A 144,179-nucleotide genomic window follows, 5' to 3' on the forward strand; every position below is an offset into this window, starting at 1 on the left:
ACCGGGCCCCCCCCGAAATGAAATCCTGTGTACGTTGCTGCCTCAATCACTGTGGTCTCCAATTTTTTTTCTATAGAAAAAAATTATCTCAATAACTGATTACACCGATTTTTTTTCTATAGAAGAAATGACCTCTGAAGTCTCCGATTTTATTCTATAGAAATATTACCTCTTTAACTGAGGTTTCCTATATTTGTTCTATAGAAAAAAACCTTTGTTTTCATCCATTTTCGTTTACAATTTTAATTTTTTATGTATTGCTTCTAAACACCCATACATACACCATGGATGCTATTTTATTTTGTTTATACAATTTATTGACAGCTCAATGACCTAAAATAGCAAATGTTGAAAATAAAAAAAATTGTTTTGTGATGAGTTCCGAGCTCTCATCACAATTTTATATTCGTTTTTTTTTCTTCCTCCGAATAAATTAAACAGGCATAACACTTCTACACACAAACACATTCAGACACGAAATCTGTACAAAGAAAATGCGAATTGTTTATTAATTATCTGATAACTGCTAAATTGTTCCTCAGCTCGATCATCAACATTTCAAAAAATACAAAAAAAAAATTAAATTAAATGCAAATAATACCAAACTAATCCGCCTAACATTGAAATGTGAAAAACAAACGACTAAACGACTAATCGTGATACAGATTGACATTCTAAATAATATTAAATGGCAATTTGTTTTTGTTTTTTTTTTTACTTTTGTATACAAAAGTTTTTTGATAGTCAAATTCACAGAAAACATATTTTTCTATAGAAAAAAAATTGACTTCAGTTAAATGACATTTTTTCTATAAAAAACGACCTCAGGTTTTATATAAAAAAAATCCGAGACCTAAATTTCGGACCTAAGTAACTTATTAGTATTTTTTTCTATAGAAATGAAATTGAGACATCAGTTTTTGTGGAAGTTTTTTTCTATAGAAAATAAATCGTGAACCCATTTTCGGATGCGATTTTTTTCTAGAAAAAATTGCGTCCTTAGTTTCAGAGGAAAAATAATCCTCAGGTACTGTGGCTTTTTTCTCTTTTTTTTCTCTATAAAAACCCTAAATCCGGTGCCACTTTTTCTCTGAAAAATTATAGGACTTCAGTAAATATGAAGTATTTTTTATTATAGAAAAATCACTAACTAAGATTTTAAGGCAATTCTTTTATAGAAAAAATAGCGTCTTTAGTTATTGAGGCAATTTTTACTAAAAAATCTATCTCATTTAATGAGGTATATTTTTCTATAAAAAAAATGATCTCATTTCTCTGGGGGTTTAAAGGTATATGCAGTTTTTCCATAGCTACAATTGTCCCACGGTTGCTGTAAAATTTTGTCCAAAGAAAAAATCTGAAAACGAGCTAAAATCTAATTCTAACCTTGCCCTCCAATGTACACCTTACACGTATTGTAAAAAATGCACTTGAGCATTTATTACACTGTTCGCCATTACCTTATCTCGGTGTGCATTTGTAGTTAAATATTTATTTTATTTATTACTAGAGTACCTAGCTATCTACCAAAGCTCTTATATTTGCTCAAATGTTTAACAGCAATTTTACATAATGTTCTTATATACACCATGTTACACCTCAAATATTAATTTTTTATTTTTCCTATTTTTTTGCAGCACTATTCTTGAAAATCTGGAACTTGGAACCTAGGCCAACCGCTGCTCATCTCCTATTGTGTGCTCTAGTTTGGGTAACTGGTTGGCTGGCTTTGACGCTTCTGACGCCGGTATCTTCGTGTACAAATCCTTTTTTTGCGTACCCAGCACAAACCTGCAACTATTAAACGATCCATACGCCAATATAATGGACGGCTTTGCCCATGAATGGACAACGCCACCACGCACCGATACCAGTGGTCTGCATATGGATTTGGTGGCGGAATTACATGAAAGTGGCTTTGAGCCACAGACCAGAGCCCGTTCGAATACCTGGCCCTGCCCAAGACCAGAAAATTTTGTAGAGCCACCCGATGAGCTGGAGAGTACAAAGGCCAGTAATCAGCAATTGGCTGGAGGAGGTGAGTGATCATAAATAATTGAAATAAGTAAATAAAAATCAAATTGGATTTTTTATAAAAAATATTAATATTAAAAAAAAAATAGTAAAGTCGGACTGGGCCGACTATATGATACCCTTCACCACTTTGGGTATATTCAACATATGTATCCTAACGGACGTCGGCTTTTTCGAAGGAATATTAATTTCTGTACGTTGTGTCAATCAATTTACATTAAATAGGACGAAAATATATACGGGAGCTATAACTAAATCTGATCTGAAACTTTGAACACAGCATCCTATGCCAAATTTCGTGCAAATCGAGAGATATATAGGGACTTTGGTGCATCATTTACATAAAATCAGACGAACCTATATAGGGAGCTATATCTGATCCTATGTTCATGAAACTTAGCACACTTCATTCTAGACACAATTCAATACCCTATGCCAAATTTCGAGCAAATCGAAAGATATATAGGGACTTTGGTGCATTATTTACATAAAATCGGCCAAAACTATATATGGGAGCTATATCTAAATCTGAATCAATTTTCTCGAAACTTAATACACGTCATTCAAGACTCAATTCCGTACACTATACAAAATTTCGTGCAAATCGAAAGTTATATAGGGACTTCGCGGCACGAAACTATATACGGGAGCTATATCTAAATCTGACCCGATTCTAGAATTTCAATTTGAGTCAAATATGTGACTTGTGCCAAATTTCATCCAAATCTAATCATACATGCGACCTGTACTTAGTTTACAATTTAACATCTACAGACGGACGGACATGTATAAATGGACTCAGAAAGTGATTCTATGCATATTCTCAAAAGCAACCATGGGTATATCTCGTTTCCTTTAGCATGTTACAAACATATGCACAAATACCCTGTGTCACAGTGTGGTGAAGGGTATAAAAATATGGAGACCTCAAATACTGAGGTCGCTTATTTTTTTCTATAGAAAAAATTCGGAGACCTCAGATACTGAGGTCGCTTATTTTTTTCTATAGAAAAAATTGGGAGACCTCAGTTACTGAGGTCGCTTATTTTTTTCTATAGAAAAAATTCGGAGACCTCAGTTACTGAGGTCGCTTATTTTTTTTTTAGAAAAAATTCGGAGACCTCAGTTACTGAGGTCGCTTATTTTTTTCTATAGAAAAAATTGGAGACCTCAGTTACTGAGGTCGCTAATTTTTTTTTATAGAAAAAATTCGGAGACCTCAGTTACTGAGGTCGCTTATGTTTTATATAGAAAAAAATTCAGAGACCTCAACTACTGAGGTCGCGTATTTTTTTTTCTATAGAAAAAGAGGTCTCCGAATTTTTTTCAATATAAAATAATAAGCGACCTCAGTAACTGTGGCCTCCGAATTTTCTTCTATAGACAAAAATAAGCGAACTCAGTTACTGAGAGGTCTCCGATTTTTTTCTATAAAAAAAAAATAAGCGACCTCAATAACTGAGAGGTCTCCGAATTTTTTTCTATAGAAAAAATAAGTAATTGAGGTCTCCGAAATTTTTTCTATAGAAAAAAATAAGCGACCTCAGTAACTGAGGTCTCCAAGTAACTGAGGTCTCAGTTACTGAGGTCGCTTATTTTTTTCTATAGAAAAAAATTCGGAGACCTCATAGTTACTGAGGTCGCTTTTTTTATTCTATAGGAAAAAATTCGGAGACCTCATAGTTACTGAGGTCGCTTATTTTTTCTATAGAAAAAAATTCGGAGACCTCAGTTACTGAGGTCTTTTTTTTCTACAGAAAAAAATCAGTTACTGAGGTCGCCTTTTTTCTATAGAAAAAAGGTTCGGAAACGACAGTTTCAAAGGTCGATTTTTTCTACAGAAAAAAAATCGGAGACCTCGGTTCCTAAGGTCGCTTTTTTCTATAGAAATAAATTCGGAGACCTCTGTTAATAAGTTCACGGTTTTTTCATAGAAAAAAATCGAAGACCTCAGTTAATGGGTCGTTTTTTTCCTAGAAAAAAAATCGGAGACCTCAGTTAATGAGGTCGCTTTTTTATAAAAAAAATGAATTGGAGACTGTAGTTGCTGAGGTAAAAAATCGGAAAACTAAAAACCACTGTTTTTCTATGAAAAAAATCCGACCTCAGTAGCTAAGTTTTTTCCATGTCATAGAACAAATTTCGAATTAGGTAGCTGAGGTTTTTTTTCTAGAAATTTTCTATTATATTTATTTTTTTTTGTTTCTTTTTTGTATTTCCAGACTCACAACAAACCAATGTTCCTAGTGTGAATGCCGCCAAAAAGAATTCATCACGCCGCAATGCCTGGGGCAATCTCTCATATGCTGATCTGATAACGCACGCCATTGGCTCGGCCAGTGAAAAACGTTTGACGCTAAGTCAAATCTATGAATGGATGGTGCACAATGTTCCATATTTTAAGGATAAAGGTGATTCGACAAGTAGTGCGGGCTGGAAGGTAAGTTCGATTAGATTTTTAATTTATTACAAATTATAAACAAAAAACAAACTCAATAAATTTCAAGATTATCGATGTGTAAGATTAATTTCCAAGAATAAACCCCTTAGGGGTAGCGGCAATAACCTCAACTACGATAATCTCCAAAAAAGCTTTCGTTGGTCTATAAAACCGGCATAATTCGAAAAAATAAACAAAAACCGCTTTTGTTTTACGAGAGACACACAAACATAACCCTGAACTTGAATTGTTTTTTTGTCTCAGATTCTTTGTAAATATATTTCAGTTTTGGTTTGTTTACTTCCTACAAAAACAACAACATCATCAACAACAGTAATGACAAATATTGTCAAACAAAAATACCCATCAACTTTGTAGTGCAAAGAAGAATAAGCAATGAAAAAGAGAGAAGACAAAATTACAAAAAAACCCGCACTTTGTGGGGAAAGAGGGTGTAACAAAATTAAGATTTGAAAACAAAAAACAAAAAATTAAAAAAAAAAACACGAAAAACAAACAAATAACAACAAACGAATAACGGCAATAAATAAAAAGTGTAAACAACGGACAGACACCTAAACCGAAAAAGAGAGAAATCCCCAAACATGACATCGTCAAGCAAACAAACAAATCCAAACATTCAAGTTCGGATCATCACACGATTATCATAGCGTGTTTGTCGGAATCAACGAATTATTAAGAAAAATGTTTGATCACACAACAACGTGAGGAAAGAAAGGCATATATAACAAAGGGTGTTTTAGTTGGGACAGGTCGGATTTTTTCTATAGAAACAAGTCATCTCATTACCTAAGTTCGATTTTTTTCACTGCGTTAACTGAGGTCGGACTTTTTGCTATAAAAAATCATCTAATTAAGTGAGTTTTTTTTTTTATAAAAAAAGGTCAGGGCCTCATTAACCGAGGTCGGTTTTTTTTTTCTATAGAAAAAAGAGGTCGATTTCTTTTATAGAAACCAGTAAGGAAAGTAGTAAAGTCGGACTGGGCCGACTATATAATACCCTTCACCACTTTGGGTATATTCTACATATGTCTCCTAATAGACTCCGCCTTTTCGAAAGAACATTGGCATCAAATTGAAAGAATATAAGATCTTTAAAGCCCTTCTTGGGACCTATGCTAAATTTAATTTCATTGAACCGATTTTCACGGACGAAATATATATGAGAGCTATATCTAAATCTGAAACGATTTTCACGAAGCTAATCGCACATCTTTCTACGCTATGCCAAATTTCGTGCAAATCGAAAGATATATATGGACTTCGGTGCACAATTTGCATAAAATCAAAATACATATGGGAGCTATATCTAAACCGGAATAGATTTTCACGAAACTTAGCACAGACTCAGACTAGACTCAATTCGGTACGCTGTGCCAAATTTCGTTCAAATCGAATAATATATAGGGATATTGGTGCACCATTTACATAAAATCGGACGAAAATATATATGGGAGTTATATATAAATCTGGACCGATTTTTACGAAACATAGCACACATCATTCTAGACTCAATTCAGTACGCTATGCCAAATTTCGTTCAAATCGAATGATATATAGGGACATTGGTCGAACATTTACTGAAAATAGGACGAAACTATACATGGGAGCTATATCTAAATCTGAACCGATTTTCAGGAAACTTAACTTACATCACTCTACCCTTAATTCATTACGCTGTGCCAAATTTCGTGCAAATCGGATGATATATAGGGACATTGGTGCACCATTTACATAATATCGGACGAAAATATATATGGGAGCTATATCTAAATCTGAACCAATTTTCTCGAAAATTGGCATACATTATTCTGGAACTAATTCAGTACGCTGTGCCAAATTTCGTGCAAATCGAAACATATATAGGGTCTTTGGTGCCCCATTTACCTTAAATCGGACGAATATATATGGGAGCTATATCTAAATCTGAACCGATTTTTTCCAATTTCAATAGGGTTCGTCCTTGGGCCAAATAAGTGAGCTGTGCCAAATTTCAGCCAAATCGGATAATAAATGCGACCTGTACTTTGTTTACAATTTAACATGGACAGACAGACGGAAGGACGACTTAAAAACTGATTCTATGCATATTCTCAAAAGGAACCATGTGTCTATCTCGTTTCCTTTTGCCTGTTACGAACATATGCACTAAGACTTAATACCCTGTACCACAGTGTGGAGATGGGTATAAAAAGTCACCTCACCACCTAAGTGAGCTTTATTTTTTCTAATAGAAAAAGTCAGCTCAGTAACTGAGATAGGATTTTCTACCTATAAAAAAGTGGCCTAATTACTACAGGTGGGACCTTTATCTATAGAAAAATGACACCTTAGGTATACCGAGATTTTTATCTTTGTGTTCGAATTGTCGTTCGAAAATATTTTTTAAGAAATTCACGCATAGTGTTCGAATTGTCCTTCGAAAAAATTATTTAAAAATCCATTCATAGTGGTCGTTTTGTTCTTCGAAAATATTTCTAAAAAAATCACGGTTGGTGTTCAAATAGTCCTTCGAAAAAAAATCTACGCTTGTCCTACAAATTTTTTTTTTAGAAAAAACCATCCTTAGTCTTCGTATTGTCCTTCGAAATCGGAAATATTTCGGTTAGAAAATATTTATAAAAATTTTTTAAAAATCCGAAGTTTTTATCAATATTATCTAAAAAATCCACGGTTAGTGTTCGGATAGTCCTTTGAAAATAGTCCTACGAAAATATTTTTTTTTTCAAAATCCACTCTTAGTGATCGTATTGTCCTTCATAGTCCTTTGTAAATATTTTGAAAAAAAAACCGCTTGTTTATCCGATATTCCTTCAAACAATTTTTTTTTTCAATAATTCACGAATGGTGATCGGATATTCCTTCGAAAATATTTTAAAAAATCCACCCTTAGTGGTCGTGTATAGTCCTTCGAAAATGTTCTTTAGAAAATCTGGCCTGAGTATTAGGAAAAATCTATTCTCAATTTTTGAGACGAAAATAATTCTTTCTACACAAAAATATCTGGCCTCAGTATCTGAGCTATTTTTATTAAAAAAAAATGTATTCGTGTTCTGAAGAATTATGTTAGGCACAATTCAGTGCATCTTTTTCCATAGAGGAATCTGTTTTCAGAAAATGGCAATGAACGAAGATTTTGTCTATAGAACAAATAGGGACTCAGTAGTACCAAAAAAATTTGACCTCGGATTCTGAATTATTATTTTGATATAAAAAATCTTGTCATTGAGTGTCATCGTATTTAGTATTATTTCATACCTGAAAAATCTGGACTCAACTGCAGAAAAAATTGACATAGTACCAAATTTTTTTTCTGTAGAAGTTGAAATGTACTATTCTATAAAATAATTGATTTCAGAGTCTGAAGTATTTTTTATATAACTAAAACGTTGCATTTGTCTCAAAACAGTTGCTTTTTGATCTATAGCTCCTAAAAGTATGCATTGCACATAATAAGATATTAGCGAATCATTCCGAATCATTCATCTTATTTGACAAATCACTTCTAAAAATCCATCTCTATTAGGTCGTATTATTTTCTATTAAAAACAGTCTGGCTTTGGTGTCTGAGATATTTTTTTAAAAAATTAAGAGATTTTTTTTTTAAATACCCAGAAACCAAAGCCAGTTTTTTTTCTAAAAAATCTTAGATCTGAGATTTATTTTTCTATAAAACATTATCCTCTGAGTCTGAAGGATTTTTCAACATAGTACCAGATTTTTTTTCTGTAGAAGTTGAAATGTACTATTCTATAAAATAATTGGCTTAAGAGTCTGAAGTATTTTGTATATAACTAAAACTTTGCGTTTGTCTCAAAACAGTTGTTTTTTGATCTAGAGCTCCGAAAAGTATGCAATGCACATAATAAGATATTAGCGAATCATTCCGAAAAATGCTTCATCTTATTTGACAAATCTCTTCTATGAATCTGTCTTCATCTGGACATATTATTTTCTATTAAAGCAGTCAGTATCTGAGATTTTTAAAAAAATGAAGAAATTTTTCAAAAAAAAAAAAAAAATCCCAGTAACCATGGCCAGATTTTTTTCTAAAAAAATCTTAGATCTGAGATTTATTTTTCTATAAAATATTATCCTCTGAGTCTGAAGGATTTTCAACAAAATTTAGTATAAATATCGAAGAGTTTTTTGTTGCTGTTGTTTAGCTCCTAAAAGTATGCACCACACACATACATCACATGTGCCAATAAATAAACTGTTGTGTGGACTTTCTTCACATTTCAAACACACCATTCATTCGCGCTCATCTCATTTGGCAAATCACATCTAAAAATAAAGTTGTACGTGAAAATACGTAATATAGCAAATATTTCAATATTGTCCGTCTATCTATGTGTGTGTGTGTGTGTTTGAGTAAGATTGGAATTTGTGCTTAATAGTTTCATTGTATCCATAACAAGCAAGCAGCCAGCTTGGTATGGCGAAATGTTTGTCCGCATATTTTTGCGTTTGTTTGTTTTTATATTTTCTTCCACATTTGGTCTTTGAACAACAAACATTTGTTTGTTTACAATTTGTTGTTGTTGTTTTGTGTTGGCATAAAACCCAAATTGACGTCTGGACTAGGTTAACTAGGTAAACGGGATTCCTGAAGCTATTTTTAACGCACGAATTGGTATGGAGAGTAAGCAATGGAAGGCATGATTTGAAAGATATCCCAATATATGGAATGGACTTTTTTGAAAGTTTTTTATATAAATTATCAAATATTTTTCTATATCAGCAAAAATAAACAGTAATGAAAATCAGAAGTTATACAAATTTGCAACAGATTCGGTCGAAGTTCCTATGCTCCCTCAATGTTAGACTTTCATTATCTAATTATAGCCAATAGCAAAATTCCACTTTTTCACTTATTGTAGCGTCACACATTTATTTTGCAAATAAAACAAAAATTCCGCACACTTTAGATAAGGTCGGCTGAATGCAGACAATTTTTTTTATTTAAATGCCGACATTTTCTCCAACTTGTTATCTTGCAAAAATTTTAAATACTTTTCAGAACATTTTATAGACTATGATATGTCGGTATATAATCATTTTGGCGTACCGCAAAAAAAAAAAAAAAAATGTGCAATAGATAAGTCAGAGGTGGCATTTTAAGGGGAAATTTTTTACAGATATAATGGTCACGTGTATATTATTTTATAAAAAATCACCATGACATAGCAAAGTTTTTGTGGCGGTTGGCAACAGCATAGTATTGTATCTTTAGAAAAAAAATTAACTCCCAAACTGAGATCTTCGATTTTGTAACTAAGGTCTCAGTCACCTCCGAAACTGAGCTCTCAGATTTTTTCTATAAAATAAACTACCGAAAGCCAGGTCTACTCAAAATACCAAAATTTGGATGCTAAGCAAAACGTGGACCAAAAGTTCGCTATAACCCAAATACCAAATTATAGCTATTTAGGTTAAAGAAACGTGACCAAAATCCCGAAAATTTTGAAATCACATTTTCAATAACAACCATCCCATAAATGTGTGTCTGAAAATTCAAAGCTCTATCTTAAAGGCACGACAAAAACATCGACATCGAATTTTATTCCGATTAAGTATATCTACTTTAAAATGGAATGGCAAACTGAATGGCAACCTACGTCAGAAGATGGTGGGTATTTTAAAATCCACCTTATGACGCAGGTGAAGGTCGTACAAAATGCTCCGGGCAATGAGGTAGTGATGTTGCCTTAGATACTGAAATCTGAATTTTTAGGATCAGAAAGTCCCACAAAGGAATTTAAAATTTGCATTTTGTTTGTTTAATAAATTCCTTTATTTTTTTCTTTGAAATCTCTAATTTTATAATTATACCCTACACAACTATGTTGTCAGGGTATTATAGCTTTGTGCAGCCCCAAGAGTTTGTAACGCCGCGAAATATTGGTCCTAGACCCACCTTTAATTATACCGATCATCATATCTCGACTAGGTGAGTCGATCTAGACATGTGTGTCCGTCTTCCATTATAATTTGTAAACACGATATAGGCCACCGTTATGGACCAATCTTCACGAAATTTTGCATGTAGGATGGGTTCTGGCCAATGAAGACCCCTATTGTTTTTGGTAAAGATCCGTTAATATTTAGGGGATGAAATGGACCAAAAACTTTATTTTTGTCTGATTTTCTGATCGCTCCAGAGGTCGCAATTGTGGACCAAACGTCGCGAAAGTTTACATGGAAGAGGAGATTGGGCCAAAGAATAAGCATGACTGTTTTGATAAAGATCTGCCAATATTTAGCGGGTCAAATAGACCCTGACTTTTGTGTGAAAAATTACAAAATTTGTATCCTATAGCGTATATATTTACCTCTGAAGAACATAGACCCGAGTAGTTGATAGTACATCTAAGAGGAGTGGTTGACCTTTAAACTGGTACCAATTATATTGTCGTAGGTACTCGGATGTGGGAGTTACAGTTAAATATTTACAGGTGATTTCGTATTCAGATATTATTTAGTAACCCGTTACCACACTAGAGGGCGGAAATTTAGCCCTGATCGGTTTGAAATTTTCCATGAGGTTCCACTTAAGGTCAGGAAGAACATCTATCATCAGATGGTAATTTTTAGATGAAGTGGACTAAAAACTTAAATTTTTGTGTTCTTTCGATTTATAGGCTACAATTATAAGCCGAACATCACAACCCACGGCGAAGGCAATCTGAAAAAGTAATTAGAGCGCTGTACTGAATATTAGTTATATTCGGAAAATATATCAGTCTATGGAAGAGGTGCTGTTGAACTCTAATAGGGCAAGAGGCTGCAAATATCACGAAATATTGCTCAGGCTCGGAAAAAAACATCCGCAGAAAGTTAGAGTTTCGTGGTAGTTGTGTAGGGTATCGTATGGTCGCCCGCGTCCGACTATACTGCTCCGCTCACTGTTTTTTTGAATAAATTCTCGCACATGACTAGAATAGTTAAAGAAAAATGTTTGTTTAAAAACAAACTTATTCGAAAAAATCATAAAAAACCTAGCTTTTGGGTTTGAAAGCCTTGGAAAAAATCCAGGATTTTGGCTTTGAAAACCCTTGAAAAAATCCCAATTTTTTTTTTTGGCCTTGAAGGCCCTTGCATATATCTAGGTTTTGGCTTTGGAGGTCCTTGAAAAAGCATAATAAAATCTACGTTTTGGGCTTGAAGGCCCTTGAAAAAATCTTTAAAAAATTTTACTTTTAGGCTTTATGATAATCTTTAAAAAAAGGTTTCTTGCACAGATAGTCCTTCAAAAGTAAACTTTAAAAAATCCCCACTTCTTAGGATGATAGTCTCGCAAAAATATCCACGATTGTGCCTCTACTAGTCCTTCAACAATATGAAATAAAAAATTCGCGCTGCTTAATTGGCAATGCTTCAAAAATAGTATTCAAAAAATTTATGCTTCTTGGACTGACAATCCTTAAAAAATATATCTTAAAAAATCCTTAAGGGCTGAAGTCCGTAAAAAATATATTTAGAAATACTCTTAAAAAATCCATGCATGTGCTGCCTCCACTAGTCCTTCCAAAATATTCTTTTAAAAAACCACTTCTTTCAAAAATCCAACCGTGTGCCTTAGCTAGTCCTTGAAAAGTATTATTTGAGAAATCCACGCTTCATGGACTGATAGTCCTTCAAAATATTCTATAAAAAATCCACGCTTCTTGGACTGATAGTCCTTCAAAAATATTCGTTGAAAAGTCCTTCAAAAATATTGTTTAAAAAATCCACGCTTCTTGGACTGATAGTCCTTCAAAAATATTCGTTAAAAGTCCTTCGAAAACATTGTTTAAAAAAATCCACGCTTCTTGGACTGATAGTCCTTCAAAAATATTCGTTAAAAAGTCCTTTGAAAATATTCTTTAAAAAATCCACGCTTGTGCCTCTACAAGTCCTTTGAAAATATTCTTTAAAAAATCCACGCTTGTGCCTCTACAAGTCCTTTGAAAATATTCTTTAAAAAATCCACGCTTGTGCCTCTACAAGTCCTTTGAAAATATTCTTTAAAAATCCACGTTTCTTGGACTGATAGTCCTTGGAAAATATTATTAAAAAAATCGGTGTTGATTTCTGGAAGAGTTTCAAACCTTTAAAAACTATTAAAAAAATTATTTTTTTTGGTTCAGAGTGGTATAACGATTTCAACCCATTCTAATATACATGATATACATTTAAAATATTCTATATCTTAAATTCGAATCTATAATTACACACTTGCGGCAAATTTTGTATGACCCTGATGGTGACTTACTTTATACTAAAAATAATGTTGTTATTAATCAACAAAATTAATCACATTAAATTAAAAAAAAATAATAATAATAAAAATATATGTACATAAATATGTATGTATGTCTAACATCATACGTTTATATGCATTTAATTAAACAATAACTTATGTAGAGATGTCTGACTGGTTGGTCGGTCGATTGGTCTGTTGGTGGCAGACACAAAAATATTTACGCTGCAGCATAAACAAATTCCCAATTGGACAATAGTTTAATTAAAAAAATATATGACATCCTTGTTGTTATTATTAATATTTTGAACAGAATCAAAATAACAACAGACAGCCTGGAAGAGACAAATTTGAAAATATTTATGTTTATTTGCCTTTGCCTCATGTTCAATATTTCAACTCCAAAATAATAATAACAACACAGACGAGCCGAAAGAGGCAGGCAAATATTGAAAACAAAAATTGATAATTTGATACTTTTATTAAAAAAGACAGACAGACCGACCGATCGACGATTGAGTTTGCCTCAGAAAAAATATTATTATGATTTTCAAAAAAGCCCAAAACCGGCCTTTGCCGTTAATTTTAATTTTGTGGATTTTCGGGGGACAATATCAAATTTGTTGTTTTTTCTCTTTCAGCCTAAAAATAATTATCAACATCATTATCACCAAAATCATTATTATTTTACAACGTCATTATGTTCGGGATTTTGTTGAACTTAATTATGTTGTTGCTGTCAGCTAATGATAATCACCAACGAAAAACGTCATGATCATCGTCATTGTGTGTAGAGTAAACCTTGTGTGCGTGTGTGCCTGTGCCCCCCTTCTCTCTCTGGCCTCCATGATTTGTTGTTGTTGTGTTTGTCCGACGTGCCTACGCTACTCTGCTTGAATACTTGGTCAATGGAAAATTTTTATTTTTTTTCGTTCGCTTGCTATCTGTTTTCTTCTCTTTCTATATATATAATAATACCTGGTATTACATTAAAAGCGGCGGCAACAACAACAATAAAACCAGTAAAAAACATAAAAAACCGGTAGAATTCGGTTAGGTGCTTTATATGCCAGTCGAAAAAAAAACGTGAACTGAAATGAAATTTCAAAAAAGCTGAAAGATGAAAAAAATCATAACATACGAGGGTAGGTCGGAATACACAAATATTGGAATACCTATAATATATCAACATTTTGGAATATTGCCAGGAACTATCGGGATTTTTTTTTACATGGAGCTTTTGTATATAGAAAAGGCAGAACATTGTAGACTTTTTAAATATCCACGTGTGTGGCTCTACCAATTCCTCAAAAATATTCTTTAAAAAGTCCATGCCCGAGGCTATATAAACTCCTTAAAATATTGTTTAAAAAATCGATGCCTAAAACTCTACAAGCCTATTAAAAATCCACTCTTCTAGACTGATAGTCCTTCCACGGTTAGTGGTCGGATAGTCCTTCAAAAATTTATTTGAAAAATCCACGTTAAAACAATCCGAGTTTATTATTTAAAAAATCCACGCCTGAGCCTCTACAATTTATTGAATAATATTCTTTAAAAAATCCACGCCTGAGCCTCTACAATTTATTGAATAACATTGTTTAAAAAATCCATGCCTGAGTCTTTACAGGTCCTTGAAAAATATTCGTTAAAAAATCCACGCCTAAGGCTCTGGTAGTTCTTGAAAAATATTATATAAAAAATCCAAGACTGAGCATCTACAAGACCATTAAAAAATTCACGCTTCTTGGACTTATAGTCCTTAAAAATTATTCGCTTAGGACCGATCGTCCTTAAAAGTTGTTATTTAAAAAATTCACGCTTCTTGGACTTTTTTAATCTACGCTTAGCGGTCGGAGATTCTTTGCATTTTTTTTAATCTACGCTTAGCGGTCGAACAGTCCTTCAAAATTTTTATTTAAAAAATCCACGCTTATCAGTCTTTCTTTAAAAAAACCCTGCCTCTTGGACAGCTAACCCTTATAAAGTAATCATTTAAAAATTGGTCGAATATTACTTAAAAAAATTATTTAAAAAATCCAAGCTTATTGGTCGGATAATCCTTAAAAAAATATTCAAAAAATCCAAGCTTATTGGTCGGACAAACCTTAAAAAAATAATTAAAAAAAATCCACGCTTATTGGTCGGATAATCCTTAAAAAAATTATTAAAAAATCCACGCTTATTGGTCGGATAATCCTAAAAAAAAGAATTTTAAAAACCCAAGCTTATTGGTAGGATAATCCTAGAAAAATATTCTTTTAAAATACTCGCTTCTTGGAATCTTCAGAATTATTCTTTAAAAATCCACGCTTCTAAAACTGACAATCCTTCAAAAATATTTTTTAAACAATCCACGCTTCTTGAATTGATAGTCCTTTAAAATATTCTTTAAAAAATCCACGCTTATTGGTCAAATAGTCTTTCAAAAATATTATTTAAAATATCCACACTTATAGGTCGTATAGTGCTTAAAAATATTCTTTAAAAATCTAATTTTTCCTTAGAAAATTGGAGACCTGAGCTTATTGGTCGAATAGTCTTTCAAAAATATTATTTAAAATATCCACACTTATTGGTCGTATAGTGCTTAAAAATATTCTTTAAAAATCTAATTTTTCCTTAGAAAATTGGAGACCTGAGCTTTCCAAGTGATTTATTTCTATAGACCGCTGTTTTTTAGATACTTTTTTCTAGAGAAAAAAAATTCGGAGACCTCAAATGTTGAGGCTTTTGTTATAGGAAAAAATAAAGATCTCATTTCTTGCGGTGATTTTTTGTAAAAAAATCGAAGACCTCCAGTCCTCCTTGACGTAAAAAAATCCATGCCCTCAGTACTTGAGGTAGTTTTCCTAAACACCTCAGTTTCAGAGGAAATGTTTCTAGGAAAAATTGGAAACCTCAGTTTCTGCAGTGTCTTTTCACATGAAAAACTAAGGTCTACTATTTTTTACTAAGGTCTAAGATTTCATACCTAATGTCTCAGATCTGAGACCTAAAGTCTCAGATCTAAGACTTTAGTGCTGGTGGTTTCCTCTGATTTCACAAGCGTTTCAGAAGGCCATCCGGTTGCAGAAAATATGTGAAAAATATTCCCCAGCTGCAGCTAATTTACATCAATGACAGGTTCCATTATTTACAACTATTACCCCGACATATAGACCACATTACAAACACACACTCACCCACCCTTGCATATTCATGAAGTCTAGATTGGAAAATCACGTTCTAATTAAATATTCAATGACTTTAGAAAATGCAATAAATATTTCTGTATTTCGTTCAAATTGACATGTTTCAGTTATCGTCGATGTTTCAGTTATCGTCGTGCGCATTCTTCTTTGGATCATTTGGATCGAATTGCAGTGAAATTAACCGAACCCCTAAGTTGCGTGTCAAATTGTCAATTAATGAATGAATGGACGGTGCGAGGGAACGGAAACTACACCTAAATAGTTTGTGGAGTGGAGTGTGAAGAGAAAAAAAATGTAAATTTCATTGTAAGCATTTCGAATGCAATTTGATTTGGTCAGTTGATTTAGTTGTTGTTGGTGTTGCTGTCTATTAATTCTCGAACGATTATCGCTTAATTTTTCAAATTGCCCGATCTGGGCTGGCCGTAGATAGTTTAGTAGCAATCTTTGTTGTCGAACAGCAACAACAACACGAAGTAAACTATAGTTTATAAATATTCATATTTATAGATTATAAAAATAGGTACAGAAAAATAATCGATTTGCATTTTAAAATAAATATTTAATGTTCACACATGTGTGTGTGTGTTTGAGTGTGTGTCGGTATTTACTTATAAATTATTTCTCAGCTTAATGGGTCATGTGATGTGTTGCAGTGCCCTATAAAAATCTAGACGAGTATTGAGGCCATATGGCGAATATGATAAGGAACTAAACTTATATGTATGGAAATATTAATTTTTTAGTGGACCAGGCTTTATAAGATAAAAAACTGATAGTCCTTCAAAAATATTCTTAGAAAATCCACGCTGATAGTCCTTCAAAAATCCACTCTTATTGGTCGGATAGTCCTTGAAATTTTTTATTTAAAAAATCCATGCTTATTGGTCGGATAGTCCTTGAAATTTTTTATTTAAAAAATCCATGCTTATTGGTCGGATAGTCCCTCCAAAATATTTGTTTGAAAATCCACGCTTATTGGTCGGATAGTTCTTTGAAAATATTCTTTAAAAATTCCACGCTTATTGGTCGAATAGTCCTTCCAAAATATTCTTTAAAAAAATCCACGCTTATTGTTCGGATAGTTCTTCAAAAATATTCTTTAAAAAAATCCACGGGTAGTCCTTCAAAAATATTCTTTTAAAAATCTACGGGTAGTCCTTCAAAAATATTATTTTAAAAATCCACGGGTTGTCCTTCAAAAATATTTTTTAAAAAATCCACGTTTATTGGTCGGATAGTCCTTCAAAAATATTTTTTTTAAAAATCCACGTTTATTGATCGGAAAGTCCTTCAAAATTAAAAAATCCACACTTCGTGGACTGATAGTCCTTCAAAAATATTTTTTAAAAAATTCACGCTTATTGGTCGGATAGTCCCTGAGTTTTCGAAGTGACTTTTTCTACAGATAAAAATTCGGAGAACTCATTTTCTGAACAAAAAATGCAGAGACCTTAAATCACGTTTCAAAGTTGACTTTTTCTAGAGCAAAAATTGGAAGACCTAAATTTTTGGAGTCTTTTTTTAGTGAACAAAAAATCGGAGAACTCGATACTTGAGGTGTTTTTTTTAGAAAAGAATCGTGACTTCAGCTCAATTTCGGTCACCTAGGGACATTTAAAAGCTTGCCCTATTTGAAATATTTCTCGTGGAGATCTTCAGTTCCATTTCGTATCCAAATTCATTTCCCTATCCTAAGAAATTCCCCAACATACCACCTATCGAAGTCGTATATAGGGTAATGCAACAAGTTTTCTTTTTTACACATACGGCCAACCATAAAGAATATTTAATTGATTGTTGTCTTCTGCATCCCGATACAATTCCATTGATTACTATATGATGCTCATAGCTACGACAAATACCCTGACTTCGACTACTACTACGAAGAAAGCTACGTCGGCTATCATTCTCTTTGTCGTCAGGCCTGTAATTACAAACAAGTGCAAGTATTTCCAGTTGTTGTTGTCTTTCGTTCTTTCTCTGGCATCACTGGTGTTCGTTTTTTTTTTGTGTTACGAAATACCGGGAACTTCTGGAACAACATTTTGTGACAATGACTAGCTGACTGACTGGTCGACTAGAATGCCTCTCCTATCACTCGAACTCTAGTTGGTGTGTTCATGCATTTGCGTTGTGATTAATGGTAATCAGTAACCAGACTTGAAAGTATCTAGCGTTGGCAAACGACAGATTTGCATAGTTGTATATGCGGACAGACATACGTGTATGTGTGTTTGTGTGTTGCTTCTGAGTCCACATGCTGTGCGAGTATTGTAATTGAGATGTAAGTTGCTCATTGTTGTTTAACTGACATGGCAACAAAGATGTAATGATGAAATATTGGAAGTGAACTAGATTGAATGTGTGGCAAACTTATAAAAGGTATTCGGGCTATTGAAGGCCCTTGGAAGTTATTTTGATTAAAGAATTCGACTATATTACATTTTCTATTTAAGAAAATTGTACGAAGATCTATAGAATATCACTCATAAAGAGAAGATCTATGACTTCCGTATATTAAAGGACATCTTTGATATCCAGAACAATTATACAATTTTTTTTATTTATAAAGTCTTCCTCCTATAATATTTTCCATAGAAAACTGGGATTTTTTTATGGGAAACTCCTTCTATCAATGCTGGGGAACCTCTTCGATCAATAAAAGTCTGGGTACCAAGATATACTTATGTTTGGAGTGGCAGAATCTTTTATTAATGTTTATATTTTACAGCTAAAAACCAGTGTTATTATTATTTTTCAACGAATATTTTTTTTATGGGAATCTCCTTCTATCAGTGCTGGGAACCTGTTCGATCAATAAAAGTCTGTGTACCAAGATTACAGCTGAAAACCAGTGTTCTAAAAATTATTTTTCTCCGAATTTTTTTAAAGAACTAGGATCGACTTTAAAACTTATAGTTTAAAAATACTCCAGTAGAAGGTCATCTACTACAAAGGCCTGCAGAAAACCTTTCCTAATTCCAAATGACCCACATATGACCTTCTATCTATCTTTAGCCACAGAGAATCTGTAAGAGAGTGCCTATTCATAGGCGACCTGTAGAATACATTTAATCCCTGGAATACTTGGAGAAGTTTTGTTATCCATAGAAGATCTGTAAAAGGCTTACTATCCATCGAATATTTTGCTGTACATACAGAGAAGTTCTACAAAAAAATATTTAAACGGCCGAATGCTTATATAAATTTTTTTATACATATATCAATTCATATTTATAAACTCTGAAGAGGTCTATCGATAGGGGCATATAAAACACTAAGTTTTATACATTTGGAGGCCCTCTCGATCTTATAAAAATCTCTTAATCTTCTATCCCCAGAAGACATCTGTGACCTGCGGAACACCATTAATACTTTGACGACCTTGTACGCTTTTATGCATATTGGAGATCTGGTAAAGGCTATCCATATGAAAAAATGATCTAAAAAAGGGTCAATAGAAGGTCCTTTATTTTGAGAAGTCCTATAGTTTAGAAGGGTACTGACGTTAGTGAATCTCTAGAACTCTGGGATTTCTACGTATGTACTTTAGGTACACCGACAGAAAAAATGTGTCCTTTGTGCAGCTGCAGTATAAAATTGGATGAAAATTTTATCTACAAAAGCTGTATCCATATCTGAACCGATTCTTTTCAACTTTATCAGATGTGCTTTTATGGATGTTATAAACATTCGAACGAAATTTGAAAGGTGTAGCTGCTTCCAGTGATTTTTTGCCTCAAAAACCTGTCATCTACTTATAGATCTCTGGATCTCCTATTTCCATCTGGATATTCTATATAGGAAAGTCTTATTGATCTTCTGTACCACTGTTTTGGGTGACAGTTAAAATTGTATTTGCATTTTAATTTTTAAATATATTACAATTTCTCAGAATCGTATCAATCCCCACTTGGGCATGCATCAATATACATCGAATACATCGTCCCATAAATAAGCAATTTTTTTTCCTCTGATTACAATTATAATCGTCATACATTGTTGTTGCTATGATATTTACACAGGTTCATCCTCTCTACATGTGTGTGTCAGCAAATGTCATTGTCCTATTATCACAGACAAATTGTCGAGAGAGAGAGAGAAAATTCTTAACAGAAAGTCAATGCACCATTATCGAAGACTGATTGTCTAGGAGAGGCAACAAAAGAAAGCTCAACATTGTTACCAGGCGAATGAAGAGTTTTTTAAGCCTCATTATTTTAATAAAATACGGTAAGGAGTCAAAACGCGAATCTCAAATAAAACATGGACTCCATGAACCTGATTTGAAACATGGTCTCCGACGAAGTTGCTTACCAACCAAGAACTTGGAATTTCACATTACACCCACTTAGCTTAGAAAATAGCCATCGAAAGATCTAACCAGTGAACTTAGCGGCGTATTCGGGCGGGACCAACCATGTACACCATACACAACTACTACTGAGCGCTTAATTTCTTTTCACACAAAAGTCTGGGTCCAAGAGACCAGCTAAATATTGATCAACCTTCATTAAAACAGTCATGTTTATTCGAGAATCCTTTCTCTATGTCTAATGTCGTTATATACGGGTCATAGTTGTGGTCTTTTAGAGCGACCAGAAAAAAAGACAAAAATAAAGTTTTTAGACCATTTCATCCACTAAATACTAATCGACGATTATCAAAAACAATGAGGCTTTTCTTTGTCCGGAAGCTGTCCTACATGGAAAATTTAGTAAAGATTGGTCCATAACTGTGCCCTGTTTGTGTTTACCAATTCTGATGGACAGATGTAGGACGGATACATATGTCAAGATCGGCTCGGCTAATCGAGGCATACCAAAAAGTGGGTCTAGGACCAATATTTCGCGGAGTTACAAACTTTTGTGGCCACACAAGCCTATAATATCCTGCCAATATAGTTGTGTGGGGTATAAAAACTGAGCGGGTTCTTTAAGTCACGTAATTAAGGGAATTCGGCATTCGGGCTATCTAAATATAAAAAGCTGAATATTGTGGAATTAAAAGTCCTATCAGTCCCTATAAAGTATATATATTCTTGATCAGCGTAAAATTCTATGACGATATAGGCATGTCCGTCTGTCTGCCCGCCCGTCTGTCTGCTGTAATCACTCTTTTGTCTGCAGGCAGGTCAAGTTCGAAGATGGGCTTTATCGGACCACGTTTAGGCATAGCTACCATATAAGGGTACCCTCCAATTTTCGGTACTTTGAGGTTTTTGATCGCATTTTTCGACCGAATTCGCTGAAATTCGGTACTTTGAGTTCTTATTGGGTAGCAAATTTCTCCACTAACAATTATAAATGTGGGTCCATATTTTCGGATAGCCCCTATATAAGGGTACCCCGAATTTTGCGGAATTTTGGGGGTTTGATTGCATTTTTCGACCGAATTCGCTGAAATTCGGTACTTTGAGTTCTTATTGGGTAGCAAATCTCTATACTAAAAATTATAAATATAGGTCAATTTTTTCGGGTAGCCCCCATATAACGGTACCCCCCAATTTTCGGTATTTTAGGGTTCTTGAGCGCGGTTTTCAACCGAATTCGCTGAAATTTGGTATATTGTGTTCTTATTGGGTACCAAATTTTCCCACTAAAAATATAGGTCCACTTTTTCTGGTAGCCCCCACATAAGGGTACCTCCCAATTTCCAGTTTTTGGGAGGTTTTGATCGGATTTTTTCACCGAATTGGCTGTAATTTAGTAATTTGAGTTCTTATTGGATAGCAAAACCCTCCACAAAAAGTATAAATATAGGTAAATTTTTCGGGTAGCCCCCATATAAGGGTACCCCCAATTTTCGGTATTTTAAGGTTCTTGAGCGCGGTTTTCAACCGAATTCGCTGAAATTATATGGTAACAAATCTCCCCGCCAAAAATTATTAATATTCACCTCTTTTTAGGGGTAGTCCCCATATAACCCCCTTTTTATATTAAAATAGTTATCTGATTTGTTTCGTGTGTTGGGGTTGGGTAGTCGTTACGGGGAATAGTCAATTTTTACCCTACAAAGACTATTTAACCATCTGTTGTAAGGATTCCGCCTTCTAAAGATATTGTGATAAAAGAAAATTCAAACATGACGATAATGAAATATATCGGCAGACATTTAGGCATCTCCTCAATATAGTGATACCTCCTGAAGGAAAGAATTGAGATAAACAATTAAAATATTGGGTTCAATATTGGCATATACCGGTCATTAATTAGGCATAGCCTTCATATAATGATATCCCCAAATATTCACTCTTTCCAACACTATGTAATCAATATTGGCCCCCCTTTAACTTTGTAATCTAAATTACTGTAGTTTGAGGATTTCATACTCTACCATGTGTTAGCAGTACCAGTCCACTTTTTGGAGTTCTCATATATTTCCTACCCAGAAATTCTAATATCGATTCATTTTCAGACATAGCCCCCATAAAACCGTACTCCGAAATTTGCGGTATTTTGCCTAGGATAGGTTCCACATTTGTTACCATGCTTTGTTACCAAAATTATTGTTGTTGTGTTTTTTGCGTGAAATTCCTCCACAGTCAATAAATTCAAATGAAAATTTTATTAAATTTTGCCTTGAAGCCTCTTTTATGGTCTTTCTTGTGTTTACCCTCTGACCACATTAAAGGAATAAGGTCACTCGAGAAAGTGTTGCCTACTTTTAGGCAAGCTTTTAAACAAAATATTTCCATTCATATTGCTTTTAATTTGTTTCTATTTATTAGAATTTTTGTGGGTTATTACATTTTGTATTTATTTCTTTAAATAAGTACAATTAAATTTGTTGTTATTGTTTTTGTATTTTATAAAAATTATTCTCGTATTTTTAGAAACACCAAAAAAAACAAAACGACCTGAATTTTCAATCACGATTGCCATGGCACACAGATTTGATTTTGTGTTCCGTTGATTGGTGCCAAAAATTAGAACCAAAACAAATGTCAACACTAGATGTGTGGCGCTAATATATACACATATATATACTCGTTACAACTTACGTTGCTCTGTCAAATCTTAGCCATAAAACACTAAAATTACACACCAAAACAGAATCAAAATTGTGTAGAAAAAGAACAGACAAAAATGCAATGAATTTATTTATGTTTTTTTTTTTTTAATAAGACAGACTAGTGTGTGCCCAATACAGCTGGCTGGCTAACCTTGGGCACACACCCCCTTTTTTAGTTGAGCACCACATACATGTTTACACAAATAATTTACAAGCCATGCTGTAATGTGTTGTTGCTGTTGACACTCACACAACCATCATCATCGTCAACAACACACTGGCGGTTGCAGTCACATGATGATGGCCAACGATAGAATGCAGCACAACAAGTGGATTGTAAATGTAAATAATGGTGTATCTCAGTGTGTGTGTCTGTGTGTGTGCGTGTAGTTGTAAAAACACCTTCATTTTATTGTTTAATGATAATATTATAAAAATATATATCAAGGAGAGAGAGGGGAGTAATAACCTCATATGTATAGTTTCTTTGTATAAATCTGACTCTCTCTCGCTCTTCATATTACATTCCTGCTTCGTTTTCCTCTCTCTCCGAGCGGTTTTGGTGTATTACAATGCGGAAACTTAAACTGCACTGAATGAAATGTGTGTGTGTAAAAAAAATCGTTAACTTTTGTAATAGTATTTGTGTTGTATTGTGATTGTTGTTGTTTTTGTTTTCTTGTCTTTGTTGTGTCGAGTCGAGCCCCCTCTAATGAAAAACTTGGCCCCTGAGGACGTGCGTACTTTTTTGTTGTTGTCGTTTGATTGTTTGCATCAGTTTATTTTCTTTTGTACGTTTGACGTTCGCATTGTTTTGTTATTGTTGTTGATCGTACGATCACCATCATCGTCAACCAGAAAAGAATTCATTGGAAAAAACAGAATGCAATTTTATTTTTACGATTGGCGTCCGTATTTGTTTTGCAGTTGTTGTACGGTGTGCTATTCTGTTTTTATTTTTGTTTGTTTGTTCTTCTCTTATGTAGAAAACAAAAAATAACCATTGAACAATTGCGCAGCATTTGTTTATGTTTGTAAATATTTGTGTTATTGTTTTTTCTGATTAAAAATAAAAAAAATCGAGGAAAAAATAGTTAACATTGTAAGTGGTGAGATTATAATTGTAAAAATTAGTTTAACAGGCCTTGAAATTATATAGAACTTTTGTAATTATATGGAACTCTTAGTAAATGACCTGATATACTGATATTATATGGATTGATTGTCTTGAATGGGTCCTCTTCGAAAGTAAACTTCTACAGATATTTCGCACACACATTTCTTCTATGTAGGAGTATTTAAAAATATTTCTGTAAAACAACGCCTACGGAAGAAGAAATCATTGCCGTTTCTTTTCAAAATAATAGCAAAAAATCGAAATAGCATAAAAATCAATTACTTTGAGATTGATTTAAAAAAATCATTGAAAGTCGTTAAAAACTTTATTAAAACTAGTGAGCGAATACCCTATGATACCCAACACAACTTCAACGAAAATCTGACTTTCTGTGGTTCTATATAATAAACATGGGCATTATATTGCGATATTTGCACCCTTTTGACCGACTAGAGGTCAAAAAATATTATCAATATTCACTACAGCCCTTCTAATTACTTATCCAGATTTCCTTCACCGTGGATTGTGTTTCGATGTTCGGCTTTTAATTGTGGCCTATATATCGATTCGAAAAAAAAAACACAAAAAATAAAATTTTCGGTCCACTTCATCCCAATATTAGTATCTGATCATCACCGAACATTATAGGCGTTATCCTTGACCATACCGTGATCCTCATGGAAAATTTCAAAGCGATCAGTGCTATATTTCCGCCCTCTAGTATGTTAATGGGTTACTAAATAATATCTGAATACGTACATATGTACCGATTTTTATCAAAACAGGCATACTTATTCTTTGGACCGATTCCCTTCTCATGTAAATATTCGTCATGTTTGGGCCATAATTGAGGCCTCTGGAGCGACCAGAAAAACGGCCAAAAATTAAGTATTTGGTCCATTTCATCCCCTAAATATAACCCGATCTTTACCAAAAACAATAGGGATCTTCATTGGCCAGATCCCATCCTACATGCATGGTCAATAACTATGGCCTGCATCGTGTTTACAAATCATAATGGACAGACGGACAGGCGGACGGAGCGACACACATGTCTAGATCGACTCAGATAGTCGAGATATGACTTAAAGGTGGGTCTAGGACCAATATTTCGCGGCGATACAAATTTTTGGGGCTGCACAAAGCTATAATACCCTGACAACATAGTTGTGTAGGGTATAAAAATATTGCCTGTTGGCAAGATGTTTTTGCGATACGCCGTGTTTTAAATTATCATTCTTTATGACAAAAAATATCCACGCTTTAAGAAAAAATATTTTTTCTTTAACATCGCTTTAATAGGACAATTACATTGTCGTGCTGCGTATGACTATTGACAATACGTATACGTACCCAATAGTTGTCTCCTTTTCTACCAATAGATATGAATCTAATTGCTTTTGAGCATTTGTTGGTAGATTTTAGAGATATTCACAAATTGTGGTGCAGTAAAAATGCTCTATGTAACCCTAAAAGAAACGAACTTCTCATTGGGGTCGTATCGCTGGTAACGTAAGAACTTCGAATTGTCTCAAGAGACATTTGGGTTTGAAAGGTTTTTTGTAAAGAAGCTATTAATAGCTTCTGGGGAGAATATCCCAACAAAAAAACCAAGGGAACTGATGAGGATCAGTGGCGAGATCCCCCCACTAATAAATAGTTGTTTTTTTTATAAGAACAACAAACTGGGATTAAGCCTGACTATTTTGCAAAAACAAAATACAAATGGTATCCCAAATAACCCACCAACACTACTGAAAAAAAAAAAAAAATATTTTAAGTCCAATCTTGAAGAAAAATATATTTTTTATTATTTTGTGTAATCATCGTTTGAATAGGCCACATATTCATTTACCAGTACCAGGTTGCGTATGACTTTCGACAGTATGTATACGCTCCCCTTAGATAGTTTTTCTCTTTGACTTGTCTTTTTTTCTTCCAATAGAAAAAAATCTAATTGGTTTGAAGCAATTTTTAGGTGTAGTAAAAATGCTCTACTGGTTAGTCGTGAGAAATTTGATTTTAAAATTCGTTTTGATTAGTTACGCACAATGTTGCTATAGTCCTTCAAAAATTCGTTTAAAACTTTAATTCTTGTATAGTCCTTAAAACATACTTTACAAAATGCTTTTGATTATCCTTTGTATAGACCTCTTTAAAACCTAGTCTTCAGAATATTAAAAAAAATAGTTCTTGAAAAATCTACACTTTGGATATTTATTTGTATGAAAGGTTTATAGAAAAATGTGCTTTTTAAAAATCACGCCCAAATACATTAAAATCTGTAAAACTCTTAGAAAGAATATTCGTTATAAAATCAACGCTTAAATAAATCGAAGCCTAAAATCCTCGCCTAAAAAGACTGAAAAGTTCATGCAAGATTACTCTTAAAAAAATCCACTCCGAGAAAATAAAAAATAAACACATTTCATTAAAATCGAGCTTATATAGGCCTTAATAATATTTATTTGAAAATATAACCTTGAATAGACTTCAAAAGAAAAAAATCTATAAATAAATCCGCATATATTGGTCCAACATAACTTTTCTGGTGTTTATGTCGTATAAGTAATATGAATTTATAATTTAGAATGGGGTTTGGTGACGTATACTTTATATAAACATGTATACGACTTGGAGGGTAGTAAACTCAGGTTTCGTTCTAAAAGGTTTCAAACGAAAATTTATTTAGAATTTTACACGATTTTGAAATTTTGGAAGATTTTTAAGAATTCTGGCAGTTTTTTTAATAAATTTTTAATTTTGAAAACGATTCCTAGATTCAACGCTGCTGGGAAATTAATTTCAAAAAAATCCTTTGACACATATTTATTAAAAAAAATTGTCATAATGGTTTTCGGAACATGTTTATTAAAATATTCACCCCAATTGGTTGAAAATATTGTATAAACCCCCGACATTGAGTAGTTCTTGGAACAAATTACTTTCTTTTAAAATCCAAGCCAGACTATACCCTGAAAAAAATATATTTTCAAAATTCTACGACATTATAGTCTTTGCAAAGCGTTGCTTAAAAACTCCACGACTGAACAGGTATTTAGAAAATATTAAAAAAAATTATCTTTAGACAATCCACTCCTAAATAGCCCTTAAACATGCAATCATATTTAGTAGCTGAAAAATATTTATTTCTAAACCAGTGAGCGGAGCAGTATAGTCGGACGGGGCCGACCATGCGATACCCTACACAACTTCCATGAATATCTAACTTTCTGTGGTTCTATACTCTGAGATTGGGCAATATTTCGCGATATTTGCTCACTTTTACTGGCTAGAGGTCAGCAAATGTTACTAATAACACAGTGCGACACGAAAATTTTTCAGGGGTTATAATGTACCAATTCTGTTTAGTTGGAGTCCCTGGACCACGAAAATACCTTTGGTTTTTCTGGGTCACTTCGAAAATTAATTTTATAACGGTAAATATAGAGAAAAACGTGGTTTCATGGATTTTCCATTTGAAACTTGAATAACTTATTTACTTTATAACGGATTTATATTATTCTTTTTCTCTTTCGAAGAGTACAATTTTTCCTTTCAAACAAGATATATATTTGGTAAATCGGTTGAGTATTGGCTGAGTTACAGCGGTTGAAATGTGAAAAAATACGCATAAAATGACAAAATTTCTTTTTCTTCGGACTGTACGATGAAATTATGATATCAAGCCATATAAGTTTTATTATATTACGGGGAAGAAAATTAAATTAGCATTCGAAAATGATAAAAATCAAAAAAATCGGTTAAAAAATGGATGACTTATACACATTTTTGTATTGATTCTATGCATATTCTCTAAAGGAACTATGGGACTATCTCGTTTCCTTTTGCCTGTTGCAAACATAACGGTTTGTAACAGGAAACGATACAGACCAATATTTCCTTTAGAGAATATGCATAGAATCAATACACAAATGTGTGTAAGTCATCCATTTTTTAACCGATTTTTTTGATTTTTATCATTTTCGAAAGCTAATTTAATGGGTCGATTACGGATGACAACCATAGTTTAGTTGCGTTGCCAGTTGCCAAATTTGCATTATGGATGGCAACTGTTGTCAACTTCAGTTGCTTCAAATAGAATTTTTCGGCAACCATTTATTTCTGGTTGCTGTTTATAATAACTGAACTTTATAGGCTTCCCATAATGGTTAATATTACTACAAAAGAACAATTTGAGGTCCTTATTGCCCGGATGGAAGCTCACCCAAATGTAGCACGCCGCGTGCGGACTTTTGGTCAAACCAAAGCCACTATCGATGATGTGTGGAAGGCCATTTCAGAAAGTTGCGAACATCTTCTTTTGGGTCCATGATATGTACGTGTGTATCATCAATACATCCGACAACACCCTGGAACTTAGTTTTCGAATAAAAAAAATTGTTGAATGTTGAAGTTGATGGTTGAAGTTTGAAAACTTCCCTCCACAAAGAACATCAGAGTTGCACACATTTTTAAGAGAGGAGGAATTAATGTTGACCGCCAGGCTTTTCGGAAATTAGGGTTTAAGGCTTCATATATGTACACAACGGCATCTTTTGGTAGTCGAAAATGCGCCTTCAAGCTAATATGATCAGTTGATTGAACATTTCTCTAAACGTCTACTCACAGAACTGATGGTAGTTCTAATAGATTTATCTCTTAAATGCCTTCTAATAAATGACACACCTTGAACATAATTTTCATCATCAAAAAATAGTTCCACTGAGCTTATCATCACATATAATTAGTTTTTCTGAAATATTTTATTCATTTTTTTTTGTTTGTTTACAATATTTCTCGTTGTAGAAATGTCAAAACAGTATTATCGACAGCAACTGAGAAAAGTTGATATTCATAATGTTAAGTTTTATTTCAATTGCGTTGCCAGTTGAACTCGCAACTGGAGTTTGGTTGCTTTCCATAATCGACCCATAATTTTCTTCCCCGTAATATAATAAAACTTATATGGCTTAATATCATAATTTCATCGTACAGTCCGAAGAAAAATAAATTTTGTCATTTTATGCGTATTTTTTCACATTTCAACCGCTGTAACTCAGCCAATACTCAACCGATTTACCAAATATATATCTTGTTTGAAAGGAAAAATTCTACTCTTCGAAAGAAAAAAAGAATAATATATATCCGTTATAAAGTAAATAAGTTATTCAAGTTTCAAATGGAAAATCCATGAAACAACGTTTTTCTCTATATTTACCGTTATAAAATTAATTTTCGAAGTGACCCAGAAAAACCAAAGGTATTTTCGTGGTCCAGGGACTCCAACTAAACAGAATTGGTACAATAGAACCCCTGAAAAAAATTTTTTTTGTTATTTTGTAGCACAGTGTAATCAGTACAGCCTCTCTAATTACTTGTCCAGATTGTCTTCACCGTGGGTTGTGTTGTAATGTTCGGCTTTCGACTCGAAAAGTAAAAATAATTATGTTTTCGGTCCACTTCATCCGAAAAATTATTATGTGATCATCATCTAACATTTTAGGCGTTGTCCTTGACCATAACTGGAACCTCATGGAACATTTCAAAGCGATCAGCGCTATATTTCCGCCCTCCAGTGTGGTAATAGGTTAATAAATAATAAATGAATACGTACGCACCTGTAAATATTTAAGTCTAACTCCCGCATCCGAGTACCTACGACAATATAATTGGCATCAATTTAAAGGTCAATCACACCTCTACAGTATATTATCAACTTCTCGGATCTATGTCCTTCAGTGGTAAATACATACGATATAGTATACAAATTTTGTCATTTTTAACACAAAAGTTAGGGTCCATTTGACCCGCCAAATATTGAGCGATCTTTATTGAAACGGGCATGCTTGTTATTTGGTCCGATCCTCTTCTTCATGCAAAAATTCGCGATGTTTGGGCCATAATTGCGGCCTCTGGAGCGACCAGAAAAACCGACAAAAATAAAGTTATCCCCTAAATCGCCTAAATATTAACCGATAGTGGTCTTCAAAAACAATAGTGGTCTTCATTGGCCAGAATCCATCGTACATGCAAAATTTCGTGAAGATATGTCCATAGCTGTGGCCTGTATCGTGTTTACAAATTATAATGGGCAGACGGACGGACGGACACACACGTCTAGATCGACTCAGCTAGTCGAGATATGACGATCGGTATACTTAAAGGTGGGTCTAGGACCAATATTTGGCTACGTTACAAACTCTTGGGGCTGCACAAAGCTATAATACCCTGACAACATAGTTGTGTATGGTATAAAAATCGTTTGCCAAAAATAAATAAAAAAAAAACAGTCAAGAAGTGTTTCTTAATCTTTCTTTTTTAATTGTTGCTCCTTACAAATCTATTCTATTCTAGTCAAGTCGATAAAATAATCCCATGATGATAAATCCCTGATTTTTTATCATTGTTATTTTTTTAAAGCCCACATTTATTGCTCCTGATATACATTTTTGGCCCTTCTGGCGTATACGCAATTTTAGTTAATAATGTGGAAGGGAATTTGGAGCGTATGCTTTATATAAACAATAGTCTAGGACATAACGTATACGATATCAATTTTAATGGATTTTACAAATAGATGGGAAAATAAAATTCAGAAATTTACAAAAAAAAAAAAAATATTTTTTTAAACTGTGTTTCAGTATTATTTATTGTTTACCACACAATATGTTAATCTTAAAGATTTGAATTAATTAAAATACATTTTTTCTATACAACTTTCTGCGCCAACCCTCACATTTTAATGATTTATAATTTCCTTATTCAATAATATTGAACTTTTACATATGGTACATTAACTGGGTGCAGTTCCAGAACTCAAAGTTTTTTTTTATTTATTGTTTTTCATGTACAAACCAGTTTAACATTTCATTCAATATCTTATAGAACAATAATAACAATAATTAACGTAAAACGTCACTTTGGAACCGGGTAAAAAAAATTATAATTAAATGAAATCAACTATCGCATGGCATTTAAACCAAACCCATAGTTTAAAAAAATTACAATATACTTTTTTTTTTGTTTAATGCAAGTCGTAGTAAAACTTCGTTTCGAATGTAATGCGCAATATTGTGCAATAGCACCGTAATTAATAATCAATAAATATTAATGACGTCGAATTAATGAAGTTGAAAACAAATCAAACAACACAACTAGCAGTAAGGGGTAGTAGTTTAGGTATAAATAATACAATGTTTTTAAAGGTAAAATTATTCTATTAGATATTTGATTTATAATAAGAAATTTGCATTATAAAAAGTTGGAGTTTGAAATAAGTTATTATTTTCATTGAGATTTTTTTTAATAATGATGGAATTTATACCAGATGTGTTGATGATTGGAATTTGATATTCAGTAAAGAATTTGTTTGAATATTTTTCCAATTTCATTCAATTTTATTTAACTTGTGATTCAAAGCGTTCAGGTCCATTAAAGCATATGAAACGCTTAACCTAAAAAAGGATAGTCTACCCATATTTATTCCAATTTAAGTCCTTTTTATTTCTATAACTCTTCCATTCATTCCCACGAAAAATATTAATAATAATTTCCTTAAACTAATATTTATTACACATTTTTTTGCGCAACATTTCTATTTTAAACAAACAAAATTATGTACATTTCTATTTTTTTGTTCACTTCATTTCCCACTGTCAAATGTCTGTATTCTTCGCGTAAACCCACACACCAACAACAATGAATTCATGTCCACGACATATAAATAAAATAATTTAATGCACTGGTGGCAGAATCAGGGGGCGGTTAAACATTGCAGGGGATGAATTTGTAACTACACACTGACCTTCCTCAAAGAATTTATTATTGTTGTTGCTGTTGTAACAAATGCCAGAGTACTACTACGACGCGCCAACAACATGTGCAACGTGACCACGACGTAGCGCAATAAAAATTTACTACTACGTAGTTTCGAGTATTTAGTGTGGTTGGACACATATTCTGGATTGTTATTGAACCGTTTTTATGCGATGACGACTACTAGTTAACCAATAGAAATAATCGACAGAATAAAACCAGTGAGCGGAGCAGTATAGTCGGACGGGGCCGACCATGCGATACCCTACACAACTACCACGAACTCTAACTTTCTGAGGATGTTTATTCCGAGTCTGAGTAATATTTCGTGATATTTGCCCCCTTTTGTCCGACTAGATGTCAAAAACACCTCTTCCTTACTTTTTTCGAATATTCAGTACAGTCCTTCTAATTACTTGTCCAGATTACCTTCACGGTGGGTTGTGTTGTGATTTTCGGATTATACTCTACTCGAAAACACACAAAAAATTATGTTTTCGGCCCATTTCATCCCAAAATTTTAATCTGATCGTCACCGAAAATTGTAGGCGTTGTTCTTGACCATAACTGGAACTTCATGAAAAATTTCAAAGCCATCAGCGCGATATTTCTCCCTCTAATGTGGTAATGGGTTTCTAAATAATATCTGAATACGTAAGCACCTGTAAATATTTGACTGTAACTCCCACATCTGAGTAGATACATCACTATATTTGGTATCAATTTAAAGGCCAACCACTCCTCTTGGATATGCTATTAACTCCTGGGGTCTACATCCTCCAGGAGTAAATATATATGCCATAGAATACAAATTTTGTCATTTTTCACACAAAAGTCAGGGTCCATTTGACCCGCTAAATATTGACCGATCTTTATCAAAACATGCATGCTTATTCTCTGGCCCGATCCCCTTCTCCATGCAAAAATTCGCGGTGTTTGGGCCATAATTGCGGCCTCTGGAGCGACCAGAAAAACCGAAAAAAATTTAGTATTTGGTCCATTTCATCCCCTAAATATTAACCGATCTTTTCCAAAAACAATAGGGGTCTTCATTGGCCAGAACCCATCCTACATGCAAAATTTCGTGAAGATTGGTCCATAACTGTGGCCTGTATCGTGTTTACAAATTATAATGGACAGACGGACGGACGGACACACATGTCTAGATCGACTCAGCTAGTCGAGATATGACGATCGGTATACTTAAAGGTGGGTCTAGGACCAATATTTCGCGGCGTTACAAACATTTGGGGCTGCACAAAGCTATAATACCCTGACAACATAGTTGTGTAGGGTATTGTGTTGTGATGTTCGTCTCATAATTGTGGCCTATAGAAAACGACTCGAAAAAAACCAAAAAAGCTTTCAGCCCACTTCATCCCAAAATTATTATCTCATCATCACCGAAGAATGTAGGCGTTGTCCTTGACCACAATTGGAACGTCATGGAACATTTTAAAGCGATCAGAGCTATATTTCCGCCATCCAGTGTTGTGATGGTTTACTAAATAATATCTGAACACGTAAGCACCTGTAAATATTTAATAGAAACCCCCACATCCGAATACATACGACAACATCTATATTGGTATCAATTTAAAGGCCAACCTCTACTCTTGGATATACTATCAACTTCTCGGGTCTATGTCCTTCAGGAGTAAATAGAATACATTTTTGTTTTTTCATTTTCAGACAAAAGTCAGGTTCCATTTGACCCGCTAAATATTAACCGATCTTTATCAAAACAGGCATGCTTTTTCTTTGACCCGATCCCCTTTTCCATGTAAAAAGTCGTGATGTTTGGGCCATAATTGCGGCCTCTGGAGCGACCAGAAAAACCGTCAAAAATTAAATATTTGGTCTATTTCATCCCCTAAATATTAACCGATCTTTATCAAAAACAATAGGGGTCTTTATTGGGCAGAACCCATCCTATATGCAAAATTTCGCTAAAATTGCTCCATAACTGTGACCTGTATCGTGTTTACAAATTATAATGGACAGACGGACGGACACACATGTCTAGATCGACTCAGCTAGTCGAGATATGACGATCGGTATACTTAAAGGTGGGTCTAGGACCAACATTTAGAGGCGTTACAAACACTTGGGACTGCACAAAGCAATAATACCCTGACAACGTAGTTGTGTAGGGTATAAACATCATGGTCTAAATATAGCTACAACATTTATTTCTTAATAATTCCCAATTGAATATTCCTTAAAAAAATATTTTTTTTTTTATCCAAAAAGGGATATTTTTAAAAAAAGTGTACAAATAAAAAACCACATTTGGAGAGAACTTAAGGATATTATTATTTAAAAAAAAATCTATCATTAGAAAGTTCATAAAAATATTGTTGAAAAACGCGCTTTGATAATACCGGATATAAATTAAAAAATATATATATTTTTTAAATTACTCCTTCATTTTTTAAATCTCTAAATAATATCGCTCTAAAATATTCACTTTTATAGCACAAAGAAATTCGCACACAATTTTGACCCAAGTCGAAAATCGAATTTACGACTCAATATTTATTGTCATTACAATAGCTTAAAATTCAATTGAAAATCCATTCACACATTAAATATTTTCGAAAATCCCACCCTTTTGAACACTATCCCTCCAAAACCAAAAATCCCATAAATATCATAAACAAAAATATGAACATTTAATGTCCATATTTGAAATATTAAAATACAATTAACTTGGACCAACTAAACTGGTCAAGTGAATTGAAATTAAAAGATGTGAAGATGTGATGTGGTGTGTTGTATCCCAAAATTATGACAATAAAATTTTAATAACTTCATCATAAAAAATAACCAGAAACTCATACAAAGGCAATAATGCACGCACACACACACACCACATGATCATAAAATGATATAAAGTTGAAATATAAAATGAAAAAAACTTTTCCTATAACAACCAAACCGTTTAACAAAAAAAAAAAACATTTCATGTTGAACACCCCAAAGGATTAACACCACGGATAGCACGCGACCAACGAGGAGAGTTCATAAATTTTACAAAACGATATACAAGTCACAAACATACACACACACTGACACATATGTGAAAACACAAATGAAGTCTTTGGCTGGCATAGTGAAGACAACAAATGTACTGTACCCTTTAAACAATCATATTTATACTCCTATATGGTATGCCGGGATGGACTCTAAAGATCTACTCGTATGCGAAGTTATAAAGTGCCAAAGATAAATAGTTTCTTTTTTATGGACTCTTCAACAGTTTTAAAAGTACTTAAAAAATGTTATCGTTATGTTTTCTTGAACATCTTCTTCTTCCTTCGACAGTTGTGTCTTCGTCATATGTGTGTGTTTGTTTGGTCGTCGTTTTGTTGGAGGATTGCAAGTTGGTTGTTTATAAAGAAGAATGCCATAAAATATCTTGGTCATAATTATTGAGTTCTGCTTCAACACAACGTGGTCATTCGAAGTCATAAAATACAAATTATATTCAATGTATAGACTGGGGAGGGGGGAGCTATTGATTTTTTTTAAACAAAAAAATATTTGGATTTTTATAAGATTTTTTTAATCAAACAATTTTAGTGTTCATTTTTTCAAAGACTAAACAAGAAGTGTTGTTTTTTATAGATTTTTAAGAATAAGAGATTTATGATTTTTTATAATAATTTTAAGGACTCTTCATGCGTGGATTTTTTTTCTAAATTACTACACAACTTTGTTGTCAGGATATTATAGCTGTATGTGGCGCCAAGAGTTTGCAACACCGCGAAATATTGGTCCTAGACCCACATTTAAGTATACCTATCGCCATATCTCGACTAGTTGAGTCGGTCTGACATGTGTGTTCGTCCGTCTGACTGACCATTATAATTTGTAAACCCGATATAGACCACAGTTATGAACCGATCTTCATGAAATTTTGCATGTAGGACCGGTTCTGGCCAATGACGACCCCTTTTGTTTTTTTATAATAATTTTAAGGACTCTTCATGCGTGGATTTTTTTCTAAATTACTACACAACTTTGTTGTCAGGATATTATAGCTGTATGTGGCGCCAAGAGTTTGCAACACCGCGAAATATTGGTCCTAGACCCACATTTAAGTATACCTATCGCCATATCTCGACTAGTTGAGTCGGTCTGACATGTGTGTTCGTCCGTCTGACTGACCATTATAATTTGTAAACCCGATAAAGACCACAGTTATGAACCGATCTTCATGAAATTTTACATGTAGGACCGGTTCTGGCCAATGACGACCCCTTTTGTTTTTGGTAAAGATCGGTTAATATTTAGGGGATGAAATGGACTAAATATTTAATTTTTGTCGGGTTTTTTGGCCGCTACAGTCTAAGCGCCAATTTTTTGAGAAATTTATCTGCATATAAGGCTTTTGTAAAGGAGTAAACGTGATTTCTTAAGAATTCCGTGGCTTCTTCAAGCGTTTATTTTTTATAGATTTTTTCAATTACTCTCCAAGTTTGGGAATTTTTAGGGAATTCTTTCCAATAGACAAAACATTTTTCAATACCATCTAATCGTGTTTTTGAAATAAATGTTTTTGAAGCGTGGATTTTTTTTTTCAAAGATCATTGAAGTGTGGATTTTTAGCAGAAATTTTTGTTTCAAGGCCTTATCTATATTTAAAATTTGGTGGTTGAAATAAAAATAGGTAAATATTTTTGTAAAAATCCATGAATTGTACTTGGAAAAATATATTTTCTTTAAAAATATTCTTCATTAAACCCACACAGTAATAGCCAGAGTAGTCCAAAAAATATTCTTTATTAAGACCATGACTGAACAGACCTAAGAATATTATTTTTAATTAAAACGACGCCGAAGTAGCCCTGAGGAAAATTATTAAATTGAGTACCATTTACTACATAACGTACACATTTCCATTACTATATGCATCATGCAATACAATTGAAATCTTATTACCCAATTTCAGGATTCCAGCTCTACAGGTACACTCTATGCCATTTAGTACACATTAGTAGACATTTAAAAAACTTCCTACATACCCCAATCCAATACACATACAGTGATCCTAACTCCAAATGTCAATATTCTAGCTCTATCGGTTTACTTAAATCCAAATTTGGTACCATTTAGTACACATTAGTACGAATTTCCAAAACTTCCTACATACCCCAAACCTACACCTCAACAATGAACCCGACTCCAAATTTCAGAATTCCAGCTCTATCAGTTCACCAAAAATTCAAATTGTACCAAATTTAGTACAAATTTTACACTCCAACAGTAACCTTATTTCCAAATTTTAGTCTTCCAGATGTATCGGTTCACACAATTTAAAAAAAAAAAAAAAATGTCCAAAACTACGTGTGTATCCCAATGTTATACTACGAAGGTAATCTTAATTTCAAATTTCAGAATTCCTCCAAATTAAATTTGTACCAGTACTTTTCGTACACATGAGTACACGCTTTCAAACCCATCTCCTTATAGCTCTGTCCATTATGAAATTGTACAAATTTTGTACGTTTTAGTACTTTTTGCATATTCATAGTTCGAATGTCCAAAACCTTTTGATACATTTATTATATTCTACAATCAATCAGTGATCCTGAATACAAATTTAAGAGTTCTATCTCTACCGCTTCGCCAAATACAAATGATACCATATTTAGTACTGCTTAGTACTTTTCGTGTCGTTCCTGTACGAATTTCGAAAAACACAAGCTTATCTGACTCCTCACAAACAAGGGACTCTCACACAAACAGGGGTGGATTTTTTAATAATATGTTGCAACTAAAATAAATATGTATTTTTAAGGATTTAAATTTTTTAATTATAAAATATTTTATTTTATTTCTTTATTATTATTTTGTTTTTATTTTCATTACTTCACTGAGTAAAAGTTCATTGCCAATATTTTATTATTTTCAATACTAATTTAAGTAATTTTATTGTCCATTGTGACCCAATTATATATCTCTTGGCTATCCGATTGGTTTCGCCTATAAAATAGTAGAACATCCCCAACAACAAAATGCAAGTAAATGACCATTAATTTATTTCGCTGACCATTCAAAATTATTCCAAACATAGATTTATATTATCTAAATAACATCCGAGTACAATTTACACGTCATCCTGTTACTCCTTCCAATAAAATGCCAATGGAAAAAGACAAATGGAAATAAAAAGGACATGGAATTTATGACACTCCATTGAATGGCGAAACATTTGTCAATTGTTTATAACTTCCTGGTATTTGGTTAATGTGTTGGGAGAACTAGCATTGCACAAAAAATAAGGGACACTCATGCACACACAATGAATGCCAAGAACATGGTGGCATAGAAAAAATGCGGACTCAATGAATGCCCTCTGATGAACACAGAAGAGAATTCGAAATCTTTTGTTAAACATCAGCAAAGAAAAAAAACAACTACATTTGTAAGGCAATGAAGACGACAACTGAAAACGGATTTACAAATCATTACAACAATACAAAAACAGAATTGAAAACCATGTAAATGTAAAAGCCAGGAGCCAAGACAAGGCAAACAAACCAGCAAAACAACAACAACATTCCGAACTACCCGGAGAAGACGACACAGAAGAAGAGTAACTTTGGCCGAGGGTTTTTTTTTGTCTTGTTTTGCATTTGTTGGTTGTCTTGACCATTGTTGAGGGCATGTCATGCAATAAAATTACAGTGTTAAGAGGTCTTTAGCCGATACCAATAACAGGTGGCAGCAATGTTAACACATTGCAAGCTAGGTCATCTTTTATTTTCTGCCACTAACCACAAAATAAATAATAATGATTTCTTGGGAAGAGAAAAAAACTATTAAAATTTATTTATAATGACAGCAAGCTTTGGGTGGCTAGTACAAATCTATTAACAAATTCCAGATTTCACTTCCTTAGACAGCCAAACCTCAATACGCTCATTCATTGATGGCTGGTGTGTGTCTTTTTTCCAAATGTTACACTTTTATGACAACAAAGCTCTGCAATTTGTAGAACAAGCAAGACCACGATTTATGTTCTGTTGTATATGGACCTTCGAAATATTTTACATCTACATTTTGACGTTGTAGTTCTTCTTCTTGGTTTTTTCCAATGGCCAATTTTTTTTATTTAATAGCACGTTACGACGAGGAGTCGTTAATATTGACACTAATTGTAGGCAAAAAAGATTTAAAGGCCAAAACTCTTCTGCAGCACCGAGTGAGTGAACAACTAAATTATTTTCCAACATGCAGTCTCGGTAGTTACTGGTGGACACGCCTCCAGGGTGCGAGAATGCCATAAACTATCATCATTGTTAGCTGGTGTAGTAATAATAAAGTGCAGAATTTTTTTTCTGATTTACAAATTTTATGATTATTTTGTGCTACTTAGAGAGAAAACCTGAATGGTGCAAGCAAAAAATCTGCAGAACAAGATTTACAGTTGTATTGAAGGTATACACGCATCTAAATGGTGGAAATAAGTTATTACATTTCAAAGGAGAAATTTTAAGAGGCATGTGTAATAGGAGGACGATAGAGATAATTTTGGGAAGCTGTAACCAATAATACAGATTATCGGTCAAGACTCCGCCTTGGCGTAGAAATGCTGATAATTGACGTCTAATAATACAGAGGCACTGTTCTGAACAGATTATGGTTTCTAGATGGGTATTTATTTGGATGGCTTAAATACAGCAATATTCTATGTTATCATACAGATACCTAATGGCTTATACCAGTTACCTTATTAAATTTACCTACTGGTTTTCTTGTCAACTTCTCCATTACTTCCCTTCTGATTTTGAAAAAATAAGACATTGAATGTTTGGAATTTACACTCTTTTTGTATTCATTTTTGCACAGTATACTGAATTGAATTTAGAATGAAGTGTGTCAAGTTTCGAGAAAATCGGGTGAGATTTAGATATAGCTCCCATATATATTTTCGTCCGATTTAAGGTAAACGGGACACCAAAGTCCCTATATATCTTTCGATTTGCACGAAATTCGGCATAGGGTACTGAATTATGTCCATAATGATGTGTGCTATGTTACGTGAAAATCAGTTCAGATTTAGATATAGCTTCCATATATATTTTATGTAAATGGTGCACTAAAGTCCCTATATATGTTTAGATTTGCCCGTAATTTGGCATAAGGTACTGAATTGAGTCTAGAATTACGTATGTTTAGCTTCGTGAAAATCGGTTTTGATTTATAAGTAGCTCCTATATATTTAGATTTAGAACTTGGAATGAGGGTTAATGATAGAGTGCAGAATAATTTGGATTTGGGTAAATGGATAGAGCTGGAAGACTGCAATTTGGAAATTCCAAGCCTTATGATCGTCCTGAAAAAATTATTTTAAAAATCCACGCTTTATGATCGTCCTGAAAAAATTATTTTAAAAATCCACGCTTTATGATCGTCCTGAAAAAATTATTTTAAAAATCCACGCCTTATGATGGTCCTGAAAAAAAATTATTTTAAAAATCCACGCCTTATGGTGGTCCTGAAAAAAATTATTTAAAAAATCCACGCCTTATGGTGGTCCTGAAAAAAAAAATATTTTAAAAATCCACGCCTTATGGTGGTCCTGAAAAAAAATATTTTAAAAATCCACGCTTTATGATGGTCCTGAAAAAAATATTTTAAAAATCCACGCCTTATGATGGTCCTGAAAAAAATATTTTAAAAATCCACGCCTTATGGTGGTTCTGAAAAAAATTATTTTAAAAATCCACGCCTAATGGTTGTCCTGAAAAAATTATTTTAAAAATCCACGCCTTATGATGGTCCTGAGAAAAATTATTTTAAAAATCCACGCCTTATGATGGTCTTGAAAAAAAAATTATTTTTAAAATCCACGCCTTATGGTGGTCCTGAAAAAAAAAAATTATTTTAAAAATCCACGCCTTATGGTGGTCCTGAAAAAAAATTATTTTAAAAATCCACGCCTTATGGTGGTCCTGAAAAAAAATATTTTAAAAATCCACGCCTTATGGTGGTCCTGAAAAAAAAAAATTATTTTAAAAATCCACGCCTTATGGTGGTCCTGAAAAAAATTATTTTAAAAATCCACGCCTTATGGTGGTCCTGAAAAAAAAAATTATTTTAAAAATCCACGCCTTATGGTGGTCCTGAAAAAAATTATTTTAAAAATTCACGCCTTATGATGGTCCTGAAAAAAAATTATTTTTAAAATCCACGCCTTATGGTGGTCCTGAAAAAAAAAAATTATTTTTAAAATCCACGCCTTATGGTGGTCCTGAAAAAAAAAATTACTTTTAAAAATCCACGCCTTATGGTGGTCCTGAAAAAAAAAATTATTTTTAAAATCCACGCCTTATGGTGGTCCTGAAAAAAAAAATTATTTTAAAAATCCACGCCTTATGGTGGTCCTGAAAAAAATTATTTTAAAAATCCACTTATGGTGGTCCTGTAAAAAATTATTTTAAAAATCCACGCCTTATGTTGGTCCTGAAAAAAAATTATTTTAAAAATCCACGCCTTATGATCGTCCTGAAAAAAATTATTTTAAAAATCCACGCCCTATGGTGGTCCTGAAAAAATTATTTTAAAAATCCACGCCTAATGGTTGTCCTGAAAAAAATATTTTAAAAATTCACGCCTTAGATGGTCCTGAAAAAAATTATTATAAAAATCCACGCCTTATGATGGTCCCGAAAAAATTATTTTAAAAATTCACGCCTTATGATGGTCCTGAAAAAATCATTTTAAAAATCCACGCCTTATGATGGTCCTAAAAAAAATTAGTTTAAAAATCCATAACTGTGCCATGTATCGTGTTTACAAAATATAATAGACAGGCGAACGGACGGTCGGACGGATACACATGTCTAGATCGGCTCAGCTAGTCGAGATATGACGATCGGTATACTTAAAGGTGGGTCTTGGACCAATATTTCGCGGCGTTACAAACTCTTGACACCACACAAAGCTATAAAACCATAACAACAAAGTTGTGAATGTGGAATGCATTTTTTAAAAAATCGGAAAAATAATATCAAACTACGTCATTTATACGTCATTAAAAGTGGACACTTAAATACTCATTTAAATACTGAATATAAATAAAAAATATATATTAAAAATATCATGAATACATTGTTTCCATACAACAAATTAACATTGTAAATAATCAAAATGATACATATATAATAAAAATATATACTAATGAATATTATTTTATTGAAATATTGCCAATTATTTAATGAAAGCCCAACAGAGAATAGCGCAAAAAAATACTAAAAATATACCTAATTTTTGTTCATATGATTTGATAGCCTAAAAGTAGCAGCATAACACCACACGCTTTTCATTTGCCAAGTATGTTTTTTTTTCTGAATTTCTTCTGCACGTGTCCCATATGAGGAGAGATATTTCAGGAATATGAAATGTGTGTTCGGTGAGCGGTGGGCAAATGCGGCACTCATGGGTCGCTAACAGCTATGACAAGTCATCAACTCTGTTGGATGACTGACTGGACACATTAAAGACTCATTGACAACAAACAAGTGGCCTAATGGCGAAATGGTATCCTTGGTATTGTGGTATCCATGTGTGTGTTCGACAGGAAATACACAATGGTAGTAGAAGAAAAAAAACTGGATTCTATAATGATTTGGTTTCCATGTTTTTTTTCATTACTGCGGATAATGATATGTATGTTACTCTGCTAATTCATGAATTCTAAACATGTCTGCATGGAACCGGAATGTGAAGAGGGAACGCACACACATAATGCTTGCTTTCAATGAGTATTTTCTTCTGATTCCTACTCTTCTTCTGCTTTTTTTCAATTCTACAGAATTTACTATATCAATGAATGAATTTTTATAAAAAAATACAATAACAACAAAGCAACATAACCACCAGCCGAAAAAAAAAACTGAAAAAAGAAAATAAAAACCTGAAGTTATGCAATTCAATTCTGTTTTTTTTTTCTTTCATACGCCTGCATTTACGATTTGTCACCGTTTCTCGAGTGGCGTAGTTGTGGCCACATTTTTTTCTGTGTGTTTGAAAAGGAAACCAAGAATTTCTAAATTTAATTTGCTATGCATTCACCACCAATCCCCGCCGCCTCTTTTTTTCCCGGTTGGAATTTTTTATTCAATTTATTTATTTCAATTTTTTTGTTCGCTTGGTGTCATCGCATTTCGTTTTGGTTACGTATCATCGTCATCATCATCGCGAGCGGCAGCAATGTTCCAATGACAAACATCTTATTGGGCATTGAACTTCTGCCAAGAAAACTAGTCACCACCTCCCATAACGCCACCACCATCACCTCACCCACCACCCGTCCCACCATCCAACTACGAGTGAATTCATTAAATAATCGTCCATGTTTCTCATAAGTTATGGAATGTAGTCGTCGTAGTATCGGAATAGAATATCCAAGCTAATTTCATTGCTAGAAGAGGAAATGTTTGTTCAGGAACTGCATTGCACTGCAGAGAGATCTATTTCTGGTTTTGTTGCGATTGCATAAATTTTGAGTTATGGATTTGAAATGGAAATATTGGAAATAAAAAAAATATAATAAGGAATGTATGTTTATTCCATATCTACGAATATAGAGAATAACTTTGAAAATAAATATTCAGAAAATCCAGTTTTAGAGATAAATTTTGAAAACATATTTTTTAAAAATTTCTTAAAATATTAAAAACAAACCAAACTGTTTTTAGTAAATCAATGCTTGAATAACTGTTTTTAGAAAGTCTATGCCTAAAACTATGCTTTGAAACGTATTTTTAAAAAATCCACACCTAAAACTATGCTTGGAAAAATATTTTTAAAAATCCAATCCTAAAACTATGCTTGGAAAAATATTTTTTATTTGGGTACATACAAGAGATGTTAATGTGTATAATACAAATGTGATCTACATAGATATTTGACCCAATAAAAAACATACACATACATGTGAAGAAAACTTCACACCCATCAAACTGGACTTAATTCAGCATGATGTCAAACTGGACTTAATTCAATGTGTGCAAAATTTTATCCCAATCGGGTAAATATTTTCAGTTTGGTGCAAAATTTACCTAAAATCGGACGAAACTATATATGGGAGCTATATCTAAATCAGAGCCGATTTCAACAAATCCAACGCATACATAAATTAGGACCTATTTCGGTATGCTATGCAAAATTTTGTACCAATCAGCCTAAATTTAACTCCTTGTTGCTCCATTTACGTAAAATCGGACGAAACATATATATGGGAGCTATATCAAAATTTAAACCGATTCCAACAAAATTTCGCAGACATCAATCTGGACATAATTCAGTACACTCTGTAAATTTTTTTCTCAATTAGACCAATATTGGCAGTATGGTGCTCCATCTACCTAAAATCGGACGAAACTATATATGGGAGCTACTTTTAAATCTGAACCGATTTCAATAAAACTTGGCATATATCAATGTAGACCGAATTCAATACTCTGTGCTATATTTTGTCTTAATCGGATCAATATTGGGAGTTTGGTGCACCATTTACATAAAATCGGACGAAACTATATATGGGAGCTATATCTAAATCTGAACCGATTTTCACGAAACTTGGCACACATCATTCTACTCCTAATTCAGTTCTCTATACCAAATTTCAAGAAAATCGAATGATATATAGGGACTTTGGTGCACCATTTACCTTAAATCGGGCGAAACAATATATGGGAGCTATATCTAAATCTGAACTGATTTTCTCGAAATTTGGCACACATCATTCTGGACCTAATTCTGTACTCTGTGCCAAATTTCGTGCAAATCGAAAAATATAGAGGGACTTTGGTGCCCCATTTACCTTAAATCGGACGAAAATATATATGGGAGCTATATCTAAATCTGAACTGATTTTCTCGAAATTTGGCACACGTCATTCTGGACCTAATTCAGTACTCTGTGCCAAATTTTGTGCAAATCGAAAGATATGGAGGGACTTTTGTGTCCCATTTACATTAAATCGGACGAAAATATATATGAGAGCTATATCTAAATCTGAACCGATTTTTTCCAATTTCAATAGGGTTCGTCCTTGGGCCGAATAAGTGACTTGTGCCAAATTTCATCCAAATCGGATTATAAATGCGACATGTGCTTTGTACACAAAAATCCAGGGACCGACGGACGGACAGACGGACATGCATAAATCGACTCAGAAAGTCATTTTATGCATATTCTCAAAAGGAACCATGTGTCTATTTCGTTTTCTTTTGCCTGTTACAAACATATGCACAAAGACATAATACCCTGTACCACAGTGTGGTGAAGGGTATAAAAAATCACGCCTAAGAATAGACCCAAAAAAATATTTTTTTAAGTTTACCCCTAAGAATAGACCTTAAAAATTTAAAAATTTCACGCCTAAAGATACAACCTAAAAAATCGAAGCCTATGGATAGTCCTTACAAAATATGTTTAAAAAATCTACGCCTAAAGCTATATTTTTTTAAAACTCTCCCCATTGGTAGGCCTTACAAAATATTTTTAATAATCCACGCCTAAGGCTAGACCTTAAAGAATATTTTGAAGAGATCCACACCTAATGCTAGACCTTACAAAATATTTTTAAAAAATCCACGCCTAAGGGTAGGCCTTGGCGAATATTTTAAACAAATCTACGCTTTTGATTAGAGCTTGAAAAATATTTTTGCGGTTTTTGTTATTAATTAAAGAAATATGTTTCCTGTTATAATTCTTAAATTCCATTTGCCTTTATGTTTTTTTTACTTCAACTCTGCAACAGTTTCCCCCGTACACTGGCGGCTGTTCGCAAGAACCCAAAATCTCCACCTAATCCAAACAATCAAAATCTTTATGTTGTCTAATAACTGTCATATTTTGTCTACAGACAGTCTGAATGGTTGACACGGTAGAGTTGAACAACGAAAAAAAAAGCGGTCCATATCAAGATTGAAACGACCAAACTAAAGAATATGACAACCTCCAACCAACCAACCGGCCATCGACGACCACCACTACAATCTCATAAATATATGAAAGCAATTGCCGATAAATGTTTCCAATCAGAAAATTATGACAGCAAAAGTATGACTGTTGCCAGCTAACAAAATGGGGACATTGCCCCAGTTATGGGACAAGAGAAGAGGAAAAAAAAGGATAATTTTATACAGAACAAAATTTTGAAATGAGCAACATTTCGCAATGGAGATAATCATTTCATAAGAAGTTCTAAGCAAGAAAAGTATTCAATGACTAGACATGTGTGTAGTTTCTTCGAATTTAATTTTCGAGAAATGTAGAAATTTGTGTTACATAAAAATATTCATAACATCTTACAGAAAATTCTATAAAAAAAACTTTAAAGAAAAAATATTAAAGTAACGCAGAAGTCGGATTAGTATTACATTTCCCCTTTTCTCAATGACTTCTTATTCTTCTTCGTCGTCTTACAAGATATTACTTAACATCCGTTTCCGGGAGTAGTTTTGTCTTTTTTTCTTTGGGTTTTGTTTGCTATCGACAAAATTACACAACCTAACAGCAGAGTCACAAACTTAAATCATTAGTTTTGCCATCGTTGACAGCAAAGGATAACAGCAAGGCGGAAGGCAACAAAAAAGGAATGTTTTCGCCGATGAAGGCAATTATTTGGCGCCAACTAGTCTTTGAACTATTTAGCGGGCGATTAATCGCTTTCGCAAATTATTCCTTCTGTGCAAAAGTAGCAACAGTTTTCAATGATATTCACAATTGTCGAAGGAAGACAGACCCAAAATAGTCAAATAGTACGAAGCGAGTGGCAAAAAAAGTTTCTCTCTCCTTCTCCTTATAGGTTTATCCTAGGATAAGAATATTTCGCACGAGTTAGATTTTTCTTCTTGTCTTCTTTATTTTATTTTTAACAATGTGATAACGTCACTGCAATAGTTATTTTGAAGAATCGATTACACTGAACACAAATTACATGGAGAATAACTTGACCTAAAAACCATATATGTGAAGTCGCCTAAAAGTATCCACCACATAATAATCAGTGAGCGGAGCAGTATTGTCGAAAATCTAACTTTCTTTGGCTCTATATTTACACACTACTAGAGGTCAAGCAATATTACTAATATTCAATACAACCCTTCTAATTTCTTGGCCATATTACCTTCGCCGTGGGTTTTGTTGCGTTGTTCGCCTTTCAATTGTGCCCTATAGATCGACCCGAAATAATACAAAAAAATTAAGTTCTCGGTCTAGTTCATCCCAAAATTATTATGTGATCATACCGAAAATTATAGGCGTTGTCCTTGACCATACATGGATCCTCTTGGAAAATTTCAAAGCGATCAGAGCTATATTTCCACCAGTGTTGCCAATTTAGCACTTTTAGTGCTAGATTTAGCACTTTTCAAACTCGTTTAGCACCAAAAAAAGTGATCTAGCACCTAGCACCTTTTTTAGCACCTTTTTTTTCTGGAATTAGTTAACATTTTGGGTATTATATCGATTTCAAATTGACGCATTAAATTGTCCCTATGTTTCACGCAATGAGTTTGATTTTCTAATGTTAAAAAAGTGTCAGTACATCTGTAAACAATTAAAAATCTTCTTTTCTCAAAAAATTGTTGGGTACTTCATATGGTTACTATAGCATCGCTTGTTAGTAGATTGTTTATTTTGTAAAAACAGCTTTAGTGGGCCTTTGTATGGGAGAGATGTAGAAATCATCAACCTAACTCGGAATCTTTTTGGAAAGGAGTTTTTTATTCCGGAATGCCAAATTATAGCCACTTCAGAGTACCGAAAATCTTCCACTTTTATGTTCCACTTTATAATGCGGTTATGTCAAAAGAGGGACCTGGATGTAGGTCCAAAGTTCGGCAAACATATTTTTAAATTGCAGACAATTCGGCGGGAAAGGGTTCAAAACCTTAACCTTAGTGGGCAAGAGGGATGAAACCTTTATATGGGGGATATGTCCAAATATATGCCTAAAAGTTCATTCTCTAGGCCCTACCCCGAAACATAGACTCACATTTATATTTTTGGTGGGGAAATTTGTATTTAAAGAGAATCCAAAATATATAATTACAGTTAATTCTTCTAATTTATCATATAAAATTTTTAGCACCTTTATTTGACACTTTTTTATTTTTTTTAGCACTTTCTGGCACTTTTTTAAACAAAATGCTTATTATTTGGTACGATGCCATTCTCCATGTAAAATTTCATGATGTTCGGGCCATAATTGTGGCCTCTGGAACCGACAAAAATTTAGTATTTGGTCCATTTCATCCCCTAAATATTAACCGATCTTTACCAAAAACAATAGGGGTCTTCATTGACCAGAACCCATCCTACATGCAAAATTTCGTGAAGATTGGTCCATAACTGTGGCATGTATCGTGTTTACAAATTATAATGGACAGACGGACGGACGGACAGACACACATGTCTAGATCGACTCAGCTAGTCGAGATATGACGATCGGTATACTTGAAGGTGGGTGTAGGACAAATATTTCGTGGCGTTACAAACTCTTGGGGCTGCACAAAGCTATAATACCCTACAACATAGTTGTGTAGGGTATAAATAGTGTCTGGAAAATTTGTTTATAACATTTATATAAAATGGAAAAGTCGTTAAGAAAGTTTTAAAAAATCCAAAGGTATTTAGGAATAGGATATGAAAATATATTTAAAAATTCCGATCCTAAGGCTAGACTACGCCTTAGATTTTAAAAAATGTTTTAAGAAATCTACGCCTTAGTCTAGACTTTAAAAAATGTTTTAAGAAATCTACGCCTTAGTCTAGACTTTAAAAAATGTTTTAAGAAATCTACGCCTTAGTCTAGACTTTAAAAAATGTTTTAAGAAATCTACGCCTTAGTCTAGACTTTAAAAAATGTTTTAAGAAATCTACGCCTTAGTCTAGACCTTAAAAAAATGTTTTAAGAAATCTACGCCTTAGTCTAGACTTTAAAAAATGTTTTAAGAAATCTACGCTTTAGTCTAGACTTTAAAAAATGTTTTAAGAAATCTACGCCTTAGTCTAGACTTTAAAAAATGTTTTAAGAAATCTACGCCTTAGGCTAGACTTTAAAAAATGTTTTAAGAAATCTACGCCTTAGGCTAGACTTTAAAAAATGTTTAAGAAATCTACGCCTTAGGCTGGACTTTAAAAAATGTTTTAAGAAATCTACGCCTTAGGCTAGACTTTAAAAAATGTTTTAAGAAATCTACGCCTTAGGCTAGACTTTAAAAAATGTTTTAAGAAATCTACGCTAGACTTTAAAAAATGTTTTAAGAAATCTACGCCTTAGGCTATACTTTAAAAAATGTCTTAAGAAATCTTCGCCTTAGGCTAGACTTTAAAAAATGTTTTAAGAAATCTACGCCTTAGGCTAGACTTTAAAAAATGTTTTAAGAAATCTACGCCTTAGGCTAGACTTTAAAAAATGTTTTAAGAAATCTACTTAGGCTAGACTTTAAAAAATGTTTTAAGAAATCTACGTCTTAGGCTATACTTTAAAAAATGTCTTAAGAAATCTTCGCCTTAGGCTAGACTTTAAAAAATGTTTTAAGAAATCTACGCTAGACTTTAAAAAATGTTTTAAGAAATCTACGCCTTAGGCTATACTTTAAAAAATGTCTTAAGAAATATTCGCCTTAGGCTAGACTTTAAAAAATGTTTTAAGAAATCTACGCCTTAGGCTAGACTTTAAAAAATGTTTTAAGAAATCTACGCCTTAGGCTAGACTTTAAAAAATGTTTTAAGAAATCTACGCCTTAGGCTAGACTTTAAGAAATATTATTAAAAAATCTACGCCTTAGGCTAGACTTCAAAAAATATTATTAAAAAAATCTACGCCTTAGGCTAGACTTTAAAAAAATATTATTAAAAAAATCTAGGCTAGACTTTAAAAAATGTTATTAAAAAAATCTACGCCTTTGGCTAGACTTTAAAAAATATTATTAAAAAAATCTACGCCTTAGGCTAGACTTTAAAAATCCACGCCTTAGGCTAGATTTAAAAAAATCTAAGCCTCAGGCTAGACTTTAAAAAGTCCACGCCTTAGGCTAGACTTTAAAAAGTCCACGCCTTAGGCTAGACTTTAAAAAGTCCACGCCTTAGGCTAGACTTTAAAAAGTCCACGCCTTAGGCTAGACTTTAAAAAGTCCACGCCTTAGGCTAGACTTTAAAAAGTCCACGCCTTAGGCCAGACTTTAAAAAATTCACGCCTTAGGCTAGGCTTTAAAAAATCCACGCGTTAGGCTAGACTTTAAAAAATCCACGCCTTAGGCTAGACTTTAAAAAATCCACGCCTTAGGCTAGACTTTAAAAAAGACTTCAAAAAAAGCCAGGACATAAAAACTATTTAAAAAATTGGAAATTGGTTTAGAGGTTGATAAATATTCAAAAAATCCAAGAATCGGTTTAGAGGGTCAACAATTTGTTTTTAAAAATCGAATCCAATGCATTTAAACATAGTAGATATGCTTATGGATGAAAATACATTTTAATAAAATCCAGTTTATGGATAGTCTACGGAATACTATGTTTATTAATCCAAACACAATTTTAATAACGAAGCGCCTTAACTTATACACCACACAAGTATTATTGGGCATGACTCCTTAAAGTATGCACCACTCTTTGCCATTTCTTTAATTTACATATTTTCAGTGTATTTCAATTCTAAATACAAAAAATCTATAAGATAATCCTATCAATTGTTCAAATATATCACAGTAACTTTGAATAAAATGTAAATTATTTGAGATACTCTTGTGATGTGAAATGAACCCACATCCACCCCTAAATCAATTGCTGTGACAAGTTCTTGTATGGAAATTTCATGAAAAGTTTTTTTCTTCTTTCAAATGATGGATTTTTCTCAATTGTTATTACTTTCATCAAGTTTTTTTGCTCCCAGACCAGAAGAGGATAAATGTTTTTTGCGAACAAAACAAGTGATATTGAAACTTTTTCAATATCAAATTATTGACTCATCATTTCCGAAGAAGATAATGATTATGATATATATTTTATTTGGGGGCCATTGGGTACTAGCAATTTTGTTTTTTGTTCGTTGAAGTCATTACTCAAAAGGAGTGATGATGATTGTGTCATAACAAAAAACAGAACTTTGTTCTGAAGTTTGAAATCCGAATTCGCATTGGCGGATAACATCTATACAAAATTTTTCTAATTTCCATTTAATTGACGAAATATGTAACATTTCTGCTGTTTTTGGGTGGTGGTAGTGGCTGTGGCTTCATTTGCATTATTTCATCATCATTCAAAAATTCGTTTATTTATAACGTGTGACATTCGAGTTCAATGAAACAATTAAAAAACAATATTTTTCATTCTTGATTTAATGGTCGGTCAAATGAACGTGTGTACGTACACACGTACTTACGTCCGTATTGATGATTGTGGTTCATTCGTACGTTCCAATCATCATCAGAGGAAGACACAAAAAAAAAAAAACAAAATTTATGAAATAAATAATTCAATTGTTTACCTCCATTCGTCGAAGTTCTCACACATATTTGCAGTCGTCAAATGGGTTATAAATAATTTTGTTGGCTGTGTGGTCGGTCGGTCGACCGTCGTTGATTTGATTTAGAGTTATTTTTAAAATAATATTGAAAACAAAAATCTCACGCTTTGAAAAATCACTTTTCGTTTTGTTTTAAATACAAAATACACTTTCATTCAATATTACCCGGCAGGCAGATCGTACTACTACGATCTGCTGATTTAGTCATTATATGTGTAGGTATGTTTACATTACGAGATTTTTTATAATGGTTTTGTTTTGCCAGAAAATGCAAAATATCAACGAAGTTCGTTTTGTTTTTTCGGTTATTTATAAACACACAAATTATCGATGATCTCTTAATAATTATGATTCTCGAAACGTCATATTACTGTTTACAGTATGGAAAAATTTCAATATATATAATATGGAAATTTGATTAAAGCAAAGTCATGCATTGGGAGGAGGATAAGAATAAATATTTAAATGAGGTATCCCAATGGATCAGATGTCGGAATTGGTGTTCGTGGTTCCATTATCTACTTAGCCATGTGAAGATGCGATCAATTTGACACTGTGTTTAAAAAAAAAATTAATAAAGTGTATACACCACACATCATACATTTTATGAAGGAGAGAAAACACATCGTTCTAGACTTAATTCAGTACACTATGCCAAATTTCGTGCAAATCGAAGGATATATAGGGACTTTGGCGCTCCATTTACATAAAATCGGACAAAGTTATATATGGAAGCTATATCTAAATCTAAACCGATTTTCTCATCACTCATCATTCATGACCTAATTCAGTACGCTATGCCAAATTTTGTGGAAATCGAAATATATATAGGTACTTTGGTGCACCATTTACCTTAAATCGGACAAAAATATAAATCTGAACAGATTTTCATGAAGCTTAACATACATCGTCTTAGACTTAATTCTGTACGCTATGCCAAATTTTGTGGAAATCGAAATATATATAGGTACTTCGGTGCACCATTTACCTTAAATCGGACGAAAATATATATGAGAGCTATATCTAAATCTGAACCGATTTTCACAAAACTTAACATACATCACTCTAGACTTAATTCAGTACGTTATACCAAATATCGTGGAAATCGAAAAATATATAGGTACTTCGGTGCACCATTTATCTTAAATCGGACGAAAGTATATATTGGAGCTATATCTAAATCTGAACCGATTTTCACGAAACTTAACACACATCACCCTAGACTTAATTTAGCACGCTATTCCAAATTTCGTGCAAATCGAAGAATATATAGGGACTTTGGTGCACCATTTACATAAAATCGGACGAAAATATACATGAGAGCTATATCAAAATCTGAACCGATTTTCACGAAACTTAACACACATCACCCTATACTTAATTCAGTGCGCTATGCCAAATTTCTTGCAAACCGAATGATATATAGGTACTTTCGTGCACCATTTACCTTAAATCGGACGAAAATATATATGGGAGCTATATCTAAATCTAAACCGATTTTCATCAAACTTAGCACACATCATTCTAGGATTAATTCAGCACGCTATTTCAAATTTCGTGCAAATCGAGAAATATATAGGTACTTTGGTGCACCATTTACCTTAAATCGGACGAAAATATATATGGGAGCCATATCTATATCAGAACCGATTTTCACAAAAATAAACACACATCACCCTCGACTTAATTTAGTACGCTATGCCAAATTTCGTGCAAATCAAAAGATATATAGGTACTTTGGTGCACCATTTACCTTAAATCGGACGAAAATATATATGGGAGCTATATCTAAATCTTAACCGATTTTCCCAATTTCAATAGGGTTCGTCCTTGGGCCAAATAAATGAACTGTGCCCAATTTCATCCAATTCGGATAACAAATGCGACCTGAACTTTGTTTACAATTTAACATGGACAGACGGACGCATATGCATAAATCGGCTTGAAAAGTGATTTTATGCATATTCTCAAAAGGATTCATGGGTCTGTCTCGATTCCTTTCGCATGTTACAAACATATGCAAAAAGGCATAATACCCTGAACCACAGTGTGGTGAAGGGTATAAAAATCTGCCTATGCATAAAATTAAAAAACACATATTTTTTTAGACATACATCGTGTTTACTATTATGGAGCGCCTAAAACTATACACTATACTTCCCATATATATTTATTATGGACCATAGACCATAATCAAACATACTTAAAGAAATCCATGCGCTTAAAAAATATTGGCATCTGGGAAATATATTTTAAAATATACTCTTATATTTTAAAATTAAAAAAAAATTAAATATTTTTTTTAAATCTACGCCTAAAGAAAATATTTTTTTTAAATCTACGCCTAAAGAAAAAATTTTATTTTTTAAATCTACGCCTAAGAAAAATATTTTTTTAAAAAATCTCCGTCTAAGGAAAATATTTTTTTTTTTTAATCTTCTCCTAAGGAATATATTTTTTTTTTAATCTACGCCTAAGTAAAATATATTTTTTTTTAAAAATCTCCGCCTAAGGAAAATATTTTTTTAAAAATCTTCTCCTAAGGAATATATTTTTTTTTAATCTACGCCCAATTAAAATATTTTTTTACGCCTAAGGAAAAATATCTTTTTTTTAATCTACGCCTAAAGAAAATATTTTTTTTTTAAATTTACGCCTAAGGAAAATATTTTTTTAAAAAATCTGCGCCTAAGGAAAATATTTTTTTTTAAATCTTCTCCTAAGGAATATATATTTTTTGAATCTACGCCTAAGGAAAATATTTTTTTACGCCTAAGGAAAAATATTTTTTAAAAAATCTACGCCTAAGGAAAATACATTTTTAAAAAATCTACGCCTAAGGAAAATACCTTTTTAAAAAGTCCACGCCTAAAGAAAATATTTTTTTAAAAAATCTACGCCTAGGGAAAATATTTTTTTAAAAAATCTAAGCCTAAGGAAAATATTTTTTTAAAAAATCTACGTCTAAGAAAAATATTTTTTTTTAAAATCTACGCATGGGGAAAATATTTTTTTAAAAAATCTACGCCTAAGGAAAATATTTTTTTAAAAAATCTACGCCTATGGAAAATATTTTTTTAAAAAATCTACGCCTAAGGAAAATACCTTTTTTAAAAATCTACGCCTAAGAAAAATATTTCTTTTAAAAAATCTACGCCTAAGGAAAATATATTTTTTTTTAAATCTACGCCTAAGGAATATAGTTAGTTAAAAAAACTACGCCTAAGGAAAATATTTTTTTAAAAAATCTACTCCTAAGGAATATATTTTTTTTAAATCTACGCCTAAGGAAAATATTTTTTTAAAAAATCTACTTCTAAGGAAAATATTTTTTTAAAAAATCGACGCCTAAGGAAAATATTTTTTTTTTTTTAAATCGACGCCTAAGGAAAATATATATATTTTTTAAAAAATATACGTCTAAGGAAAATATTTTTTTAAAAAAAATCTACACCTAAGGATAGTCAATGGAAAATATTTTTTTATAAAATCTACGCCTAAGGAAAATATTTTTTTTAAAAAATCTACGACTAAAGGCAGTCTAAGGAAAATATTTTGTTTTTTTAATCTACGCCTAAAGATAATATAGGGAAAATATTTTTTTTAATCTACGCCCAAAGATAGTCTATTGAAAATATTTTTTTAAATCTACGCCTAAAGATAATATAGGGAAAGAATTTTTTTAAATCTACGCCAAAAGATAGTCTATGGAAAATATTTTTTTTTTCAAAATCTACGCCTAAGGACAGTCTATAGATTTTTTTTTAAATCTAACCCTAAGGACAAAGGTTTTTTTAATTTCGTGAGAATTCTGGTCGAAAGCTGTTATTTTTTATAGGAACAAATTCGTTAGGCCTCTCGTGGAAGGCTATTTTTTCTATAGAAAACATTAGTTATATCTCTGGTCAACATAATCTATAGAAAAATATCGTGTGAGTTTGTGTGCTACGCTAATATACTATATATAGACCACAAAACAAGTCTAATTTGATAACACATATATGTGTGTATATGTTTTGCTACACCTCCTATAAACCCACCCACCAACCAACCCAACGAACCCAGTGACAGTTCATTCAACAAATTACGGTTTGGTTGTCAACTCAACAATAATTTATAATCTCTACAAAGATAAAACAATTTTAGCAAAATAAAGCAAAAAAAGTATGTAGCCCAAACAAATTGAAAAAAAAAATACAAAAACGTTTTCCTATCAACCTGCCATCACGGTACAAAAGTCAGCTGTGAATATTCTCAACATAGTTTTGGTTTACAAAGGTCTGGAACGACTGACTGGACATTTATTTAGCAACAATGCCAATGGCAACACGAAGTGCGGCAACATTTAGTTAAACTCTTTGTAATTTACTGCTACACTCCTCCCTTCACCTAGTTCGCATGCACCTAGCATACGTACAAGCGAATCACATTTAGATAGAATTATATGATAAGAAAATGAATGGAAAAAATTCGCGCTTTTTAGACCAAAAAACCGGTTAAATAAAATAAAAAAGATAGAAAATTAAACATGAAATCTGACCATATGTTTGGTTTGTTGGCGGTTCGGCCATTGCAGACAGGCCTTTTTAAGTCAACACAAATGCGTTGTGCTGATAAAGGTTCCAGGGAATTTCTTGGAGAATATTTTGTTTCTACAGATTTTATCATTTTTTTTATTTTTGGTCAGGTTACGATTTTCATGCGTGGGTTTGTGTGACTCTTTACTCATTTTTGTTTCATATATTCCTGCTCATAAATTTTCTTAATAAATTTGCTGCCATTTATTCTAATTGAGGAGAACGGTGGAAGCATTCTCATCCTGAGGTTCCACTGTATCATTTAGTATACAAAATATCATATTTCAAATTCTCATATTATTATTATTTGTTTTTGGTGAACTTGTATTTCTTGTCAGCCAATTTGTTAATATGTCTCTGATAGCTATACGCCCAAAAATTTGTTTGTGTACTCCTTTTTTCCAATATCTATAAAAGATTTTTCATACATACATACGTAATTGACAATATGTGTTGATTTCTTGTTATTGTATATCTGTCATATTTTATCATCAGACAAATTTGTTTTGTTTTGTGATAATTATGAATATATTTTTGTTTGATGAAGATGGGTATATGACAAAATTTAGGTGGTCTCCATAAATACATTAGCTTGTGTGATATGGCACAGTGGGACGATGGGTAATTTTTTTTAATTAAAAAATTGAAGTTGAAATCTTTAAATTTTTGGAGAAATATTTAAACATACCATACCATTCATTTATGTATGGAGATTGGAAAAACGTTTTTTAAAGAGAAATTGGACATGAATCAAGACCTGGAGATATTCTTATCGAATATCTTGAAATGTTCTTATCAAATACCTAGAGGTCATCTTATCGAAGGCTGATTGACGGACTTAAATATTCATCAACGCCCAGACGATACGGCTGCATCTAAAATATTGAAATTTTTGGCTGGGGGTAACTCTTAGTCCAAAGGTTTCAGATAAGGTTTGATTTTTGGAAATGTGTACTAGAACTGTACGAAAAGTGTTAAAAAGTACCAAATATGGTACCAAATGTATTCGGCGAACCGGTGGAGACTCTTAACTTTAGAATAAGGATCATTTGAAAATTACAATTATAATCGTCCGAAAAGTACTAAATTCGGTACAATTTCGTAGCATAAGAACTGGTAGAGCTAAAAACATAAAATTTGAAATGTGAATTAAGGTTGAGAAGTAGGGTCGATATTAGGAGATGGTTTTGGAAGTGTGTAGTCATGTATACGAAAAGTACTATATGGTACTATACTTGGTGCAGTTTTAATTTGGAGGTACGGATGGAGCTAGAATCATGAAATTTGAAATTAACTTTACTGTCGAAGTGTAGCATTGGAAATGTTTGTAGTTTTGTAAAATTTTGTATGAAAAGTACTACAATTGGTACAATTTGGTTTGGTGTTGGAGTATAGGATTGGCGTATGGATGTAGTTTCGTAGAATTCATATTTTTGGGTACTAAATGGTACTAAATTTTGTACAATTAGAATTTTTGGGTAAATCTGAAATCTTGACATTTGGATTTAGAATCACAGTTGAAGTGTGAGATTTGGCTATGTAGGAATTTTTGGAAATTTCTTAGTAATGTGTACTAAATTTGGTACAAATTGGATTTGGTTGAACCTATGAATCTTGAACTTTGGATTTGGGATCATTGTTGGGGTATGTACGAAGTTTTGGAAATGTGTACAAAATGTTACCAAATTTGGTACAAATTGGATTTGGGTAAACCTATATAGTGATGAAATCCTGATATTTGGAGTTGGGATCACTGTTGAAAAGAAGAATTTTGGTATGCAGGAAGTTTTCAAATTCGTACTAATGTGTACTAAATGGTCCCACATTTGGATTTCGGTGAACCGATAGAGCTGGAATCTTGACATTTGAAGTTAGGATCACTTTTGGGGTGCAGAAATTGGGCTATGCAGGAATTTTTTGAATGTTGTACTAATGTGTACTAAATGGTACCAAATTTGGATTTGGTTGGGGTGTAGAAATTGAGCTATGCAGGGAAATTTGGAAATGTGTACTAAATGGTACCAAATTTGGATTTGGGTGAACCGATAGAGCTGGGGTCTTGACATTTGGAATTAGGATCACTGTTGGGAGTATAAATTGGGTTATGCAGGAAATTTGTACTAATGTGTACTAAATGGTAGCAACTTTGGATTTGGATTTGGGAACCGATAGCGATGGAATCTTAAAATATGGGATTAAGATTACTGTTGGCGTGTAATATTTGGGAATGTAGGAAGTTTTATAAATTCGTACTAATGTGTACTAAATGGTACTAAATTTGGTACAAATTGGTTTCGTTGAAGCGATTGGACTGGGATACTGAAATTGGGAAATATGATTTCTATTCGATTTATATTTATGTATACTAAATGGAACATAATTTGGTAAAATTAATATTTGGGTGGACCTAAGGAGCACGAATCTTGAAATTTGAAATTAGGTTTGGAACTTCTACAAGAGTAGAAAGGTAATAAATTATACTAAAATTAGTATAGATGTAGATATATGTTGCGGTCAGAATTGGTGTTCAGTATTGAGATATGCAGGTAGTTTGGGAAATACGTACTACGAGTATAAGAGAACAAAGGAACTAAATGATTCTAAAATTTAATTAACGTCAATATTGGTGTAGATTGTTTAGCTCTTCTGGCTGTTTTCTGTGAAAAGAAAATCAAATATTTACATATGTTTAAATAATTCTCACATGCTAGTATATATAGACAACATGGCCATCAGGACGATTCGTAGAAGTCAGCAACCACATTGATCTGGTAATTTTCCAAAAAGGTCCGCATTATAAAAACTAGGCCCTAGGCATTATAGACAAAGGATCTATTTTACATATCTTCGTACCAACAATAATTTAATATCGGTAAATATTTTCAGTGGCTAATCCTGCCAGAAGTGATAAATCTCCCTCGATCTTTGGATATACCCTCCATATAAAGATGAAGTCCCATTTTAAGTATTTTAATCTCCATGGGTGAATTTTCCAACCTATGTGACCTATTTTAGCATTACGTATTTGAACAAGTGGGACATTAAATGGAAATAAAATTTCTATCTTCTGGCCGAATGTCCTTAAAAAAACATTGTCTAAAAAATCTAAATATTCTTTAAAAAATCTACGCCATTTGCCTCGTATACAGATGTATCTCAGAAAATATACTCCATAATTGTTTATTGGAGGTACTTGAAAAATATTCTTAAAAAAAAATCTAGGTCTCTTGAAGGACCTTGAAAAAATATTATTAAAAAAATTTGTTATTTGAATGAACATGACGTCACATCCAATGAAAGTGACACCATAAATAAACTCCGAAGATAAATAAAAAACAACAGCATCAGAAGAATGTCCATTCATTACCGGAATTATGATCTTATTTCACTGTTATCCGGCGAGTGTGTGGGTGTTGCACATGTTAACCACATGTAATTACATATTTGATAAGCTGACCAATTATGAGCCTTTACAATTTAATAAGTTTTTTTCCCATTGAATTCTGAGAACTCATTATTACACATCCATTCACATATATGTGAGTCATTTCATGGGTTAAACTCCTCAGCGCACCACCCTCAACTACACATATCGCATATATGTATGTACATATATGCAATATAAAGGCAAAGTGCATGTTTCATGATAATGTAATTTGTCGTTTTCGAATTCCATTCATAAATGTTGAAAAAAAATATTGTAGCGTATATTATCACGCCTTCCCTCATTCATGGCACGCCAAACACAATTAAATTAAATTATTATTATTAATTTAAAAAGTGCAGAGTACACCATGCCCTCGGAATTGGGTTAAAAGTCAGTTTGTGAAAAAAAAACGAAATGTGTATATTAGAGTGGGTAAATATTAAATACTTTTTACCACACATTTAAATATGATCTCTCGAACAACTTATGTGGTGGACTATTGTTCGAAAGCATTTTTTAAACCATTTTTAGAGAATACAAAAATAGTTGCCAACCAATCTATTATTATTATATATATGTCTCTTGTAGAGAATATATGTGTCTGATATTAATATGAAGTCATTAACTTCATATTAATATCAGACATATATATTTTTGGCTTCAAAGTTTTTTTTTCTGTCGTTTGTATAATAAAGTACATGTGTATGTTGAAAAATTTTATCAGTTTGATTGACATGCCAGTCAGTGGCTTGCTGTGACACTTTGATTAAATGTTATGAACAAAAACTAATGTGTCACAACAAGTTTGGCTGTAATTTTGAGCCTGCTTGTTATAATTATGATATAATAAATTTCTTATGGACAAAACTAGGTTTAAGATCATAGAAAAATTAAATATATATATATATATATATATATTAAAATATCCGAATGAATATTATTCGAATTATATTATAGGAGTAAAAATGTGTAAGACTTATCAAAATAATTATTCGTATATAAAATAACATCAAACACGTGCCATGATAATTTGTTTTTGTCGTATTATCTATCGGAATTTCCCTACACAAAAAAGAGTGAGCCAGCCAACAAAAATTGCAATATGTGTGTGAACCTTCTGGCTGTATTTAGGTTATCAAATTTGAATGAAGAACCAGTGAAAATGCCAAGGTAACTGACCATTTGATTAGATCCACAAGGATGTATCAGTTTCAGGTTGTTAAATCCAGTTTGAATCCAAAATACTTTATTTAAAATCTATCTATGCGTTTATTTTACTCCCCTGATACAATATTCTGGCATAACATATTAAAGAATATGTTTTCGGGGATTCTTATAAAAAAAAACTTTTTTCCATGAAGCACAAAAGGCGTGAAATTTTAAACGAATCATATTTCGAGGCATTAAAGAAGTGTAAATTTTTAAGAATAATTTGTTGAGGCGTTGAATAAGTTCTGATTTTAAGAATATACCAGGCCTACAAGGTACAATTTTTCCAGGCCACAACATACTGTCATTTTTATACCCTTCACCACACTGTGGTACAGGGTATTATGTCTTTGTGTATATGTTTGTAACAGGCAAAAGGAAACGAGATAGACACATAGTTCCTTTTGAGAATGTGCATACAATCACTTTCTAAGTCGATTTATGGACAGCCCGTCTGTCCATGTTAAATTGTAAACAAAGTATAGGTCGCACTTTTGTTTGGCCCAAGGACGAACCCTATTGAAAAAATCGGTTCAGATTTAGATATTATATATGGGAACTATATAATTTCCGATTTATTGTAAATGGTGCACCAAAGTCCCTATATATTTTTCGATTTGTGCGAAATTTTGCATAGTGTATTGAATTAAGGGAACCCCCCTTAAAGAAAAGTCCTTATTTTTGATGGCGGGCATGATAACTCCTCACTGGAACATCGGAATCCGAAAATTCCAACGGTGTTAGAAAGAGTACATGTCTGGCTCTCATATGAACTAGGATTACTGATTTCGCTCTAAAATTAATAAAATGGCGGACCTTTGAAAAAATATTTTTGAAAAATCGCCGATTTTTTGACCAAAAACCATGTTAAAAAATAAGGAAGATCTTCACCGATTGACTTTATCCTAGTTCATACGATAGCTATACACTCACAGAGAAACGTGTAAAAATTTGGAATTTTTAGCCGTCATTTGATGCTGACACAATAAATCGGCTATATCTTCAAGAGTTGTTGAGATTTTCACATGGAATTTTGTAGGGAAATTCTTGAATTAGTGTAGATTCGAATTAAATCAAAACAATTTTTGACCCCGAGATATGGGGGGGGTCCCCTTAAGTCTAGAATGACGTGTGCTAAATTTCCAGAAAATCGGGTCAGATTTATATACATCTCCCATATATATATTCGGTAAATGGGGCACCAAAGTTCTATATATCTTTCGAAATTTTGCATTGTGCACTGAATTGAGTCCAGAATGATGTGTGTCATGTTTCGAGAAAATCGGGTCAGATTTTGATATAGCTCCCATATATATTTTTTCCTTATATATCTTTCGATTTGCACGAAATTTGGCATAGGGTACTGAATTATGTCCAGAATTATGTGTGTTAAGTTTCGAGAAAATCGGTTCAGATTTAGATATAGCTCCCATATATACTTTTTTCCATATATATTTTCGTCCGATTTAATGTAAATTGTGCACTAAAGACCCAAAGTTTGGCCGACCGGCACACAATTTTGTACAATGTACAGAAGTTACTATAATTGAATGTTTTTGTACGTTGAAGTTTTTCTGACAACCTCTTTTAATATTTGTTCGCTCAGGACAAATGTATTTACAGAAATTTTGTGGTTTTTCTGTATTTTTATTTACACTTGATGTTGTTCATGGGGACTTTCGTGCCTTTGAGATATGTGTCCTACCATAGCTTGTGTGTTTAGTTTCGAGGAAATCGGGTTAGATTTGGATTTAAGTACGCTCAATTTCATGTCAATGTTCCTTCGAAAAGACGACGTCTTTTGGGATACATATGTAGAATATACCCAACGTGGTGAAGGGTGTCATATTGTCGGCCCAGTCCGACTTTACTATTTTCCTTACTGTTTCTTTTTAATTTGTATTAAAATATTTTTTTTATCCTTAAATGAATAAAAAAGTAAATCCATACTTGTATTAAAAAATTCTTTAAAAATTTTAGCATTTATCTCTTAAAAATAACGTTTTAATATATTCGATGGTATTAAGGCCTTCAAAAATACGCCAGGCAAATATTTTTAAATAATACAATCTTTCATATTTTCCGTGGTCCTTAACAATTTTATTTCAGTATGTGTATAGCTCTTAAAAATATTCTTTAAAAAGTTCTACCCCCTTTAAAGATTATCATAACTATTTAATCAGTGTTTCTTATTCGCCCAACCTAATGGCTTTGAACTTTTTTCTTTTCTGAAAATCTTCTCAAAATTATGATAAATTATTTCCATTTGTAGAAAAACAATAATTTATGGAATACCAAATTATGTTAAGTCTGTATGTGTATGTGTGTGTCGCATAATTTTTATTACTACCAAACTAAACTGCCCTCCCTCTCTCTCTCTCCGGTAACCCTTTCGTTACTTATTACCATCTAGCCTCAGTTAAATTTAAATAAATATCTATCTTATGCTAACATCCTTTAATAACCTTAAAAAAGTAATGTAAAGGTTTTCGGTTTGTTTTTTTGTTGGAGCACAGGATAATGTTCGGAAAGTACTAAGTGATGTCTATGTCTCGCAAAAGTGACGCCAAAAGAAAAAGTTTTGCTAGTCGTTGTCGTTATTAGTTGTAGTGGTGGTGGTGGGAAGAGACATTTTCCTGTGTCCTCCTTACCTAACATATAACATGTGGGTGAGAGAGAGTGGTAGGGGGTAGTTTATACGCCCTCAATGAGGCTAAAGTTATGATTTTTTCTTTTTTCCTGAACTCAATGGGAATTTCTAGTTGTGTGTGTGCGTGTGTGTGTATGCTTGCCTGCGTTTTCCGGTTATCGACCATGAATCCTTTATCCTTTATGTGGGTGATCCTGTGTGTGTGCGTACGCCTCTGTGTATGTAGAGTAGGATGCCATCTAACACACGTTGATGTATGGCGCCAATCAGGCGTAATCGTGGTGAACGAAGAAAAAGATCTAAAAAAAACCTTCATCGTCCCAGTAAAGCGTCGTAGGAAAACTTTTTTCTCAGTTTGGAAAATTGACTGTTCAACGGGTTTTCCACACGTTTCAATGTGTCTATATGTCTGTCTGACTGCCTGCCATCCTGGAATTGTGGAATGTCTTCTTTTTGTCTCTGCCAAGGCAGAGAATATAATAAGAAGACGACGAAAAAATCGCTAATGTAAGGTGGTTTTCAGGCTATCAACACAAATTCCCGTTTAGTTTTATGACTGTTACAGTTTTCTGCCCCCCCAAAACCCCCATATTCCGAATCCTGCTTAGTTTTCCTGTCGTCATCATTGGTGCTGGATTTTTCTTCTTTTTTTCGCAGACACCATTTCGCCTGATGACAATCGTCGGTTCAATTGTCATTTGGACCTGGAATAGATTTTTGCAACATTTGTCGTATTTATGACTGCGTGTTATAAAATATGAATTGACAGTTTAAGTGATGATGGTTTGTGTCTGAGGAGGACGGCAGCAAAAAAAAAAAAAAAAAAAAAAATCCAAACGGTGGCAACAATTGTTTGTTGTTGTTGTAGCAGCCCTATTACTTTTACACAATGGGCTGAGGTGACAGACGTTGGCCGAGTAAGACTCAGGTCGTTTCGGATCGTAGACCCCTCTGTCATGGAAATTTTTGCAATTGTTTGTTGTTGCTGTTGCCTTGGCTGCTGATTTTGCGTCTTATACCACAAGCCAGAAAACATCCAATTAGTATGGCGTTCTTTTTTTCTTCTTGGATTTTTCTTCTTCTTATTTTCAACAAATGATATGATAAAGAAAGCATAAATTCATAGGAAATATAAAAAATACTATTACTAGCAGACAATGGAATGACATTTGATATCTCCTAATATGGGCGAACTTTTTATATTTCTTATTAGCCATATTTGAATTTGAAATATTTTTTAAGTCCTTAAATATTTGTTGTTTACAAATTTTTATTAATAATCTCTCTCCCTTTCTCCTTCTCTCTTTCCAGAACTCAATTAGACATAATCTCTCTTTACATAATCGTTTTATGCGCGTACAAAATGAAGGTACTGGCAAATCCTCTTGGTGGATGCTGAATCCCGATGCGAAGCCTGGCAAATCGGTGCGTCGACGTGCCGCCTCAATGGAAACGTCACGTTACGAAAAACGTCGGGGGCGTGCCAAGAAACGTGTTGAAGCTTTACGGCAGGCTGGTGTGACCGGTATCAATGATAATACTCCGTCGCCGAGCAGTAGTATAAGCGAAGGTTTAGATCATTTTCCCGAGAGTCCATTGCATAGGTAACTATTAAAAGCTATTTTGGAAAATATATAAAATTGAAATAGTAGTGAATTCTAGAATTTAGTTTTTTTTTTCTTATTTTGGAAATTTTAAAATTTAATTTACATATTAGCAAAGTAGATATAGATTTGCTTGAAGTTTTTTTTTCAATTTTTTTTAGAGAAATTAATAAAAATTATTTTTTTTAAGATTTGAATTTATTTCAAAAGCAAAACACTTTTTATAGAATTTAAAAAATCGTATATAAGAAATTATTATAACTCTTAAAATAGGTCTTGAAGCACTATTAGGTCTTAAATTTTAAAATTAGTAGGCATTAAAAAAATCATAAAATCTATTTTTAAAAGTCAAATTGCCCATAATACATGAACAATCATGAACAATTTGGTTTTAGAAATATTTTTTTAAGTGCCCGACATTTAAGTCTTTGAGAAAATATTTATTTAAAACCAGTGAGCGGAGCAGTATAGTCGGACGGGGCCGACCATATGATACCCTACACAACTACTACGAAAAGCCTGGGCAATACTTCGTGATATTTGCACCCTTTTTACCGATTATAGATCAACAACTCCTCTTTCTAAGTCTTGCATATTTTCAAAAATGTTTTTTCTTGAAGTGAATTTTTACGCCATACAATAAAAAATTGGTCACTTTAGGTTTTGGCTGATTTGACACTCGGAAAATTGACCGATCATCATCTAAACAACCGCTCTAAGTATTTGGTCAGATCCCCTTCACCTTGTAAAATTTGTGATGTTCTGTATATAATAATTGCTTCTAGAGCGACTAGAAAATCTGGCAAAACTAAAGTTTTCGGTTCATTGTACGCCCTGAATGAAATCTCAACTCCACCGAAATTTATAAGCTTCGTCCTTGACCATAAGCGGAACTTCATGGAGTAATAGTAATAATATGCACATAGTCACCTTTAATTAATTACGTATAACTCCCGCATCGGAGTACATACAGCCATATAATTGGTATCAATTTGAAGGTCAACGACTCATCTTGGACATACTATCAACATCTCGAGTATATATCCTTCAGGAGCAAGTATATACGCCCCAGAATAAAAAAAATTTTAATTTTTCACACAAAAGTCAGGGTTCATTTGACCCGTTAAATATTGACCGATTTTTATCAAAACAGGCATGCTTATTCTTAGGCCCGATCCCCTTCTCCATGTAAAATTTCACGGTGTTCGGACCATAACTGCAGCCTCTGGAGCGACCAGAAAAACCGACAAAAATTTAGTATTTGGTCCATTTCATCCCCTAAATATTAACCGATCTTTATCAAAAACAGTAGGGGTCTTCATTGGCCAGAACCCATCCTACATGCAAAATTTCGTGAAGATTGGTCCATAACTGTGGCCTGTATCGTGTTTACAAATTATAATGGACAGACGGACGGACACACATGTCTAGATCGACTCAGCTAGTCGAGATATGACGATCGGTATACTTAAAGGTGGGTCTAGGACGAATATTTTGCGGCGTTACAAACTTTTGGGGCTGCACAAAGCTATAATACCCTGACAACATAGTTGTGTATGGTAGAAAAATCCATGTCTTGGTTTGAACATAACATTTAATTTTTTTAAAAAATCAGTGTCCCTTAAAAATATATCTTTAATATATTTTTAAAAAAACACACCTAATATATAGAAATTTTTATGATAAAAAAATAAAGCGTGGATTTTTTAAAAAATATATTTCAAAGTCTCCATATACGGCTTGGATTAAAAAAAATTCAAGCTCTCCATAAGGCGTGGATTTTGAAAAAACTATTTTTCAAGCTCTCTATAAGGCATAGATTTTTTAAAAAAATATTTTTTATGCACTCTATATGGCCAGGATTTTGTAAAATATTTTTTTCAAGGACAATATAAGTCGTGGATTTCTTAAAAATATTTTTTCAAGGACTATATAGTTCTGGATTTTTAAAAAATATTGAGGATTATATTTTGGAGTTTCAAACAATACTTTTTCAGGCCATATAAGTAGCCTATATTAGGTCTATATTAGATGTGGATTTTTTAAATGTTCTTCCCAAGGTTTACATTAGTCCTTGAAAAAAATATATTTTTTTTAAAATCCAGGATTTCTATGGTCCTTGAATTTTTTTTAAATCCAGGCTTTCTATAGTCCTTTAAATCCACGCCTTAAGGAGACCTAAGAACAATTTTAAAATCCCGGCTTTCTATAGTCCTTTAAATCCACGCCTTATGGAGACTTAAAAAAATATTTTTTAAAAATCCAGGCTTTCTATAGTCCTTTAAATCCACGCCTTATTGAGACCTAAAAAAATATTTTTTAAAAACCCAGGCTTCTATAGTCCTTTAAATCCACGCCTTATGGAGACCTAAAGAAATATTCTTTTAAAAATCCAGGCTTTCTAAAGTCGTTTAAATCCACGCCATATGGAGACCTTGAAAAAATATTTTTTAAAAATTTAGGCTTTCTATACCCCTTTAAATCCACGCCTTTTGGAGACCTTGAAAATATTATTTTTAAAATCCACGCCTTATGGAGACCTTGAAAAAATTGTTTTTAAAAAATCCACGTCTTTTTAGACCCTGAAAATTTATTTTTAAAAAAATCCAAAGTCCTTGAAAAATATTTTTTTTAAATCCACTCTTTATAGAGACGTTAATTTTTTTATATCCACGCCTTATGTAGTCCTTGATTTTTTTAAGCCAAGTCTTATACAGTCCTTGAATAAATTTTTTTTTAAATCAACGGCATATATAGTCCTTGAAACAAATTTTTTAATATCCACGCCATATATAGTCCTTGATTTTTTAATTCACGCCCTATAAAGTTTAAAAAATACCACGAAACTTATAGTCCTTGAAAAAAATATTTAAAAAATTCCAAGCCCTATAAACTCCTCGAAAAAAATAGTTTTTAAAAAAACCACGACTTACGTATATAATCTATAGAAAAAATATTATTTAAAAAAAAAACACGAATTGGGAAAATTATTTTAAAAAATCCTTGAAAAAATATTATTTAAAAAATCCGTGCCTCATATAGTTTTTTGAAAATATAATATTGAAAAAAACTTCGGCTTATATGGCCCCTGAAAAAAATAATGTAAAAAATCCACGCCTTATATAGTTCTTAAAAAAATATTATTAAAAATTATCCACGCTTTATATAGTCCTTGAAAATATTATTTTAAATTTCAAGCCTTATATAGTCCTTGAAAAAATTTTTTTTAAATCCCCGATTTTATAGTCCTTGAAAAAATATTGATTAAAAATTCTGGGCTTTTAAACTCATTGAAAAATTATTTTAAAATATTCACGTATTTTATAGTTCTTGAATAAAAAATATTTAAAAAATGAGAGCCTTATATAGTCCTCAAAAAAATATTTTTAAAAAAATCACTACCTTATATATAAAAAATTTAACAAAATTATTAAAAAAATCCATGCATTGGATAGTGCTCGAAAAAAAAAATTAAAACATCTACGGCGCAAATATAGGTTTAAAGATTTTTTTTTAATCTTCGTCCTTTATATCTACTCCTTATAAAGTCCTTATATTCCTTTTAAATAAATATAATATAAAATTATACTGAATTAATAATATTGACTTTCCTAATATATCAAAATATAGTTTTTTACATATTTCGCAGTAGATTTTGAATTTTTTAGCTGCTTCCTAGATGCTTGCATTTAAAGGCAATTTCATTTTTTGTTGTAGCGTTTTCAAATATAGATTATTTATATTTACTGCGCATGAGAGTTCACTTATTAAACAAATAATATTTTTTTTATTTTCCTACATTTTTTATTTATAACAAAACTATTATTGTTTTAATTATTGCTTTTGTTTTCAAATTTTTTGTTTATTTTGTTCTGTTCTTATTTTTTCCATTCATTCGCCTTCAACATTTTAACATTCGCACACGATTAGTGGGTTTCCCATATCGCCGGACTTTAGACAACGTGCTTCATCAAATGCCAGTTCCTGTGGACGCCTGAGTCCAAGACCACTGGTGAATTTGGATTATGATTGGGGTTTTCCGGCTGATTATCAGAATTCAGCATCGGCTGCTACAATGGATAAATTGGCCGGTTCGATGGCCGAGGAATTGACACTACAAAAGGACCTGATGCAGCAACAGCAGCAGCAGCAACAACAACAGCAACAAGGGTCAGTTGTTATTATAATTTTTGTTTGTGTTTTTGTTTTGTTGTATTCTTTATAATTTTCAAAATGTGATTTTCTTGATTTCCGAAAATTGAACGCAAAAATTTTAATTTCTAAATGTTTCTCAAGCAAAGCAAAATAGCTTAGCATGACAAGTTTTTTACACTGTATATAATTATGGCATGCCTTAAATGTAGTTTAAAAATATATATAAATTTTTGGAAATATTCAATTATCCTCTACTATCCCTATTTAAAAACCGATCTATAAAGTCAAGTCTTCTTTTTATATTTTGATCTTTTTTTGGAAACAAACGGTCGTCATACGGTTGGCACAGGTTTAGCACAGCCTCGGGAATGCCCACTCAACCCCCACCGCCATATCCTAGCAACAATCAACAGCAACAACAACAACCAACCTATACGCTCAATGGCCCCATGGCACAGGGTTACAGTAATTTGCCCACACAGCAATGTATGCTGCATCGTTCACTCACCTGCACCTGTTTGCATACCACACGTGAGGTAAGCCAACGACCGAACTCAAACAAGTGGAATATAATTACAAAAAAATCATATCTCCCTTTTCATTTTAGGGCCTCTCGCCAAACTCAGTTCAAACTATGTCACCCGCCTATCCAAACAGTGAACCCTCATCGGATTCTTTAAACACTTATGCCAATGTAGTTATTGATGGTGCCTCAGGAGTCTCATCCGATGGCAGTGGCTCTAATCACTTGATGCTGCAACATCAACAGCAAAGACAATTACAGCAGCAACAACAACAGCAGCAACAACAACAGCAGCAACAGCAACAGACACAACAACATAGCTCAAATTTAGAAGGTAAGAGGGAGAGAAAGAGGAAAATTTAACGCCAGAGTTTGAGATATTTTTGTTTTTGTTATTTTAGTATAGTAAATATTTTTGTTACTTACTAGTAGTTGTTGTAGTTGTGGTGGTGGCATATTGATTATATATATTGACATTAATTTTCCAGATAATAATTGCGCATCAACTTTAATAGGACAATACTTGGGTGCTCTGAACAGTGAGGCAACACCAATTGACGAATTTAATATAGAAAATTTTCAAGGTGGTCTGGAATGCAATGTTGAAGAGGTAAGTTAAGACATCTCTCCTTATGATAGTCCTTGAAAAATATCATTTAAAAAATCCGCGCCTTATGATAGTCCTTGAAAAATATCATTTAAAAAATCCGCGCCTTATGATAGTCCTTGAAAAATATCATTTAAAAAATCCGCGCCTTATGATAGTCCTTGAAAAATATCATTTAAAAAATCCGCGACTTATGATAGTCCTTGAAAAATATCATTTAAAAAATCCGCGCCTTATGATAGTCCTTGAAAAATATCATTTAAAAAATCCGCGCCTTATGATAGTCCTTGAAAAATATCATTTAAAAAATCCACGCCTCATATAGTCCTTGAAAAATATTATTAAAAAAACACGCCTTAAATAGTCCTTGAAAAATATAATTTAAAAAATCCACGCCTTATGATAGTCCTTGAATAATATTATTTAAAATATCAACGCCCTATGATAGTCCTTGAATAATATAATTTAAAATATCCACGCCTTATGATAGTCCTTGAAAAATATAATTTAAAATATCCACGTCTCATGATAGTCCTTGAAAAATATCATTTATAACATCCACGCCTTATGGTAGTCCTTGAAAAATATCATTTAAAAATCCACGCCTTATGATAGTCCTTTAAAAATATAATTTAAAAAATCCACGCCTTTTTTAGTCCTTGAAAAATATTTTTTAAAAATGCACGCCTTATGATAGTCCTTGAAAAATATTTGTTACAAATTCAAGCCTTATTTAGTCCTTAAAATATTAGTTAAAAATCCACTTTTAATTAATTTAATTAATATATTTCAAGTACATGAAAAATATTAATTAAAAAATTCTAGCCTTATATAGTCCTTGAAAAAAAAAATATTTAGAAAATCCACGCCTGATAAAGTCCTTGAAAAATATTAATTAGAAAATTCACGACTGATAAAGTCCATGAAAAATATTATTTAAAAAATCCACGCCTTATATAGTCCTTGAAAAAGTATTATTTAGAAAATCCACGTCTGATAAAGTCCTTGAAAAAGTATATTTTAGAAAATCCACGTCTGATAAAGTCCTTGAAAAAATATTTAAAAATTCACGCCTTATATAGTCATTGAAAAAAATATTTTTGAAAAGTCCACGCCTTATATAGTCTATGAAAAATGTTATTTAAAAAATCCACGCCTTATGGTAGTCCTTGAAAAATGTTATTTAAAAAATCCACGCCTTATATAGTCCATGAAAAAAATATATATATAAAATCGAACCTTATTAATATTTATAATTCATCTTCTTTTATGTTATTTCCAGCTAATGCAACAAGAAATAAGCATTGATGGTCTACTCGATATTAATATACCACTGACCGGCGTTAATAGCGCCAATGTCACGAATAATAGTGTCTCAAATGCTGGCCATATGGGAGCTGTAAATAATGCGACAACATTAGCCAATACAACATCGGCAACTCTGACACCACAACAACAACATTTGCATGCTCAGCTACAGGCTCATTTACAACAGCAGCAACAACAAATGCTGCAACAACAGCAGCAGCAGCAACAACAACAGCAACAACACCAACAGCAGCAGCAACAACAACACCAGCAATTGCCACCAATGCTTAACAACAACAATAATACACCAATGACAACCGGCCTGGAATTGCCGGTGACACAATCGCCAACATCCAATCTGAATGCCATAGTACAATATCCCCAGCAGAGTGTGGTGACTCCGCCATCCTGGGTGCATTGATACAACCGTTTGGTCCACTACTTCCCATATAGTCCCATTCTAAATCATCATCAATATCAGCATCAATATAGCCGAAATGGATATACCAGCAGCAGCAACAGCAGCAGTAGCAGCAGCAACAACATCTTCATCAGCAACCCCTATGGTACAGCAACAACAAAGCCCACTGAAGAATGCTGTTACAACAACAACAAAACCAATAAACGTAAGCATAGCTTACGTCAATTGTGAGGAGCCGGAGCGCGAGAAGTTACCACCAGTCATCAGCATGCATTGTGTGAACCAGTGAAATTCCTCAAAACAACTTCTCTTGCGCTCTGTTTTGTACCGGGAAACAAAATATAGTTAAATTTTGGTAATAAAATTAAACAAAAAATAAAAACTATAACGGCGAACTGATGTAGCAGTTCGCCACAAAACAAATTTGTTCTAATTAATTCAATTACAACAACATCTTAAAGAAAAAAAATAAAATAATATTAAATAATAAAGAAAAAAAGAAAAACAATGAAAACAAAATCTAATATTTAAGGACAATAGTGTAAAGAAAAAAATGATAACAAAAAGAAATAAACAACAAAAATTGTACAGAAAAAAATTAATCGAACTTTCTCTTTCTCAACCTTAAATAAAAAAATAATTGCAATAGGAAATATTTAACAATGCTACAAATACCACAAATCAAAGTAAGTAGAGCAAAATTTTGGTAAATTTCCTCCCTCCTCTGATAAGTTCTGTGTGGGGTTGATTTGCTGCCCTGTAGTGAAGCTGTAGTGGTTGTAGACCGACCGACAGCCAGCCACCCAGCCAGTTGTCTATATTAATTTAAAATGGCATTTCCACATAAATTATGTTAATATAATAACAAAAAATGTCCTTTCTTTTTTCCTTTTGTCATGCTCTACCACCCCCCCTCCTACTTTCATAATTTCTCATCCAGTTATAAATTATGAATATGAATGAACCTATTTAGATATTTGGCTGGCGTAGGACAAAAAAGTGCTGAATATATTAAAATTTTGGCTCTAAAGGAATATCCTTACAGGATTTGTATGTCGAAAATGCTCTTTGAATTATTTCAATTAAATAAGAAAGGGAGAGAATTGGAGCGTGGAGTAATATTTTAGTTAACAAATTTGTTTAAATGCCTGCTCGCTATTGGAATTTTAGGTTGGCTTCCGAAAATACTATTTATAAAAATCCAGTATTGGAAAATATGTTTTTTTAAATCCAGATCAAAATGTAGTGTTGGAAAATTTTGATTTTTTTGTACACCTTTTTCGTCCGTATTATAGACGAGGATTTTGTATCTTCAAATATTCTACGAAAATGTCGTTCATAAGATTTTAGATTGGGTCCTCAAAGACTAGAAATTTATCTTCGTTCGATTTAATCGTTATTTTCCACGTTTACCCGATCCTTGCTTAGAACACATGAAATCCAAACTAAAAATTTATGAATTTTTGTTTATAGGCCTGCAAATCGCTCTAGTCATTCACTTCTATTCCGTATGTCGTCGTCGACACGAAACGACGTCGAAGAGAGTCGTCTTTTCTTCTTCATATTTTTTGTTGACGACTGAAGCGTTTGAACATTTTTTAGAAATTAAAAAAAAATATGAGCGGACAACAACAAGATACATCATTCTAGAATCTATTCAATACTTAATGCAAAATAAAGTGTAAATAACGAAAAATATGTGGGATCTATATATAAATCTGAACCGATTTTGACCAATGTCAATAGGACTCGTCTATGTGCAAATAAAATTTCATCCCAATCGGATGGATTTTTTCCAAATTTCATCCCGTTCGGATCATAATGGTGGCATGTAACTTGTTTAAAATAATACATGAATGGAGGGACATACATAAATCGTCTGAAAAATTATTCTATGTATATACTATAACTATGGGTCTATGTCGTTTCTTTTTGGATCTTGCAAACACATGTACCAAGACATAACGCCCTGTGCCACAGTGCGGTGAAGGATACAAACACCAACAAAATAAATAGCTGACCACAATTTTAGAGATGTGTTGTTTGTTTTTGTTTTTTTTTTTTTATTATCGATAAATAGTCGACATCGTCATATGAGTGATACAGAATACCAAATCAGTGTCGAAGTGATGTCGAGTCGAAGTGATGTCGAAAGAGAAACGTTGTCGACAACGACGACGACATACGGATTAGGGATGATTATTATGGGACAGTGTCAAGGTGCAGGGTTATCTAAAACCTACTACATACACGGTGGTTTAGCCAGAATCCGATAAGAAAAGTTCAAAAGTCGGGCGGGGATGACTTTTTGATACTCTTCACCACTTTGGGTATATGCAAGAGATATTCCTAAGATTTTTATTGTAGCAGACTTACTCTATCTAAATCTGAACCGATTTCAACAAAACCAAATACCCGTTATCCCAGGCTCAATTTTGGGCGTTATCAGTTATGTATTTGGTGCACCATTTATATCAAATTGGGCGGAAATTTATATGGGAGCTATGTCTAATTTTAATCCGATACCAATTAAACTTCTCTGACATCATTCTAGACAAACATCGGATCTTTGGTGCAGCATTTTTATTAAATCGGGCGATATAGAGCCTGACTATTTTGCAAAAACAAAAAAAAAATAATAATAAAACTTTATTATATATAAATATATATCTATATATATAAAAGAGCTTAGTGTTAAGTGAGTGAGTGACTGACTGACAGATCATCGCCCAGACGAAACGCCTGAAACTAGAAGCTTGACATTTTGTGTGTGGGCTGTTGTTGGGGTGTAGGCGTGAGATAAGGCTGGGTTTTTGGAAATTCGAACTAGAAGGGTACGAAAAGTACTAAAATGTACCAAATATTGTATTAGGCGAACGGGAAGAGCTAGAATTCTGAAATTTGGAATGTAGGTCACTGATGGAAAATTAGAAAGATGTACAAAAGGGTTTTTGGAAATTCGACCTAAAAGTGTACTAAAAGTACTAAATTTAGTTCTAATTGTATATATATTGAACATATATAGCTAGAATCTTAAAATTGTATATGAAATACAGGTTGAGACGTGGTGTTGATGTGTGGAAATGGCTTTAGAAATTCGTACTTATGTTTATAAAAAGTACAAAATGGTACTAAATTTGGTACTATTTGCATTTAGTTGAGTTTATAGAGATGAAATCCTGAAAATCGGAATTAGGACTACTATTGGAGTACAGGATTGAGGTAGATTCAAAAAATTGTACTTATATGTACGAAAAGTACTTAATGGTACTAAATTTGGTGCACGTTGGATTTCGGTTCACATATAGAGCTGGAATCTTCAATTGGGAATTAAAATGGCCGTTGCATTGTAGAATTGAGGTAGTTTTGGAAAGTCGTTTTATTGGTACGAAAAATACTAAATGGTACAAAATTTAGTACAATTTGGATTTTGCTTGAACGGATAGATCTAACAACATAAAATTCTGAATTCAGATTATTGTTGATGATTGAGTTATAGAGACATCTTTGGAAATTCGTATTTATGTGTACGAAAAGTACTAAACGGCACTAGATTTGGTACAATTTGGATTTGATGGAATAATGGTTGCTGTTGGAGTATAGAAGTTGGAGTTGGAGTATAGTTCTTAAGTGTACTAATTGGTACTATATTTTGTACTACATGATTATGTGTGAACGGATAGAGCTGGACCCCAGAATTTTGGAATTAAAATTGCTTTTGAAATGTAGGATTGACGTAGTTTAGTAAATTCTTAACAATTCTTAACTATAGAAACAAAAAGTACTAAATGGTACCAAATAGTTAACAACTTGTTTTTGTGTGAACAGATAGGGTTGATATCCTTAAATTTTGAATTAATATTACTGTTGGAGAGCAGGATTAAGATATGTCGGCAGTTTTGAAAATTCGTGATAAGTGTACTAAATGGTACTAAATTTGGCACAGTTTAGATCAGAGTGAACGGATAGAGATGGAAAACTTAAATTTGGAATGCAAATTACAGGATTATGGTAGTATTGGAATTTCGTACTTATGGATACGAGAAGCACAAAATGGTACTAAATAGGGTACAATTCGTTTTATGTAAGCGGGAATCCCAAAATTTGGTCTTAAAATGAAGTGTGGGGTGAGGATTGAGATATGGAAGTAGTTTTGAAAATGCATGATTGTGTGTACTAAATGGTACTATGTTTTGTACAATTTAGATTTAAATGAAAGGATAGGATATATTTGAAGTTAAAATTACTGTTAGATTACAAGATTGAGACAGTGTTGAAAATTCAAACTTAATGTGCGAAAAGTACTAAATGGTACTAAATATACTACAATTCGGATTTATGTGAACGGATAGTGTTGGGATCCTGAAATTTATGATTAAAACTACCGTTGAAGTGTGGAATTGAGGAAATTTTATAAACTCGTACTTACGTCTACGAAAAGTAATAAATGGTACTAAATTTGGTACAATTTGGTTGTTGGTGAACGGATAGAGCTGGAATCCTTATATTTGGACTAAAGGTTATTATTGGAGTACATGACTGAAGTAGTTTTGGAAGTTCATACTTCTTACTTATAAGTGTTATGGTACTAAATTTGGAACAATTTTGATTTGGTTGGATCCTGAGATTTGGAATTTAGATTACTGTTGAAGTGTAGTAATGAGCTATGGAGATAACTTTGGGAACTCGAATTGATGTTTACGAATAGTAAATAGAATAGCAAATGCACTAAATTTGGATTTGGGTAACGGAGAGAGCTGGAAACCTAAAGTTTGTAATGTGGGTCACTGACGGAGGGTTAGAAAGAAGTACCATGTGGTACTAAATTAAGTGGTCTTGAAAATGTGTAATTATGTGAACCTATACGTTTTTGCTAAATATATAATTGGAATTCTGATCAATTTTTAATTTGTATAATAGAAGTAAGAGAGATTTCGGAAAATAATGCTTATGTGCATGAGGAATACAAATTTACAGTATTCACGATTCCATATGAAATATTTTTTTTGTATACCCTCTCCGCATACGAAGTAGCGGGCACTTTTGCTAGTATATATATATATATATATATATATATATGTATCATAACAGACGAAGATGAAATTGAACGGACTTTAATATGCGACCTTTATCTATAAGTTAACCGACTAACATCAATCCCAACACATGCCATTCTGCAACCTATTCTAAATTTTGTAAATAGATTTAAAGCAACTTTACACCCGATATTTGGTATACAATGTAATATCAAGCCATTGTTTATTTGGTGTACAATCAACATTAATAGGTCGAAATTATATATGGAAGCTATGTTATATCTAAATCTGAACGGATTTTAAAGAAACGTGCCATAGATTAATTTATATAAATTTCACTACGTTGTGTCAATCGGCCTAGCTATGGGTATTTAGTGCATCATTTACTTAAAATCGGACCAATGTATATATAGGAGGTATATATAAATCTGAACCGATTTTCACGAATCATTCTGGACCTAATTCATTACCCTATGCTAACATTCGAGCAAATCGAAAGATATATAGGTACTTTGGAGCCCCATTTGCCTTAAATCGGACGAAAATATATATAGGAGCTATATATAAATCTGATCCGATTTTCTCATAACTTGGCACACCTCATTCTAGGCTAAATTCAGTACACTATGCAACATTTCGCGCAAATCGAATGATATATAGGGACTTAGTACACCATTTACATTAAATCGGACGAATATATATGGAAGCTATATCTAAATCAGAACCGATTTTCTCAAAATTTGGCACACATCATTCTGGGCCTAATTCAGTACTCTATGCCAAATTTCGTGCAAATCGAAAGATATATAGGGACTTTGGTACACCATTTACATTAAATCGGACGAAAATATAAATGGGAGCTATATCTAAATCTGAACCGATTTTTCCCAATTGCAATAGGGTTCGTCCTTGGCCTATGCCAAATTTCATCCAATTCGGATCATAGATGCGACCTGTACTTTGTTTACAATTTAACATGGACAGACAGACAAACGGACGGACGGACGGACATGCATAAATCGACTTAAAATGTGATTCTATGCATATTCACAAAAGGAACCACGTGTCTATCTTGTTTCCCTTTGCCTGTTACAAACATATGCACAAAGACATAATACCCTGTACCACAGTGTGGTGAAGGGTATAAAAACACTATAGGCATACTGGCTGTTACTAGAAATGAAAATATAGGAAACATACCAAAAAGTGGACCTATACCGACAATTCTACCAATCAATTTTTCTAAACCATAATGTACATCAACTACAAATTTCAGCAATATTTAATGTGGATTTTTCCTAAAATTTCAAAACCCCTTCAAACGTGAACCGATATTGATAACGAATGGTAGGGTGTGCATAAAATAGTCAAAATACCATACCTTTCTTTAGTTCACGCTAAATATTAAAAATACCGAAAATCGGGAGGTATCATTATATGAGGGCTGGGCCTAAATACGGACCGATATATTTTATTCTTATAAGGTTCGATTTTTTTATCTCGATATCCTCCATTCGTAGAATGATTGCACATACAGCTAATTGTAATACAAAATATTTATTTATGTTCAGTGGAAACAGCCTCCAAAAGGGGGCTAATATTAAAAAACAAAGATTTGTCACCAAATTCGAATACAAAATACCAAATTACGGCAAATTCGGCTGAAAACGCCCTCAAAAAATACCGAAATTTTGGAGGGACCGACGGACATGTGTAAATAGTCATCGAATTTTACGCTGATTAAGAACAAACTTAATATACCCTCCATACTATGGTGGAGAGTAAAAAAACTGCTTGAAATCGCGAAAATAAAAAATGTTTTTAATTATAATCCTAATAGTTATTCGGTTATTCCCTTTGTTGCTACCCTCAGCCTTAGGGCTAATGATGACACTTTGATACTGTGAAAATGTACCTTATCTAAATACTGGTTTTAAACACCATGTTTCTTTGGACCAAATCCATTTTAGAAAATTTGGAGTCGATTTACACATGTCCGTTTGTGTAAGAAGAGCATATATGTGGATAAAATATTAAAAATCACAAAAATTTTTTTTTATACTTGCAAAAGTGTTCGAGTTGAGTTGTTTTCCATTTTAAAAATACCCAGTCCGGTCCGGCCCCCGAATATCGTATATTCTGATTTAGCAAAAAGTGCTTTTTGTAATTAAGATTAAATGCAGCTTCGAAGATTCGGGAAATTCGAAGAATATTTTCTACAAATTTGGACATTTGCTCATTCTTTAGAACGCCCTCTATGTAGAACATTTCGAGAAGCAAATAAATCTGTGAAACGACTACTTTCATATTGTGAAACACGATGGGTTGACAGGATTATTGCGTACAATTATTTAACGAATCTATAGAAGAGATAGTATAATTATTTGAAGAAATAGGGAAATGTTCATTTGGATTTATTTCTAAGAAGTAGAAGATTCAGTGCCAAGAAAAATTGGTACGCAAAAGTGCAGGACAAATGTGAGGAGTTCGAACTCCGAATATTTTTTATAGAACTACATTATTTGTCCGATGTTTGGACGAACTATTTGTAAATACGACAAGCAGATTTCTAGAAAATAAAAAATATCACTTTGTGGAAAGCAAAAGATCCCCGATCATCTAATCCACTTGATGCGATTGTATTATGTGACGAAAATCTATTTCCAAATATAAATATATTGTTACAAACTTTTATAACGATGCCGATAAGAACTGAAATAAGTGAAGTTTTAGAGTAAGTTAAGTTGTCGACAGGGTGCGCAAAAATTCGCTTGCGAATGAATTAAAATACATTCTTTTCGTTTTGTGCTCATTTTACGAATGAATTTATGGCGATAAATTCTTTACCAAACGAGCATTCGCCAAAGAATGTTCGCACACACATAACAAACGAGTGAGAGCACAGATCGTTCGTTTCGTTTGGTGCTTGAAATTCTCTCACGAATGAAAACAAACATTCCCGAATTCTCGCGAATGCTCAAAACAACAACAAGAATAACAACAAACGTTCGTGAACTCAATAGTTGTTGGACATGTGTTTTGTTATTCAACACACTTTCTGTCACACATACACACTGTGGTACAGGGTATTATGTCTTTGTGCATATGTTTGTAACAGGCAAAAGGAATCGAGATAGACACATGGTTCCTTTTGAGAATATGCATAGAATCACTTTCTGAGTCGATTTCCGCATGTCCGTCCGTCCGTCCATGTATTTTTGTTAACAAAGTACAGGTCGCATTTGTGATCCGATTTGGATGAAATTTGGCACAGTTCACTTATTTGGCCGAAGGACGAACCCTATTGAAATTGGTATATATTTAGATATAGCTCCCATATATATTTTCGTCCGATTTACTGTAAATGGTGCACCCATTTCGATTTGCACGAAATTTGCACAGCGTAATGAATTAGCTGTAGAATGATGTGTTTTAAGTTTCCCGAAAATCAGTTCAGTTTTAGATATAGCTCCCATATATCTTTTCGTACGTTTTAATGATGTACCAAAGTCTAAATATACTTCCGTTGAAAATGAACTTAAGACTTTCCAAATAGGCAACAGTTGATTGAAGAAAAATTTATTTTTCATTGAATTTATTGAATTATACCATACAACTTGGATCATATTGCCTATCTTCCAGGGTGCGAAGAATGATTAAAATACGCTCTTTTTCACGAATGCTCACAGAATTCGAATGTTTTTAATTTATCGCGAATGATGAAGTTACAATGAATGTACAACATTTGCATTATCTTGCGAATGTTCGCATTGTACAAAAAAAAATTACAAACGATAAAATTTTGCTGCGAGTGTCGTCGATTCATTCTTTCGCGAGCATTTCTTGCTGAAGAATATTCTTTTGAAAAACTCAAAAAACAAATGTTCGCGAATTCTCGCGAGCTCTGTTACATACAAGAACAAACAAAAATATCATAAAAACACACACAAACAACGAAAGAATGTGTGTGTAGCAGAAAGTGTGTGGAGTAACAAAACACATGTCCAACAACTATTGAGTTCACGAACGTTTGTTGTTATTGTCGTTGCCGTTTTGAGCATTCGCGAGATTTCGGGAATGTTTGTTTTCATTCGTGAAAGAATGTCTGAAAGAATTTCAGCCACCAAACGAAACGAAAGTTGTTGTGTGCTCTCACTCGTTTGTTATGTGTGTGCGACCATTCTTTGGCGAATGTTCGTTTGGTAAAGAATTTATCGCCATAAATTCGTACGGAAAGTAGTAAAGTCGGACGGGGCCGACTATATGATACCCTTCACCACTATGGGTATATTCGGGCATGTTCTGGCATTCACTTCAACGGCAGAAGTGTTTCGAACACACGCCGAGGTGTTCTGTAACACACTTTACACACATTTGAGGTGTATTCTTTACACTTACATTTTCATAGTGAGAGTCGGTTGTATTCATGTTTTTATATATAAAAGAAAATTTTTTTTGAAATAAATGATGATAGAATAATATGTTATTATTGCGTATAATTGGTTTAAAATCACAAAATTAAAATAAAACGCCTTTAAAAACAAATTTTAAATGGATACTAAGGTTTGTGTTGCATTTTCTTCAACTGGATTGCTCGCTTGACACAGACAGCTGATTTGAAGTAAGGCCGAAGAAGATAGGGCTACCAAATGATCCACATAAATCAATCAAAAAATTAATTATATTACAGAGTCTTCCATACATATATTTTATGTTGCGAATAATAAAATATTAAAAAAAATAATAAAATTACCGTTAGAACTTACGAAATTACAAAAAATAACAGAGACAATGTTAAAAACGAATACAGTTTATATTGTATGGCAACACTATTACTGCAAAGTACAATGTCGGCGTTTATTTTTGTCGCAGTTCGAAAATTTAAATTCACGTGAGATGCAGAACAGGAGGTAACTTCTGAGGTGAAGTGTATGTGTGAAGTGAAAAGAACACACCCTGAGTTCCAGAAGATACCCGATTAACATGAAATTGGATGAAATAAAATATGTGATATTTATCTAAATGTGAATCTACCTAGATCTATCCATAAAGTATGTAAATCGACATCAAACAAATATAAATAGGTCATCCGTTGGGCTATGTCTATACTTCTAGAAAACGCAACTACGTAATTCTATGCTCAATTTTGTAAGTTTTGCAAAATTTGAATCGGGCTTGCTTGCTTGAAATCGGGCGAAAATATATATGGAAGATCTATCCAAATATCTATCAGAAAATTTTGTTCCTGTCAGCCTATTGGTTCCTTGGTGCGTCAATTACTTAAAATCAATCTATAATAATAGGGAGCTATATCTAAATCTGGACCGATTTTCACGAAACAAGGCAGACATCACTCTAGGCTCAATTCAGTACGTTATGCCAAATTTCGTGCAAATCGAAAGATATATAGGGACTTTGGTGCACAATTTACATGAAATCGGACGAAACTATATATGGGAGCGAAACTTGGCCGACATCATTCTAGGCTCAATTCAGTACGTTATGCCAAATGTCGTGCAAATCGAAAGATATATTGGGACTTTGGGGCACCATTTACATGAAATCGGACGAAGCTATATATGGGAGCTATATCTAAATCTTGGCAGACATAATTCTAGACCTAAATGATTAGGCTGTACCAAATTTCGTGCAAATCGAAGGATATATAGGGACCGTTTACATTAAATTGGTTAAATATATATATATGGGAACTATATCTAAATCTGAACCGATTTTTCCCAATTTCAATAGGGTTCGTCCTTGGGCCGAATAAGTGATCTATGCCAAATTCCATCCAATTCGGATCATAAATGCGACCTGTACTTTGTTTACAATTTAACATGCACAGAAAGACAGACGGACGGACGGGCATGCATAAATCGACTTAAAAAGTGATTCTATACATATTCTCAGAAGGAACCATGTGTCTATCTCGTTTCCTTTTGCCTGTTACAAACATATGCACAAAGACATAATACCCTGTACCACAGTGTGGTGAAGGGTATAATGAGCACAAAACGAAAATAATGTATTTTGAATCATTCGCGAGTGAATTTTTGCGCATCCTACTATCTTCGAACTGAAACTGCCTGTTTAGAAAAGACGAATGTGGGTGAATTCTTTGTCCTTATTATGATTTGTTTCATCATTAACATTTGGTCACATATTTTTAGAAAACCTTTCGATATTTCTTAATATTGTAAGATTACAGGGATTATTAAGGGTCATTAAACTGTTGGAGTTTGAGTGCATTATTATTATTAAAGCAAATTTTATGAAATATGAATGCTTCCAAAAGTAGCAACATAGACAAAATAGTTTACCCCGAAATTATCTATATTCGTCGAATCTGTAGGAGCTCTAATACATGAGACATGCCTGTAATCCTAATTAATTAATTTCATAAATTAATTCCTCTTGAAGCACGAATGTGCATTAATATATGTTATTATGTTTATATGATTTTATTTCCAAATAAATATCTTTAATTTGGTTTAATAAATCGGCAATACAGTTATAGGCTGTCATCTAAAGCAATAGGTATTTCTACCCCTCAAATATTTTCTTTATTCTCATTTCATTTATATTAATGTTAATTTCCGCATTATTTTTCCGTCTTCTTGTTCTTGTAATATTTAGGAATAAATGTCCTCTAATATTCTAATGGCAAATTGACTTCCTTGTTAGAACAATAGCTTACACTTGTTTCATTCAATTTCAAACTGTGAGTGTGTGTGTTTGGTGAGCTATATGAAATTAGGGTGGGGAAGGATGAGAGGGCCACACTGAGTGCTTTCATTTCAATTACAGTAATTCATGGTAAAACCTCATGTTTGAAAACAAAACGCGTATTTAAAGGAAAAAACAATGGCAACGAAAAATTCCAACAATAATGTTTTTTTCTGTGTTACAAAAAAAGGACTTTAGGTCACCGTTAACATTTGAAATCTACGGTGTTATCTTGGATCACTAACCATGGTATTGTTGGAGATTTTTTTTCGGCTGTCCTTAAGATGTGCTTCAATTACGGGTAAGAAAAAAAAAACAGAAATCCAAGTAATATTTCTGTATATAATTGAATTGTAATAAATATGGTTATTTATGATGGTATGTACTCAAATGTTAAATATATATTTTTGAATGGGTCGCTTTGTGCTTTTGCTGTTGAAAATCTCGTTGAAATGGGATGTGGTCGGAATGGCCGTTAGAATTGCTTTATGCGTAGTTGTTACAGAAACGAAACGTAAATGTGTTGAAGTCTACAAAGTTTTAAATTTCTTATGCCAATATTCACCGGAGACACCAAAAATGATATATATTTTTGATAAGAATTACAATATATGTCGATTTATGCTTGTCCATCTGTCTATCCGTCAGTTTAAAACACGAAAGAATTCGTGTAGAAGGCCGAGCTTTGAAAACTTGCACATACATTGTTATTAACATACTCATGGGATGATTGGTGTTCAGCTCAGAGGGGCTCCGCCGAAGGGAGTCAGTACGCCGAATGCGTGGAGCAGTGGACCGTAGGGGAGGGATGTACGAATAGCGCAGTTTGCCGTGAAAGTAAAAAAAGAATAAAACAAGAGTTTTCTAAGTAAATAATTCAATGTTTTATTAGGTTGGTTGGTCGGTGGTAACAATATTACCTTTCTAGGCACAACGATATGTGGTCGCAACGATATGCGTAGTGTTGTCTGTCCGAATGACAGAATGGTACTCCTTGGTGCTTAAAGGAGGCGGCAAAAAAGTGACAGTTAATTACTCGTTAAAATGTCAAATGCGCTAAACCAAGGTTGCAATAAACCGTAGCGCATATATTTTAAAGAATAATTAATGACCAAAAAGGGGGAAATTGGTTTTGGTAAAGCCCCGTTATTCGAATGTGGGAAAATTCTTTGTCCTCTATCTCGTTTCATCATTAAAATTTGGTCACATATTTTGGAGATTGTGGACGAGTTTTTTCAATAGTATGGATCTAAGTTAGTTCTCATTGGATATCAGATTATCTTTACAAATATTTACAATGGCATAGCTAGCCATATTTAAAGATCCCAAACGATTATAAAAATCTTAAAGTGGATAGTATAAAACTTTTATACTTGATATAACATTAAACCAGTGAGCGAAGCTGTATAGTTGGAAAAACTGAGCGCTCAGTTTCTACATTCAGAGTCTGGCTAATATTTCTTTAACGATTAGATAAACCTCTGTGTGATAATTTGACCCGCCAAATATTGACCTTCATTATCATGACAGTCATTCGAATTAGGTGGTCAGATTGCCTTCCCCAACAATTGGTGATATTCGGCTTAATATTGTGGCGTCTAAAGGGACTAGAAAAAAGACAAAAATAATCTGTTCCATTTATTTTTCCCCGAAATATCATCAGATGATGGCCATCGAAAATTATAGCCGTCGACTTTAATCTGCAATCAGCGCTACATTTCCGCCTTCTAGTGTGATAATGGTAACACTAAACAATATAAGAATACATACACTACGCTAAAGTTTAAGTATAACTCTCACATCCGGATACATACATCAATATAATGGTTAATTTAAAGGTCAACCACTCTACAGGGATCAACTTCTGGATCTATATCGTTCAGGCTTAAATATTATATATACGTATGCCATTTTTCATACAAAATTCTGGATCATTTTTGACCCGCTAAATATTAAAGGATCGGAAAAATAAAAAAGTACATTCAAAATTGTGACGTGTTTACAAATTATAATGGACAGACAGGCACACAAGTCAAGATCGACTCAGCTAGTCAGGATATGACCGGTATACTAAAAGGTGGGTCTAGAGCCAATATTCCGCGGCGTTACACACTTTTGAGCCACACAAAGCTATAATGTCCCTAAAAAATAGTTGTGTAGGGTATAAAAGTGATACACATGGACCGATATACCCCATCTTCGAAATTAACCTCACTCTATGCCAAATTTTGGCAGCCTATCCCAATTCTTTGGGACGTAGGTTCGCAATAGTATGGGATTGAATACTAACGATCTAATAACCCTTAATAATAAATCTATGTTATGTTAATAATAAATCTATGTTAGATATAACAATATGTTCAGCGAACTTAATAGATGATGTCCAGGAATGGAGAGTCTCTGACCACAAATAAATTATGTTCAAAATCCTACGGCCAGAGGTTAAGGTAACCCAATTATGAGTGTCTAGACAAGAATGACATAGAGAGAAGCGCCAACAAATTAAGGAAATAATTGTAAAGTCTTTTGAGGAAAGTTGTCCTCTCTGAATTTGAAAAACCCTGGATGACAGGGGAGATTCGGAATAAAGGAAAAGAGTTCCGAAAAATAACTAATACCCCCAAACGCAACTCCTGGAGGCTGTTCTGCTAACAAGAAGACAGCATGGACGACGTTTCAAAAATCAAGAAGTTTCTATTTAAGACCCACACCCAAACCTATACTATACCACACCCACACCTATACTATGGTATTCATTGAGGCTTTTAATGAATGCTCACTTCCCACCGAAGACATCGACAATGGACGATGTCATGACAGACAGGGAAGAAAGATCAGAGGAACCTATAATTGACAAGTCAATGATTTTAGACGCCTTAAAAATCTTCTCACCTTTAAAAGCGGCAGGACCGGACAACGTCTTCCCCGCTTTAGCACATCTAGCCGCACTCTTTAATACATGTTTAAGGTTTGCGTACACACCGAAAGCCTGGCAGGAAGCTGGGTAGTCTTCATACCCAAGCCCGGGAATGCAAACTACGCAACACCAAAATCTTACCGGCCACTAAGCCTATCTTCATTCCTACTCAAAGCTATGAAACGTACTGTCGACACCATGATAAAGAGCAGCATACCTAATGATACGCTGAAATATAAAACAACATGCGTATGTTAAGGGGAGATTTGTGGAAACTGCCTTACATGAGATAGTACACCATATTGAGGACACCTTCGCTAAGAAAATGTATACCTTAGAGGTATGCACAGGCATTGAAGGAGCTTTTAATAATGCCAGGATTATTACGTTTATCCAATCCTTAGATACCTTCCAAGTTGATCGGGCAATCATAGACTGGGTTAATTATTTGCCAAGGAATAGATGGATTAGATGTAGCATACATGACATAACAATCTGTGACATAGTAGGTCAGGGAACACCACAGGGAGGGATTTTGTCATCGCTCCTGTGGGCAACTACCATAAATGGACTCTTAAGGAACTTAACCGATGAAGGATTTGAACTAGTCTGCTATGCAGATGACGTTATAATACTTCATAGGGGAAAGAATCCTAACTTACTGTGCACAAAAGCTAAGACGATGCCAAAAATCGCCCACGATTTGCCATATCAAATATGGCTATCGTCATATAGTCAGGAAACTTAAATGGAAAAACCACATACAGCAAAGGGCTGACAAGATCCATAGATGGTGGTCTTTCTGTAGAAGAGCCTTAGGCTCTAAATGGGGTTTCAATCCTAAGATCATACACTTGGGCAACACGGAAACTTAAATGGAAAGACCACACACAGCAAAGGGCTGACAAGACCCATAGATGGTGGTATTTCTATAGAAGAGCCGTAGGCTCTAAATGGGGTTTCAATTCTAAAATCATACACTTGGGCAATGCGGACAACATGTACTAGGGCTTTAGAGGCAATACTATATATTCATTCAATAGACATCCAAATAAAATATAAAGCGGTAGTTGCAGCTTTAAGTCTAAGAGCAATGGACGAGTGGATAGAAACCGTACACAAAATACCGATGGTTTAAATCTAAATCCGGACAAATAGGAGATATGGGTTTCAATCCTAAGATCATACACTTGGGCAACACGGAAACTTAAATAGGGAGACCACATACAGCAAAGGGCTGACAAGACCCATAGATGGTGGTCTTTCTGTAAAAGAGCCGTAGGCTCTAAATTGGGTTTCAATCCTAAAATCTTACACTTGGGCAATGCGGACAACATTCATCCAATCGACATCCAAATAAAATATGAAGCGGTAGTTGCAGCTTTAAGACTAAGATCAATGGACGAGTGGATAGAAACCGTAAACAAAATACCGCACAAAAACATATTACAGGTAACTATTTTTGACCAATCAACAACTTTGATTCAGACCGCATACCTGAAACGAGAGTAGTCACATGGTGCGAAACTATAAAACCAGATATAGAACAATGGAATAGCGGAACACTAGTTCAGATGCCTGCTGGTAACTGTTGCTACACAGACGGCTCTCGACTAGGAGACAAGACTGATCGAAAAACCGGGTAACGAAATTTCTCTTCGAGCTATAATAGAGTGTCTTAACCGGGTAAGTTCAAACCTAGGACAAAATAGAACAAATACAATTAAAATCAATTTCTAGCAAAAATTGATACTTATAAGAATATACTCATAAGAACAAAAAGTTGCTTTAGTTTTGGCCATGCAAAAATTTGGTCAATTAGGAATTCATTTCAAATTGAATTTTTGGTTTACAGTTTTTTTTTTTAATGAATACCCATTTATTTCTGAAAAAACTTTCACTACAACTTTATTTTCAAACTAGTGAGCGGAGCAGTATAGTCGGACGGGGCCGAACATACGATACCCTACACAACTACCACGGAAATCGAACTTTCTGTGGATGTTTATTCCGCTTACGCTGAAATATCTTCCGAATATTACAAGTATTCAGTACAGCTATTGTCCAGATTCCTTTCACCGGTCCACTTCATTCCAAAATTATTATCTGATCATCACTGAAAATTATAAGCGTTGTCCTTGACCACAACTTGAACCTCATGGAACATTTCAAAGCGATCAGCGCTAGAGTTCCGCTCTCTAGAGTGGTAATGGGTTACTAAAAAATATACGAATACGGAGATAACTTTAAATATTTAGGTGTAACTCCCACATCCGAGCACATACAACAATATAATTGGTATTAGTTTAAAGGTAAACCACTCCTCTTGGATATAATATCAACTTCTCGGGTCTATGTCCTTCAGGGATAAATCTATACGCTATAGAATACAAATTTTGTAATTCTCCACACAAAAGTCAGGGTCCATTTGCCCCGCTAAATATTGACCGATCTTTATAAAAACAGGCATGCTTATTCTTTGGACCGATCCCCTTCTATATGCAAAATGTCACGATGTTCGGGCCATTATTGCGGCCTCTGGAGCGACTAGAAAAACCGATCAAGACATGTGTGTCCGTCCGTCTGTCCATTATAATTTGTAAACACTATACAGGCCACAGTTATGGACCAATCTTCACGATTTTTTGCATGTAGGATGGGTTCTGGCCAATGAAGACCCCTTTTGTTTTTGGGAAAGATCGGTTAATATTTATTTTAGTATTTGGTCCATTTCATCCCCTAAATATTAACCGACCAAATACTAAATTTTAGTATTTAGTCCATTTCATCCCCTAAATATTAACCGATCTTTCCCAAAAACAAAAGGGGTCTTCATTGGCCAGAACCCATTCTACATGCAAAAAATCGTGAAGATTGGTCCATAACTGTGGCCTGTATAGTGTTTACAAATTATAATGGACAGACGGACGGACACACATGTCTTGATCGACTCAGCTAGTCGAGATATGACGATCGGTATACTTAAAGGTGGGTCTAGGATCAATATTTCGCGGCGTTACAAACTTTTGGAGCTTCGCAAAGCTATAATACCCTGACAACATAGTTGTGTAGGGTATAGAAAGATACCGGTCATTTATTCGGTTTGTAATTTCAGTTGTGGCCATCAGTGTAGGTTCATGTTTTTTCATAGCATCTATATAAGCTTCCGGCTATATTTTAGAAATATTTATGGTTCTAGACACAATTTCCAGCTGAAGGCGATTTCATCATAATTGTACAAATAATTTTAACGTTATAATATTAATTCAGGCATATCAAATTCGTAAGAGATTGTTTTAAATGCTAATCTTTTTATGAACTCAATTACTGTAAAAATTTAACGAAACACAATTTGTAGCCCATAAAAGTTTCCATGGCTTTCGATACCCCCCGAACACGCTTCGATGCCATTGTAACAATTTAAATATTTTAAGTATTCAAATTACCAGTAATGGGCAATTTGTTGTGCTTACCTGATTTCCTGATGATGTTCAAAATGTGCCACTTAAAAGTTTTAGCTTTGCGTTTCGTTTTTTTGTTGCCTTCCTTACAATGAAATTAAGTGATAACTTGATTCATTGTCCATTTTCCTGTCGCTGTAGAATGAAGTGGTCGGTTTGTCTGTCCAAGAACAAGGGATGGTCGGCTATCACTCTATGACTATGGTGATGTTAGAGTATGGCGAGGGTGCCATTTGAGTGACTGACTACTTGCTGTTTGATGTCGACTAAGCTTATGAAAAATTAATTATATCCTTGGGGTATGGCAACAACGAACAACGTTACACACAGAGGATGCTTTTTTCGTGTAACTAATGGTAGCTGGCCACTAGGGCTACTGTCCTTGGCAGAAAGGTAACACGAACATAAAACAAATCAACCATGAAAAAGGGATAAATTAGCTAAGAAGGGGAAAATAGGTAAATGTGTTCATTTTTTATGGAACTTTAGGCAAAAAATCTGTAGGTTGAGTTTTACAGGAAGCTTTTAATAGAAATGTTTGGAAGAATTTGTTTGGCATGGGTGTGGATAATATGTTTTTAATTTGGATATGATATTCTTATCGAACATATCTTAACACACATTTGAATATCCTTCACCATAAAGTATAGTGTTTATTAAATTTGTCATTCAGTTTCGCTGTAGATCCCATAAGGTATTTATATTCTTGATCAGAATAACATTTTACGTTGAAATCTCGATAAAGATCGCAATATTTAAGATAGAACTTTGGAATTGTTGTTATTACTCCTAGGATATTTGGTATTGAGGCCTTTTACTTTGAGGCCACATTGGTTAATATATCCCTAACAAAAATGATGAATATCGGTCTACTTTTTAAATAGCCCCAATAAAACGGTAGCTCCAATATGTCGGTATTTTGGAGAGTTTGGACACGTTTTTTAATTGTTAAACATGTAGTTTGGCATTTTGAACTATCATTGGATATCCTGCCGAGAATTTTCAAATCGGACCACTTTTTACGAACATATATTTTAAATATGCACCTCATGGAAGGTATAACTGCCGAACTTAACCACAATTTTACTTCTTTACTATGTTTTTTTTTTTTTTTTTTTGAAATGTGCTATTTTCATATCGGGTGTTCATCATCTGAGAAAATAATGGAAAATACAGTAGAATGATGGCATTTTTTTCAGTACATTTTTACTTAAAACTATACCGGAATACCACCACTACCATTTCAGTAACATTTTTATCATTCACCCAGTATCGATTTATTTTATTGGCATTTCTCTTTTAATAATAATGTTTCCCAAAGAAGAACAACTTTTGAACTCTCAATATTGAGATTTTTCCCATCATCGAATTTTGCCATAAAGTAAAAAAATATAAAACCAGTAAGGAGAGTAGTAAAGTCGGACGGGGCCGACTATATGACTCCCTTCACCACATTGGGTATATTCAACAGATGAATCCTAACAGACGTTGAAGGACCATATACACGAAAATGGATCCATAAACATGTCATTCTGCAACCTATACTAAATTTTTCATTTGGTCAGATATAGAGTTGCTATAGATATAGTATCCCATGGATAGACAAACTAGATAAACGTCCAAAGTTCCGAATTGATGCGTAGTTTTAGCATCAAAAGTAATCATACCTCTGAACTAATATCTATTTTCTATACATATGTATATCTGAATATCTTGAATAAATCAATTTATAAAAGTATGTATGATATTCAGATAATCCATCTTAAATGGCCAGGATTTAAAAAATTGTTCTAAACCAAGAAATTTGGACTTATAACTTTTGTTCCTTTTATCATTATCAGCAATGATAATTACCACCAGTTCAGTAATTCCGCTAATGTTTGATATTTTCCATCTCTCAATTATTATCACATATTGGAATAAAATTTGTGTAAAATGAAAAATTATTGACATAATAATTTTTTACATTTTGTCAGTTTGTGAAAAAATAACATTTCTATTTGAAACTATTTTTAATTTCAAACATTCTACCACTATTGAAGAAACCGACTATGAATTAAACAAACGTATGCAATAGAATGATAAGTACTATGGATTAAAAGTTATAAAAATCCGAAATCTGTGGTGGATTGTCATCATAGATGACATAAAAAAAAATGTGCCTATTACTTGAGAAATTATGTTTAGTTGATCAAACGGATATGGCTAAAACTAATTTTTCGATGATACATAAAGGAAACGACTATCTCAGTTGCCACAAATTCTATCTTTCTAAGGTATGTGTATGTGCAATTAAGACAAATGCTAAATTTAGGTTATGTAAAAATGTTATAATGTGATAATGCAGTCCTTTGAAAACTTTTTTGGGCAATGAAACAAAATACAAAATTCAATCATAGTAAGGATTATATAGCAGGGATTTACCAGCTGTTACGATATTATTACTGGTATTACACTATCTATAGTGGAACAGTAATGTTCGAAATTCGATACCTATATCGTGCATAGTTATAAATATTACCTATTAAACTGCATACATATAGTTTTCCTATGGTAATCACTTTAGTAGGGGCAGCGAAGCGCCACGGGTCCAGCTTTAGCGGGTTTTGACTCTTCAAACCAAAATTTTTTATTGTCTATATGTAGATTATTTAAGTACAACGGGAAGTGCATTTATTTCCAATCGTACAGCGCTCATTTTTGAATGGATGATGTGTATATACGCCTACGTTATTTAGACCGATTTTGTATATGTAACCGTTCTTAAGATATATCCATATTTGAGGTACGTTCACTGATGATGATATAACTCTTCATCCACGCGGAATTTTTAAAGTTTTTCTATCCTATGTTACTTTATGGGCATGTCATGACATACTGTGTAAATCTCATTAATATCTGTTCAGCGGTTTTTGCGTCTATCGGCACCATTTTTTTCTATTTATATAAAGGTTTTCAAGGCAATGACAATCCAATTAATTGTAGAAAATTAACATATTTTGAGAATTTTCCATAATTGACAATTACTCAAAGGTATACGCTGCCCAATTTCGCCGAAAATATGTCCAAAAAGAACTACGAAGAGATGAAGCCATAAAGGTTCGATATAAAATGTGTGGAAATTCTAATATCTTTCAAAATATATTTTGCAACATTTTCGCGGATTTTTCTCAAAATGTTCTTTCATTAAAACCTTTCCACTTCTATTACAGTTTACTAACAGAAACTTTAAGTCAAATCGGTTCAGCCGTTTCTTTAAAATAATTTTTGCAAGATTTTCGCGAATTTTTCTCAAAAATTTCTTTCATAAAAACCTTCCCACTGTAATTACCGACAACTGAAAGAAATTTTGAGTCAAATCGGTCCAGTCATTCTCAATTGATGCGTTAGTATACATTTTTTGGCTCCATTTTTATATATATGGAAGATAATGTGAACCGATTTCAATGAGACTTGCCAAAGATTAACTTATATTAACTACAGTTCATTGTACAAAATTGTGTGACAATCGGACAAACTTTGGGTCTTTAGTGCACAATTTACATAAAATCGGAAGAAAATATATATAGGAGCTATATTTAAATCTGAACCGATTTTCACGACACGCTATGCTGTGCAAATCGAAAGATATATATTGACTTTGGCGCACCATTGACATTAAATCGGACGAAGATATATATGTGAGCTATATCTAAGTCTGGACCGATTTTCAGGAATCTTAACACACATCATTCTAGACCTAATTCATTACGCTATGCCAAATTTCGTGCAAATCGAAAGATATATAGGGACTTACGTACACCATTGACATTAAATCGGAGGAAAATATATATAGAAGCTTTATCTAAATCTGGACCGATTTTCAGGAAACTTGACACACATCATTATTGATCTAATTCATTACGCTATGTCAAATTTTGTGCAAATCGAAAGATATATAGGGACTTTGGTACACCATTTACATTAAATCGAACGAAAATATATATGGGAGCTACATCTAAATTTGGACCAATATTCAGGAAACTCAACACACATCATTCTAGACCTAATTCATTACGCTATGCCAAATTTCGTGCAAATCGAAAGATATATAGGGACTTTGGTACACCATTTACATGAAATCGGACGAAAATATATATGGGAGCTATATCTAAATCTGAAATAGTTTCGTCTGATTTTATATACATGGAGCACAATACTGCCAATATTGGTCCGATTGAGACAAAATTTTGCACATAGTACTGAATTAGGTCTAGCTTGATGTTTTGTTGAAATCGGTTCAGATGTAATATAGCTCCCATATATATTTTCGTCCGATTTTATGTAAATGGAACACCACACTGACAGTATATGCATACTGTATTGAAGTTACTATAGGTTGATATCCGTGAAGTTTTGATGAAATAGGTTCAGATTTTAATATAACCTACATATATACTTAAGTCCTATTTTATGTAAATGTAGCACCATAGATCCTTTTCTATTTACACGATATTTTTTGTTGAATTCGGTTCAGATGCAGATATAGCTTCCACGTATATTTTTGTCCGATTTTATGCAATGGAGGAACCTATGTCTGTTCGCTTTACATGAAATATAGTATAACGTATTGTATTGAAGTAGTTTCAAGTTTAGATATAGGTTCCAAATATATTTTCATCCGATTTCATTAAATGGTGCATCAAATATCTGAAGTTTGTCCGATTACCAAATGGATAGCGCCGCATACAATTTTTGTTTTGTTTTTGCAATGATCGTTTTCCTATTGAACCCCACCCTCCGAAATAAAATCCTGTGTACGTTGTACGTGCGTTACAATAATCGGTATAGGTTTACTTTTTGTCATGTTTCCTATATTTTCATTTCAAGTAACTATCAGTACACTTATTTGGAGGGTATCCAAAATTCGGCCCGATCGAACATAACGCCTTGTTTAAACTCAGTTTTTTGATTTTTATACCCTTCACCACACTGTGGTACAGGGTATTATGTCTTTGTGCATATGTTTGTAACAGGCAAAAATAATCGAGATAGACCCATGGTTCCTTATGAGAATATGCATAGAATCACTTTCTGAGTCGATTTACGCATGTCCGTCTGTCCGTCCGTCTGTCCATATTAAATTGTAAACAAAGTACAGGTGGCATTTATGATCCGAATGGGATGAAATTTGGCATAGGTCACTTATTTGGCCCAAGAACGAACCCTATTGAAATTGGGAAAAATCGGTTCAGATTTAGATATAGCTCCCATATAAGGGTACATCCAAATTTTCGGTATTTTGAGGGTCTTGAGCGCGTTTTTTAACTGAATTCGCTGAAAGTTGGTACTTTGAGTTCTTATTGGGTAGCAAATCTCCCTACCAAAAATTATAAATAAAAGTCAATTTTTTCGGATAGCCCCCATATAAGGGTACCCCCAATTTTCGGTATTTTGAGGTTCTTGAGTGCGTTTTTTAACTGAATTCACTGAAATTTGGTACTTTGAGTTCTTATTGGGTAGCAAATCTCCCTACCAAAAATTATAAATAAAGGTCCATTTTTCGGATAGCCCCCATATAAGGGTACCCCAATTTTCGGCATTTTGAGGTTTTTGAGCGCGTTTTTTAACTGAATTCGCTGAAATTTGGTACTTTGAGTTCTTATTGGGTAACAAATCTCCCTACCAAAAATTATAAATAAAGGTCCATTTTTTTCGGAGAGTCCCATATAAGGGTACCCCCAATTTTCGGTATTTTCGGGTTCTTGGGCTCGTTTTATAACATAATTCTCTGAAATTTTGTACATTGGGTTCTTATCAAATTACTCCACTAAAAATTATAAATATAGGTCCAGTTTTTCTGGTAGTCCCAATATAACGGTACCCCCAAATTTTTGGTATTTTGGGGGTTCTGATCGCATTTTTCGACCGAATTGGCTGTAATTTAGTACATCGAGTTCTTATTAGGTAGCAAATCTCTCCACTATAAATTATAAATATTGGTAAATTTTTTCTGGTAGCCCCCATATAAGGGTACCCCCCAATTTTCGGTATTTTGAGGTTCTTGAACCAAATTCTTTTAGATATACCACTACATATATATTTTGTGCATATGTTTAATGTAAATGGTGCACACAAAGTCCCTATATATCTTTTTTCGATTTGCACGAAATTTGGCACAGTGTAATGAATTATCTCTAGAATGATGTGTGTTAAGTTTCCTGAAAATCGGTTCAGATTTAGATATAGATCTCATATATATTTTCGTCCGATTTAAGGTAAATTGTGCACAAAAAGTCCCTATATATCTCTCAATTTGCACCAAATTTGGCTCAGCGTAATGAATTAGGTCTAGAATTATGTGTGTTAAGTTTCCTGAAAATCGGTTCGGATTTAGATATAGCTCCCATATATATTTTCGTCCGAGGCACAGCGTAATGAATTAGGTCTAGAATTATGTGTGTTAAGTTTCCTGAAAATCGTTTCGGATTTAGATATAGCTTCTTTATCTGACCAATGAACAATTTAGTATCGGTTGCAGAATGACGTGTTTATGGTTCCAATTTCATTTTACTGGTCCTTTAAAAATGCCACGTCTGTTAGGATTCATCTTTTGAATATACTCAAAGTGGCGAAGGGTATCATAAAGTCGGCCCCGTCCGACTTTACTCCTTTCCTTACTGGTTTTATATATCGTCATAAAGGGCTCTTTCCGCCGTTCACCGACAAACAGGTTTGACGAGTACTGACGAAGCCTATTTTGGTGTAAGAACTTATCAATTTACATTTCCATTATCATTAGACGTTGATCCACAAAACATAGAGGCGGTGTACGATTTGAGGATTGGGAACAACGTAACACCGTCTACTAATTGACACAATTTAAGCCCCTTTGCAGCTTTCTTTCACTCAAGACCCGGATGGCTGTTTGCACCCGAATGCATAATGTTTTAGTAAACGGATTTTAAATAATATAAAACTCATATTTTTTAAAAAGAAGAACTAATAAAAACCGCTGATTTCTTTATGTGTAGTACTTTTAATTTTAGAGGTTTTAAAAATTTCTCAACCGAATTGGCCATATACCGACCACTGTACTCGTAAATTACTACACTTAAAACGAAATAACTCAAATTCTTTAAGTTGGTCAAGAAGAAGATGAAAAATGCATTTGAGTGACAGGCTGAACTTTGCAGTTGGCACGAGGCGAAGGACGTGAAAGCGGAATCCTTTTAAGTTCATTTTAACTAATAAATTAATTTACGGCAAACCATTTTTTGCGTTTTCTTTTTGTTTGTGTGGAAAAGTATGTTTCTGCCAACATTATCACCAGCTACGATGACCGCTAAGACGTTAGGTTTTTTTCTCAAGACTTTTTTACTACTTTGAAAAGTATTATGGGGTACTGGGTGTACAACACCCCCACCAATTGGCAAGTTTTTTTGTTAGATGTCAGTAAGAATTTCTTTTTGCAGAATACTATTTTTTTTGCATTGGCTTTTTGAGGTATGGAAAAAAAGTTTTCATTTTTTGTTCACAAAGTGTCTTAAAAAAGTTGCTCCAACTTGGGCAGAATTCTTGATGTTCTACACACATCACACCAAGTCACCCCACACCTCTCAATGACGGTTGTCCACCACATTGTTGGACCAACAAATTGAAATCGTTTGCCTCCAAAAGTCTGTGTAATCCAACAATTAGTTAAAGGAATTCCAATTTTGTATTCTGAAACTTTTGCTGGATCTTGGAAAAGTTGTGTGCGCGCGCTCTTCTAGGCGAAGTTAAAAGTTTGACACAAATCATGCATCTCATAAAGAAATCAAATCATTTTTTTCGACTTAGATGGAGGCATAAAACTTATTCACTTGGACATTTCATTCGTCCGTTCGTTCATTTTTTCTTTTTGTTTTATTCAAATTCGATTTAAGTGAATTAAAACTAGAGGTGTGCAAGTCTTTACTTTTCATTTCTTATTTTTGTCCGGTAACTTTGTAATGGAATCTGGCAAATGTTGCCATCTAATTTGCCTGCCTCATTGGCCACTAGAGAAGAGAAGAATAAAGTTTTTTTCCACTCTTACCTTATCGAAATGACATTTAAATTGGAATTATGTAAATGATGTTAATAAAGTTTAGATTTTTTTCGTTCGTTGGGCCTCATTGAAAGCCATTAAACAATTTAAATAACAAATTCAGATTTTATTTTTTGTTCATAAAAAACCATGACTATTGAGAGTTTTATGATTAACAGCACAATTTCCCTAACTGAAAAACTGGTTCTTGTAATGAAATCGGAATTATTGATCTCAAGTCGTAACATAGGTTGTACTAAAAATAAAAACATGGTTTCGAAGTCGTCATTGTGTCAAACACTTATCTGTTTTAGTGATAATAATTTTTAACAAAAAAACTATAAATTTTCCCCAGCCACTTTGATATATTTCTCTGCAGCTCATTAAAAAGCAAGACATGTCAGCCGTGCTTTGTCGTATTCTATCATATCAAGCATTATACTGCACCGATCCGAAATAAAAAGTATAAAGATTTTCGATGTCGGTGAATGGTGATACAGATCTCGTTTTTAACTTCTCTGATAAACCACTTGAAACCTCAATTACTACGAAGAAAAAATAATGTAAAATCATTGGACATTTCGTAGAGGAAGTCGGTCCTTTATGTTTTTATACCCTTCAACATATTGTGGTGCAGGGCAAAAGGAAACGAGATAGACACATGGTTCTTTTGAGAATATGCATATAATCACTTTATATCTCGATTCAAACCTGTCCAATATATATTTTCCAATATAGTTCCAATATATATTTTCGTCCGATTTAAGGGAACCCCCCCCCCCCCCCATTCTCGATTTTTTATTTTTAAGATTTTAAATGGGCTGGTAAATGAATACCAATGCTTGTTAAGGTTTGTAACTTGGCACATATGTATTTGAAGATTTAAAAAGGAAGAAAAATAATTTACCAAAATTTGTTGTTGTTGTTGTTTTGTTGTTGTTTTTTGGGTTCAAAGAAAAGTCCATATTTTCGATGGCGGGCATGATAACTCCTCACTGGAACATCGGAATCCGAAAATTCCAACTGTTTTAGAAAGAGGACATGTCTGGCTCTCGTATGAACTAGGATTATTGACTTCGCACAACAATTAACAAAATGGCGGAACTTTGAAAAAATTTTTATGGAAAATCGCCTATTACCACAAACTAAGTTAAAAAATAAGGAAGATCTTCACCGATTGGCTTTATCCTAGTTCATACGAGAGCTACACACTCCCAGAGAAACGTGTCAAAATTTGAAACCGATTGGATTATTAGTTTTTGAGTTATCGTGCCCGCCATTCGTTTTGAGAAAAACGCGTTTAAAGTTTGAGAAGCCCTTTAGCCGTCATTTGATGCTAACACAATAAATCGGCTATATCTTTAAGAGTTCTTGAGATTTTCACTTGAAATTTTGTAGAGACATTCTAGAATTAGAGTAGATTCGAATTAAATCAAAAAAATTTTTGACGCCGAGAATGGGGGGGGGGTCCCCTTAATGTAAATGTAGCGTAAAAGTCCCCTTATATCTTTCAATCTGCACGAAATTTGGCATAGCTTATTGTATTAAGTCTTGGTGTGTGTGTTAAGTTTAGTGAAAATTTATTCAGATTTAGATGTTGCTATCATATATTATTTCTTCCGATTTTATGTAAATTAAAGCCTAAATGCTGTCCGATTGACACACAGTTTTGTACAATGTACTGAAGTTGATATAAATTAATCTCTTTCAAGTGTTCAGATTTAGATATTGCTCCCACATATATATTTTCGTCCGCATGTTTATGGATTGGTGTTAGTCGGTTCACTCATAACTTCGTTCAATTTTATGTTAGGATTCATATGTAGCATATATCCAAAGGGTATTATATAGTCTTCCTCGTCCGACTTTACTATATTCCTTACTTTTTATACCCTTCACCACACTGTGGTACAGGGTATTATGTCTTTGTGCATATGTTTGTAACAGGCAAAAGGAATCGAGATAGACCCATGATTCCTTTTGAGAATGTGCATAGAATCACTTTCTAAGTCGATTTATGCGTCCGTCCGTCTGTCTGTCCATGTTAAATTGTAAACAAAGTACAGGTCGCATTTGTTATCCGAATTGGATGAAATTTGGCATACGTCACTTATTTGGCCCAAGAACGAACCCTATTGAAATTAAGAAAAATCGGTTCAGATTTAGATATAGCTTCCATATATATTTTCATCCAATTTAAGGTAAATGGTGCACCAAAGTCCCTATATATCATTCGATTTGCACGAAATTTGGCACAGCGTATTGCACTAAGCCTAGAATGATGTGTACTAAGTTTCATGGAAATCGGTTCAGATTTATATATAGCACCCATATATATTTTCGTCCAATTTAAGGTAAATGGTGCACCAAAGTCCCTATATATCCTTCGATTTGCACGAAATTTGGCATAGCGTACTGAATTAAGTCTAGAACGATGTGTGTAAAATTTGGTGAAAATCGGTTCAGATTTAGATATAGCACCCATATATATTTTCGTCCGATTTAAGGTAAATGGTGCACCAAAGTCCCTATATATCCTTCGATTTGCACGAAATTTGTCATAGCGTACTTAATAAAGTCTAGAACGGTGTGTGTAAAATTTGGTGAAAATCGATTCAGATTTAGATATAGCTCTCATATATATTTTGCTCCGATTTTAGGTAAATATTGCACCAAAGTCCCTATATTTCCTTCGATTTGCACGAAATTTGGCATAGCGGTCTGAATTAAATCTAGAACGATGTGTTAAATTTCGTGAAAATCGGTTCAGATTTAGATATAGCTCCCATATATATTTTCGTCCGATTTTAGGTAAATAGCGCACCAATGTCCCTATACATTCTATAGCGTATATATTTTCCCCTGAAGGATATAGACCCAAGAAGTTGATAGTGTATCCAAGAGGAATGGTTGACCTTCAAAATGACTCAAATTACATTGTCGTATGTACTCGGATGTGGGAGTTACACACAAATATTTACAGGTGCTTACGTATTCAGATATTATTTAGTAACACAGAGGGCGGAAATATAGCGCTGATTCCTTTTTCATGAAGTTCCAAATATGGTCAAATACAACGCCTATAATTTTCGATGATGATCTGATTAAAATTTTGTGATGAAGTGGGCCGAAAACTTATTTTTTGTGTTTTTTTTCAAATCAACCTATAGGCTGCAAATGTAAGCCGGACACAACACAACCCACGGTGAAGGGAATATGGACAAGTAATTAGAAGGACTCTGCTGAATATTAGTAATATTCGGAAAATATGTCAATGTAAGGAAGAGGTCCTGTTGACCTCTAATCGGGAAAGAGGGTGCAACTATCACGAAATATTGCCCAGGCTCGGAATAAAAATCCACAGAAAGTTAGAGTTCCGTGGTAGTTGTGTAGGGTATCATATGGTCGGCTCCGTCCGAATATACTGCTCCGCTCACTGATTTAAAATTATTTTCAACACCTATATATAGGTTTTTATTTTTTTTTAATATAATTTTATGTCCAGGCAAAGCGGTGATTTTTTACAATATTTTTTAAGGCCTACTAGGCATTTTAAGGTCTACATTTAGACGTGTTTTTTAATTTTTTTAAAGGTCTACATTTATGAGTGGATTTAAAAAAATATATATTTTTGAGGTCAACATTTGGAATTAAATTTTTTAAAACATATTTTTAGGGTCTACATTCAGGCTTGAATTTTTGAAATTAGAATTAGATTTTTTAAAACATATTTTTAGGGTCTACATTCAGGCTTGAATTTTTGAAAGTCTACACCTAGGCGTGGATCTAAAAAATAAGTATTAAGGTCTACATTTAGGCCTGGATTTTTCAATTTATGAGTGGATTTAAAAAAATATATATATTTTTTTTTGAGGTCAACATTTGGAATTAGATTTTTTAAAACATATTTTTAGGGTCTACATTCAGGCTTGAATTTTTGAAAGTCTACACCTAGGCGTGGATCTAAAAAATAAGTATTAAGGTCTACATTTAGGCGTGGATTTTTCAAAAAAAATTTTAAGGTCTACATTTAGGGGTAGATATTTTAAAATATTTTTATTGTCTACATTTATGCGTAGATTTTATAAAACACATCTTTTAATGTCTAGGTGTAAATTTCTAAAATATATATGGTGTTCATTAAGGCGATGATTTTTTTAAACATATTTTTTAAGTCGGATGTTTGAACATTTCTATGAGGATCCAGGTATGGTCAAGGACAACGCCTATAATTTTCGGTGATGATCAGATAATAATTTTGGGATGAAGTGGACCGAAAACTTAATATTTTGTGTTTTTTCGAGTTGATCTATAGGCCGCAATTGAAAGCCGAACGTTACAACACAACCCACAATGAAGGAAATCTGGACAAGTAATTAGAAGGGCTGTACTGAATATTAGTAATAATAATATTTGTTAACCTCTAGTAGTCAAGAGGGTTCAAATATCGCGAAGTATTGCCCAAGCTCGGACGTTGTGTAGGGTATCAATTGGTCGGCCCCGTCCGAACAAAATGCCTACTAGGCATTTTAAAGTCTACAATTAGACGTGTTTTTAAATATTTTTTAAAGGTATACATTTATGCGTGGATTTAAAAAATATATATATTTTTGAGGTCAACATTTGGAATTAGATTTTTTAAAGCATATTTTTAGGGTCTACATTCAGGCTTGGATTTTTTTAAGGTCTACATCTAAGCGTGGATCTAAAAAATAAATATTAAGGTCTACATTTAGGCGTGGATTTTTCAAAATATTTTTTTAAGGTCTACATTTAGGGGTAGATATTTTAGAACAACTTTTTATTGTCTACATTTAGGCGTAGATTTTATAAAACATATCTTTTAATGTATAGGTGTAAATTTCTAAAATATATATGGTCTACATTAAGGCGATGATTTTTTTAAACATATATTTTTAAGGCCGACCTTTAGTATGAGATATTATGAAGTCGGGTGTTCTATTAATGAAGACGAGATGATAGGGAGTTGGTGTTATCCATGGGAAATTACGGGTAAAATAACACGGCCACTTCTTCGGATCTGGTAAACTCATGGCGGTAAATTTGACAGTCGTCCTGCCGTCCTTCCTATGATTCAGGTGGTTAACTTTAAGGGAATGTTCTCTCGCTATTGAGTATTCTGGAGTCGTCACGTTCATGGTCAAACCGTCCTACTGCTGGGAAGTTTGGTCTAAATTCGGTTACTCTTCGAGCGTGCGGCAGCAGTAGGTAGCGAATGGGCACCTCTATGAAGCACTGATTTACAAACGCTTTGAAATCTTGCAAATAATAATTTAATCCCCGATGGGGTCAAGGAAAATTTTTTTCGAGGCGTTGCAAACTCAATACACATCTCATTAAACACACTTGAATCACATCCTAGACAATCTCCCTTTGCTTGTTTGGCCCCTAAATTATGCAAATTTAATGAAATAATTTCGGCTACTAAATAGTCTTTGATAACTACAACTGAATATTAATGAAATGGTTTGTCACATTGTCGTTTTTTTTTCTCGACCGTCCAATCACCCACACTAGTAGTGTCACTTCATCTGTGATATTCTCTCTAGAAATAAACACCCTCATCCATACACAAACATCACCATAGTGTTAATGATAAGCAAATGTGACAAAAATATTCATGAGTTTGTAGATAAGAAGCACACAACATTTTGAGACACAGTGCCAAAAAAAGTCGAAACAATTTCGAGGACATAATTTGCATACGAAATATGCCTAAATGTAGCCTAACGCAACGCAATGGAAATCAAAAGAAGAAAATCATAAATAAACGCCAAAAATTATACTATAAAAATTTATTACAGTTCACCCAAACGCCCATAGCCAGAATTGGTTCCCGCTGACACTTGGAGTGTTACAATAAACATAAATTGTTAAAAATTTTTAGTCCTTTTTCTGATAGCAAATCGTAAAATAAATAATATATTTTTTCTGCTACTTCTTGTGTTGGATTTGGACAAATAAAAAATTCTATTTCGCGAAATTGGTGTGAAAAACTGTCATTTGGGATTTTTTTCATTTTAATAGCTATAGTAATTTTCTTGGGATAATAACTATTAGTTTTATTTTTTTTAGGGGGAACAGAATAAATGTCAATGATTGAGATTTATTTGATTTATTATGAATTTATTTAATATTGGATGTTATTATGAAACGTAATACCAACATTTCGATGCTGGTTAAAATTGTATATTAATACAAGTTGCGGTCTGATGAGTAACTGATAATCAACATCCAGACCAAACGGCTGATGTTTCAATATTTGCATGTTTCATATATTATAAAAAATTAAGTTTACTTTTAGTCGTGATTACATATTGTTTTTTTTTATATATTTTTTGATTTTTTTTATACCCTACACAACTATGTTGTCAGGGTATTATAGCTTTGTGCAGCCTCAAAAGTTTGTAATGCCGCGAAATATTGGTCCTAGACCCTCCTTTAAGTATACCGATCGTCATATCTCGACTAGCTGAGTCGATCTAGACATGTGTGTCCGTCCGTGTGTCTGTCCATTATAATTTGTAAACACGATACAGGCCAACGTTATGGACTAATCTTCACGAAATTTTGCATGTAGGATGGGTTCTGACCATTGAGGACCCCTATTGTTTTTTGTAAAGATAGGTTAATATTTAGGGGATGAAATGGACCAAAAACATTATTTTTGTCGGTTTTTCTGGTCGCTCCACAGGCCGCAATAATGGCCCGAACATCGTGAAATTTTGCATGGAGAAGGGGGTGGGGCCAAAGAATAAGCATGCCTATTTTGATAAAGATCGGTCAATGTATAGCGGGTCAAATGGACCCTGACTTTTGTGTGAAAAATTACAAAAATTGTATTCTATAGCGTATATATTTACCCCTGAATGACACAGACCCGAAAAGTTGATATTATATCCAAGAGGAGTGGTTGACCTTTAAATTAAGACCAATTATATTGTTGTATGTGCTCTGATGTGGGAGTTACACCTAAATATTTACATGTATCTCCGTATTTGTATGTTATTTAGTAATCCATTATCACTCTAGAGAGGCGAACATAGCGCTGATCGCTTTGAAATGTTTCATGAGGTTCCAGTTATGGTCAAGGACAACGCCTACAATTTTCGGTGATAATTTTGGAATGAAGTGGGCCGAAAACTTATTTTTTTGTGTTATTTTCGAGTCGATCTACAACAACACAACCCACGGTGAAGGGAATCTGTACAATAACTGTACTGAATACTCGTAATATTCGGAAAATATGTCAGTGTGAGGAAGAGGTGCTGTTTACCTCTAATCGGGCAAGAGTGTGCAAATATCACGAAATATTGCCCAGGCTCGGAATACACATCCGTAGAAAATTCCCGTCCGACTATACTGCCCCGCTCACTGGTTAAAATTATTTTTTTAATATAATATTTAAGTCCAGACAAAGCGGTGATTTTTTTATAATATTTTTGAAGGCCTACTAGGCATTAATATTTTAAAACATATTTTTTAACATCTACATTTTTTAAAGTTCCTTTCCATGGTTCAGGGAAAGGAAGTTTTCAGAGAGTTTTCCAATCAGAGATCTTCAAAGATCTTCGCTCACACTTTCGGGTAGCTTAGAGGAATTTCTGATAACAGAGTAAAGTGATTGACTGACTGACTGATTTAACGATTCATCAACGGCCAGACGAAACGGCTGAAGATAGAATCTTGAAATTTTGGGTGAGGGTCACTCTTGCTCCAAAGGTGACAGATAAGGCAGGACAGATAAGTGACGGTCACTCTTGGTCCAAATGTCAGTATTCCAACCGATAGTGTTGGAATACTGAAACTTGGATTTAGGATGACTGTGGGGGTGTAGGATTGGGGTATGTAGGAAGTTTTGGAAATTGGTACAACTAGGTACTAAATTTGGTACAATTTGAATTGCGGGTCACCAATAGAGTTAAATCCTGAACAACTAGGTACTAAATTTGGTACAATTTGAATTGCGGGTCACCAATAGAGTTAAATCCTGAAACTTGGACTTAGGATCACTATGAGGCTTTTGGTTTGAGGTAGGAAGGAGGTTTTGGTAATAAGTACTACTGTGTACTAAATTTGGTACAATTTGAATTGTGGATGAACCGATAGATCTAGAATCCTGATACTTGGATTTAGGATCACTGTGAAGGTGTAGGATTGGCGTATATATGAATTTTAGAAATTGGTACTACTGTGTACAACATTTGGTACAATTTGAACTGTGGGTGAAACTATGGAGTTGGAATCTTGAAATTTGGGTTTTAAAATAACTGTTGGGGTGTAGGATTTGGAAATTCGTACTACTGTATACTAAATTTGGTACAATTTAAATTGTGGGTGAACCAATAGAGTTGGAATCCTGAAATTTGAATTTGGAATCATTGTGGTGGTGTAGGATTGAGGTATGCATAAAGTTTTGTTGGATGGGTACTTATGGCAATAATGGTACTTATGGAAGAGGGTACTTATGGAAATAATGGGTGCTAAATGAAAAATTTGGATTTTGGTGAACCTTTAAAGCTCGAATCATGAAATTTGGTACTAAATGGTACTCAAATTTAATTTATGGTCGGTATTAATGTTTGGATTGTTTTTTCTGACATATGCAGTTTGCTGTGAAAATAAAATAATATGTTAATACATGTTTAATATTTCCTAAATTCGCTATCGAAGTTGCGGGGATGCTAGTAGATAATAATTACCTTAAGCCGGGAGGTACGGTTATATGGGGGCTATATCAAAACTTGAACCCATTTTCCTTATCAGTATTAGTTTTGACATTAAAAACATGTGAGCTACATTTTGTCCGCCTATGACGAGTGATGCGCCAGTTAATGAATTTATTACCAATTTTTGGGTAAGTACTCGGGTATTTATCCACGATTTTAAACTATTGTAAAACTATCCATTTTAAATTGATTTCACAACAAAAACCCGAAAATAAGGTATAAGATGTTGTATTACCGATTCAATACCCAAAAAAAATAATAATAAATAAATAAATGCGTATTTATCCACCCCTTGGGTATTTACTAAATAAATGCCAGATCTACGCCAAGTTCATGATATATATAGATAGGGAGGTCCAAAGATAAAATCGTGAACCTCTAGATCTTCAGACATGCCTGAGTAGCATTCACATAGATACAGTCGCAAAGACAGTAGAACAATACTGTATGAATAATATATTCGGATACCATCGGCCATCCATAGCAGCAGAGGAAAAGCATTTGCCTAAGCACAATAATACGGTACCTAACACATGCCAAACATACTAACTACGGATTAATTCTGATTTCCAGCATTCCATCGATCCATTCTGTTGGGAGAGAGGAGAGGCCTGTATATACGAGAGCAGAATGTATCCACCTTCACATTACTGAAGGGTCCTTTAATATCAAGGAACGCAGCCAATGTGTAACCGGAATTTTCCATATTCTAATTAGTATGTCCGACCACCTTATGTAAGGCAGTATCCACAGATTTGCTTTGGATGCAGGAGTGTTGGAGTCTTGTTCAAAATCAAAGTAGGGCTTTAGGAATGAAGGTCACAGTTACATTTTTATATAGACTTAGTATGTACCATAAACTTAGTATGTAGGGTAGAAGATATTTTTTGCCATGCCAGTTTTGGGTAGCTTTTGGTACCATTTATCCTTGGTCCGAACGCTATGCCGACATGTGTGTTGCACATACTCATTTGGATCCATACAACCAGTGATGTGAATAATCAAGAATCTCCAAAGGCCTGCATTTAGCATTCTTGATCTCACTGTTGTACCTATTGAATTGTTCTCTGTAAACGTCCCAATCTGTACTAAGTTTCGCCTTACTAGCTTTTGTCATTTGACCACAATACCGGTAGAGATTTCTTCCAGTGGTATGGGTTCTTATAAGGTTTCTGCTTTACTCTGGAGGTGGAAATCTGAAATATTATGGTCCTATGATCCGGAAAGGAGTATTTTTCAAATACCTTCCAGTTCCTAACCCCAAGCTCCTGTTAAAAATTCAAAAATCCAGGTTGTCATAAGGAGTCTCTCTTGGCTTCGTTGTATGCGGTGAGGTGGATACTATTTTCTGAAGAGCAGTACGCCCTCGAAAAAGAGTTTCGGTCCTTTCACAAAGTAATCTACCAGACGCAGAACAACAAAATAAGTTCTGCTGTGGTATCCGGTGAAAAGCCAGGAGATTTAGGGAACAAAACCCACTAACAATTTCCCGACCTTATATGCAAATCTATCGTAATAAGATTGAAGATAGATAGAAACATATCAAATTGTTGATTTTCTCAGTATTCTTTAAATTCCGCTTCTAAATTCGCACAGGTAAACATTTCTATTAAATTTCGTTTTACATCATCAGCATATTATTATTTGCGAAATTTTAATAATCAAATTATAGCCTCCGGGCAGCATCACCTTATTTATTACTGCTATGATGAATGCGAAAGTAGAACACCAGTCCCCAAGACAAAAAAACGAAAATGCTCGCCCAAATATCGTTGTTACATAAAATGCCACATAAATTATTAAAGTGAAAAATATGCTGAAAATTCCTTCATTATTGTATGCATGAATATTCACGACAATTTCTAGGTAATCAAATACAAATTACACGCTTGACAGCTTTGCAAATATGCCAGAGTGGTTTGATGAAGACGCTAGCGATGAGTACTCACTCGTTTGGTGATGATGATTCTCAAACGTCATTCTTGGCAAACAATGCCCGAGGAATGAATGAATGAATTTTTGCCATAAAATTCAAGTGACATGGAAGTGATGGGCGGGAGCATAAGTGTGCGTGTGTGTGCACGCATTATAAGTAAAATAGGTATTTTTATGTAATGTTTGTTTGCATAGCACCTTTTATTGTGGCAATCAAACACGGTGAGATGGCACCATGCCACCACAACTTAAAATGTGAGAAAATATATAATTTACTACTAGACAATGTTGTTTGGATGGCGTTTGAAGGGAGGGCTAACCAAAGAATTACAGTATTTTATCTGCTTAAGGGGTATTTATTTTTGTTGCTACCACAAGTCGTCGACGACACCCTTCGATTGTAAACATATCATCAACTTGTCGATAATACCCATTCTCTTGAATATCCTCTTTTTTTATGCGACAACTAAGTGCTACAGTCTTCAATAATTGAATAGGAATATGTGAGTATGAGGGATGTCAGGATATAGCGATTCGAAACATAAAATGGAAAGACGATGGAGAATTATCGGGAGAAAAGGATAGAGGAGAAACGTATTTTCAGAAAGAACAAGAAAAACGTAAGTGTGAGCAAATCGAGATGTACAGGAGTCAGAATGAAGTCCGGAATTTTTACCAATGAGTAAAACACCAACCGAAGGCTTTGGTGCAGACACATCCTTCTGTTGAGATGAAGATGGAAACCTGGTGGCATATATAGATAGCGTGTTAAGGATCTGGAAGGAGCATTTTGAAAAGTTTCTGGTATCAAATAGTGGCGGTGTAGAAGACACCCCAGAACTAATAAGAGATGACGGTATAGATTGTATACCACCTAGCCAAGATGAGGTCAGAGTAGCAATTAATCGGCTGAAGAATTATTAAGCAGACGATGAATTAATGTGCAATGATTGGAACCTCAGCATCCCGTGTCTCGTGCACAAAAAAGGAGACAAGACGATATGTGCTAACTTACTTACTTTACTTAGCTGGCTTGTTACAGAACGGTTGTTCCATAAGCCGAGCTTAAAAACGATTTCCAAGCGCGTCGGTCTTGTGCGCATCTCCTCCAATTTGAAAGAGCACGTGAGTTTGGTCTGGCGGTCCTCCTTCGAATTTCAAAACTTATGTCATTCGTTTTATTTATGGCGGTACAAAGGTATATAAAATCTTGAACTGTAGTTCTCAAGTTCCACCGTTTGGTCAGAGTCTACTGGACGTCTTGCGCATTGATACCATCAGCTTGGTCTCCTCGTCGTTTACTGCCAGACCCATTTTGGCAGATTCCTTCTCAAAGGTGGATGTTACCGCTCGCAATGTCATTTGGTGTACAAAGTGCCATTTATGTTTATGTGTCGATTTGTTTTTATTGGGTTTTTTTCCAGGATTTGGCGCAAAGTGAAAATCTCGTCAATGGGGGATTTGCAGTTATGAAGCCGCATTGGTATGGTCCAATAATATCATTGACAATTGGCTTCATTCGTTCACACAGCACACTGAATAGCATTTCATATGCGATTCCTCAATAGTTGATCGACGATTCCTCGTCTTGTCTCCTTTTTTATCTTATTATTTTTTTTTATGTGCCAACTATAGAGGAATAAGTCTCCTTCCCATCGCATATAAAGTGATATCCAGTGTGCTGTGTGAACGACTGAAGCCAATGGTCAATGACATTATTGGACCATACTAATGCAGCTTCAGGTCTGACAAATCCACCTTTGACCAGGTTTTCATTCTGCGCCAGATCCCGGAAAAGAGCCACGAAAAACAAATCGACACATTCCACCTATTCGTCGATAATATAACCGCATTTGACATAATGGCCGACGACATTGACATAATGGGTCGAACATTGCGAACGGTAACATCCACCTTGGAACGAATTGAGAAGGTGTTTTTCAAAGTGGAAGTGGTAGTTAATGGCGAGAAGATCAAGCTGATGGTATCAACGCGCAAAACTTCCAGTACACTCGGACCAAGGCACTGATATTAGCCGTGCTGTCGTATGGATCTGAAACATGGGTACTTTCACAAGCAGATTAGGCAGCTCTTTTGAGCATTGATTGTAAAATGTTTACCACTATATATGAGGAATATTATTGTAAAAATATCCTCCTTCGTAAAATACATACTACAATATACAAATTCGTACCCCTCAAAATCGTCCAAACATTCAAAATACCTAAAATCAATAGGGACTTTTAAATGGGGGGCTATGTCATTATAAATTACTGCCATGAATAAACGAAGTAAAACATTATAGATACCCAGGTTAGAAGATTTTGATAGGACCTTGAACATACCAAAAATACCCCTTGACATTTGTATAGATGTGTTATGTCAACGCCAATTTACAACCACTTCGGTTGGGAAACATAAGGGTTCTATGTAGAAACATTGACATATATTAATATCTCCGAATGCCATGTTACAGTCACTTCGATTGGAAACCATCCAAATACCCATAAAGAGGCTTGCGATTAATATGGTGGTTACACACAAATACCGACCGATATTTATAACATGTGGTAACAAGATTCGTCAACAAAGTAAATTATATGGAGGCTATACCAAAACTTGGACCAATATATCCCATTAAAAAACGCAATATTTAAGAACCCTATCTTAAATATAGCGATTTGTATCTTGATTTCAACAAACGGATAATCATTTGTTCAGCACGATCTTAGCACCCAATATATTTTTATTTCTGCACTGAAGACTGCACATCAAAACGCAGTCAACTATTTGCGACGTCAGAAAATGCTGTTGAAACTGTCATCTGTATAATGTCTGACCGCTATCCTTGTACTTTCCTTATTCAAATTTCTCCGACTGTTGTTGAATGAATATTTATATTTAATATTTCACATATACTCGTATTGTAGTGCCATAAATGTTCGAGCGCATTGTATCCTTGCCCGGCTTAAGCACTTGTCTTTCTATTGTCTTGGGCATGTTAAGGTTATTCATTGGTGTTCGTTTGTGTGTATGTGTCTGTGTGTTCCCCTAAAGGAGGGTTAAAGAAAATCAGGTTTTTGAACCATTTCGCCTTTTGACATTTTAATGCTTCAACTTTAACCCGAACATGATTGTTATACTTTATGGTTGGTAGTTTCGCCCATCCCATCCCTCACCCTTGCCGTAGCTAACAAACTAAACTACAAAATAAATATCCACAATGGTAAAGCAGCAACAGCAACAAGTGTCTGAACCTTTTCAGTTTTTTGTGTGTTGGTGTATCCTTTTTATCCTTGTCGTTTCCTTGCTGTTTTGTACAGAGCAACGATTACAACATAATTGTGAGCAGCTTTGCTGGCTGGCATTGCTGGGAAGTTCCTTAGTGCTGTTGGCACTCGTTTAACATTATCGCTTGTGCGGTCTCTGTGTATGTTCGTGTGAGCGTGTGCTTGAAGAAGACATAAGTCCGTTAGGACTTAAGCAGCTTGTCAAGATTGTCTAGTCCTTTAAGGTTTTGTAAGTTTGTTTCGTTTGCTGTCATCGTTGTTGTTGTTGCTGCTTTATTTAACTGATTTAAACACTTTGACTTGCCAACAACACCAATACCGACAACACAAGAACCAACCAGAACATCCTTATCTGGCTTACCAACAAATTTCATTCCAGTCATCGACTCTCTAATGTTCTCACATCATAATCGCAGTGATTAAAATACATTAAATGACATCCTTGTTAAAGGATAACATCATCTTGTACACGATAACACTTCGACAAATAAGTTGTCAGTTGGAGATAAGGCGAGAATTTTTTTTTTTGGTTAGACAATTGTGGAATTAAAACGTTAATGAGGAGGAGGAGGAGAGGAGGAGGAAGATTGTACCGCGAATGGGACAGATAAATGATAGAGTAAATTGTAGATTGTTAACACTTCAAGGTAAAAGGGGTTAATTTTTACGGATTTGTATGTGTAAGGGTGGTATGGAAAATATGTTGAAAGTAATTGTTGCATATGATTTTGATTGGAAGAAGTTAGGGTCGTATCCGGTTTTACAATTACGTTAAGGGCGGCATTTTTTTTTTAAATACTTACTGTTTATATCAGCCCTGTCGATATGTGTGCACAATGAAAAAAAACACATTTCAATGTTCGAAAGGTTATTTTGAACTATTTTAAGAAAGGGAACTATTTTATTTGAGGAAGCGCTTCTAAAAATTTTAAATCTATTTTCAATAAAAAATTCCGCCATTTGTTAACTTTTGTGTTAAAATAATAATAACGATAAGGGGGTAATTATATGATCCCCATTAAAAGAAGGACTTTGTTTAATACTAACCACATAGGGAAGGATCTTTTTCTTTGCTTTGCTTTTTCGGCGTCGAATGAACCACGAGCTTTACAATTTATACGCCGACATCGACATAGTCAGTCAGAGCTGCAGTGACTACGATGGCTAGGTCATGTTGTGCATATAAAAGCGAGCCTACTGATGGTTCCCGTAGAAGGGGAAGGCCACGAATCAGATGGAAAGACCATGTTGAAAACAACATCTTTGAACGTGGTCTTTTAAATTGGAGGAGATGCACACAAGACCGACGCGCTTGAAAATCTTTTTTTAAGCTCGCCTTATGGAACAACCGTTCTGTAACAAGCCAGCTGATTGCCGCACCCTGAAATTGGAAAATGAAAGAGTTATTGTTGGGAAGTCACTCCTTCCTCATCCTGTGACTTTTTGGCCCATTGGTCCACAGTAGTTATTGGATCTCACTTTTTTCGAAAATTAGTTTGTACCAACAATTACGGTGAATGCATAAAAGATTAATGATTTTTTATGGTCGAAGTTCGATTATTGGTCACAATCAACAATACCATTACTTTGTTAGAGAAAAAATTCCTGTCCGTATTATCTCTCGAAGAGGTGATCACATTTGGCAACTGATATTTTGTGATTAAAAAATTTGCAACTACTTCCTTTGAGGACATGTGAATGAGATATATCGGCCCACATTTTCGTATGCCCCCATATAATGTTACCCCCAAATATTCGGTATTTTAGAGATTTTTGGCAATGATTTCAACCGAATTGGCTGAAATTTGGTATTTTGAGTTTTCATTGGGTAAAACATCTTATTATAAGTATTGGTCCACTTTTTGCAATAGCCTCAATATAACGGCACCGGCTATTATTTGGTAATTTCTACAAGTTTTTTTACACCCTCAGCCTTATGGCTAATGAGGATGTATACACTTTGATATGGCAAAAATGTGCCTCATCAAAATATTTGTTTTAGGCACCAAGTTTCTTTGGACCACATCCGTTTCAAACAATTTGGTGTCGATTTACAAATGTCTGCCCGTCTGTATATTTGGCTGGCTTGTGCACATGATAAGTATCGAAGGGAGTAACTGGTTTCATCCAAATTGTGTACATCTCAATATTTCATCCAAACTTAGTTCAAGTTCGAAGATGGGGAATATAGGTCCACTCCTTCTGGGTGAAATTTTCCAATAATTATAAATTTAATATCAAGTGAATGTAATGACTGATTTGGACCAATATTTGCACAACTTATTATTTGTATCAAGCATAGATCATGTACAAATATGGGACTATCGGTCCACTTCTTCTGGTATATCTTCCATAACGTGTAAAAATTTCCAATTTTTATAAATCCAATAACAATCGAATGAAATGTCCGATTTAAACCAAAGTTTGTACAACCAATTATCTTTACCAAGCTTAGATCAAGTCGGAAGATGGGACCATTGATTCACTCCCTCCAGTACCTCCCTCACAAATTATCAAGATTTTTAATAGTTATAAATTCAATATTAGGCGAAAAGAATGTTCTATTTGAACAAAACTTTGCACAACCTATTTTTTACCAAGCTTAGATCAAGTCCGAAGGTCCGCAGGACCCGTCGGTCCTCTCCTTTTCGTACCTCCCCCCAAAGCAGCGACGTATCTCCTCCCCCCATTATGTTATGTTTGCAGCAGCTTCACCACATTCTGGTACAGGGTATTATGTATTTGTGCATATGTTTGTGGACCCATGGTTCCCTTTGAGAATATGCATAGACTCACATTCTAATCGATTTATGCTTGCTATATTTTCGACCGAGTTTAGGTAAATGGTACACCAAAGTCCCTCTATATCTTTCGATTTGCACAAAATTTGGCACAGCGCGTTGAATTAACTCTAGAATGTTATTTGTTAAGTTTTGTGAAAATCGGTTCAGATTAAGATATAGCTCACATATATATTTTCGACCGATTTAAGGTAAATGCTGCACCAAAGTCCCTATATATCACTCGATTAGCAGGAAATTTGGCACAACATACTTAATTGAGTCTTGAATTATGTGTGCTAAGTTTCGTGAAAATCGGTTCAGATTTAGATATAGCTCCCACATTTAGTTTCCTTCAATTTAATGCAAATGGTGCACCATACTGTCAATGTTTGTCCGATTGAGACAAAATTTTACATAGTGTATTGAAGTTGCTCCAGGTTGACATCCGTATTGAAATAACTGTAGGTTGACGTTCGAAAAGTTTTGTTGAAATCTGCTCAGATTTAGATATGGATCCCATGGTTAAGGTGATCATATACTTTTGAACTTTTCTTACTGGTTTATAATAAAATAGTTATCTGATTTGTTTCGGGTTTATGGTTGGGTTCTAAGACTCTGTTGTAATCATTCTCTCTGCGAAGGATATCGTAAAGGAAGGTATTGTGATGAAGAAATGTTAGGTCCGAAATTGAGCTATATCTGTCCCCAATTAGGCATAGCACCTCATATATTGATAACTACAAATGTCGGTAATTCCTACTCGATGTAATCAATATTGTCCCCGCTTAAGTTATATCCTTCACGAATGTACGCATACATTATTTTTTTTGCAAAGACCCAAGTGAACATGGTATTAATAACTAGCAAATAATAAGCGTGAATTTTTTCGATGGCCCACCCAGATATAGGCGTGGCTTTTTAAAATATTTGTTCAATGGCCGAGCTATAAACTTAATTTTTTTAATGACCCATCTCGGTGGATTTTTTAAAATATTTTTTTAATGACCCATCCGAGCTATAGGCGTGGATTTTTCGAATCATTTTTCTATGTACCCATACGACTATTTAAAACCAGTAAGGAAAGTAGTAAAGTCGGACGGGGCCGACTATATGATACCCTTCACCACTATGGGTATATTAAACAAGACTATTAAGATGAAATTGGATGAACTAAAATCTGTGAAATTTATTTAAATGTGAATCGACTTAGATCAATCCATAAACATGTCGTTCGTCTGTTACAATGAGCCAGATGTATTTAAATCGGCTTCAAACAAATATAACAAGGACATCTTTTGGACTATGTATGTACTTCTAGAACTACTTAACTACGATATTCTATGCTCAATTCGCATGTTGTGCAAAATTTCATATCAATCTGACAAACATGAGGAGTTTGATGCATCATTTACATGAAATCGGACGAAAACATATATGGAAGCTATATATATCGTAACTTCAGTACGTTTTGTTCCTATCAGCCATATATTGGTTCCTTGGAGCGTCAAATACTTAAAATCAATCGATAATATATGAGGGAGCTATATCTAAATCTCAACCGATTTTTACGAAACTTGACACACATCATTCTGGACTTAATTCAGTGCGATATGAACTTAAGTACATTATTTACATTAAATTGGACGAATATATATATATATATATATAGAGAGAGAGATTTCTGAACCGATTTTCACGAAACTCAGCACACATCATTCCAGGCTCAATTCAGTACTCTATGCAAAATTTCCTGCAAATCGAAAGATGTATAAGGACTTTGGTGCACCATTTACATTAAATCGGACGAAAATATATATGAGAGCTACATCTAAATCTGAACCGATTTTCACGAAATTTGGCAGACATCACTCCAGGTTCAATTCAGTATGCCATGCCAAATTTCGTCCAAATCGAAAGATATTTAGGGACTTTGGTGCCCCATTTACAAAGAATCAAACGAAACAATATTAATGTGGACCGATTTTCACGAAAATTGACAAAAATCACATGAGGTTCAATGGGAGCTATATCTAAATCTGAACCAATTTTCACGAAAATGTACGACCATCACATTAGGCACAATTCAGTCGGTTATGCAAAATTTCGTGCAAATCGAAACATATATAGGGACTTTGGTGCACCATTTACATAAAATCGGTCGGAAATATATATGGGAGCTATATCTAAATCTGGATCGATTTTCAGGAAAATTAACACACATCATTTTAGACTTAATTCATTACGCTGTGCCAAATTTCGTGCAAATCGGAAGATATATAGGGACTTTTGTGCACCATTTGCATAAAATCGGACCAAACTATGTATGGGAGCTATATCTAAATCTGGACCGATTTTCACGAAACTCGGCAGACATCACATTAGGCTCAGTTCGGTGTGTTGTGCCAAATTTCGTGCAAATCGAAAGATATATAGGGACTTTGGTACATCATTTACATTAAATCGGACGAAAATATATATGGGAGCTATATCTAAATCTGAACCGATTTTTCTCAATAGGGTTCGTCCCTGGGCCAAATAAGTGACCTATGCCAAATTTGATCCATGGTCTATCAGAGTTATAAGTGGATTTTAAAATTTTCTATGGACTTTCAGAGTCGTGGATTTTATTAAACATTTTGATAATGTACTATCCGTGCCATAGGCATGGATTTATAACAAACTGAATTAATTAATTAACACATTTTTAAGGTCCCATAACAATGCAGCCCTTAATCCTTTAATATGTGCCAAAGTATTAAATTTCATTAATAATTTATAACACATTGAATGAAAAATAAAACCCCATGCCTCTAACCATAAAAATCGATTACAATTCCATTGACTTTTATTGGTTCTACCTTCTCTCCACCTTCAATTAAAAAACGATCTAGTATTTATAACATTCAATGGAAAAGAAAATAAAAAAAACTAAAATAGCTTTTTAATAAGCTATTCTTCAATGACATTTCAATCAGAACAATTAGTATTGTAACTGGCAGTAACAAAAAAGCCACTTAATAATTGTACATTTCTTCAGCTTCCTTTGTGTTGCTGTGTTTTAGACCCAGCCCCATAGCGCTCTTCTACTGCGCTCTGCTCTGCTCTGTGACATCATTAAAATCAAATTAATTTTACAAATTGAAATGTTACCCACACACACAGTAACGTGGCGGCGGCGTTACGGCCAGCCCTCTAGGTGGTAAGCGGGCACAACCACATTATAACGTTTTACCACAAAATTTATTGGCTTATTAAAAAACTCAATGTGCGACGGAAGTTGGAGGCAAAACCCATACAACAAACACCCCTCAACAGAATGGCATCTATAAATGTCAAACGATGTTAACTTGGGCAAAGTTGTTGTAACAAATCGTGCCATTAAACGTTGTCATGGTGCTAATAAACCTTCAAATTGAATGGGAAGCACTGCAGCGTCATTCATTGTTGAAAAAACCGCGTAGAGGTGCGAGCGTCAGTGTGTGTGTTAGAGTCCCACAGGACAAACTTATTTTTATGTGTGTGCCCCCACACATATTGTTTGAAGGAGATTTTTTTTGGTCTTATACTTTGTATTTTTTGTAATTCTCTCTGTTCCGTATCCCTGGGAATAATAAGAAACACCACCAACATTGTTATAATTTTGCAATTTTACAACATCAGCAAACAACGACACCACCGCCACCAACATTGTCACCAGCGGCACATTCACTTATTAAAATAAAACGAACTCAAAAAGAGGACACGCGAATAGGCAAAAAATATATAGATGTCAACGTTAACGTTGAGTTTATTAATTCAACATCTTGTAACGAATTCTCCAAAGAAAAAAATCCCTCACCTCATCCTTCAAGGAATTGTGGAAACCCAGCAAAAAAAAAAAAACAAGAAAACTTAACAAAACCACAAAGCAAAGTTGACATGGATTTTGGTTTTGTTAAAAAACGTACAAAAAAAAAAAAAAAACGCGAAACCCAAGTGAGTATTTTATTTTTGCTTGACATTAATGAGGGTGACAAAACGAGGGTTTGGGAATCCAAATTCAAGGCCCTTTTAACAATGACTTCTATTGATAAGCTGATGGAAATTTTTACATACGAGCTGAAGGGAGTTTTTATAGCCTCGAGCTGAAGGGAGTCTTTATAGACTCGACCTGAAGGGTGTCTTTATAGACTCGAGCTGAAGGCAGTCTTTATAGACACGAGCTGAAGGGAGTCTTGAAGGTAGTCTTTATAGACTCGAGCTGAAGGGTGTCTTTATAGACTCGAGGTGAAGGGAGTCTTTATAGACTCGAGCTGAAGGGAGTTTTTATAGACTCGAGCTGAAGGGAGTCTTATAGACGAGCTGAAGGGAGTCTTTATAGACTCGAGCTGAAGGGAGTCTTTATAGACTCGAGCTGAAGGGAGTCTTTATAGACTCGAGCTGAATGGAGTCTTTATAGACTCGAGCTGAAGGGAGTCTTTATAGACTCGAACTGAAGGGAGTCTTTATAGAATCGAACTGAAGGGAGTCTTTATAGACTCGAACTGAAGGGAGTCTTTATATGAAGGGAGTCTTTATAGACTCGAACTGAAGGGAGTCTTTATAGACTCGAACTGAAGGGAGTCTTTATAGACTCGAACTGAAGGGAGTCTTTATAGACTCGAACTGAAGGGAGTCTTTATAGACTCGAACTGAAGGGAGTCTTTATAGACGCGAGCCGAAGGGTGTCTTTATAGACTCGAGCTGAAGGGAGACTTTATAGACTCTAGCTCTAGACTAGCTGACGAGTTTAAGCCCAGGAAGTCTATGTGAACGAGCTTAAGCTCAGGGTATCTATATAGACGATCTGAAATCTAAATAGACGAGATTCCCTATATAAACAAGCTGAAGACCAGGAGTCATTATTAACGACCTTATGGCCCTATGGGGTTTGGAATTGACGAGACTCCCTATATAAACGAGGTGTGCAAGTCCAAGTACAAGCTGAAGGGAGTTTTATAGACCAGCTTGAATGGAGTCTTTAAAGACGAGCTTAAAGGGAGTCTTTGTAGACGAGGTCTGTATAGACGAACTGAAGGGGGTCTTTATAAACGAGATGAATGAAGTCCCCATAGACGAACTGAACCTGAAGGCCAGGGAGTTTATAAAGACGAGCTGAAGCCCAGGTAGTCTATACGAGCGAGCTGAAAGCCAGGGAGTCTATATAGACGAACTAAAGTCCAGGGAGTCTATATAGACTAGGTGAATGGTGTTCTTATATACGAGTTTAAGGTGTCCTTATAGACGAGATGAATGGAGTCCCCATAGACGAAATGGACCTGAAGGCAGGGCGTTTACAAATACTACCTGAAAGTCGTATTTGTATATAGGCGTGATGATGGGTAGGGAGTTTATATAGACGAGATGAAGGCAAGAGAGTCTATATAGGCTAGCTGAAGAGTTTAAGCCCAGGAAGTCTATGTGGATGAGTTTAAGTTCAGGGTGTCTACATAGACGAACTGAAGTCAAGGGAGTCTATACAGACGAATAGAAATCTAAATTCCCTATATAAACAAGCTGAACACCAGGGTGTCATTACCAACGACCTTAAGGCCAGACGAGACTCTCTAAAAAACGAGCTTTCCAATTCCAAGTACAAGCTGAAGGCTAGGGAGTTTTTGTTGACGATGTGTAGTCTTTATAGAAAAGCCATGGATGAGCTGGAGGGCTGGGAGTCCTTATAGACGAGCTGAAGGTTTTAATGGACCCTTCGTGCTATAGGCGTGGCTAATGAGGTACATTCAGTTTGTAACGGTGAAAACGCCTCATCGAAATATTGGTTTCAGACCCCATTTTCTTTGGACAAAATCCCTTTCAGAAAATTTAGAGTCGATTTACACACGTCCGTCCGTAGATCCTTCCGTCCTTCCGTTGTCCGTGTGTCTGCCTGGTGCGCCCGATAACTATCGAAGAGAATAACCGATTTTATCCAAACTTTGCACATCTTAATATTTTTTCCAAACATAGTTTAAGTTCGAAGATGGGGATTATCGGTCCACTCCTTCTGGTACTTCCGCCACAAAGGGTCAAATTTTTCATTATTTATGAATCCAATATCAGGTGTAGAAGAGCGGGAGAAAGGAAACAACTTTCTTGTTTGAATGCTGATTCGATTCTAATATATAATAAACTAACCTAACTTAGCCTATCTTAAACACATACCAGCTATCAGTTCTCACAGTGCACATGGGGGTTGCGTTCATTTGTTTACATCAAATGAGCGCACCAATATCTTTGTGTGTAGACTTCTATTGATTCTTTATTATCAGCGCACACACACACATATCTTGTGACTGCATTGGCCACTTATCATAAAACCACTTGAACATCATTTATGAAATGCATAAATGTGAAGTGATCATAAAATAAAATGAATGAAGCCGATCATGTTCATATTTTTATGAACATCAGGCGAATGGAATGTCCGATTTGAACCAAACTTTGCACAACCTAATATCATAACCAAAAATATATCAAGTTTGTAGGTGGGACCCATTGGCCCACTCCTTCTGGTACCTCCGACACAAATGATCTAAATTTTTCATATTTATGAATGCAATATCAGGCGAATAGAATGTTCGATTTAAACCAAATTTTTCACAACCAATTAATTTTACCAAGCATAGATCATGTTCGAAGGTGGGACTCGTCTGCCCTCTCCTTTGGTACATTCTACAAAATTATCAACATAAAATCATATAACTTATATAAAACGATTAATAAAACCTGTGTGCAACTCCGAATATCTCCTCCACATACCATAGGGTGAGGGTTTATATCTGTCGGCAACACCGACTGACACTTTTTTACGTGTTTTTAATATTTATTGGCCAACCGAACTATTCCACTTCAAATCGATTTGTGTCTTAATAAAGGCCCTTTTTTGAGAACTCTGCATTCTCCCCCACTTGTGTCCTTGAGCCCATCATTTGTCCATAAATTTGTGTCACATTGTCACCCACTTAAATCAAGAGTGCTTAGGTACACGTTTATAACCCAAGGCAACAGAACACATTGAAAACGAACAAGACCAACAAAAAAGAAGAAGAAAAAACAATGGTGCTGACAAAAAGCTAAAGTTAAAAAATCATCGTTTAGGAAATTTTGTACATCAACGTGTCACCCATAACTACTTTTTTATGATGCTTGGAGAATGGCAAAATTTGCCTTTTTGTCATCAAACCACGCAACGCCTAAATAAAAAATGGGATGAGCCGCGATAGGCTTCCCCTTTGCAGAGCAAAAATAACTGAGCGAAAAAGTTTTCTCAAGTATTTGAATGATACCTTGAAGTGTCAACGGCATACTTTGACAATATCTTCAATAGGAATTTTTATACTCTGAGAAGGATTTGTGTGTGTGTTTCTTTTTGTTCTGGGGTTTGTTGAAATTAGTTTCATTTCGCTGCCACAAATATGCGAGAGTTTCATTATTTTAATGAAATTCTCAGCTGCCTTGCCAAAAAGTACTCATTGAAAGAAAGAAAAAAAAAACGCCTAGGAGAACAATTTGATGCTTCGTCAGTTTGGCTATTGCCATTCCATGAAATAATTCAATGAAATATTTATGAAAAAGTTGTCATGGTACTTCAGATGTTGTCCAACGTCTTTGTTTTTTGTTTTGCATTGAAATGTTTAGCGAGGCAAATTGTGATTTTTTTCTCCTTCATTGACGTTTTTTCTGTTTGATGTCCTTTGAATTGACATGCTCGGTATTGTCAGGCAAAAAAACATGAATAGACAAAGAAGTTGTGATAAGTGAAGTCGAAAATTAATTTCATGATAAAATTTTAATTTTTCATGACATTTTCTTTCATCTCCTTTTTTGTTTCAATTTCTTTCCTTTAAAAGTTTTTCCCTTTTGGCAGCATTTTGTTGGAAGCATCATTAATAAGTTCTACCTGAATTAACTCAATAAATAAATTATGTTAAACTTTTAGTTTGTAACTATTTCGGCAGGATACTGCTGTCGCCAATATGCTGTTTATAATTCTCCCTGGTATCCTTCACTTTGGTGTTAAGGTGTTGCCTTAGTCACACTTCACACAGTAAAGAAGTGGCCAACTTATATGTTGGCAAGGGATTTTACGATGTTATGTGTTAATTTGAAGTGATTAATTTATGGGTTCAAAATAAATATTGAAGTGTTGTAAAGCAGGGCCGAACTTTGGATATCCTCCACCAAAGGTATACTGAAAGGTACTTGAAATGAAAATATAGGGAAAAGTGGACCTATACCGACAATTTTACAAACCGATTTATGTAAACCATTATGTGCACCAAATATAAATTTCAGTAATTTTTCCTAAAATCTGAAAACCACAAAACGTGGACCGATACTGATAACGCATGCTAGATACTATTTAAATTTAGAGTTCTCAGTTATATGATGCTACACTTTAAGGGGGACCAATATTGATTACATAGCTAGGGATTAGCCAATATTTGGGATTATCATTATATGAGGGGCTTTGCGTAATTGATGACCGAAATAGCTCAATTTCGACCCCAATATTTTAGTTTAGTATCTCAATAATTTCTTTCAAGAGTTCTCATTATATGGGGGAGATGCCTAAATGCTGGTCGATATATTTCATTATCGTCAGGTACGAGTTTTTATACCCTTCACCACACTGTGGTACAGGGTATTATGTCTTTGTGCATATGTTTGTAACAGGCAAAAATAATCGAGATAGACCCATGGTTCCTTTTGAGAATATGCATAGAATCACTTTCTAAGTCGATTTATGCATGTCCGTCCGTCCGTCTGTCTGTCTGTCCATGTTAAATTGTAAACAAAGTACAGGTCGCATTTATGATCCGAATTGGATGAAATTTGGCATAGGTCACTTATTCGGCCCAAGGACGAGCCCTATTAAAATTGGGAAATATAGCTCCTATATATATTATTATACCTATCCTATTATATCTTTCGATTTGCACGAAATTTGGTACAGCTTAATCATTTAGGTATAGAATGATGTCTGCCAAATTTCGTAAAAATCGGTCCAGATTTAGATATAGCTCCCATATATAGTTTCGTCCGATTTCATGTAAATGGTGCCCGAAAGTCCCTATATGTCTTTTGATTTGCACGAAATTTGGCATAACGTACTGAATTAAGCCTAGAGTGATGTCTGCCAACTTTCGAGAAAATCGGTGCAGATTTAGATATAGCTCCCATATATAGTTTCGTCCGATTTCATGTAAATGGTGCACCAAAGTCCCTATATATCCTTCGATTTGCACGAAATTTGGCATAACGTACTTAAGGGGACCCCCCCCATTCTCGGGGTCAAAATTTGTGTTTATATAATTCGAATCTACACTGATTAAAGAATGTCTCTACAAAATTTCAAGTGAAAATCTCAAGAACTGTTGAAGATATAGCCGATTTATTGTGTCAGCATCAAGTGACGGCTGAAGGGCTTCTCAAACTTTAAACGCGTTTTTCTCTAAACATTTTTTTGCGAATGGCGGGCACAATAACTCAAAAACTAATAATCCAATCGGTTCCAAATTTTGCAATGTTTCTCTGGGAGTGTATAGCTCTCGTATGAACTAGGATAAAGCCAATCGGTGAATATCTTCCTTATTTGTTAACTTGGTTTTTGGTAAAAAGTCGGCGATTTTCCAAAAATATTTTTTCAAAGGTCCGCCATTTTGTTAATTTTAGAGCGAAGTCAATAATCCTAGTTCATACGAGAGCCAGACATGTACTCTTTTTACCACCGTTGGAATTTTCGGATTCCGATGTTCCAGTGAGGAGTTATCATGCCCGCCATAAAAAATAAGGACTTTTCTTTAATTACAAAAAACAACAACAAAGCTATAACAAAATTTTTTTGTAAATTATTTTTCTTCTTTTTTAAATCTTCAAATATATATGTGCAAAGTTACAAACCTTAACGAGCATTGGTATTGATTTACCAGCCCATTGAAAATCTTGAAAAATTAAAATCGAGAATGGGTGGGGTTCCCTTAATTGAGCCTAGAATGATGTCTGCCAAGTTTCATGAAAATCGGTCCTGATTTAGATATATCTCCCATATATAGTTTCGTCCGATTTCATGTAAATGGTGCCCCAAAGTGCCTATATATCTTTCGATTTGCACGAAATTTGGTACAGCCTAATCATTTAGGTCTAGAATGATGTCTGCCAAGTTTCGTGAAAATCGGTCCAGATTTAGATAGACATTGCTCCCTTTTATTATAGATTGATTTTAAGTAATTGACGCACCAAGGAACCAATAGGAACAAAACGTTCTGAAATTAGCATAACCTAACCTGTGATAAGTTTGTTTGAAATCGTATAATATTCGGATAGACCTTCCATATATATTTTCGCCCCATTTCAAGTAAATTGGGCATCAAACTCCTCATGTTAGTCAGATTGACATCAAAGTTTGCACATCGTACAAAATTGAGCATAAAATTATTTAGTTGCGTTTTCTAGAAGTACAGCCATAGCCCAACGGATTACCTGTTTATATTTGTTTGAAGTCGATTTACATACTTTATGGATAGATCTAGGTAGATTCACATTTAGATAAATATCACATATTTTATTTCATCCAATTTCATGCTAATAGTCCTGTTTAATATACCCATAGTGGTGAAGGGCATCATATAGTCGGCCCCGTCCGACTTTCCTAAAATCTGAAAACATCAAAACGTGGACTGATACTGATAACGCATGGTAGAGTATAAAATCCTCAAACTACTGCAATATAGATGGCAAAGTAATATGAGGCTATGTCTAAAGGTGGAGCAATATTGATTACATAGTGTAGAAATTAGCGAATATTTGGGGTTATCATTATATGAGAGCTATGCATAATTAATGACCGATATATGTCAATTTCGAACCCAATATTTTAGTTTTGTATCTCAATTCTTTGCTTCAGTATGTATCATTGTATGAAGGAGATGCATAAATGCGGGCCGATATATTTCATTATCGGCAGGTTCGAGTTTTTATAACGATATCCTTAGAAGGCGGAATGAAACAACAGATGTCTAGAATTCCATACTTTGTTACACTGACTATTTCGAGTACTACACGCCTATATGGGAACAACCCCAACACACGGAACAAACCAGGTAACTATTTTAATATAAACAAGTGAAAGAGCGGTAAGTTCGGCCGGGCCGAACTTTGGATATCTTCCACCATAGATATACTGACAGGTACTAGAAATGAAAATATAGGGAAAATACCAAAAAGTGGACCTGTATCGACATTTCCACAAACCGGTTATGTAAACCACAATGTAAACTATAGAACAAATTTCAGAAAATTTTAATGGACAATTATACCCTCAGCTTTATGGATAATGAGGGTGTATACACTTTGACACGGTTAAAATGGTTCTATACCCCATGTTTCTTTGGACCAAATTTGTTTCAGAAAATGTTGATTTCATCCAAACTTTGGCCATATTATTATTTCTTCCAAACTTACTTACTATACTATACTAAGAAAAGATCAAGGGTCGGACGAGGCCGACTATATGATACACTACGTAGGATATCCTGTCAATAGAACAGACATAGGAAGACCATTGACATGAATCTATTCACATTTCGAACTAAAATCTATGCAAAATTCTATGACAATCAGGCAGACCTTGTTGTCTTTGTATGAATCTGGACCGGAAACTTGATCCAATATTGATAATTTTTGGTAGAGAGATAAGAATCGAAAATATAAAATTACAGCCGATTTGATTGAAGCACGTGTCCAAGTTCCCCAAAATACCAACATTTTGAATGTAGCCTTATTGTGGGAATTCCCTGAAAAATGAACCAATATTTATACTTTTTAGTAAGAAAATTTTACACCCCATTGAAGAATCAAATTAGATCCAATTCGGATAAAAACGAGTCTAAACCAAAAAATAGATAAATATCACGCAAAGTGCATAAGATTTTTATGCCCATCCGATTTCAGTAATCTCCGATTTCTAAAATGGACATTTTATTCGAGTATCGATGTATTTTTCACCTATTTTCACACAGATTCGCGAATATGATAATACAAACATGAATGCATGTAAAATCAATTCGAAGAAAAACGCGATTATATACGCGAATTTGTCAAAATAAGTATTTGCAGTTTTTCCAATATTGAAAGTACCTATATCAAATGTTTTATTGGGGGGAATTGTGAGCCTTTTCAAATTTAGACCTGAACCTTTTGCAAATTTAGACTTAAAAAATAGGGTTTTTATAAAAATGTTCGCACCAAATTTTCGTCTTTGGTGTTACAATTGCAAAGAAGATACCGTCAGCACATCCATGAGATATACACTAAACTAAGCAAAATCAAGAGTTCTACAATTCTATAATCTGTTTAATCATTATAACAAAATAACAAAACTTCAAAAAACACCGAAATCCGGCTTCAAAATGTCAGCATCCGTTGTGGGTGGATGCAGCGATATATCGAAAAATCACACATTAGAACCATATAGTCCACGGGATATTATTCAACTTAGCCACATATGCGTCGTTGTGTAGTTCAGCCATAAATCAGGAAAAAAACACAAAAAAACTTGTTAGCTACAACACATTTTCACCCATTTTTTATACCCTCCACCATAGTATTAATTTTGTTTTTCCGTTTGTAACTCATCGAAATAATCATTTCCGACCCTATAAAGTATATATATTGTTGATCAGCGTAAAATTCTATGACAATATAGCCATGTCCGTCTGTCTATCTGTTGTAATCACTCTAGCGTCTAAACGAATTGAGATAGATCGCCAAAATGTTGCATAGAGTCGTCTTTTGTCTGCAGGCAGGTCAAGTTCGAAGATGGGCTTTATCGGTCCACGTTTATGCATAGCTCCCATATAAGGGTACCCCCAATTTTCGGTATTTTGAGGTTCTTGTGCTCGTTTTTCAACTGAATTCGCTGAAATTTGGTATATTGAGTTATTATTGTGTAGCAAATCTCTCCACTGAAAATTATAAATATGGGTTCATATTTTCGGATAGCCCCCATATAAGGGTACCCCCAATTTTGCGGTATTTTGGGGGTTTGATCGCATTTTTCGACCGAATTCGATGAAATTCGGTACTTTGAGTTCTCATTGGGTAGCAAATCTCTATAGTAAAAATTATAAATATAGGTCAATTTTTTCGGGTAGCCCCCATATAAGTGTACCCCCCAATTTTCGTTATTTTAGGGTTCTTGAGCGCGGTTTTCAACCGAATTCGCTGAAATTTGGTACATTGGGTTCTTATTGGGTACCAAATTTCCCCACTAAAAATTATAAATATAGGTCTACTTTTTCTGGTAGCCCCCATATAAGGGTACCTCCCAATTTCCAGTGTTTGGGGGGTTTTGACCGGATTTTTTCACCTAATTGGCTGTAATTTAGTAATTTCAGTTATTATTGGGTAGCAAATCTCTCCACAGAAAATTATAAATATAGGTCAAATTTTCGGGTAGTCCCCATATAATTTTCGATATTTTGAGGTTCTTGAGCGCGTTTTTAACCGAATTTGCTGAAATTTGGTATTTTGTAGTCGTATATGGTAACAAATCTCCCCACCAAAATTTTTTCACATTCACCCCTTTTTAGGGGTAGTCCCCATATAACTCCCTTTTTTATATTAAAATAGTTATCTGATTTGTTTTGTGTGTTGGGGTTGGGTAGTCGTTACCGGGAATAGTCAATTTTTACCCTACAAAGACTATTTAGCCATCTGATGTAAGCATTCCGCCTTCTACAGATATTGTGATAAAAAAACTCAAACATGACGATAATGCAATATATCGGCAGACATTTAGGCATCTCCACAGTATAGTGATACGTCCTGAAGGAAAGAATTGAGATAAACAATTAAAATATTTGGTTCAAAATTGGCATATACCTGTCATTATTTAGGCATATCCCTCATATAATGATATCGCCTAATATTCACTATTTCCTACACTATGTAATCAATATTGGTCCTCCTTTAGGCATAGTCTCATATAATTTGTAATCTAAATTAAAGTAAATTGAGGATTTTATACTCTACCATGCGTTATCAGTATCAGTCCACTTTTTGGAGCTTACAGATTTTAGGAAAAATTCCCATTAAAAATTGCTGAAGTTTGTATTTGGTTTACATAATGGTTTACATAAATCGGTTTGTAGAATTATTGGTATATGCCAACATGTTGGTATGTTCCCTACATTTTCATTGCATATAGTCAGTATAACTATGGTGGAAGGTATCCAAAGTTCGGCCCGGCCGAACTTAACGCTTTCTCACTTGTTTTCCTTACCACCATCACACGCAACTTAATATTTATTATTATTATTAGATTTTGCCAAGAACACCTCATTTTATAGAAATTAATTTAAATGATGTGCAATACGTTCATATTTCGCGAGTTATGAGCTAACAAACCTCTGCATCAAAGAATTTAAAATATTTTTCAATATTCATATGTGCAGCAATCGAAAAGCAATGTCCAATTCCTAAGAAGGACGAACAATGGACAAACTACGGTTTTTTTTAACACCTTGGCTTCAGGAGTTCGCGATGTGTAACGTGCGGGTATTTCACATAACTATCATGTCCCAACAGCTCGGAATTTTCTCAATTTTCTGCAGAGTATTACAATATTTGTAAACTATTTCATAATGGTTCCTGGACGTGCGTAGTTAAGAGTAAGGTTATTGCATATACTATATACCAATTGACACAGCCTGTCTCAAAATACAGCGGTTGTTTTCGAAACAATTCGTACAAAAGCAAACTAGCTTGGTATGTGTCTCTGCTATGGCAAAGCTTTTTCTAACTGTGTAGTCTTAGCAAGGACATGGCCAAAAAAATGTTGTAATCTTAATATTCCACACAAGGAGCGTCCTTTTATTAAAATTTTCGTTATAGAAACGATTCAAAGATTGATATGCTCATGTATATTTTTTTTATTTTTTGTTTCTTTTAATATTTTTTAAAAATGGAGTTAATCAATGTGTGCATTGAACGGCTCATATAGCTCCAAAATGTTTTTTCTTTGATTTTAAATATATAAAGTTGTACAACTTCGTCCACCGTCTGTCTGTTTGCTACAAAATTTTGTATGGGAAAGTGACTTCAGTATCGAATGATATGAATCAAGGAACCTTACATATGTTACTTTATAAAGTTCAGAATTATGGGCGTCGAATTTTGTTTAAATCCGTTCAGATTTAGACATATCTTCCCTATATAAGTTCTACATATTTTCTGTACATGGTGAATTGTAGGCCTTATGAAGTGTATTGGGTCCAGAATGATTTAGCACAAATAATTAATTAATAATTAATTTAGCATAAATAATTAATTTGGTTCGGTTGGTTTTGGTTTGGTTGAAATTGGTTCGGATTTATATAAAACATTTGCAACTATGTACGTCCGTGCAATTGACACTAGGTGAGGTGAGGATATTTTTATAACTTCCACCATATGTATAATGAGATTTACTTTAAATAAAGTTTCCAAACCACTCGGGATACAATCAGAAACCAAATTGTAAGTTTTAATAGAGGAAGTTCGGGTTATGTGGACTACCATTCTCTTTTTTATACACTCCACCATAGTATGGATGATATATTAATTTTGTTTTCCCGTTTGTTACTCATCGAAATAATCATTTCCGACCCTATAAAGTATATATTGTTGATCAGCGTAAAATTCTATGAAGATTTAAACATGCCCGTTGGTCTGTCTGTTGCAATCACTTTAGCCTCTAAACGAATTGAAATAGATCGCCAACATTTTGCATAGAGTCGTCTTTTGTCTGCAGGCAGGTCAAGATGGGCTTTATCGGTCCACGTTTAGGCATAGCTGCCATATAAGGGTACCCCCAAATGTCGGTATTTTGGGGTTCTTCAGCACGTTTGGTACATCAAATATCAAATATCTCCAAGAAAAATTATAAATATAGGGCCAATTATTCTGGTAGTCCCCATATAACGGTACCCAACATTTCCAACACTTTGAGGGTTTTGATCGAGCGAAATGCCAGTAATATTCTACTTTGGGTTCTTATAGGGTAGCAAATCTCTCCGTTAAAAAATTATAAATATAGATGATTTTTTGGTTAGTCTCCATTTAAGGGTACCCCCAATTTTCGGTATTTTGGGTTCTTGAGCGCGCTTTTCAACCGAATTCGCTATAACTTGCTTTTTGTGGTCGTATATGGTAACAAATCTCTCTTCCAAAAATTAAGGGTTGTCCCCATATAACCCCATTTTTATACCCCTCACCACACTGTGCGTATGTTTGTAACAGACAAATAGAAACCAGTGAGCGGAGCAGTATAGTCGGACGGGGCCGACCATATAATACCCTACACAACTTCCACGAAAATCTAACTTTGCGTCATTTGCACCCTCTTGAAACCTGGCTAAAGGTCAACAAATATTACTAATATTCAGTAGACGAGGGCTGTACTTGTTCAGATTCTCTTTACCGTGGGTTATGTTGGGCCTTCAATTGTGTGTAGATGGACTTAAAAAAAAATTAAACACAAAATGTTAAGTTTTCGGTCCACTTCATCCCAAAATTATTATCTGATCATCATCGAAAGTTATATTAGTTGTCCTTGACCATTACTGGAATCTCATGGAAACTTTCAAAGCGATCAGCGCTACATTTCCGCCCTCTAGTGTGGTTTTGGGTTACTATATAATATCTGAATACGTAAGCACCTATAAATATTTAAGTGTAGCTTCCACATCTGAGTACATACGACCATATAATTGGTATCAATTTAAAGGTCAACCACTCCTCTTGAACGTACTATGAACTTTTTGGGTCTAGGTCCTACAGGGGCAAATTTATACGCCATAGAATACAAATTTTGTCATTTTTCACACAAAAGTCAGGGTCCATTTGACCCGCTAAATATTGACCGATCTTTATCAAAACAGGCATGCTTATTCGTTGGCCCGATCCCCTTCTCCATGCAAAAATTCGGGGTGTTTGGGCCATAATTGCGGCCTCTGGAGCGACCAGAAAATCGGACAAAAATAAAGTTTTTGGTCCATTTCATCCCCTAGATATTAACCGATCTTTTCCAAAAACAATAGGGATCTTCATTGGCGAGAACCCATTCTACATGCAAAATTTCGTGAAGATTGGTCCATAACTGTGGCCTGTATCGTGTTTACAAATTATAATGAACAGACGGACGGACGGACACACATGTCTAGATCAACTCAGCTAGTCGAGATATGACGATCGGTATACTTAAAGGTGGGTCTAGGACCAATATTTCGCGGCGTTACAAACTTTTGGGGCTGCACAAAGCTATAATACCCTGACAACATAGTTGTGTAGGGTATAACGAGATAGACACATGGTTCCTTTTGATGAGAATATGCATAGAATCATTTTCTGAGTTGATTTATGCATGTCCTTCTGTCCGTCCATGTATTGTTGTGAACAAAGAACAAAGTCGCATATATGATCCGATTTGGATGAAATGTGGCACATATCACTTTGGCGCGAACCCTATTGAAATTGGAGAAAATCAGTTCAGATTTAGATATAGCTCTTATATATATTTAAGTCCGATTTTATCTTAGTGGTGCACCAAACACCCAATATTTGTCCGATTGACACATAATTTTGCACAGCGCATCGATTTAAGTCCAGTTTATGTTTTTTAAAATCGGTTCAGATTTAGATATATAGTTTCGTCTGATTTTCTGTAAAAGGTGCACCAAACTCCAAGAATTGTCCAATTGATATAAAATTTTGCACAGCGTATTAAAATAAGTCCATAATGATCTAAACCATATTTTGTGGAAATCGGTTAATATTAAGATATAGCTCTCATATACAGTTTCGTTCGATTTTCTATAAATGGCGCAAAAAACTTCCAAGGATTGTCCGATAGGTACACATTTTTGCACAGCATATTGGAATAGGTCCGTAATGTATACGACATTTTGTGAAAATCGTTTCAGATTTAGATATATCTCCCATATATATTTTCGTCCGATTTTATTTAAATGGGACACCGAAGAGCCTATGTTTATTCGATTTATACGAAATTTGGCAGAACTGAGTTTATTAAAGTTGCAAAAATCGCTTTTCGAACAGCTTACGTCTGTATCATATACACGAGATAAAATTGTTATATGCCACGGTAACTCAATTAGGTCCAAATTTACATACAGATCCACATACATTATTTTGCTCGATTTCATACAAATGGTACATCAAAGAATCCGATTGACATGTAATTTTTCATAGATTTCAGAATGACATGTGTATGGTTCGTATATCTATGTAGATCACACATTTAGTTTCGCCCGATTTCATTTCAATGGTCCTCTATAGATTATATGTCTGTTCCATCTACAGGATATTGTATATGGGCACTTCCGCAACAGGGTAAACCAAAGTCGAAGAATTTGTTTCTTTAATTGTGCGTAATGGCAAAAAATACAAAGAAAGGCCACATTTGCAATTTTTTCTTCTTGTTCTTAGCAAAAATAATAATTTAATGACAATAAATGCAGACACTGCAGAAATAAAAATACCAAAATCAAAAATGTCTCTTATTCATGTAAAGAATGTTAACAGTTCAAAATATTCACACAATTCGCAGAGTTATCCCATTATTAGCATTAATGTCTAAAGTCATGTATATTTGAAGTCGTGTGAGTGACCGCCCTTGTATGGCTTTTATCTCAAAAGTTAAAAACTGGAGGCTCTCAATTTTTTTTACCACTGATTTGAAACATTACTGCCAGTTAGGTTGCTCAAATGTTGTTTGCTGGAGTGTGTGACCATTTATGTTCGTTATTCATAGGGCATTACGAATATATGGTAACATCGAAAATCCAAACCCTTTAAAGCACGTTTTAAATTAAAATCGCTATTACTAAACAATTACTAAACACAAAGACATATTTTTAAACAACCACTAAAACAGCACACCTCTAAAACCGTCGTGTCAAAATTAATAGAAAATTATCTTCATTATTTCCCCCTGTAAAGTTGCCGCAATATCCAGCTGCCGACGTACAAAAGTAATCATTATGGACACGTATTATACGCTTAATATTCTGGCAAATACAACTTAAAAGCTGTATCAGCACAAACATAACCCCATACACAAAAGTCAATGAGTTGTGTCGCAAAACGATTATGGCCTTAGAATCAAAGAATTTAAGCAGCAGTTAACGAAAAACAAAACTAATGCCCACCTTTGTTCCAGTCGGACGCCTGCAAAAACACAAAGCAAACACAAAAATAACCCATAGAACAATGGTAAAAGTTAAAGTTCCTGTGACAGGAACAAAAAATAATGTCACAGAGCAATTGTCAAAGCCATGGATGGCATGGTAGTTGTAGTGGTAGTAGTAATGACAAGGGGAGAAAGGATATTGAGGGACGATGGAATGAAATGAAAACAATACTGCATGGAAACTGATACCCTGAGGTCATTATTGGTCACATATGAGAAAGTTTGTTTCGGTAAATTGGGACAGTGTTTTCAAGTACTCAATTTTCCTACTTTTTGAAACTGTCCTAAGACCCCGACCAGTCTGTTTTTAACGACTCTTCTATAAAAACTCCCTCCAGCTTGTCTTTAAAAGCTCTCTTCAGCTCGTTTATAAATATTCCCTCCCTCGTCTATAAAGACTACGTTAATCTGGTATTCAAAGACTCAATTCAGCTCGCCTCGTTTTTAAATACACCCACCAGTCTATAAAGACTCCCTTCAGCTGGTCTATAAAGACTTCCTTCCTTCAGTCCACCAGCTCGTCTATAAAGACTCCCTCCAGCTCGTCTATAAAGACTCCCTCCAGCTCGTCTATAAAGACTCCCTCCAGCTCGTCTATAAAGACTCCCTCCAGCTCGTCTATAAAGACTCCCTCCAGCTCGTCTATAAAGACTCCCTCCAGCTCGTCTATAAAGACTCCCTCCAGCTCGTCTATGAAGATTCCCTCCAGCTCGTCTATAAAGACTCCCTCCAGCTCGTCTGTAAAGACTCCCTCCAGCTCGTCTATAAAGACTCCCTCCAGCTCGTCTATAAAGACTCCCTCCAGCTCGTCTATGAAGATTCCCTCCAGCTCGTCTATAAAGACTCCCTCCAGCTAGTCTATGAAGATTCCCTCCAGCTCGTCTATAAAGACTCCCTCCAGCTCGTCTATAAAGACTCCCTCCAGCTCGTCTATAAAGACTCCCTCCAGCTCGTCTATGAAGATTCCCTCCAGCTCGTCTATAAAGACTCCCTCCAGCTAGTCTATAAAGATTCCCTCCAGCTCGTCTATGAAGATTCCCTCCAGCTCGTCTATAAAGACTCCCTCCAGCTCGTCTATAAAGACTCCCTCCAGCTCGTCTATAAAGACTCCCTCCAGCTCGTCTATAAAGACTCCCTCCAGCTCGTCTATAAAGACTCCCTCCAGGTCTTTTATAAAGACTCCCTCCAGCTCGTCTAAAAATACCCATGTAACCATTCAGTTCTTCTATAAAGACTCGGTTATAAATACTTCGTCCAGCTTCTCGAGAAACCCTCCCAACCACCCACAGCCGTTTAAGGTACTAAAGAATCATAAATTAGTCCTCATGGTGATAACCGTTACAATACCTTAGCTATATGTGGCAGTGTGTGATAGGGAACATCAATTGTTGGCGATCGCATTGTGCCCTTTTATGACTTACAGATAAAAGACACACACGCACACCCAATACAAATACACTTTACTTGGAAACATGTGGTTGTCACAAACCAAATAGCCTATGTCACATTTTGCTCATAAAAGTGTAACTATTGGCATTTTCATAACCTATTCTAAACTCTTAAAAATTTCAAACTTTTCAACATAAGCGAATTTGTCCAATAACCGCAAATATATATGCACCTATAAGAAATCGATGGGCCACTGGTGTCAATGCATCCAATATGTTTGCAAGGTAAACCGACCTTTTCCACCACAACTTTTGCTGAGGTGAAGGAAAATTGCACAAAAGAAAGTTTCTTATCGCCCCAGCAGAGAAAGAGAAAAAAAAAAACTACAAATGATGCAGTAAAAATAGAAGAGGACACGCAAAAAATATTACCAAGCATCCCGATAACAGGAGTTTTTTATTCTTTTGCCATGTGACCAACCATTTGATGAGGTGTCCGGGAACATTGTGTTCGAAGGATGGCCAACAAAAGTGTCAGCAGCGGAATTGAAACAAATGTTGACGATGGCAAAGTTTTATCATTAAAGCTTAAAACAAACAAAACTCGGGACCATATGGATTGCTGCTGGTGCTGCTGACCATACGGACCGGCAGACAGCCCTATATACATACTATGTCGGTATTACTGACTGTGACACACAAATGATATTAACCACAAAAGCAATGCATTTTTGTGGCGTTGCCCGCCATATGGACACATAGAAAACTGTTTTTCTCAGCTGCAGGATAAACATTTCACAAAAGTTATGTCCATTTTGTGCTGTCAATAAAAATATTACTCGCAAAAAAACTGTGGATTTAAAGTGTTCATCGGTATTTTCTGACTTTCAGCTAAGTGACAAATTGAAATGTTATTGGTGATAAATCGAAAAATGGATCGATAAAAAATGAGTGATTGATAAAGTTTGTGAATGAGATTTCAATATTATTTGTCGATGGGATGAAACGATGATTCCGTTATTTTTTTGTTTGCAATTCGTATTTACTTGTCAGAGGAATTTAATAAATCTATTAGTTGACTATAGGAAAATATTGTAATATGGTAAAAGCATTCATAAAGCTAGGCTATAATTCGGCCTATATAATTCGATGTCGACCATGGGATTACAATTATTCAACGTAGGCCATAGGAACTTATAAATAGGATGTTTTTTATATTGTGGCTTACTATGCAAATTCTAACAGCGTCAATTCACTCGTTTCACAAGACGTAAATGATAAGTTTATAGTATAACAAGTAAACAGTCTTAAGTTTGAGCGTACCAATCTTTGGATACTTTCCACCAGTTCTTTCTGCCAGTAGATAAATAAGATGGACATATAGGGAACATACAAAAAGTGGAACTATAACAACAATTCTACCAATCGATTGTAAAATAAAATACAATTTTCAGCAAATTTAAATAAAGGTTTTCCTAAAACCTAACGCATGGTGGGGTGGAACATGTATAGGAATTAGCGACTTTTTGGGGTTATCATAATATGAGGAACTATATCTAATTGAGGACCGATACAGCTCAATTACGAATATAATATTCTTTTTATAACCTCCCCCATAGTATGGAGGGTATATTAATTTTGTTTTTCCATTTGTAACTCGAAATCGAAATAATCATTTCCGACCCTATAAAGTATATATATTCTTGATCAGCGTAAAATCCTATGACGATATAGCCAAGTCCGTCTGTCCGTCTGTCTGTTGTAATCACTCTAGCGTCTAAACGAATTGGGATAGATCGCCAAAATTTTGTCTTTTGTCTGCAGTCAGGTCAAGTTTGAAGATGGGCTTTATCGGTCCACGTTTAGACATAGCTCTCATATAAGGGTACACCCAAATTTGTGGTATTTTGAGGTTCTAGAGCGCGTTTTTCAACTGAATTCGCTGAAACTTGGTACATTGAGTTCTTATTGGGTAGCAAATTTCCCCACTAAAAATTATAAATAAAGGTCCACTTTTTCTGGTAGCACCCATATAAGGTACCTCCCAAATTTCCAGTTTTTTGGGGGGTTTGAACGGATTTTTTCACCGAATTGCCTGTAATTTAGTCATTTCAGTTATTATTGGGTAGCAATTCTCTCCACAGAAAATTATATATATAGCCCAATTTTTTCGGGTAGCCCCCCAATTTCCGATATTTTGAAGTTCTTGAGCGCGTTTTTCAGCCTACTTCGCTGAAATTTGGTATTTTGTAGTCGTATATGTTTACAAATCTCCCCACCAAAAATTATTAATATTCACCGCTTTTTAGGGGTAGACCCCATATAACCCCCTTTTTATATTAAAATAGTTATCTGATTTGTTCCGGGTGTTAGGGTTGGGTAGTCGTTACGGGGAATAGTCAATTTTTACCCTACAAAGACTATTTAGCCATCTGTTGCAAGCATTCCGCCTTCTAAAGGTATTGTGATAAAAGAAACCTCAAACATGACGATAATGAAATATATCGGTATATATAATGATTACCCCAAATATTCACCATTTTCCTACACTATGTAATCAATATTAGTCCCCCTTGAGGCATACCCTCATATAAATATATAATCTAAATTACAGTAGTTTGAGGATTTTATAATCTACAATGCGTTATCAGTATCAGTCCACTTTTTGGATTTTACAGATTTAGGAAAAATCCCTATTAAAAATTGTTGAAGTTTGTATTTGGTGTACATAATGGTTTACGGTTTGTAGAATTATCGGTATATTCCCACATTTTGGTATGTTCCCTATATTTTCATTTCAAGTACCTCTCAGTTTATCTATGGTGGAGGCTATCCAAGGTTCGGCCCGGCCGAACATAACGCTTTTCCACTTGTTTATATTAAAATCGTTATCTGATTTGTTCTGTGTTTTGGGTTTGGTTTTAAGACTCTGTTGTAATCTTTTCACCTGCGGAGGATATCGAGATAAAAAACTAGAACGTAAGGTTCGATAATGAACTATAACCCGCATTTTAAAATTAGCCCCTGTGTGGGAGGTACCAGAAGGAGTGGACCGATATTCCCCATCTTCGAAATTGAACTAAATTTGGAAGAAATAGTAAGATGGGCGAAGTTTGGATGAAATCTAAATTTTCTGAAACGGATTTTGTCCAAAGAAACATGGGGTCTAAAACAAATATATTTCGATGAGGCACATTTTCACCGTGTCAAAGTGTATACACCCTCATTAGCCATAAGGATGAGGGTATAATTATCCATTTTGAAATATGTATTATGGTTTACATAATAGGTTTGTAGAAATGTCGGTATTGGTCCACTGTTTGGTATTTTCCCTATATTTTTATTTCAAGTACCTGTCAGTATATCTATGCTGGAGGGTATCCAAAGTTCGGCCCGGCCGAACTCAACATTTTTCACTTGTTTGTATCTCAATTAGTGTTGCCGGTTGAAAAATGTTTTTCCGCCAAAAATTTCTGCTAAGAAGTGATCGAAATGAGCAATACTGCACCAAACTCCCAATATTTGACAGATAGAGACAAGATTTTTCACAGCGTAATGAATTAGGCCCCGTTGACGCATACGAAGTTTTGTTGAAATCGGTGCAGATTTAGAAAAAGGTCTTATATATAGATACGTCCGATTTTATATAATTTGTGAATTAGGCCCAGATTGACGTATACGAAGTTTTGTTGAAACCGGTGCAGATTTAGATATAGCTCCCATATATTTTTTATTCCCATTTTTACTCCCAATATTTGACCGTTAGAGATAAGATTTTGAACAGGACAATGAATTAGGCCCAGTTTGGCGTATACGAAGTGTTGTTGAAATCGATGCAGATTTAGATATAGCTCCTATATAGTTACGTCTGATTTTATATAATTTGTGCCGCAAACTCACAATATATTTGTTCATCGATAGAGATAAGATTTTGCACGGCGTACTGAATTAGGTTCAGATAGATTGATGTAGCTCCCACATTCGATTATATATAAAATGATACACCAAACTTCCACTTTTTTCCGATTGAGACGCAATTTTACATTGTGTATTAAATTGAGTTTAGAGTGATGTGTAAGTAAAAACAGGTTAAAATTTAGATATATCCCGCTTATATTTTCGTCCGATTTTATATAAATGATGCAATATGGAACAAACGTAGGCTCTCCACGTTTGTTCCATTTACACGAAGTTTGCCAGGGGATTTGGAATTATTCTACAATGTTTGGTTAAAATCAGTTTAGGTTTAGATATAGATCCTATATATACTTCCAGATTTATATACAGCTCCTGCACATCATTTTAGAATGGTATGTGTATGCGGTGTATAAAATTAGTTTTAATATTTGGTCCGATTCCGTTTCTATGGTCCTCCTTTTGCTCGTCACTGTATAGATTCTCAGAGTAATATTTCGAGGTGTTGCAAATGTTGTGACAAATTCAAAAATTGCTCCCTCCACCATGAGTTGAACATTCAAAATATATTAGGTTGGGGAAAAGAAATCCATTTTATATGAATCATAGACATTTATTTAACATGATTGAGAATGTCCGATTTAGGCCAAATATGCACCGTTTTGTTGTATGATTTGTTTCCATTTTAAAGGTAACTTCAGAATGCCTCTCTCATAGAGGCCTTCTCTCTATTTGGTAAAAAAGACTACCAATTTTTATACCCTTCACCACACTGTGGTACAGGGTATTATGTATTTGTGCATATGTTTGTAACAGGAAAAAGGAAACGAGATAGACACATGGTTCCTTTTGAGAATATGCACACAATCACTTTTTACGTCGATTTATGCATGTCCGTCGGTTCATCTGTCTGTCCACGTTAAATTGTAAACAAAGTACAGGTCGCATTTTTCATCCGCCATATGCCACTTATATGGGCCAAGGACGAACCTTATTGAATTTGGGAAAAATCGGTTCAGATTTATATATAGCTCCCATATATATATTTTCGTCCGATTTAATGTAAAAGGTATACCAAAGTGCCTATATATCTTTCGATATGCACGAAATTTGGCACAGCGTACTGAATTAGATCTAGAATGATGTGTGATAAGTTTCGTAAAAATCGTAAAAATATGGGTCCACTTCTTCTGGAACCTTCACACAGGGGCTAGGCCTAAATGCGGCTATAGTTCATTATCGAACGTTACGTTCTAATTTTTTATCTCATCCGCATGATGAAATGATTACTACAGAGTCTTAGAAGCAAACTCAAAACGCGGAATAAATCAGATAACTATTTTAATATAAAAAGGGGGTTATATGGGCACTACCCCAAAAAGGGGGCGAATATTAATAATTTTTGGTAGGAAAATTTGTTACTATATACGACTACAAAATACCAAATTGCAGCAAATTCGGTTGAAAAACGCGCTCAAGAACCCCAAAAATATCGAAAATTGGGGGTACTCTTTTATAGGGGCTATCGGAAAAAAATGGACCGATACTCATAATTTTTTTGGAGAGATTTGGTATCTATTAAGAACTCAAAATACTAAATTACAGCTAATTCGGCGGAAAAATTCGATCAAAATCCCCAAAATACTGAAAATTAGGACGTACCGTTATATGGGGGCTACCAGAAAAAGTGGACCTATATTTATAATTTTCTGTGGAGACATTTGGTACCCAATAAAAACCTAATGTACCAAATTTCAGCGAATTCGGTTGAAAACCGTGCTCAAGAACGCCAAAATACCGAAAATTGGGGAGTACCCTTATATGGGGGCTACCCGAAAAATGGGCCCATATTCATAATTATTTGTGGAGGGATTTGGAACCTATTAAGAACTCAAAATACAAAATTACAGCCAATTCGGTGGAAAACTACGATCAAAACCCCCCAAAATACTGAAAATTCGGAGGTACCGTTATATGGGGGCTACCAGAAAAAGTGGACCTATATTTATAATTTTTTGTGGAGACATTTAGTACCCAATAAGAACCCAATGTACCAAATTTCAGCGAATTTGGTGGAAAAACGCACTCAAGAACCCCAAAATACCGAAAATTGGGGAGTACCCTTATATGGGAGCTATACCTAAACGTTTGCCGATATATCCCATCTACGAACTTGACCTGCCTGCAGACAAAAGACAACCCTATGCAAAATTTCAGCACCCTATCTCAATTCCTTCAGAAGATAGCGTGATTACAACAGACGGACGGACATGGCTAGATCGTCTTAGAATTTTACCCTGATCAAGAATATATATACTTTATAGTGTCGGAAATGAATATTTCGATGAGTTACAAACGACAAAATTAATATACCCTCCATACTATGGTGGAGGGTATAAAAATGTTAATGTTCTAACTTTAACATTGCAAGGTCTATTATGAATAGTATTCTTATTAAAAACATATAAATTATGGGTTCTATATAAATATTTTAATTTACATTCCACCTTATGGAGTAGGGTATAATAATGAATGAGTTGAATAGCCCCTTCAATATACAATGGACCATTTAATTATATAAATATTAGAAACATATTTAGTAATAAAGACCCATATCTATAATTTAGCAAATGAAAACATTTTATTGCCCATCGATATATTACAACAAAAGAAAACCGAGATACAATGAAATTATATCAACAGGTTTTCTTGGCAGTTGGTCAGAAATGACCCGTTTTCTCTACAACAATAATACAGAGGGCAAATCCATAAATACAATACATACGTATGGACGAGTGTGTATGGGCAAACATACAATTGACTCCAAATCATTGCCAGTCAATAAAGTTGTAACTAATGATAAAATATTAAACAATCGGACTCTGTTGCTTCCTTTCACTAGAAATGATTTACATTTTTGATGTTAAATAAATAAATACAAATACGAACTGACGGAGTGAATCGACCGAAAGGCAGACAGACAGCCACTTTGACACACATATATACTTCCATTTGCTATACCATCATGATTGACCTTTGTCCAGGGTATGGCATCATTTTGTTTTCATATCCGGTCGTTGATAGCCATGAAATGGGGTCTAACGAAAGAGCATTCTTTAAATATTCAATTGATGGCAAGTTTATTATTTGTAAATATCCTGAAATGGGATAAAAAGAAAAACAACAACAACATAAATAGAAAATGAAAAGAAATCAAGAAAAATGGCTTGTAATGGTCATGGGTTTTAGTGCCGAAATATTTTGTAGTGACCATTTTTGGTTCTTCTTTCTAGGCTTTTATTTTGACATTTTGTTTGAGAGGCGACATATAGACCTATACCTACATATTTTGTTGTTAGTTGTGTATGCTTTGTATTGAGTTCACGTATTAGTTTTGTTATGTGGTCCTTTTATTTTTCCAAACATCTGTGAGTATGGGAGTGTGTTGTGTTTATGTATATATTAATACTTTCGATTGGGAGTGCGAACAGTGGTTGGCACAGGCACAAGTTGGATGGTATAACGCAAAGAAGGATCGCATCAAAGCTGTTGCTGTGAGCCAGAAACGTTTATTGGTCATCATAGGCCTTTATGTCTGTTGTGACTGATTTTTTGATAAAATATATTTGAATAAAATATATTCTGTACTACTCGAACAATCGATTTGATATAATAATTGCCAATATTAATCGATATTTGCTCTCATACTGCAACAATATTCAGGTCTTCTTCAATAAAGGCTTTCGAAATCGAATAGTTGAGTTTTTATACCCTACACAACTATGTTGTCAGGGTATTATAGCTTTGTGCAGCCCCAAAAGTTTGTAACGCCGCGAAATATTGGTCCTAGACCCACCTTTAAGTATACCGATCGTCATATCTCGACAAGCTGAGTTGATCTAGACATGTGTGTCCGTCCGTCCGTCTGTCCATTATAATTTGTAAACATGATACAGGCCACAGTTATGAACCAATCTTCACGAAATTTTACATGTAGGATGGGTTCTGGCCAATGAAGACCCCTATTGTTTTTGGAAAAGATCGGTTAATATTTAGGGGATGAAATGGACCAAAAACTTTATTTTTGTCGGTTTTCTGGCCGCTCCAGAGGCCGCAATTATGACCCAAACACCGCGGATTTTTGCACGGAGAAGGGGATCGGGCCAAAGAATAAGTATGCCTGTTTTGATAAAGATCGGTCAATACTTAGCGGGTCAAATGGACCCTGACTTTTGTGTGAAAAATTACAAAATTTGTATTGTATGGCGTATATATTAACTCCTAAAGGATATAGACCAGAGAAGTCGATAGTGTATCGAAGAGGAGTGGTTGACCGTTAAATTGAAACCAATTATTTTGTCGTATGTACTCGGATGTGGGAGCTACACTTAAATATTTACAGGTGCTTACGTATTTATGTATTATTTAGTAGCCCATAACCACACTAGAGGCCGGACGCTGATCGTTTTGTAATTTTCCATGAGATTCCTGCTATGGTCAACGACAACGCGTATAATTTTCGGTGATGATCAGATAATAATTTTGGGATGAAGTGGACCGAAAATTTATTGTTTGTGTTTTTGTTTTCGAGTCGATCTTTAGGCCACAGAGAATCTGGACAAGTCTACTGAATATTAGAAATATTTGTTGACATCTAGTCGGTCAAGAGGGTGCAAATATCGCGAAATATTGCCCAAGCTCAGAATATATAAACACAGAAAGTTCGATTT

The 144,179-nt window shown here is 34.2% G+C and overlaps 1 protein-coding gene across 4 annotated transcripts; it reads left to right on the forward strand.

The window, feature by feature from the left end:
* Positions 1–1,782: 1,782 nt before the first annotated feature.
* On the forward strand, positions 1,783–71,981 carry LOC133323879 (forkhead box protein O). Of its 4 annotated transcripts, none has more exons than XM_061532778.1 (8): positions 1,783–2,038; positions 4,257–4,474; positions 64,619–64,911; positions 68,842–69,081; positions 69,416–69,602; positions 69,674–69,923; positions 70,078–70,199; positions 71,479–71,981. In XM_061532778.1, the coding sequence occupies exons 1-8, from the start codon at positions 1,825–1,827 to the stop codon at positions 71,923–71,925; spliced, it is 1,971 nt and encodes a 656-aa protein (XP_061388762.1). In that variant the 5' UTR covers positions 1,783–1,824; the 3' UTR covers positions 71,926–71,981. The 4 variants fall into 4 exon arrangements, with proteins under 4 accessions (XP_061388762.1, XP_061388764.1, XP_061388763.1 ...); XM_061532780.1 differs by having other exon boundaries at positions 70,105–70,199; XM_061532779.1 differs by having other exon boundaries at positions 69,422–69,602.
* The last annotated feature ends 72,198 nt before the right edge of the window (positions 71,982–144,179 follow it).

Source organism: Musca vetustissima, unplaced genomic scaffold (genome assembly GCF_032173495.1).
Source record: "Musca vetustissima isolate MV318-11 ecotype Yass unplaced genomic scaffold, APGP_CSIRO_Mvet_v1 utg8505, whole genome shotgun sequence".
Lineage (NCBI taxonomy): Eukaryota > Metazoa > Arthropoda > Insecta > Diptera > Muscidae > Musca > Musca vetustissima.

What these genes read in the sequence shown, in the direction of transcription:
- LOC133323879 (XM_061532778.1), top strand. Translation starts at nt 1,825, where the DNA reads ATGGACGGCTTTGCCCATGAATGGACAACGCCACCACGCACCGATACC. An exon ending in ACATAGCTCAAATTTAGAAG is followed by an intron (nt 69,924 to 70,077) that starts GTAAGAGGGAGA and finishes TTAATTTTCCAG; the next exon opens with ATAATAATTGCGCATCAACT. An exon ending in TGGAATGCAATGTTGAAGAG is followed by an intron (nt 70,200 to 71,478) that starts GTAAGTTAAGAC and finishes TGTTATTTCCAG; the next exon opens with CTAATGCAACAAGAAATAAG.